This window comes from Camelus bactrianus, chromosome 13 (assembly GCF_048773025.1).
Source record: "Camelus bactrianus isolate YW-2024 breed Bactrian camel chromosome 13, ASM4877302v1, whole genome shotgun sequence".
NCBI classification, from domain to species: Eukaryota; Metazoa; Chordata; class Mammalia; order Artiodactyla; family Camelidae; genus Camelus; species Camelus bactrianus.
The window spans coordinates 62410523-62547500 of NC_133551.1; the positions used below are offsets into that span (position 1 = coordinate 62410523).

At 39.8% G+C, this 136978-nt stretch overlaps 2 protein-coding genes across 9 annotated transcripts in view; both read right to left on the reverse strand.

Moving 5' to 3' along the window:
* Nucleotides 1-8782: 8782 nt before the first annotated feature.
* On the reverse strand, nucleotides 8783-74229 carry CLIC4 (chloride intracellular channel 4). The gene is made up of 6 exons (XM_074377152.1): nucleotides 73807-74229; nucleotides 41000-41109; nucleotides 29827-29952; nucleotides 23309-23415; nucleotides 13061-13242; nucleotides 8783-12353 (listed from the first exon to the last, which is right to left on the reverse strand). Exons 1-6 carry the CDS (start codon nucleotides 73876-73878, stop codon nucleotides 12189-12191), a joined length of 762 nt encoding a protein of 253 aa, XP_074233253.1. The 5' UTR covers nucleotides 73879-74229; the 3' UTR covers nucleotides 8783-12188.
* Nucleotides 74230-112055: 37826 nt separating this feature from the next.
* Nucleotides 112056-136978, reverse strand: part of SRRM1 (serine and arginine repetitive matrix 1) — a 31981-nt gene continuing 7058 nt past the window's right edge. For 3 of the 8 annotated variants that reach the window (XM_045511459.2, XM_045511468.2, XM_074377153.1), the window contains 13 exons: nucleotides 136110-136313; nucleotides 135388-135582; nucleotides 134991-135110; nucleotides 132915-133189; nucleotides 127853-127933; nucleotides 127224-127310; nucleotides 125686-125830; nucleotides 125291-125332; nucleotides 121533-121643; nucleotides 118834-119301; nucleotides 118106-118301; nucleotides 116237-116446; nucleotides 112056-115838 (listed from right to left, as the gene is read on the reverse strand). In XM_045511459.2, coding sequence (XP_045367415.2) covers nucleotides 115734-115838; nucleotides 116237-116446; nucleotides 118106-118301; nucleotides 118834-119301; nucleotides 121533-121643; nucleotides 125291-125332; nucleotides 125686-125830; nucleotides 127224-127310; nucleotides 127853-127933; nucleotides 132915-133189; nucleotides 134991-135110; nucleotides 135388-135582; nucleotides 136110-136313 — 2239 coding nt within the window. In that variant the 3' untranslated portion in view covers nucleotides 112056-115733. The remainder of the gene's footprint in view (nucleotides 115839-116236; nucleotides 116447-118105; nucleotides 118302-118833; nucleotides 119302-121532; nucleotides 121644-125290; nucleotides 125333-125685; nucleotides 125831-127223; nucleotides 127311-127852; nucleotides 127934-132914; nucleotides 133190-134990; nucleotides 135111-135387; nucleotides 135583-136109; nucleotides 136314-136978) is intronic. The other 5 variants (XM_010948066.3, XM_045511462.2, XM_045511461.2 and 2 more) reach the window with 5 other exon arrangements.

Genomic DNA, 136978 nt, shown 5'->3' on the forward strand with positions numbered 1-136978 from the left:
AGGAGAGCCTGTACAATGATTTGCAGCCCTGTAAAATGCAGGCACACATGGAAGACAGGATGGGAAAAAATGAAATGTTTGTGTTGGGAGGCAGGGATTCTGGGTAACTTACAAATCTTTAAGTATTTCATTTAGGAATGTATTATACTGTCTTGTCAAAGAGAACAAATAAAGGGCTGAGAGGTATAATACATGTTCACAAAGTGTCTAACCAGAAACTAAAATACAGTCCTCTAAGGAGTCAGCTTTTAGTCACCAAAAATCTGGCCACCCAGAATAAGTCCTTCCCAGAGATTTTACAAATTGTTCAAGTGCGGTTTCTCCAGCAGAATTGGTTATTGAAACTGCCGTTTTCATTAAGGCAGAAAAGTGGAGGTTTGCTTTCAAGATTCGCGGTCTGGGCCAGGCTTGGAGGGAAGCCATGACCAGCAGGGAGGAGGTGTCGGCGACAAGTATCAATTTGCTGTGAAGTGAGGAAATTTGCGGGCCTGAAGGAGCCTTCCCAGCGTTGATAGTAACAGAATCAGAGCAGAAGTATCACCCTCTAACACCAAAACAGCTGCAGACTCAGAAGACAGGGGAGAGAATTCTCAAGTTTCACTGGACTAAAAACTTTGGATTTCTCATCATCGCTTTCCAGAATAGGTTCCACATTATTCCCAGTAGAAGTCACACATTCCAATATTCAGGTGTCATCCTGAAGACATGGGTTCTGCTGGGCAAGCTCTTCCTATATGCCATCTCCCAGCTCAAAAGCAGTCAGTGGGTCCCTCACCTGCAACCCCAAGCACAGCATTGAAAGGCATCCCCGATCTGGCCCCAAGTGACAAATCCAACCCACCCACCCAAACTGTGTCACCTCTGGCCTCCTGGCCAAGGCCTTACTGTATCCTTCACCTGGGAATTCCCTTCACCAACTGATCTTTACATCCTAAGCTTCGAAGTCGTGGAAGAAACCGCAAAGGAAATGCTTGACAGATCCACGCAACATAAAAACAAAAAAATTCGGTGTGATTAAAAAAATTCAAGCAAAATTAAAAGACAGATAACTGGGGGGAAATGTTTGCAGCAAATACCACAGGCAGATGGTTAGAACCCTTACTTTATAAAGAACCCACACAAATCAATAAACCCCCCACACTCACACACATACACACACACACACACGCACATACACACACAAGATGCCCATGGATACAAGGCGCAAAGGACATAATAAAAAGCAAATATAAGTGACCAGTGAATAACTGGGTTGGGGGGGAGAATGCCCCTTCTCTCTAAAGGCCAAAGAAGTGCAAATAGCAATAAGATGCATTAAGTTATCAAAGACACTGCTCCAGGCAGGCTGAAGCACAGCGGGCGGGCATTTGTGCACAGGTGCTGGGTATGTGTAAATTTGTGAGATATTTCTGGCAAGGCACTGGGTGATGTTTATCGAAAGCCTGAAAAATGTTCCTATTTTTGATCACATTTTTTTTTCACCATTTCTTTAGAAACTTTCCAGCACATAATTTGGTGTTATTTATCAATCTTCTTAAGCTGTTTGTACTTTTGACTCACATTTCTGATTATTTCCTCCAAAACCTAAAAGTTGAAATAGGGCCAAAGATGTACGTACAGAGATGTTTGCTGCAGTGTGAACGTGTAATAATGAAAAGCTGGAAAGAACCTAAATGCCCTACAGTCGGGAGCAAATGAGTCAAATACTGGGCATCCATGTGACTGAAAGCATTGGGTAAAGAGCCTTACAACAGTCAAGAGTTCCAGATGACGTGGGAAAATGTTTGTGATGTAATAGATTTGAGAATGGGAAGCAAGCTCTCAACTTCTTAAAGAAAAAAAAATTTCTAGCTAATAGGCTGGAAAACACACCGCACATGGATTGCCTCTGGGTGGTGAATTTGGGGGAAATTTGTATATGTGCTTCTTTACCCGTTTCTGTACTTTCCAAAGTTTCTGCAATGTGAAGAATTACTTTGATAATCACTTAAAGAGTTAAAAATCTGCAAGAAAAATTATTCCCCTTGATACACTGTCAATTGTCCTAGTGAAAAGTGATTGTTTCCTTTGTGAATCTGGCACAAGGTAGGCTCAATAAATATTCGTGAGTGAATGAATGAATAGTGCTTTTAAGTCTCCGGTGAATCATTTCTCACCTTCTGCTTTTATTGCCTGGTTATTTGTGTTTATGTCTTTCTCCCTTGTGATCCTGGAAGTTCCCAGAAGGCAGAAATCACATGTCTCCATTTATTCACATCCAGCCAGTGTCTTGCAACCAGGAGGAGCACCATAGTGTTATTTCTTAATGAACAGAGCATCTTGTACAGTTAAGTGTGTTTTAACATGAGATAAAGATTTTGGATGCCAAGAATTATTTGTTAAGCCCATGCCTTATGAAGTCAGGGAACTCCCTGAAAGCCAAGGACAAGGGAATTGAGATGGGGTTCTAGTGGCAACACTGTCCCTACCTGGAAGCCATCACGTGTTTATGCCAAATCCTGTCTAGTCCTGAGAGCACTGTCCTAGGAGTCTCCATCCTGCAAGTAACTACCTGTGGGGACTTGGGCAAGTCACTCACCCTTAGTTTATTCACGGATGAGCCAAAGGTGCTGGAGTATTTCTAGTTTGCTCTCACTATGATTTCTACAAAGCATCTGATCATGAGAGTTGGTTTAGAATACCAAGGTGAAAGGTAACTTGAGAACACTGAAGGATTTTTCTTTAAAAAAAGAAATCTCCATTGATAATCAAATCAATAATGTTGCCCAGTGAGTTGGGCCGACTTCACTTCATCTACATTTTTTGTCGTTACCTTCGATTTTAAAAATAATTAAATTAAATTAGGCAACCTTTTCTGACAAGGACCATGGGATTCTTGGAGGCTCTGAAGAGATTAGGAACAATTCCTTCACAGTAAACTATTTCAGAGAATGAGATGACATCGTCGAAATGACAGTGTTTCCAGTGAAGGAAGGAACTGGAGAGGGCCCTGGGCTTGTCTTCTGCTCCTTCCTTGGTTGGGAAACCTCCTGGTCATCCATCAGCAGGATGGTTTTGCTGGCTTACAGTGACCTCTGCAGACAGCAGGGAGTTGCACGTCTATCTCTAGTCAAGGAGGTGGAGAGGCCACTTCCGCTCTTCCTGGCTTCCCAGAGTCCCCTCTCACCAAACAAGACCCTCCCTTTTACACAGAAATGAAGCGTCGGTGCACTTGGTCCATAGCATTAGAGCCTTAAGCTCTGCTCACATTGTCCTTGCTGGCCTGTGTGCTTTGGAGGCTGGAGCTGGGCCCAGTGCAGCTAGGAACCCCCTGAACTTCCCCTAGAAAAGTCCACTTGGGGAGCTCCGGGCTGCTCCACTGCTGGGCCGAGAAATCAGCCTTCCTGAGTCCACAGCTTGAGCCCCTCCCAATACAGAGCGGTGACAGCCCAGAACCCAGTGCTCTGAGGGTGAAGCTCTGGAGCCAGACGGTCGGTTCCTGGCTATGTGAGCTTGGACAAAGTATTGAAACCTCTCTATGCTTAAAGTTCCTTATCTTTAAGATGGGGTTAACAATCATCCCTGCCGCAACAGATTGTTGACAAGATTAAAAGACTTGAAGCATGTATTTAAAATAGACGTATTTATATTTATTTGTTTTATATTTAAAACATTTATATATTTAAATTTATTTATACCTATATGTATATAAACTCAGTACAGTAACTGGAACATAGGATTCAGTGAAAATCATTTATTCTTATGTGCCTGAGGAAATTAGAGAAAGAGGGAACACTAGAAGAAACTGAAGTATATTGATTTCTTATAAAATAAGAAATGGCATCAGAAATGTGTCACTGGCTGTCTTTTTTTTCCCCCCAAAGGCAGCTTCCCTCGCTTGAGGCCACTCGTCCCTCCAGGGGCACAGGGACCCTCCTCTTAGAGACAATGTCACCATTCAGTTCGCTCACGGCGTCGGCTCTTGCTGGGCGGCGGCGCCGCGTGGTGGTGCACCTGCGGGAGCTGGGACAGCCGCGTCGCCGCACCTGGCGTGGTGGCAGCGGACGGCCGGCAGTCGCAGAGGCGAAGGGGGCAGGAGCCTGGGACCAACCGCAGCAGCTTCTCCCCGCCCCCCCCCCCCCGCCTCGTCCCAACTGCCACGAGACCTGTTAGTTTTGCTTCCGAGGCGCTTCTTCTAGCCGCCTCGCCGGCCGGCGAGAACTAACCGCGTGCAGAAGTGCAACAGGGCTGCGAGAACCAGGCGTGCGCGGCGCTGGGGCCGGTGGAAGCCAAAGCCCCCGGCGACTTGACCTCAAAGCTGGGTCCCACCCCCCAAAGAAGGCTGCGAGCGGGACCCGGCCCGGCCTCTGCGGGCGGGAGGCGCCGAGGTGTAGATGAGCGGCTGCGCGGGGAGCGTCCGTTCCACACAGGAAGGAGGCAAGAGGCCGGAGATGCCTTCACAGTGCAGCAGCCCTGACAGATCTGATAAAGAGGAAGGAAGCCCTCCACGCGGCTGAACCGAGCTGCCGGCTCCCCAAACGGACGAGGTCCTGCAGCTGGCACGGCCCTGTTTGCAGCCGCGGAGCCGAAAAGAGAGGAGCCTGCGCCCCCTGCCGGTCATTTTTAAACGGCGGCCATCGGGGTCAAGGAAAGCCAGCCGGGGCTTCAGGGACAAGAGCGCCGCCACTGCCTCCTCCGCAGAAGGTGGTAACACCCCTGGGGTGGTAAGTCCCCTGGGGTACGCGGGGATTGTCTGGGCCTGGATCCTTTACCTTTGGCTCCTTGCAACAGCCCTGACTCAGAAAAGAAACACAAAAATAGATTTGCTCCAGCTGAGCTCTGCTTAGCTGGCAACCCAGTTACCTTGGCTGTCCCAGGTCAAGGAGCCAAGTCCACCCTGATGAGAAAAGCAGCCGCATTTCTGCGTATTGCTACATTCCTTGGGCGCTAATCTGGGCTCTGTTACTTACTAGCTGTGTGACCTTGAGCAAGTTTCTTAACCTTCCTGTGCCTCAATTTCCTCATCCATAAATGAGAATCATGGTCTCGATCTCACAGGATTGTTAGGAAGAGTGAATTAATATCTGTAAAGTGCTTAGAATAGTTCCTGGTCTACTGAATGTATTTGTTAAATTAAAATGTTTACATTTAGCATAGGGTGTAGGCTTGTTGCACTTGCTGTAACTGGTTCCTTATTCTGGGATTTTCTTACTGTCTCTCAACCGTTGATTTCTAGTTCAATGCCACTGCAGTCAGAGAACATACTTTGTATGATTTAATTCCTTTGAAATTTGTTGAGGCTTGCCTCATGGGCCAGCATATGGACTATTTGCTAAAAGCTCCGTGTACACTTGAAAGCAATGTGCATTCTCCAGTTGTTGGATATAGTGTTCCAATGTCAATTAAGTCTGATTAGTTAATTATTTCTTACTCTGTGTGTGTGTGCGCATGTGCAGTCTTTTTCTTGTTCTGTCAGTTAGTGAGAAAGGTATGTTAAAAATCTCGTTACGATGGTGTATTTGTCTACTCCTTTTAGCTTCGTTAACTTTTTCAGCACTTTAAAGATTCTGGCTTCCAAAGTTTCTGCTGGAACGTCAGTCATTGTTCCTTCAAAGGTTATGTGATATCTCTCTCTGGCTGTCTTTAGGATTTTCTGTCTTTGGTTTTCAGCCATTTGACCATGATGTTCTTAGGTGTGATGTTTTTTCTCTTCATTTTGGTTTGGTTTGGGTTTTATTCCATAATAAGTTTGCTGAGTTTTATGAATCTGTGGGTTGATGTCCGTCAGCAGTTTTGGAAAATTCTCAGCCATTTATTTCATCAAATATTGCTTCCACCTCATTCCCTCTTACGTCTGGGACCTCAATTACATGTATTTTTAGACTGACTGTGTCCCACATGTTTCTTATGCTCTTTTCTTGTTTTGTTGGTGCATTCTTTTACTCTCTTTGCTTCCATTTGGATTTTTTTCTATTGACCTATCTTCTGTCTTCTGCTGTGTGGGCTCGGCTATTAAACCCACACAATGAACTCTTAATTTCAGATTTGTGCTTTTATCTTGTTTTTCAAACAGCTTTATTGAGTTATAATTTACAAACTGTAGAATTCACCCATTTTAGGTAAACAAAACTAAATGATTTTTGTTAAATTTATAAAGTCTAGCAGCCATAAGCACATTCTTTTTTTACCCTTTCCCCTTTACGAATATATTTTGGATGACATTTAAAGTGAACTTTAATTCAAACACAAAGGAAATAGACATCACTAATGTTGCCAATCAACCTATCAATACACTGATTATCCAAAACTTTTAGCCAGGCAGAATTGCTCCCTTGCAATTTTTAAAGATTGAGATATAATTCATATACCATAAAGTCTACCCTTTTAAAGTATACAATTCATGGTTTATAGTATATTCACAAAGTTGTATGATCATCACTAATAGCTAATTCCAGAACATTTTCATCACTCCAAAAAGTAGCCTGTACTCACTAGCAGTCACTCCTCATTCTCTACCCCCAGCTCTTGGCAAATACTAATCTACTGTCTATCTCTATAGATTTGTCTACACTAGCCATTTCATACAAATGGAATCTTTTAATATGTGGCCTTTTGTCTGGCTTCTTTCACTGAGTGTAATGTTTTCAAGGTTCGTGTTGTAGCTTGTATCAGTACTTTTTTTTTTATAGCCAAATAGTATTTTTACTCTTTGTTTATCCAGTCACTGGTTGATGGATATTTGAGTTGTTTCCATTGTTGGCTTCTGTGAAGGATGATGCCATGAGCATCTATGACGTAGTTTTCAATTCGCCTGGTTATAAGCCTAGGAATAGAATTGCTGGATCATGTGGTAGCACTATGCTTAACTTCCTGAGGAGCTGCCAAACTGTTTTCCAAAGTGGCTGCACTATTTTACATACCCACCAGCAGTGTATGAGAAATTTGCCTAATTTCTCCACATCATGGCAAACACAGAATTGTCCTGATTATAGCTATCACGGAAGGTATTTTTTGTGTTTTTTTAACACTTCCCTAATGACTAGTAGTGTTAAGCTTCTCTGTGTTTATTGGCCACATGTATATCTTCTTTGGAGAAGTGTCTATTTAAATTCTTGCTCATTTTTTACTTTATAATTTGAGTTGTATGAATTATAATGTTCTGGATACTAGACCCTTATCTACAATCCATCTTTAGAACGGAGCCCTCATGCCTGTTTGCGGTTAATTCCCACCCCCACCACCAGTGACAGGCAACCACTAAGCTGAAGCTGCTTTCTGTGTTTCAGGTAAGCCCTGCCTCTAATGAAATTTTGTCTCCTAAGTATTGTGTGATTGTGGGAGATTTCACTCTGCCTTTTGGAAGCTGTGGGTTTAGCTTCTAGCAGGGCATGTAGAGCTCTGGAACTCAGCAAATGTCTTGTGAGAAAACCAGTCACGTATTTAAGGAGCCTCAGGTTTCCAGTGTGCCCTGTCACCAAAAGCCTTGTGATTTGTTCTACCCAGTTGAAAAAGAAAAAAAAAAAAAAAAAAAAGTATGTTTTACTTGGCATGGACCAAACCCAATCCTCAGTTCCAGGCCCAGAATCAGCAAATGCCCCTAGAGGAGAAAATGGCCAGACCATCACTTCACCTCAGAAAGGCTTCCTCTTCTGAAATTCCAATTCGTTTACCCCTTATTACTCCCACAGTTTTCCGATGTTTAAGATTATTCTGGTGTTTTAAACTAGTTCTTCTCAGTACTCGCAGCAGGAGTGTTGTGTCGCTGTGACCTACTGTATCCTCCCCAGCAGTCCCTATAAGCTTAAGTCGTTACATCTTGTCAGGCAAGTTACCTTCTTTTCCCGCCCCACTCCAGATATAAGTTGGCTGTTTGGGAGGCATAATTCTTCCATATGAATGTTTTAAATCCATTTATCTGGTTCCCAAAAAAACCCTCTTGGGATTTTACTGGGAAAAATGTACTGTATTTATAAACTACTTAAGACAGAAGTGCAATTCTTATGCTTTTAAGCTCTCCATCCATGAGCACAGTACACCTGTCTATTGAGCAGATTTCTGTTAGGCCCATTGATAGTATTTTGTACTTTTCTCCATAAAGGAATTGCACATTCTTTATTAGATTTGATCCTAAATATTTTACAGTCTATCTTTTAAAGCACTTTTTATTTTTTAGAATAGGTAATATACTTATGGTGCAAATTTCTAAATGCTCAAAGTATACATTGACAACTTCCCATCCATTTTTCTCAGTCACCCAGTTTTCTTCCAGAAGAAACCAATGTTACTAATTTATTCATTTTTAATGTGATTAATATTAGTATACAGTAATTATACTGATTTTTGTTTCAGTCGTGTATCTGGTAAGCATCTGAATTTTATTTTCTAATAGTAGGGTATTTTAGATTTCTTTTATATAAACGCATCATCTGCAGAAGAGAAGTAATTTGGTCGATTCTTTCCGATTCCTTATTCCTCTTGCTGATTTCACTGCATTGACTTAAGATGCCTCTAATAAAGCAGCTGTGGAAAGTAGCTGAATAACAGCTGTGAATGAAGGCGACCCTGTCTTATTCCTGACTTCATCAAGAGGACTCATGTGAGATTTCCTGTAAGTTCTTGGCAGGTGTCTTTGATGGGTTAAAAAAAATTAATCTCTGGTCCTATTTTGCTAAGAATGGGTATCGTGGAAGTTTTTATCAAGTTATTTTATGTACCTATTGAGATGATCACAGGGTTTTCTCCTTTAATCTATTAAATGTGCTGAACTGCCCACTTATGAAAAGACAGTAGTCTCAAATAAAAACACTTTTAACACAAGTTGTTATTTATTTTCATGAGGGGAAGAAAGAACCTTTTATGATAGTGAAAATATACTTTATTTTTTTAATACAATAGCTGCCAGCAATATACTGGTTCCAGAAAGAGAAAAGAAAATACAAGCTTTCTATAATAAGCTTTCATTTGTCTTTTCAAGTAATTCTAAAGAAAATACTCCAATTGTGTTCAACATTATGATTTGGGGGGGGTTGAAGTGTTTTTCCATGACAAAAATATAATTTTGACAGCCCCAACCTTGGTAATTTGAAAAGGATGGAATAAAAAAGAACATACAGTAAATCAATAATGAATGAGTCCCTCTCTTTGAATCAAATGCTGATTATAACCAGTGTAAGAAATTGGTTAATCAATAAACTTGATGAAATGTGTATCAAAATGTTCCTGAAAAAATACATTTCTATTTCTTCTCATTTTTACCTTGTAGATACTTTCTAAGTGGGTATTTTTAATGCACAGCAATAAAAGCTATCTACATGCAACTCTGGAGAGAGTCAAAACTCAACAGAAGTAAATATTCCTAAATTCTAGAGTCAAACAACTTAGTGTAAGAATAAATGTCAGAAACCTCTTCATTGTATACAGATTGCTCAGGGATAAGCTGTATAAGCCAAAGATACCAAGAAATAAAGTCTTACATGAATTTTATCACAGAAGTCAACAATCCTGGTAAAAGAAAATAATAGAATTGTATAGAAAATCTGCATCTACATTTTAAAAAATGGAAGTTATATCAACCAAAATAGTAGAGCACTTTCCAACTGCTGAACACAAAAAATTATCAGAATCCCTTGGAAATTAGTAAGATCTTCCAGTCAGACTCTAATCTCCTTGTTTAAGGGGAACAAGAGGGGTTTAAATGAAGGGGGAAATAACTTAGTAGTTGCAGAAATAATATCAGATGACTTCTATTATGTTAACCCATACATTACATGAACTGCTATGAAAACGTTCATGTCCCAAATCTCCCAAGGTTTTAAGCTATCCTCTGTCCACAAATGCAAGATACGTTAGAAAGCACATTCTAGGATCATCTTTTTACTAGCTTTTGTCCATTTGCCAATCTCATCCCATTTGACTAAACCTCCCTGATAAAGTAATAAGATCTGCCTTTCTACAGAGAAAAATAATCCTGCCTTCATCAAAATTATAACAGAAAGACAGCCTTCCTCAGACATCCAGAGAGGCAGCCAAGTGTAATCACAAGATAAATTTTAAGAAAAATCAATATCCAGAGTAAAAAGACTTCAGAATTGAGTTTCAGAATGTATCTTTCTTCTCTCTGTTTTGAGGAATGCAGCTCTTTCCCCATTAGCCTTCTCCTCTGCACCACTTAAGTCTGCCATTCACTTGTAAGAACAGATACCCACCTCCCTTCTCTTGAATCTTTTTCATACTTTAAGCTATGAGGCAAGATTCAGTATCATCACCTGAATGCCAAGTCACCACTGATTTACAAGTCAGTGGGAAGTGAAGATGGCTGGCCGTGTACTGGCGCAGGTGTGACATTTTCACCCACAGAAGCTGCTGTCATAGAATTTTTCAATAGATAACCCAACAGTGCTTGTTCTTTGAACCAGATAAAATCATCCAATATTTAATTACAAAAAGGTGGGCACTCAAACTTTTGATCAGCAGGAAGGAGTTCTAAGAAAAGTAAGACAAAGAAATCTCCCTGAGCCAAATGGATACAATATGGAGCTTTCCCTATCTTTCTATACCAAGCTAATTAGTGATGGGCTTCAAAATGCAGAATGCTTTTAAAAATCAGACTGCTTCCATAAAGTCAGTGCTTAGTAAATGTTAGCATATCAAGAGGAAGAAAATATTGCCATTTTAAAGCAATATACTTAAAATTTCCAAAAACAGCCTATGAGAAATAGCATTTCGTAAACAAGTTAGGTATAAAAAATTACAAAAACATTATTATAGTCACAACCAGTCTTTGGAGTAGTACTTAAAAAGTTGCTGGGTGTTGTTTTTTTTTTTTTTAATGAATAAATACATAGCAAACTTTGTTTTATTTTTACCAAGTTCATCCTCCCTTGTTACAACACAAATAATTCCTGCTTTAGGACTTCAATTTAAGAAACAAAACAAACATGCAGAGTGCTATTCCTCAATGTAGCTGCAGAAAAATTTAATTGAAGGAAGTGCAGTGATTGAGATTAGGCAAAACTGCAGTAAATATGTAGTCACCTTAACAACTATAATTTAGTCCAAAAGAAGTGAACCATCCTCTACCCAAAGTCTTAACAGTCAGTGGAAGTGGAATGGTAATCTGTGTCTTTTTTCTCATTTTTAATGTAGGATGGATAATTCATTCTTTGGATTATCCACATTAAATACACTTTAGAAACATTCTACTTGATATTTTCACAAACCCACGCTACATTCCTTAGGTTAATTTTTACATTACTAATCACTGTACTGCTATAGCTAAATCAACTAATTATCAATTTATGTAGTGTTGCTCAAAAGATCTACAAACAGCAAGACCTATGCTTATCTAAAAAAGGAGTTTTTTAAAATAAAGGAAAAAAGCAATAATGTTCCAAATGAATGGCACTGGGCAAAATACATATAACCAACAATATATTTAGACAGAGAGTGTCAGGTGCCCATTGGTTTCTCTTATATGGCTAAAATGCTTGAGGAAGATCTTGAAAATATTCCTCTCTCTAAACTTTTAGCTTCTACATAGTGTCAGGTGTTCTAATTGGTATGAAATATAAATGTTTTTAGGCAAAAGTAAAAAATCCATGTACAAAGTAAAATAGCAAAATCTGTAGTGACTTTCTGTGGAAGGCTGTCTCCTCTGGTGGTAGCGTCCTTTAGTACACATCCAGGATAGACCGAATTGAAGCAGTATTTTGATACAGTAGCAACCCCTTCATATACTCTTACTAAATATTATAAACTTCCAAAAAATACATAAATATTCCTTGTACCATGCATTATGCACCAGTTTGGGCCTGACTGATGAGGTCATGGTTACTGTTTTAACAGTTAAACAACGCACCTCAAAAGTTCTGCCATCTACACACAGTGAATGGATACAGTGGTGAGGGCTCTAGAGAGACGGCAAACTACCTTTAAAGTGAAGAGCTTGTGATGGAGTGACTGCAAATAGAGGAGAGGAGGATACCAGGTCGGGGAGGTAGGCGGGGTAAAAGATTTTTAAAATAATACTGCTTAGGAGTATATATGTAAAGATAGCTACTATACCTGGTCTATCCTTTGTCCTAGTCTGGAATAACTGCATGTTCATGCAAAGTAAAATTTCTACTGTATAGGAAGAGGAGCAGTCTGTTAGGGAAAGCATGGTCTTAGTCAGGGGAAGATGTCAAGACATCTCTCTCGGAAGTACTGTTTTATTTGGTAAGTCTTTTGGCGACATCACTATATGCTATTTCAACCTCCTTATCACTGGGGCAGGTATTGGTGAACTCATCCCTACTATAAGCATTAGTTAAGTATCTCCAGATGCCCGTCATTCCTTTTGGAATATCAAAGTTGCGATATTTTTTGGCCACCACCTGAAATACAAAGAGATCAAAAGTTAACATTTATATCCCATGTCTTATAAACCAGACATATCTCTGATTTTAGGGCAAATTAATTCTGTGAATCTCTGAGAACTGCTTCTACTTGAAAATAAGTCTGTCACCTTCATACCAACTAGAGTTTTAAATAATAACTGCAAACGACACCAGAGATTCAGAAGCAGTGACTGCAAATGCCTGCCTTGGCCATCCAGAGAAACAGCCAAGTGTAATCACAAGATAAATACTTTAAAACATACACACTAGTTTAGATCCCTGTTTTCCTTGATCTTGATCTTTGTTGCACAACTATCCTATTCAGCAAAGTGTCTCACACAATAAATGCTCAATAAATACTGTCTGCCTTGAACAGAAAAAGCCAGGTAGGTGATCATAGAACAAAGCTTAATCATATATTGTCAGTGTAGCAACCAATTCAAAGTTACATCTTTAAATTTTTATGCAGTCACAGAAAACAAATTCCTATTTTTCATATGCCTCAATTTTAAGACATAATTTTCCATTTAATTAACCCTACGGTGTTTCACCTATTGTCCTGACAGCATTAAGTTACACTATTTGGGGGATTCTAAATAGTGTGTGTCATATGTCAAAAGATCAACAAAGTTCTGCACACAGAGGAAGGGCTGTCTTAGCAAAGAGGTACTAGGTATCAGAGCAACGTGACCCTGCAGGCCTACCTTGACAATGTGCAGTTTGGGCAGCAGGTTGCAATCAGCTAGTGTCATTTCATTGCCATCCAGAAATTTACGTGTGGAAAACTTAATGTCCTCCATACTATTCTCATCAATTTCATCAGGGAGGGGAGAATTCAGATACTCATCCAGTTTCTGCAGTGTCTTCAAGAGACCCCTCTCCAATGCTGAAAGAAAGAGGGAGGTACTTTAAGAAGGAAAACCACCCAAGCCCAAAGTAGAAACATTATTCTTTCAGTCAATAAGTGTTGTCAAATGCTTAATCGACACTAAGCACTGGAGAACAAAATAGACAAGGTTTCTGCTCTCCTGAAGTTTATTTACATGGGGGAGAGAGATAAGATAAAAGAAATTTATGGATAAAATTATAGATAAATATAAAAACAAGCATAAAAATTTCAGATAATGGTATCTGTAAAAATTTGCTAATAACTAAATGCCCCACATACAAACATATCATGGCACAACACAGCTGATGTTTAAATTGTAAAAATGGATGAGAAAAGGCAAACCTATTATTTCAAATCTAGAGAAGAAAATCTTGCCAAGATAGAGATTCTTGCCCTCAATTTTAAGTCCTGCTCCCATAAAAATATTTGGATTTATATCCATGAAATGTGTTGAGAAACTCCAATCCAAACAATCCAAGCAGGGAAGCCTGAAGTTTTTGCTCTGTCTTATAATACACAATAAGCCAAAAACAGCACTATTTTATAATAACATGAAAAGCAGAGGTCAGGTTAGAGGGTTCAACTTACAACACTGAATTGGAGGCCTCTTTAGCAAAATAGATTAAGATGCTGTGCCTGCTATGATTCAGAGAGAAGCAGGACAGAGACACCCCTGTATATCTGGAAAGTCAAGGTTAGTGACTTAGCGAAGGGCAGGTGGGAACATCATTAGAAAGGAATATGGAATAAAAGGCAGATCTTTCATCACGTCTAATCCTTTGTCTTCTCAATTCACCTTACCCTCCCACTCCCAGAACAGACGAGTTCACACTGATGATTACAGTACTTGGCCATAACAGAAAATTAAGTATCATCAGGTGGCACTCTTTGTTAGTTACGAGTTTGAATAAAGTTGGATCCGTTAACAGATTAAGGCAAAAGTACACATGCTGCAAATTAGGTATTTCACCAGCAACATAAATGCCCTAACCCAATGCCTCTTCTTCCAAACTGCTCCCACCCACTCATCCCTTGGTCCCTTCGAAGTAGTCCAGACGACAGATGGTAGTCTTAGCTAGGTAGGGGGCCACAGGCATAAAAAGAGTTTTAGATGTTCTTAGTAGATAAAAACTTACAGAGCTTGGAAACCAAACTGAATTATGGAAAAAGGAGGATAGAAGTACTCAACAAAATATAAATTGAGACCCTACTACATGCCAAGTTTTGTTCTAAGCATCGTTAAATTCACTCTCAGAGTTTATATTTTGGGGAATGGAGTAGTACAGAGAAGCTGGTGAACAAGATTCCCAGAGTGAATACTGGTACCACTGCTGAGACATGTGCCTTCCTAGAGGAGAAGCGGATTCAGAGGATGTGGAGATGAGCTCAGTACACGCCTGACTTAGAGATGTCTCTAAGACATCTGAGCAGAGATGTCCAGTAGACAGTTGGGTTCTAGTCTGGAACAGAATGGGCTAGGGCAATATATCTGTAAGTCCTGAGAACATAAATGAACACTGAAGCCATGGGAATGAAGGAGAAGCAGAAGGCCTAGGCTAGAACCCTAAGGAACATCGGTGGTAGTTTCGTACAAGGCTGATAATACATTTTCATTGTTATGTAGCATTTTGTTATATGGTTATATAATAAGTATGCATCCATTCTAACGTTAATGAAGTCTGTGCTATTTCTAGTTTGGGGCTTATGGCTAACGTTTTTGTGCAAATCTCTTGGTGCACATCTATTCATATTCCAATCAAAAATGGAGCTGTGGACAAGATATCATCTCAGACCTGTCAGAATGGTCATTATCAAAAAGATAAGAAATAACAAGTGTTGGCAAGGATGTGGAGAAAAGGAAACCCTTGGGTACTTTTGATGGGAATGTAAATTGGTGCAGCCACTATGGGAAACAGTACGGAGGTTCCTCCAAAAATCAAAAATAAAACTAACCAGCAATTTCACTTCTGGGTATTTATCCAACATGCAAACAACCTAAGTGTCCATGGACAAATGAATGGATAAAGAAAATGTGGTGTGTGTATATATATATATATCAATGACATACATATAACGGATTATTATTAAGCCACAAAAAAAGAATGAAGTCTTGCCATTTGCAACAACATGGACAGACCTTGAGGGCATGATGCTAAGTAAAATAAATCAAACAGAGAAAGACAAATACCATATGATCTCACTGATATGGAGACCCTTAAAAAAAAATCATAATTACAGAGAACAGATTTGTGGTTGCCAGAGGCAGTGGTGGGGAGGGGTAGCAAAAAAGTCAAAGGTACAAAATTGCTGTTATAAAATAATGAGGATGTAATGTACAGCATGGTGGCTACAGTTAATAACACTGTATTGCTTATTTGAAAATTTCCAAGAGTAAATCTTAAAAGTTCTTATCACAAGAAAAAGAATTTGTATTTATGTGTGGTGTTTGATGTTAACTAGATTTATCGTGGTGATCATTTCACGTAAGATACAAATATCAAATCATTATGTTGTACATCTACGTGTACAACATGCAATGTAATGTATGTCAATTATACCTCAAAAAATTTTTTCCGGTTTTTTTAAATGGAGTTGTGGGTTACAGGGTATGCATGTGTTCAGCATTAGTAGAAACTGATCAATTTTCCAAGCTCAACACAACAAACAGCAGTGTATGGGCATTTCAGGTACTTCACATCTTCAGCAATGCTTGGTTTGTTAGTCTCTATTTTTAACCATTCTGGAGATTGACAAATTAGGTTTAACATCTTTTCATACTCATTGACTTTGTCCAATATTGGTGTAGCTTTGCCAACTTTCTTTTGGTTAGTATTTACACTATTTTACTTTCAACTTTCCTGGGCCAGTCTGTCTGTCTATCTGTGTGTATTTCATATGTAGGTGCATGTGTATGTATTCCTTCTTGAACATAAGCAACATATTTCTAATCCAGTTTGCAAGTTTTGTTTTTTACTTGGAGTATTTGAATCATTTACATTTAATGTAATTACTACAAACTTTGGTTTAGATCTGCCATCATATGTTTGTTTTCTATTTTCACACCTGTTCTGTGTCCTTCTCTTCTTTCTTGCCTTCTTTTGGATTAAGTTCTGAAAATTTTATTATTCATTTCCCCCTCTGTTGGTATATAATACGTTCTTTTGTAGACTCTGCTAACTTGACTTATTAAAGTTTAACTTTTACCACTTCCAGGATAATGCAAGGACCTTAGAACACTCTAACTCCTGCCTTACATGCTACTATTGTTGTATATCAAGTTGACACATATTTTAAATTCCACAAAACATTACTGTTTTATACAGACAGTATTTATTTCATTTTACAATATATTTATACTACTCTTTGCTTTTCCTTCCTTCCTGCATCTCTGAGTGTTTATCTGAAATCATTTCCCTTCTGCCTGAAAAACTACTTTTAGTATTTTGTTTAGTGTGAGTCTGTTGAGATGAATGTTCAGTTTTTGTTTGAAAATGTCCATTTTGACTTCACTATTAAAATCCATAAATAAAAAACCAATATGTTCATCGTTACATTCTGACAGTATTTTTCAGTTTAAAAAACTTGGTGAATACATGTTAAGAGAACTGATTCTCAGAGCAGCCATGAGACATAGGAAGAGTAGATATTATCCTGTTTCATAGATACTGAAATGAAGGAGAAGTTGCCCTTATTCTCAACATCAAAGAAAGGAGATATGACATCTTGGGATGTGACCTGTTATAACTACTAGAAATTATAAGTTGACTGGTGAATTTTAGAGGCTCACAGAAGAGGCAGTAAGGAAAAGCTGACTGGTTACCAAGTACATGGATCACGGCTATAAATATAAATGGCACATCTTGAGGCAAAAGTGAAATATTTGGATGTGCTTGTTTTTGCTTTTGGAGAGTTTTCCACTGCTTACAGAATTCTAATTCACTTCCTTTTAACTCTTTGATGATCTCACAACAGTATCTTCTGAATTCCACTGTTTTTGTTAAGAATCAGTGCTCAGTCTTTTGCTTTTATCTTGAAGAGATTTCTCTCTGCCACTTTTAAGATTCTATCTCTGGTATTCAGCAATCTAACTATGATGTAAACAGGTATAGTTTTCTTTTATTCGTGCTATGTGGGTTTTGTAATCCTTGAATCAACGGCTTGTTATCTCTCATCAGTTTGGAAAATTCTTGGCAATTATCTCTAACTCCATTTTCTCCTCTCCTTCTAGGATTCCAGTTACACTTTTTTCATTGTGTTCTACATGTCTTACATTCTTTCCTGTGTGGGTTGGTTTTGTTTATTTGTTTGTTTTTTTGTCCTTTTGTCTCTCTGTGCTTCCATTAGATATTTCCTTCAGCCCTATCTTCAAGTTTACTAATTCTTTCTTATCAATGTCTAATCTGTTAAATTCATCTATTGAATTCATGATTTCAGATGTATTTTTAAGTTCTAGAACTTCCATTTGATTTTTGTTTGTTTGTTTAATGGAGGTACTGGGGATTGAACCCAGGACCTCGTGGACGCTAAGCATGCCAAGCATGCCCTCTACCACTTAGCTGTACCCCCCACCATTTGATTCTTGTTTATAATCCAGTTCTTTACTGTTCTTTGTGTTCAGATCTTAATACAGGCACTTCCTATTATTATCAGATTTTTTAAGCAGGTAGATTTTTAAACTCAGGGCTGGTTTACTAAATCATGAACTTCTTCCTTCAAATTCTTATTATTAAATTAATGCATTATTCTTGCTCCCCAACTGTACTATATGTTCTTTGAGAGTAAAGTCTGTATCCTGCACTCTTCTGCATAGCCCCTAAAATTCACTTTATCTAAGTACATATTGGATACTTGGCCAACATCTGGTCCAGACTGAGAAAAGTTTTGAGTTTCTTAAAAGTATAGAGGGAGTTTACAGGGAAATTAGGTGAAAGGGTAGAATAGACACTTTTTAAAGTCAGATAAGTGAAGATAACTTAACTGTTATATCTTTGTGGGAAACTGAGAATAAAGTAGGCACTCCATTTTGCTGTAGAACACATAGCCATTCAAAAAATGTAAAGAAAAATTGGTAGTAATTTTTTTACTTAGGTAAATATCGAACAAATTGGCATGTGTTACAACAAGCGAGAGACAACAAGATTAAGATCAAAGAACTACCTCTTTTATTAATAAAAAGTCACGCTAGCCATAGCCAGGAACAAGTGAGTTTATTTCTTAAAGACAATGGTTAAGAAGCAGGGCAATGGAACCCAGTAAAATGAAGCTGAGGAATTAGGGGAGCTCAGTTGCAACTGGGGGAGTAATAGGGAACTGAGCCATTTAAAAATAAAAGATCAAAAATACAAAGGCAATAAATATAACCTTTTATGAATTACATACAAGCTATTAATAATGCATACAGTAAGCTGAAATGTAAAGTTTATAAATTAAAAAGAAAATGCAATATAAGAAATAGCTAGGTTGGTAAGGAGTCCAGGGCATGATGGAAAACTTTTCATGGTTGCACTTAAAAAGGAAAAAGGAGACAGAATCTCAGGGCTGTAAAAGAACAAACTTTTAAAGATTCAATATGCTTCCTGTCAAAAGCAGTGGATACAGAATAAATACATACTAGATATAAGGTCCTGTTCTTTGATCAGATTACAATGAATAGGGTCATGGCCTCTAAGGAAGATAATACTGCCTGAATTCATACACTGAAATAATGTCTCAAATGGCACTTGAGTGGCATGGCAAGTCTGAGCAAGTTTATGATCTCTGACATGCTCTAAATGAATACTATTCCTGAACTAATTCTCAAATGTATCCAATAGATAAATAAAATATTCCCAATTTACAAGGTTTATAACATACAAAGCTTATGATCCTAGATGTAAGGCATAGACTAAAATTAAGAAGCTAGCAAAACATTACAATTACTGCTCTTTCTATAATTTGGGACTTAGCAAAGCACCTGCAATTAAGTTGAACATTCTATACTCGACTAGAATATTAGTGATTTTTCATTGTTAAGAATGTCAGAATAAAGAATGCTGAATTCGTTTGATAGAAATTTTAGTCTCAGCATAAGGAATGGACAACAAAATAAAGAAAAATCGAGGTAACAAGAGTGTCATTTAATAAACATAATAAAGTTTTGAAGACAAATCATAACAAAAGAATTTGAAATTGGTAAACATAAAGAAACTGTCAAGATTAACCACTAGAAGGCAGTAGCAGGCCATCAGAAAGTAGCTCCTTGTCTTTTTTTTTTTTTAGCTCTTTGTTTTTTTGTAATTAATAACTAGCACTGTAATTTTCTAATACCTCTGCTGTAGTAATGCTGTATCTCTAAGAAAGTACTTCAAAAGCTCTCCAAAAAAATTACTCAGTGCAATACAGGCCATACAATCAATTTTAAGTTAACTATGAAAGTCAAAAGATTAACACACTTTCACACACACACACACACACACCCCCCAGGGTCAGAAGCGTGCAGAAATGAATACTTCCACATCAGTGGGACTATAAACTATCATAGTCTTTTGGAGACTAAAACCTTTTGACCTATTTGAAATCTAGCACAAGGACATTCACTGGCAGCATAGTTTGTCATAATAAAAAAAAAAAAAACCAATCTAGATGTCTATCAATAGGGGAATAGCTAACTAAAAATCCATATTATGGAATATTAAGCAGAATTTCTAAAAAATGAGGTAGATCTACATTTTGATATGGAAGGATTTCTACCATACAATATGTGAAAAAGACAACCACAGAATGTGTGTATATATACATACAAATACACATTTAAGTAAAATTTGTGCATAGAGAAAAGAAGGATACATAGTAAGTGTTGGGAACAGGTTACATGCTGTGTTAACTAAGGAGGGACACTGAAAGTTTATTAAATTTATTTCTGCACTATTTTAACTTTTTCAGTAAGCATGCATTACTCTACTGTTTGTATAAATTGAAAGAGTAAATGCAAGGCAGAAAGCATTAAACATAACAAGTCCGTTTCGTTGTAGAAAAACTATAATTTAGAACAAAGAAAACAAAAATTATGAGCACTTACATGGGTAATATTGTATTTTAAGCTACTGCTAGTTTTAATAAAACAGTAATCTTACTTGAGCAATTTTTAAAGGCGCGGTAACACGTTAGCGGAAAACAGGGAGAGGTAATAAGTATTTAAAGGTGATTAAATATCCAGTGCAGTTTCTTTGCTTCAATGATGAACAACCATCCTCTGATTCCACATACTTTTCCAAAGAGGGATGGAGAGAGGGAAGCAGGTAGGGAGGGGAAATAAACCTTGAATAAAAAGAAACTAATCAGAACCTAAGATTCCTTGCCTCCATTTAAAAATGGGAATTTGGACATTATGAAATATGCCTCAGAGCATATAAATGGCAGACCTCATTACTCCTAAATTCACTGATCTCTTAAGAATATTATAAATATCAACAGACTAATAAATTATCTATCAGTTACATTTGGGAGCTTGACAAATTCTTTAAATTAATGAAATCACACAACTAAAAAAACTTACAAGATCTGGAAGAGGTCATATCTAATCCATCCCTACAAAAGGAATTACCCATTAATTTCTCTTTTAATGCTTCAAAAGAAAAAAAAACTTACTCCTAGTCACCTTGGACATATTACCAAAGAATTATATATTTTAGCTAGCTAGCTAAATCAATCAATCAATCTATCTATCTATCTATCTACCTACCTATCTATTTCCTTTTATTTATTGTATTCTTTAACTCTGCTTTCTTTACTTTGTACCCCAGTCTAAGCACTGGCCCTTCTGTTTCACTTTCAGTAGTCCAATGCTGTAGCATCTGTATCTAATCCCTTACTTAGAATTAGGTCTTAAAAGGTCTTAAAATTGTCCAAACATATTGGATTTTGTAAAATATTTAATAGCTTGGTAAAACTAATCAACAAGTTGCTTACTCTGCTTGACCACGTAAAAATGACAAATCCATCTCTGTGTTAAGTTGTTTATTGTTTGGGGGAATGAGGAGGTACATCACCAAGGCTTATTTAAGGCATTTAATTGCACTAAAGAAACAGATAAGAGACCTGCAACAAATACACATAGGGAGACCCATTAAGCTCCAAAGTGATTTGGAATTTTGTTTTCTAAAGTCTCATGGCAGTGACAAGCCACTGTGAGGGAAGGTTGCTTGGCAACTGGAGTTCTTATTTACCAAAAGGTAATTTAATATAAAGACTTCTGCATTACTTAAAGTAATGCACTGTATAATCCATTATGTTGTTTGTTCTTATTGGTTACAGCACTTTAAGAACAGTAAGTGTAGGTGGCTACTTAAGACAGTAACAAATTGATAGGAAAAAATAGAATACAAAGTTATACTTAAATGAGTCACTTTCTTCCCTATTCACTCCATCCCTCAAAGCAATTGCTTTTTTTAAAAAAAGCAAACACATTGTATTTCCCTCTCCTCCCCACCAAGGGTCAAAAGAAATTCAACCACCCTCCAGTTTCTAAAAGCCACACAGAGAAATAAAAACATTATGTCTTTAACTAAGAGAGTTCAAAGAACTATGCAGCAAGAGCATCTGGGGATAAAGAGAACAGTCAACTGCATGAAGGAAGTATAGCATAGAAAAGATACTGTCTGCGGATAGGAGGGGCTCCAATGTAACTGATCACTTCGTGTATAAAATGCTTAGACAGAAACATTAGTCAGAAAAAAAGCCAATTACTAAGGAAAATTACTCCCAAACCAAGGCAGCTGTTGAAACACATTTATGTAAGGCAGCCCTGGGCCCTAAGGTTCTTCTCTTTTTTCCCTTCACTATATAAAAGCTATTTCATGCAGTGAATATTATTCCAGAAACCACTTTAATTCAATACTAAATTGTAAAATGGTGCAATTTTAAAATTTAATAATAAAAAATAATAGCCTAAATAGCTTGGAAATCTACCCACTGAAATAATATAAGGAAATCAGCAATTGTTTCAATTTTTTAAAAGACGATTATTCTTGCTTAACCAACACTGGTATTTTTTCCTTTTGGTATTCTTGCTCATTTGGTGCCATAAGCTCTACCCAAAAGAACCCCACCCAAGCTACCAAATAGTCTAAAACTGTGAATGGATTAAAGTGTCTTTAGAAGTTGCCTCTTTGGTTATTATTGTTACTTTTAATTAAACACTAAGACTCTCTTTATATAGTTTCCCCCAGAAAGAAAAATGCTTAATACCTCAAAGAAAAGAAAAAGGAAAAAGACTGAATGGTGTAGTTAAGATAACGTTCATCAAATGAGGTCCTTTTCAAAGAGGCTTCCCTTCACTATTCGTAAGTTTGGTAAATGAAGTAGTAAGATAGTGTCTGTTAATAATTTAAAGAAGGAAGTTGCATCTGTACTACATAAACAATTCTCACAATGAAAATATAACTTGAAACTAAAATCCTACTTTTAGGATGCAGAGAAATTTGCAAGGCTAGTGAATCTAAATGCTCTCTTAGAGCAACTCCAAAAACTATTTTTTAAGGGTAATTAGCACAAAAATCTACCCAGGCTGATTTTAGGTTGCTGGCACAAAACAATAAACAAAAGATTGATTAATAGTTTAAATTAAGTTGTGTCAGTCTATTCCAAACCACCACAACCACCCAATCTATTGTTTGAGGTACTGTTAATTCTTTGCATAGCTCCCTTCATGGTAACTCCTCAGAAGAATATGAGAACAAATTCACTCAATAAACATTTTATCACACACCCCACTATATGCTAAGCACAGTCCCACTAGCTAGAAACAGGAAAAGGCAATTTAAGGACTTACCCTGGCTTATCAAATCTCTGATCAACTCTGAAAGCCAGTTTTTAATACTTACAGGAATGTATGGACTACAAAAGATTCATGTATAATCACTGTCATAATAGGATTTTTTTGGTCTTTTTGTTTTGTTTTGGGGGGGCAGTTTGGGCGGTAAGTGTGGTTCTACAGCATTAATTCAAGCACTTGGTGTTTTTTTGTTGGTGGTGGTGGTGGGTTTTTGTTTGTTTGTTTGTTTGTTTGTTTGTTTGTTTGTTTTACCTTCATTAGCCTCTGGCCTTGAATTCTTGATATATGCAGAGAATTTGGCAAAGATGTCCATTCCAGCAGTATTTGATTCTGGGTGTTTTGGTGAAAGCTTTAAGTACCTAAATGAAAAATATAATAATGGATTATAGATCCTCCAAAGATACATTAGCATAAACTCTCCTAATCAAACCATTGTGCTAGCAGTTACTAGGTATCTTTTAAGTTATTATCCTAAGAAATGCCATCATCTGTTTTCTATGATATTTTTAAGATGTGTTTTTTCCTTAGGAAATGAAGTTCCGCACCATTTTGCTCACATATTAATATTCTTGGCAACCAAAGGGCACTTGTACTCCACCTCCATTTCATAAATTAGAATGTTGGGGAAATAGTCTACTTGTTCAGAGACTTGTGCCAAGCCAAAGGGTCTCTTAGAAGCAGAATTCTAGGGCAGAGCTGTCCAAGAGAACTTTCTGTGATGATGGAAATATTCTGTATCTGAATTGTCCAACATGGTAGCTGTTGGTGACTTGTGGCTATCTAATTATGAATTTAAATTAATCACAATAAAGACAAAAATTCACTTCCTCAGTTGTACTAGCCACATTTCAACTGTAGAACTTTCTAAAATAGGAATAATATCAACCAGATAGATCTTTGGCGTGCCATGCACTGAGACAGTCCCATACAGCAGCTCTGCAGAACCTGGCAGTAGGGAAAGAGCCCAGGCTGGTCAAGCATCTTGATCACCCACGGCAGGTAAAGGACAGAAAAGCAGAAGGCTGATCACTCACTTCAATTCTATACTCAGGATTTTCCAAAACCTCCCATATACTAAATATTATTAAGGGTGACACTGAGCAACATAAAATAAGATGTCAGGAACTTTGCTAACAAATCCTCTACTGTGTTGTTACAAAGTCTTTTTACTTTTAGAAGAGACATTCATGACATAAAAGCTTTTTAAAAAAAAAAACACACACACAAATGTGTATTTTATATACTTAAATTTCAAACACATATACTTGATGTTTATCTCTCTCTCAAATTAGGAAAATACATGTGAAAAAGCCTACTTTTCCCTTTAGCAGAGCTTGCATCAGCTTCCGGTAGTCGGGACTAGACTCTTAGCACCATTTCACGGAAGATGCCTCAGCTTAAAGGCCCTGCAAAACTTCACCAGAAAATGGACTTAAGGGCAGTAAGACTATGGAAAAAAATCTTACATGGAACTAGTTATTTATATTTATTCATATATTTTAAGATGCTGTCTTACCATTTTTCTGTAAATTAAAAATAAAAGTGAAGTATTTTTAGAAAAAAATTTAGTTCAGTAGCAAGTTGTAGTTTCAAGTTAATTTTTTATATTCTATACTTTATGTTTACCATTTTAAATTCAAGAAAAGATATATCTTCTAAATTAGACAGTACTATATTGCTAAGGAGAATATATTTATTGAACACCTATATGCTCAAGTTATTTTTCTTTTTAATATCCCTCCATGTTTAAGCTTAAAGGGTTCTCTCTTAAATGAAATTAATCACATAATGAGCTTTTTAAAAGTGAATGAGTATAGTAAATAAATTTCATCTGTGTATGTATATTTATATATGTATATATAATATGTAATTTTTTGCTAATTATAGAAAACTTTACCTTCTCTCTCCCTCTCTCTGTCATTTTTTCCTGCCTGAGTTGAAACAGTTAATTCCAGCTTCAACATCCCTGGATTTTCCTTGACTATGAAAACAACCAGGCTCTAGTTTAAATGTTTCCACCCACTTGTAATACAGTAACTTCATTGATTCATTTCAAAGAAAAAACAGTGCAAGGTACAGAAGTGCCACTTCAATACATCTATAACCTCCTCTAGCCAAGTTTCCAAAATTACTCCTCTTTTCCTCAACCAATATTTATCAGTACCTACTTTTTCTAGTGAAGTAAACTTCATAATTCTCAAACTTACTTACAGGAAGGTAGGCTTGAATTACAGATTATTGATATATTTATTTTTCATGCATATATTCACTTATTCTAATTATTAACTATCAACTATGTGTCAGGAATTATGTTAAGTATGCTTCTGTGATGAACCCACAGAAGCATACTTACTAGACATCTGTATTAATGAACAAGTAAGAATAAAGGACTTGCAATGAGCATAACCTTTATTCATATGGAAATAGCTGCTATCACAATTCTTTAAAAAAACTCTCTAAAGCAGGTTAAACAGGCCCTACTCTTCTCCAAGACAAACCATTAAATTTGTACTTAGTTTAATGCATACAACATTATAGTTACAAAAGACCATTCATCTCAATGTCTCATTTTGCCTAAAAGGAAATTATATTGCAGGGAGGTTACACACTTGGACCCAAAAATCACTGGACTAGTTAAAAGTATCACCAAACTAAAACTCAGATCTCCTGTCCCCAGGTCAGTGTTATTTTGTTTTTGTTTTATTACAGATCAGGTTCTCTCTAAAAGATAAACCAAATGCTAAACTAGTAGGCCCAAAATCAGTTGTCAACTGTTTTCTACATTCCCCCCAAACACTGGATTTTAGTCATTCACTCATTATTATTAATTTTAGCAAACTGCTTGATAAAACAGTACTTTTCAATTATTATGAACATTCATTTTAACATTTAACAAAAGGAAGGCAAATAAGTAATAAAAGACTATGTGTCAACAACAGAATAGACATGAGCATCCAGGACTTTTCAGATCATCGGGGCTTTCAGATCATTCCTTTACTCTGTATTACATCGCAGACTATTAATGGTAGACTAGCTAAGAATATTTCCATCCTTTTAGGAAACACCTTAGACATTTTCTCCCTTCTCATGCTAATATAAAAATCAAGTGTGATTATACAGTCTATTACCTTATTCTTGTAAATTCAACTTTGTATTTCTCAGTTTAAAAAAAAGGCTTAATAACACTTTATAGAGCACGTCTCCAAAATTATCTAGCTTTTCTTTATCCTTCTATCCTTTATCAGTAAGGTAGCCCAGTATACAGGCTTGCTTCAGTTAAAAAAAAAAAAATCCAAGTTTCGGTTTTTTTGAAAGCTTTTATTTGGACAAAGTAGTTCCTTCATTCAAGCAAGGGGAACTGAAAAAATATATATATAAATACTTCTCCCCAGAGAAAAGATAATGTTTCTTCTTCAAAACCTACAGTTACCTAGGCCAGAAAAAAGTTCCTTGATCTTAGCTTTTCATTACTCCCTAAATTCTAAATAACTCTAGAATAGGTAGTTATCTATATTTATAGATGTCATGATTAAATCAGAGATGCTCACGTAAAAGGCCCTCTGTTCTCAGTATCATCAAACGCCAAAAAGATATTAGAAATGCTAGATTCTAGTCTACCAGCTGTACAACTCTTCTGCCTTTCTCCTTGTCCTATTTGGAAACAGGAAGGCTTACAGAGTGAGGAGGATCAGCAATAGCTAAGGACCTAAAGACCTCCTTATCCTACAGGGAAAAGGCAGATGGTCCCCAACTGCCCTAGAACAATAGAGGAAAGGAAAAGGAATACATGTGGTGGTCCCAGAAACATTTCTTTCTCCCCTTCATCCTACAGAAACAATTCTGCATGACAGAGTATGCTGTTTGGTCAGCATTTCACATTATGGGTTATGGAGCCCACTAAGGGCAAGGCACTCCTAGTCCAAACATGCTGTTCCAATGCATATAAATAAAAACACACCAGAAGTGAAACCACACCTACTTTTTAAAAAGGATTCACTAAATTAAGTTTAACAACCACCTTCAGTCCCACCTGATCATCACAGTAAAACAATCTACCTTTGCTTTCTCTCCTACCCTTCCTCTAAGCTTGAGCTAGCCTTCAAGTCTGTACTCAACTAAAGCACAACCCCAATTAAAGACTCACATTTTACCTCTTTTATAAAAGTCAAACTCAACTAAATGAGAAATAGAAAGAAGAAAATGGAGGAAATACAGGTTTCTGAAGTCATACAGACCTGTCTTTGAAAGTAACCTGTGCCATTTCTGCCACCATTAACTGTAAAACTTTGGACAAGTTATTTGGATTACTCGCCTTCAGTTTTTTTCATAAAGTCTTTGAGAGGATTAGTTGAGATAATCCCCAGTGCATGGCACATAATTAGCACTTGAATGTTAGTTAGTAACAGCAGAGGCATTAGTAACATCAAAACTACTCCCTCCCAAGTAAAATGTTAAAACTTTAGAAACTCTCTTCAGAATATAAACAGAACGATCTCCAAGTTTTAAATTAAATTATTTAAACTAAAGGAAAAGACCTCCTATGGTTATAGTATCTCTATAAATATGCCTAAATGAAACGAAAGTAAAATTTCTATTTATAAAAAGCAAAGTGAAAATGTTTATTTTCAAGGTCCAATTCAAAAAGCTAAGATGTCTTACAGAGTTCTAGATACCAAAAAGATGGAATATTTTGATATTAGCTCTACTATTTCTCTTAATGTTTATTCTGAGAAAAATCAAAAGAAAGAATAATGAAAATTATTTTTGTTGTTGTTGCTGCTGCTCTTGTTAAAGAAGACGACAAGAAGAGAATATGAGAAAATGCCCATTTTATTGAAATGGCATATAATGTTATCAGCATATTGATTTCAAAAACATAAATATCCTCAGAAGGATTTACACAATAAACACTTCAGAAAATGCTTTAAAACAACATACAGTTTCCTTCATAGAGAATGAATGTCATTCAAACTGTTTCTCTATAATTTAACGTTGATACAATGATCTACAGTTACGTAAGAGGAAGATCACTTTCATTAATCAGCATCTGAGGGTAAGTCGGCAAATATAGAACTTTCCTCAGAGCTGACAGCCTTTACAAATAAAAAGGGTAAGATATACATAATTTGTACATGAAAAGAATAAAAAGGGATGCAGTAGGTTCTATGACACAATAATCTCTCAAAAGTTATTTCTAACTAAGTTAAATGCATGTTCATAATAGTTCCTTTCTGATGTGTACAAAGCTCCAATTTCAAAGATTCCAGTTTTGATTTCTTGGTATTCTAACTCTATATATGGTCTGGAGGGAAAAATCAAGATACAGTTTTATTAATGTTGGTCTAGAGAAACTTTACTGGGGATAGAAGGAAGGATAGGACTCCTGGAAAGCAGAGATAAAAGAAGTCTGAGGCTCTTCGACAAGAAGGAAGGCAGAGGATAAGTTTTTAGGATACAGGATTACGAAAATGAAATTTTAAGCTTAGAGTAAGATTGCTAAACAGAGGGCAATTCTGTTTACAACAGAAGGTGGGCTAGTTGTAGACAGAGTGTCATTACTCATGTCTCCTAGCAGCCTTCCTGCCTGCCATCTCCAACCCTGCATGCCACGCTCCAGCCACACCTTCAGGTCCCCCAAAGAAACACTATCCAAAATAATTCTTCTGCCTGGAATGCCTGTCATTCCTTCACTCACCTGCTGGATGTCACTTTTTTTTTTTCAACTAAAGTTTAATTCAAGTGTGATCTCTTCTCCAAAGCCTTTCCTGATTCCACTCATTTTCCCACATCATCACTACCTCCTCATCCATATTTGACTGTGTTTCTTGAGAGCAGGAACTGTCTTGTTAGCTATTGTATCCGTAGGGCTTTGTTGCCCAGTAACTGTTTGCAGAATAAATGAATGAATGAATGCTGAGTAACTAATTATTTTAGAACTTTCTGACCCAATAATCCTATTCTTGGGAAATTTACCTGTATATGGTGGGAAAAAAAACAAGTTAACTAGCAAGAACAGGCATGAGCCAGAAGAAACATTCCAGTTTTCAGGATAGTGAAACTAGAAAAGTCTAAAAGAAACCAATGATGTTTTGAACCTTTGCCAACGTTACATTATGATACAAAACTTCATAGTTGCAATTTGGGTAACTGTCATTACAGTGCATCTACTCCTCAACTGTACCTCACATTACAGGAAAAAGTTCAGTACTTTGAACTCATTAACCATGTGGCCTAATATGCAGGACCTGGGGCTCTAGAACACCTTAAAAGAAATACATAAATAAAAATGAAATCCCAGCAACGCAGTCTAAAAAATTCATTCTCTTTGGTGGTAGCTTTAGAAAGTTACCTTTAAAATGGCCTGAAAGGAAATCTCCCAGCAACCTGTACCACACCCCTGCTTCGACATTCTAGCTGGGTTCAGTTTGAACCTGTCTTCCCCATCTCTTCTTCTCCCCAAACTTCTCTCTCATTTTGGGACCTCCATCCCTCAAATAACCTGGACTCACATGTCCCAAACCTATTTCCACCAAGTACTCTATAGCTTAATCAGATTCCTGTCTTTCTTAGTGTGACTTACTGGCCTAGCCAGCAGCCAGTTCTGACATTTCTGTAGCATCATAATGAATGAAGAGAAGTCCTAGTCATTCCAACCTAATGCTGTGACAATTTAACTCAAGTACAATCAAGAGAAATGTCCCTAAGGACCAGATAAGACAAAGCTTTAAAGAGATGGCAGTATTTCCATGCGTATTTTCTATGATACTCACTTGGGAGGGCATAAGACTTCTTCAAGAAATTCTTCAATCTTATTTACATCCGTTTTGACCTCATTGTTGAACGTTATAAATGGTGGGTGGGTCCCCGGAGCCAAGTTCTGCAGGTCTGCAGGCTTCCTGTTAGGCAAAATAGTGGTCAAAATCAGGTCATTTTTTTTACTCTATCTGAGGAGGCAGCAATATTTTAAATTCTCAGAGTGGTTCTAAATTTTAAAGTATATAAAAGTGAATCAGAAATCGTATTTTTTCCACTCAGTATAACAGCTGCAGTGGTACTCTAATAAGAAGCAAAAGCCTCCACAAAGCACAACATTTATGATAAGAAAATTAAGTTTTTGATTTTAACCAAAGACAAAGTCCTTCATTCTCATTCCAAATTTAACTGAGGTACTTATTAGAAATGGTGGTAGAATGAGGGGAAGAAGAGTTGGGAAAGTCAGTCTCTAGTCTCAAGTCTAACCAGCTCATTGGGTAAAGATGAGCAAAATAGCTTCCCTAAGCTTCTAAGCTTTTCCTTTTTTTTTTTTTTTTTTTTTGTAAAATATGGGAGAAGAACAGCTGATTCCTACAGTCCTTTTCATAACAGATTCCAAATTCAGATGCTATCTCATTTTGATTTTCCTGTAAGTTCAGACTTAATAATGAAAAAGCTGACCAGATTTGACTGTCTAATATCAAAATTACTTCAACGTATAAAAGATAGCATAAGCAAAAAGTAAGTGGCAACAGAAAATGGACAAAATATTACAGTAAATAAGAAAGACTTCAAATATGTATTAGGTAAGGATTTTTGTCCAAATTCATTTAAAATGTCATCAAAAAATCAAATAGGTATGGTTCAAAATAAATTGATAAGTCATAGATAAAATAAGTGAACACATGGAAAAATGCCCAAAAATTCCAGTCATTAAAGAAATTCAAAACTAAAAAATAAAGACATTTTCCTCCTACTAATTAGGAAAAACTGAAAATACACAGAACACTGGTAAAGATGGTGAAATTGGTATGCTACCCTATTAAAAAACACAATGGTTCACCTAAACCCACCAATGAATCCTAGAATCAATAACATAACCAGATACGGTGCATTATCTTAATGATAAAGTATGAAGTATACATCAAGAATATGTAGTATTCTTACCAAAAAAGTTGAACCTGAATCTAAAATCAAGCCTCCTAGGGCAGCTGTCTCTCAAAGTGTGACTGAGGAGACCCTTTCACCAGACGGCCCGTGAGGGTAAAACCATACGCATATTATTAAGACATCATTTTCCTTTTTCACTCTTATTCTCTCATGCCTGGATAGTGTTTTCCATAGCCTATTCAGTGTGTGATGTCACAGGGTAATGCATACAGAAGCAGATATGAGAATTTATCTTTTATTAAGGCAGACATTAGAGATGCACAAAAACGTAAAAGAATGCCAGTCATCACTAATTCTGTTTTGAAGAATACACTTATTTTTAATTAAAAGAATTTTTGTGATATCAAGTAATGAGTTCATGATGACTCTATTTAAATCAATTAGTAAATATTTTTAAATTTTTCAGCTTTGCTTTTTAATGTAGTAAAATCAATAGTAACTGAAAGCTCCTTGAGGTCCTCAATAATTTAAGAGTATAAAGGAGTCCTGGGACCAAAAAGTTCATTTACAGGAAACATGAGGAGTTACAGGACAAAGTTAAATGATACCTCAAGGAAGCAATCAGCCAAATCCAGAATTTGGGATCTACAGTTCAACTGATTGGATTTCTACCAGTCAATGGCATGAGGATAAAAAGCCACAAATGGAAGCTGGAAGGGATTGTTGTAGATTAAGAAAAAATTAAGAGACACAACAACCAAATATGAATAGAATTTGTTTGGATCCTGAGTTGAACAAACCAGCCAAAGATTTTAGAGATAACTGGAGAAACTGGATTACACACTGGGTACTAGAGGTTATAAAGACATTATGGTTAGGTAAGAAAATTTCCATATTGTTTGGAGATGTACAGTGAAGTAAGCAGGGGTAAAATGACAGATTCCCAGGATTTGCTTTAAAACATTTCAGGAAAGAAGAAGGAGAAGAAGACAACGACAACGACGATGATGACGGCAAAGACAAAGAAGAAAGGGGACAAAGCAAATGGGGGCAAAATCTTGATAAGGAAACTGAAGTTACCAAGTTTATTCTATTTTTGTATGTTTGAAAACCTTCATAATTAAAAAGATGAACTTAAAAAACTTTAAAAAGCAATAATAACTTATTGCTTCAAAGAACTTCTCCCCCTCCTACTACTGCCCTTCCTTCCGTCCCTCCTTACCACAAATGCACATAATTTGAATAAAATAAAGGATATCTTAAAGTGTATCATGAAGGTGAAATACTTTGTCATTAAAATGAATTTTTAAAATAGAGTGTACCCTAAAATCTAAATTCAGCCCAGCTTATCAATTTCCCCTGGTCTTACATCCATTCTCTCTCTCTCCCTTTCTTCCCTCCTCCTCCTCCCACTCGCTGCCTCACATACATCCCCTTCTCTCCCTTAATTTAGGTTCAGAGAGTGCCTCATCTTTCTATTACTACATTCCACTCAATACACAAAGACATTAATTATCCAAATAGTCCAAATTTTCTATCCAAGTTTTAGAGCCTACCTCTTTCCCCAAGCAAAGAAAAATAAGACTATCTATTAACTTCTACAATAACCTAAGCTCCAAAAGAGAACTTTTAAAAGTCAAAATCTGATTTGATTTTCAACTCTGATTCTTTTACTGAGCATTCTTTGGTCAGACAAGGTAAAGTTGAACACAAAATGATTGGAATACATGAAACCTGAGTAAGTCTTCCAGATTCACATTTATTTCAATAGTGAGGTATGCCTATAAGGTTCCAGTACATTTTATAAGTACTCAGTTTCAAATCAGAACTAATCCTGTTCTATTTTTAATTTCACTGGTTTCTTTTGGTTATTCCTTTTTACTCAGCATCCTCTCCACCTGTTCTTTGATCACTAAAGGGTCCTCCACGTCCAAGACCGTAGTCATCTTTCATCTTCAAGTCACCCACTCATATTCTCACTCAGACTCACATTTGTTCCCACTTATATTTTTTTCCTCTCAATTCAGGAAGACCTTGTACATAATCAAGAATCTAGAAACCCTAACAGTTTAGGGTTTATACATTTATTTTCAAATCCTTTTAATCAAAGTACCATCAGTTACAATGTGTCAATTTCTGGTGTACAGCACAATGTCCCCACTCATGCATATACATACATATATTCATTTTCATATTTTTTTATTAAAGGTTATTACAAGATATTGAACACAGTTCCCTGTGTGATACAGTAGAAACTTTTTAAAATCTGTTTTTATATAGTGGCTAATATTTGTAAATCTCAAACTCCCAAATTTATCCCTTCCCACCCCTTTTCCCCGATAAGATTGTTTACTATGTCTGCAAGTCTGTTTCTGTTTTGTAGATGAGTTCATAATGTCCTTTTTTTCTTTTTTTAGATTTCACACGTGAGTGATCTCATATGGTATTTTTCTTTCTATTTCTGGCTTACTTCACTTAGAATAACGATCTTAGATCCATCCATGTTGCTGCAAAGGGCATTGTTTTATTTTTTATGGCTGAGTAGTATTCCATTGTATAAATAAACCACATCTTCTTTATCCAGTCATCTGTCAATGGACATTTAGGTTGTTTCAATGACTTGGCTATTGTAAATAGTGCTGCTATGCACTTTGGGGTGCTGGTGTCTTTTTGAATTAGGGCTCCTTCTGGTTATCTGCCCAGGAGTGGGATTACTGGGTCATATGGTAAGTCTATTCCTAGTCTTTTGAGGAATCTCCATACTGTTTGCCACAATGGCTGCACCAAACTGCATTTCCACCAGCAGTGTAGGAGGGTTCCCTTTTCTCCACACCCTCTCCAGCATTTATCATTTGTTGACTTTCGAATAATGGCCATTCTGACTGGTGTGAGGTGATACTTCATGGTAGCTTTGATTTACATTTCTCTGATAATTAGCAATTTGGAGCCTTTTTTCATGTACCTATTGGCCATTTGTATGCCTTCACTGGAGAATTGCTTGTTTAGGTCTTCTGCCCATTTTTGGATTGGGTTGTTTGGCTTTTTGTTATTAAGTTGTATGAGCTGTTTATATATTCTGGAAATTAAGCCTTTCGCAGTCACATTATTTGCAAATATTTTCTCCCATTCCGTATGTTGTTATTTTATTTTGTTTATGGTTTATTTTGCTGTTAAAAGCTTATAAGTTTAATTAGGTCCCATTTGTTTATTTTTGCTCTGATTTCTATTGCCTGGGTAGACTGACATAGGAGAACACTGCTAAGATTGATGTCAGAGAATGTTTTGCCTATGTTTTCTTCTAGGAGATTTACTGTGTCTTGTCTTATAGTTAAGTCTTTAAGCCACTTTGAGTTTGTTTTTGTGTATAGAGTGAGAGTGTTCTAACTTCACTGATTTACATTCTGCTAGCCAGTTTTCCCAACACTACTTGCTAAAAAGACTGTCTTTTCTCCATTGTATATTCTTGCCTCCTTTGTCAAAGATTAATTGACCATAGGTCTGTGGGTTTATTTCTGGGCTCTCTATTCTGTTCCATTGATCCACATGTCTGTTTTTATGCTAATACCACAGTTCTGTTAAATCCTAACATTTTAAAGTTAAAAAGGTAACACAAAGGTAAGAAAGAACAACAGAATCTCACAGCAAGTAGGGCTAATAAAATTGTAGAAAATACACAAGAAAAAGAGAACACACTACATCTCCCATTAATACTAGTGATGAATAAGAATGTTCTTTAATCTTGTCATATACAAATTATGATCACCTGGAAAAGACTTCTCTTATTCCAAAGTTAAAAAACATATCCAGCAACATTTTTATGATTAACAAACAGTCCATTAATGCCTAAGTATAAGGCATTAATGAATAGGGTAGAGTTAGGTAAAGGAGAAGAAAGAGATCAATGCTTTAAAATAACCCACAGGGGGAGGGTGGCAAAATAAATAGCTATTAATTCTATAATAAATTATGACAGCTTTTAAGTTCTCCAAACAAAAATATTTATGAGAGCAGGAATAAAGTTAGCATGGCAAAGAAGAAAGAACCAAAGACTGAATGAAAAGAACCTGGTTAAAGTCCCAGATTGAATAGTTCTGCCATTCACCAGATATAAGACTAAGTAAATCACAACCTCTGTGGGTCTGGATTTCCTCATCCGTACTATGAATATAAAACTTGCTTTGCTGGTAAAGACTAAATCAAATAATGGGTGTGAAAGTGAACTAAAATTTATGCAAGCAATGAAATTGACAGTTTTAAACTCTATGATGGTTCAAAACTGGTTATCTAGCATTAACTGGTAATAAGAAATCTGTTAATATAGAGGCGTTTAAGTAAAGTGAAACCAGGCATATGCTTACCAATTTTCCCCTTAATATTAATGACTAGTGAATAGTCCATCTTGTTTCTGCTAAAGGCTTATTTATAGATTTAAAAATTTTTTAAAGGTGATGAAACTATTCTCCAGGATTAACTGTTGAGATGAAGGACAATCATGTTAGGTCCTTACTTCAAACAAAACTAGATTTGAGAAGAAACTTTAATGCTTCTAAACAGATTAGCAGACTACAAATAAACGGAGAAGTTGTAAGCACTGAAGTGACTCACTTAGAAGCTATTATCAAGTCAGCAACCAGATAGAATCAAAGATTCTTCAACTTCAAGTCCTCACCTGGCACTCTAAGGTCTCAGGTGTTTTGATGGCCCCACAAAGGCTCATTTTTACAGATGCTTCACAGAACCTTAATATTTCAGGAACTGCAGTATCAGAAAAATGAAACTGACAGACAAATGACTAAAAATTTCAGGACATCTTTGGCTTATTTCATAAAAGGCTTCAATAAACATTCAATAGTTCGTTTAAACTCATTCAAATATTTATCTTAAGTGATATCTAGAAAAAGCAAAGGGCATAGAATTCATGCTTTGAGCTGAGAGCATGACTGTTCTTCAATGTTTTGTTTTGTTTTGTTTTTACCATCACTTACCAGAGTAGACTTTTTTTTTCATATAGTAGTCTTTTATTTAGACAAAAAAAAATTATTCTGTTATCTCCCATTTTGTTTCTAGATGAAGAAAAGGAAATGAATAAAGAGAAACAAACTAAAACAAGAAACAGAAAGAGTGAAAGAAAGGAATGAAAAGGAGGCGCCTTACAGAGGAGCTAATACTTTAAGCAACTTAAGTAGCTTAACTTCAATTAAAATTTAATTCAGTACAAACAATTGGAGGCCCTCTGGCTGGTGGCTCAGTTCCAGCTGCTTAGTATGAAATGAGTACAGCACAGCCACTGGAGCTGGTTCTTAAAAATGACCTATCTGTAACTAGTTGACTTAGTCTCATTCAGTGGGAGAAAAAAAATACTAAGTATGTAGAACCTGTCCTTTAACTGAATTTCCTTTTAAAGGTGCTGATTTTCAAAGCATAAAATTAATCCACACAAACCAAGAGAATGCTGGAAACTATGTGGCAAATGAGCCAAAAAAAGGTTAACACCACAAATTTTTTGTTTCAGAACACTTTACTCCTATTAATTATTCTTCACTAGGTTTGCTATGTTCTAATACTAAAGTCACTAACTGAATGATTGACACATGGACAACAAAGACACTAAGATCCCAGTTACTAGGCATTTGTCTATGTGTCCCAGTTCAACCAGTTAAAGGATTTTATTTATTTTGATTAAATGCGGTATACTGCTAATCTACCTACTATAATGTAAATTTATGATGCAATCATTTTAAAACAAAATAGCACCTATGAAAATGTTTCAAATACAGCTTCTATAATTCTTAACAGATTTTATTAACAGTGTATAAGCAGTTTATAAATTTATATAGATAATAGGTTTAGGAAAACATTCACTAACAATCCATTTTTCTAATTCAGCTCTTAGTAGCCTCAACAGGATTTTTTACCTTTGAAAACATCTTGAAAAAGAACATAAAGACATGTGACAGCTAAGTTCTCCCTCTCTGCTTTTGTCTCTGTCTCTCTCTGTCACACACACACACACACAGTATGCATGTGATTCAGAATATATTCATGAGACACATATCTTGAATCGCAGGATTGTTCTAACAGGGACTTTATGTAGGTCAGGTCAACTTTACCAACGGGAAGAATGGAGTCCGTACTTTCCTGACTAACCAGTAGCAGGAAATGAATGATTTCTCTAAAAAGTCTATCTGTTCCACTCCATTTAGTCTCTCTGTATGTTTTATTCATGCTGCTGTTTACTGAAGATGTATACATGGAACTCAAAGTGATCTCTCAACTTGCTGAAGACTATTTTCAGAAGCGGGGAGCCACAGAGACATGATAACGAAAGAATCTATTTAGAAATCAGGTTTTGTTCTGAGTTTATGACTCTTTTTAAGCTATATGGAACTATCAGTTATATAGTTCCATTGAAACATTTTAAACTATTACAAAATTATTAAAGTTTAAACTAACATAATAATCTTTCAAAATTTTATGCCATTATTATGGCAATTTACGCATGGGTCTGACTCACACAGTATGTGACAAATGCTATGTTGACATCTGAAGCAGAAGGAAATCATTGGTGATGACACAAAGGATGAGACAGTTTCAATGTTTAAGGTGGGAATGGGAAAATGAAAACATGCCTTTCCCAGACTTTTAAAGTGGTCTTCTCCGATTTCTTTATTTTTCTCAGAGAATACCATAGAGGAGGAATTTCATTCATCACTGGTAATACAGAAGATATCACTGCTTTTACAATAAAAAGATAATTTCTTAAAGTTATCATTTCTACTCTCATTTCTCAAAACCAGAAAAGTTTATCCATAACAACTATGTGACAAAACATGACCACACTGAGCTATATCCAAGTCAGTGTCTGTGTGTCTGTCTGTTTCTCTTTCTCTCTCATATTACTAATTTCATGCTTTCATCTTTCTCTTCCCCCAACCTCTCTCTTCGGCTTATCTATGCTCTAATGATGCTGGTCTCTGATTTAGGAACTTCTGAGCATAATGAAGATTGTGGAAGTCTTCAAGTAAACACCTTGATCACCACCACAAACCTGTCAGCCAGAAAGGCCCTATAAAACAAGCGTAATAAAATAATGAATTCTATTCAAGAACAGGTCTGAAAATGGTTTGATAAAGAGTAGTAAAAAGTACCCCGAACCATGTTTAGCACATAGTGGACACTGAAGAATGTTAGTTTATTTTTCCTTTCTTTCTTCCTGAATTTAAAAGTAAGGTAACTGACCTCCAAGAAAATGAGGCAGCTTGCCTAAGGCCCTGGGGAAATCAAGGACAAGGCTCTCTCCGCACAGAACCGGGTCTCTACCCTTAACACCTTCTACTATGCCCTGGTTGCTCCCAACTTGATGACATGTGGTAACATCTTGAAATGTGCCCTGCATTTTAATATTTTCACTTATATCTACCTGAATCTTTTGTTCAAATGGCAGTTGATATAAACCTAAATTCCTTCTGAAGCCTGAGAACTTTTTTTTTAATCTAAAAGTTCTATAATATAATTGCAGCATAAACAGAAAATTAGGTTTAGAAATTAATCCCACAAAAGCATTAAGGCAGCACTGGCAGGCAAGCAATGGGAGGTTCTTCCAAACCTCACAGCGGCACGTGAATACCACCAGCACGGTCATTAGCACCTACTGAGATTCAGAGAGAACGTGTCACAGCGCCAGAACTAGAAACTGGTTTGTTCTCATGGATGAAATATCACGTAACAATCATTTTTCTCAGAGCACAGAGTGGGTTTCTAAATAGCTCTCCGTTGAATTCTATTGCTCTCCACCAGTTTGTTCTGGGATCAGTACTTTACACCAAGGAATTAGGCAATTATCAGGAAAAGCAGAACAATAAGCACTATAGGCATTTTCTCCCCTACAGCTTTCTAAAAACAGTCATATTTCAAAGTTTTAAAGTTAAGACTATATTATAAAAGGTACTTTTTACTACAGGATGTCTTATTCCTCTTTGAGAACTTTTTAATTTATATTGGTATTTCAGACAGTGTTCGGTCACTCTTTTGGGATACCTTCTCTTTGAAATCTTACTTAAGACTATATATAAGTGTGTAAACTCATAGAAAAGGTCTGGAAGGATGATAAAGACCAAACCAAAATTCAGTTATCCCTGTGAAGGGGAAGCTGATGACTAAGGGTTGGGGATGGAGGAGACTCATTATCACATACTACTTAATACACTTTGAATTGCCCTTAAGAAGAGTTTTTTTAGATGTACTTTAGCATCCTAAAGAAAGCTAAAGAATATAGACTCCTCCATTAAGTGCTCTCTGCTGACTTCACAAAGTCCTAGGAAATAAACATACACCTTTTTGAGTGATAATATTTTCTAATTAGGAGGCCCTGAATCTTTCATCTTACTTTCCTTATGTCATTTTTTACATGTGGGATACATTACTCTTAAACATATATAAATCCTAAAAAACAAACAAACAAAAAACCATATACAAATCCTCAAAGATCAATGAACTTCCAGGAATAATGCCTTTAAAAGTATGTAAATGAAAAGTGAAACAGATGACTTAGAAAGAGTCATAAATAGTTCATATCCTTTTCTGAACCAGATTTCCACCATTTATGGTGCTATTACTGGTATGTACCACAATCAAGCACTGTATTGAGCTGTTCAAAGAAGGCTTTTTCAAAGCATGGCAGTCAACTCACTTGCTCCAAGCCAAAAATGGGATAGGAGAAATCCGTATTTTAAGACACAGTAAGGGTGTGTGCCTGGCAGCAGGTTTATTTTTAGCAGTTATGTTGGGAAACTCCCTTTGTGAATTCAAGTAGGAAAAAAACAGTAACAGAAGGGCAACTACATGAATTATTTCATTCTTACAATAGCTTTGTCCAATATCCACTAGATATGTCTTTGAAAGAGCCTCTAGTTTTAATTCTTACAATCTCCAAAGGCTTTCCTCTACATTCATAGATATAACTAAAGGAGTTCCTGGAAGATTTCACGGCTTATTTTTATCAGTTTATTTAATCAATAAATAAATTTTAAGTATGCAAAATCTCAAATAAGTGCAGTAAGCAAAAAATAACTTTAAGAAACTGACAGGGGTCCCAGAGAATGCTAACTGAGAACTGGGAATAGGACTACAACTCTCCGATAATTCTCACTTTGTGATGCCCGAGAGATAACATACATGAAATGAATTCTGCCATCCATCAAGTGATAGCCTATCAATATTTTTCTTGGAAACTGTTCATGACTGATATGCTTAAAAAATTAGCAGCAAACCATGTTGTGGCATTTGTGTCAAGAGGAATACATTTCTGCTGTTGAATCCTAGATTTTCTGTTGGTATAAATGTTCTTAACCCTTGGTTTAAATTTTTTTTTTTTTTTTAAGTATGAATGTCCTTTGCCTCAGACTGATTTGCTATGGAAGAACAGAAGTTCCTGAGTGAAAAAGCTTACCACCTGTCAGGGCCCTCAGCCCTCTCCACCTCGGTCTATGGAGAGAAAAAAGTTAGAAACAACTGTTCAACTAGCAAGAACAATCACGGGGCTATAGATAATTGTTCTTATTCTATAATTATATTTAACCAAATATGGTTAAAATCATATTATAGAAAATTCCTATTATTCCCTGAAAGTAGATTAAATCAAAATAGACCATAGTAACATCCAGCTTCCTAAAATCCCATTGTTGACTTTAAAGATACAGATTATACAGGTCACAAGTTTATTAGCACATTTGAGAAGGCATTTGCTTAGAAAGTTCTTCACAGCTCCATTTTTATCCTGGAAAGTCAAAGATTTCACTGCATCCGCAATAAAACTTAGCTCCTGGTGCTGCTCTTGAAATATAAGGTGAACATACAATAAGTTCTTAAAAAGACTGAGTATGCAATGTTAGTATGCAACATACTAACATTGTAAATTATCCATAATACTTAATATGAGTTAAACGTGTACATAAATCAGCTGAACTTTAATACAGTATATTTTGTTTAGTGAACATATGCAAGCAAAGTGAGAGAATCAAACTGAAAACAGTAAAGTACACACTCAGTTTAAGTTGATCATCAACTGCCACCAAGTCTTACCTTTTCAGGTCAACAGTTGTGACACTAAACACAACTCCTTTAAGCCAAAGAATCATGAAGAGCCTCTGGGAAAAGGGACAGTTTCCTATGCTTTCACCATCACTGCCAGCCTGGGAAACAGAAATAAACATTTAAAAACAAGGTCAAAGTGATGATAATACTCAAAACTTATTTCTGAATGTTAATTAAGGATACTAGAAGACAGGAAAAGTTGCATTATGGAAGGAAGGGTGGAAATTCAGGTGTTTATATTTGACTTGGATTTGCCTCTCTCTTTTCTTAAAAATGCCCAGACTAGTATAGCACTGACCAAGAGAACTTTTTGCAATGATAGAAATTATATTACACTGTCCAACATGGTAGTCACTTGTGATATATGAGTACATTAAATATGGCTAGTTTGACAGAATTGAATTTTTAATTTTACTTACTTTTAATTAATTCAAATTTAAATAGCCACATATGGCTAATGGCTACCAAATTGGACAGCATAGGTCTAATCAATCCTTACGGGGTACATATATTCTTGCCTTGGGCAAAGACAAAGTCTATCATAGGTTTTATGAAATGTAAGTCATTTCTTTTTCTATAAGACAGTATTCTTTATAAGGCAACATAAAAAGGAAAACTTGTGCCTGTCTCTGAGGAATAAAGTAATCACCAACATCCCTTGCATTTAAAAATGATTCATTATAAAAATCCCATATCCTGTGTTTACACATTGTTCAGAGCAGCAAAATAACAAAAGATATCTTTATAATAAATCATTTGTAATCCTACTTAATGAATGGAGCCGTTGGCTTCCCTGAGTTCAATGATGAAGTAGAATTTTCCTAAAAAATCAGAGTGGGGCAAATCTTTAATTCCATCATATGTGTCCCAAGTTTAAAAAGCAGGGAAGGGGGAAGCAGGAAATGAGAAAAAGAGCCAGCACACTGGAAGAGAACATTCTGACACTTATTAGCAGCCAACACAGTCCTCTTCATCATGAAGTTTATGGACAGGGCCAGAAAGTAACTTTAAGCAAGTTATTCAAAGACGCTGGTAAAAGAACTATTTATTATAACTCTCAAAAACTTCAGAAGCCATTTCAGTAAAATATTACATTAGTAGAGTCATTAATTCCTAAAGTAAAGTCATTAACTCCTAAACTAATGAGAAAATGGAGGGGAGTTTCTAAAAAAGCAAAAGCAGTTACCTGACTAAACATAATGTAACCAACAAAATACATGGGCATATAAGATGTCAGGACCCTACTCTAATCAGACAGCATGGGATAGTTACAACTGAGCTTGGTTCAAAAAAAATTTTTTTTATTCTTTATCAGTAACAAAACATACACAGAACTGTAGCCAGAGTGAACTATATTAATTTCTAATACTGCAACTTGTATAAAATTTTACTTCCTAAAGAAGTTTCACTTCTTAAACTTTGGTGTGATTAAGATTAACCCCCCCAAAAACATTCAAAATTAAGACTTCTTTCTGGGCCTTACATCCAGTGATTCTGATTCAGAAGGATTCCTGGGGTGTAGCCCAGGAATCCTTACTTTGTTATAGGCACGCAAGGAGACCACTAAGTGAGGCATCTGATGAACACACTGAGAAATTCTGACGTGGAAAAGTTAGGACGATATTTCTTCTTCAGAACACTGGTCAGTTTATAGTACCAAGTCATCCTACTATGTAATATGTATAACAAATTGGTAACCCAAATTTGCTTTTTTGAAGATGCTGACCACCTAACCACGTATGGAACACTGATAACACACAAGTGAGTTTATACAGATAAGAAGTTAACATACGACCTTTCTATATAGCTTGATGATTCATATTTTCACACAAAGCTGCGGCTTTAGATAACTAAATTTGTTTTTTTTTTTTTTTGCACTTTTCCCCTCCCTGCTTTAACATGCTTCACAGCAGAAGTATAAATACAAGAAAAAGTACAACAAATTTGAGCCTTACTGAAAAAGCAGCAAAGTCTGGTAGACAAAGAACAAGTATGACTCAAGGTCTTCATCCTATTCCATTTATTTAATCTATAAAGTTAACTATAATTTCCCAAGCTCCCTGTCATGGCAGTGTTAAAATAAACAAATTGGCAAAGAAGATGGTAAATAGAGATGTTCTATGTAAGCACTTGGAAGCACATTCAACTAAAGGCAAGCTGGAGATAAACAGTGACTAGCTACAGATCAAAGCCCTGCACTGTCATTTCCTACAACGGTCTGCAGAGCTTATCGCAGAGTACAGACTGAAGAATCTTGGTATATGGAGTATGGCAGAAGAATCTTCCTCATGAAAACCTGGTTAGATTGCAAATGCCCCTTTGCTTTCACCTCCTTTGTCTATAATTTCCTACCAACTTTCCAATTTATTTCTTTGAGGTATAGCAGAAGCTTGTTACACATCTCACACTCATCAAACTACTTTTCCTTATGCACAAATAAAAGCATGTGTACTCTTTAAGATAAATCTGGAAAACTGCCTTTTTATTAACTGTTCTCCCAAAACTCATGACAATTCAAATAAGAAATACTGCCATGAATATCTTTTCCCAAAGTTATAACAGGACTAGATAACTCAGAACTACTAGCCAGATGATGTTTTCATAAAGTATAGTCAAGCTGTGGAAAAATTCAGATTTCCAGCAGTCATAAATCAAAAGCATCCTCCTTTAATCCAAATTGTACTAATAAAATTCCATTTCAACAAAGTTAAAGGATCAAAGTTACTCTCTTCAGTATGAACTACACTGAATAAAACCTATTTGTACAACTGACTGAGGAGGGTATTACGGTATAATGAAAAGCATACTGAGAATCAGGGTAACTTATTCTACACCCAGCTTTGTATTAATGGTAAAAAATTAACACATAGGTCTCTAACAATGGCATCCAAAAAAGATTTGCTTTTTAAAAATTGCTTCTAACAGTAATATATACACTATTTTTTAAATGAAAACTGACAACACTACAGAAAGAGTTCCCTTACCCTTGAATCATTCACTACTTATTCTTCCAGATTTTTATTTTCTATGTACACACTACTTTTTTTAAACCTGTGATCATGTTTTACAATGTATCTATTTTTTTCCCAAATTAATGTAATCAACTTTCTAGGGGCTGTAATGCTCCCACCAGGATGGTATCTGAGAGGGCCAAAGAGGGAGCCAGGGCTTTCAACCCTGCCAGCCAGTAATGAGAAACCTTCCTTCTCCTTGGGGGTGGGGAGGTGGGGAATGTCAGAGGAGGAGGTCTAGTACAGAGTAGTCTGGACTTTCACCATCAACCAGCAATAATGAGGTCCCCTCAACTGGGGTGTCAGTGGAGACCACATAAGGAGCTGGAATGCTCACCTCTGCCCACCAGTAATGAGGAGCCTTCCCACCTTGGGTATCAATGGAGGCCAAGTAGGGCACCTGGACTTCTATCTCCACCCAGCTGTTACAAGGTGGTATAGCCACCCTTCTCCCCTCCCACTCTCCTCCAGAGCAGTGTCAGAGAAGTCTTATTTGAGTGTCAGAGAAGTTTAAACATGTTTAAACAAGATCCAGAGTCTCATAACATAATAAGAAAATGTTCAGGTTTCAACTGAAAATCACTTGTCATACCAAGAAGGGTATCAAACTGAATGAAAAAAAAAGCAATCAATAGATGTCAACATCAAAATGACAGAAATTTTAGAATTATCTGACAAACATTTTAAAGCAGCCATGACAAAAATGCTTCAATGAGCAACTATGAACAGTTTGAAACAAAAGAAAAAATAGAAAGCCTCAACAAAGAAATACAAGACGTGAAGAAGGACCAGAAATTTTAAGGACTGAAAAATACAATAACTGAAATAAAAATCTCAGAGGTTGGGTTCAACAGGCATGGAGGGGACAGAGGAAAGAAATCAGTGAACTGAAAAATAGAACAATAAAAATTACCCAATCTGAACAACAGAATAAAGGTAGACTGAAAATTTAATACTTCTTACATATTTTCAGATTTAAATGTCATCCAATGGTCATTTTTGAAGGCTTCATTGTATGCAATTGACCCAACAATTTCACACCTAGAAATTCATTCTGTAGAAATACTTAATACAGATATCCAAAGATACAAGTAAGACAGAGGAACAATGAAGCACTGTTTATGACAGCAAAACACCAGAGACCACCCAATGCCCATCAGTAAAGGACTTGTTACATGATCACACACCATCAGAGGGTAGAAGTTGGGACTAACCCATTTGGCCTTTGCTGGCATGGGTGGGGCAGAGTCATAGATTTTTCCTGTGGTGCTTGGAATAGAGCAGCTATTGTGTGGAAGTTTGGTCTTACTTAGGCTGCCCCCTTCCTGGTTCTTCGGCTAGAGAGAGCAGACTTTTGTTGGAGTTTTTGTTTGTTTGTTTTTTCACTTTTTCTTTTTTCATTTCTGGGTCTGCAACTGTTGGTGTTTCCAGGTTGTTTGCTTCTATAGCTCCAAGTCTGAGGATATATGAGGCAAAAAACCAGGAAACTCACCACCACCATCCATCCACTCCATCTTCCCAAAAATGTAAGTTTCTCGGGAGTACTAAACTTAAAAAGCAATATTAAAAATATATAAAAGGTGGCATTATACATAACAATGGAATTTATTTGACAATAAAAACCAATGAAGTACTGATACATGCTGTATCTTGGATGAACTTTGAAAAATTATGCTAAATGAAAGAGGCCAGTCACAAAAGACCACATTATTATATAGTTCTATTTACATGAACTGTCCAAAATAGGCAAATCCACAGACACAGGAAGTAGATTAGCAGTTGCCTAGGGTTTGGGGGTGGGGGAGGTGGAGAAGGGGAGGAGGGTTGGAGAATGACTGCTAATGGGTACAAGGTTTCTTTCTGGGGTGATAAAAATGCTCTAAAATTAGACTGTGGTAATGGCTGCATAACTTTGTGAATATACCAAAAAAAAAAAAAAAACACTGAATTGTACGCTTTAAATGGGTGAATTATATAATATATGAATTATATCTCAATAAACCTGTTTTTAAAATATATAGACACAGATTACAAGTATAAATATACACATACTGGACAAAATTTTAATTTGAGATATATAAATAAATGAAATATAAAATTTCATATTACATGTCTGTAATGTTTTCTTAAAACTTAGAAACCCAAATAAATAATCAAAGCAAAAACTTGAACAGTACCACTGACCCAGAAATAACCACCAATTTCAGATAAATAATGAGTCTTAGCATTCATTTAGGTTTTGCTCTTATAAAAGGGGTAGTTTTATTTAACCTGCTATCTAGGGTTCTTCTCATAAGTTCTCTATTCCTCACCCTCCTCTGCCCAGCCCTCCACCCCACCCCCAACGCCGGACTTCTGTTGTAATTCTTGAATTGCCTAATACCAGTATTTGATCAGAAACTGCTGGATTAACTCCTATATTGCAGAAGTGGGGTCAGTGACAGATGCCATAAATATTTTAATGTTTTACTAACTCAAGGTTAAGGAACTGTTCACTTAGAAAACCCAGTTTAATCAGTTTTTAGAATAGTAAGATTTTAAAAACACCCTAGAAAGAGAGCTTAAACTTGGTTCCCCTCTCTGTTTCTTTGTGTTTATGGGTCTGGGGTGAGGGGTGATGATCACTAGGGGAAGAGAAAGAGATGCTGGGACCTGAGGGTAAGAATGAGCTCCTGATCACTGATTTAATTTCCTTGACACGTTTTCTGGGGAATATATGAGAACAATGTGTTGCCATAAGAATGAAGTCAAAAATTTTTAAGACCTCCCTTACCTTTAGTGTGGATTCTATCTAAATTAGTTGTCTGAATACACAAAATGGCCTCCTTTGATTAAGATTAATTTAAAAGTCACAAAACAATACAATAAATGGGCAAAGTTCACCTGGCTTCTATTATCTATTTCTTCAGAGTCTTTGCTAAACACATGTTGGAACCAAGGTTTAGAATCTAGAGGTTTAATAAGCTGTTATCCTTCTACAGTGTCTACAGAGTATGAAGGTTTAGAATTAACAAGGTTTAGAGAATCAGACATACGTGAATCTGAATCCTGACTACTTATTAGCTGTGTGATCTTCAGTAAATTACTTAACATCTGTGAAACTTGACTTCCTACACCTTAATATTATGAGGATCAAATCAGTTAGGATAAACACAGTTCCTGTCAAATGTTAAGAGTTTAGTAACTGTTACCTGACTTGAAAGACACTTCATGCACAGAACTCAAGGCCTAACAACAGCTTCTTCAGTTAATCTAGCACTTCGTCATCAGAATCCCTAGACTGTATCATTCTTTCAGAAAATAAGAGAGTGGACAGAATCTAAGTATCTTCCACACTAAGTTCTTCCAAATGACATATATTATGCCCTAATACTTTAAGAACTATGGTCTATATGAAGTTTAAATAGTCCACTAAATGTAGTAAAGCAAAGATATCTTTATATCTTTTATTTAAGAAGATGTCAAAAATCTCTGGCCATGCAAAGAATGTATCACCGTTTCCTGGTCATAACCATATCATAGGACTAACACTGAATAAAGTCAAAGGATATATAATGGAAGAATTACCACATCCCAAGCTCTGCCTATGTAAATAAAACACAGCCAGCCAATGACAGGACATTGAAAAGACCTCAGTTGCTACCATTTACTTGTTCAGTATTACCAATTCATGAAGTCCACTCTCCAGAGCCTGTGCAACTTAGAGAAGAGCTGATTAGCTTGAAATTACATGAGGATTAGATGAAACTCCAGGGGTAGGCTGTAGAGTTCACGTGAAATATTTACCTTATTGAAGATGAACTCTATACTCTCCCAAAACAAGCTCTACACATGTGTTAATCTAGTTAATCCTTTATCCTCTCACTCAGCAGAGGATGGTGGTTAAGAGCTAGATTCCCAGATGACTCCAGCACTTACTAGCTGTGTGACTTAACCTGTCTGCACCTGTTTTTGCCTTCTGTAAAATGGGGACAATAATGTGACCTGTTTCACTGGATTGTTGGGAAGAACTGAATGAATTAATACATTAAAGGACTTAGGACAGCACAATGCTCTAAAACTAGAGAACGGAAAGGGAATTGTTCACTGTATAACCTTTCATACTTTTGGTATTTCTCCTGTGCACATGAATCTTTCATTTAACAAAAAAAAGCAAGCAATTAAAAATCTTCCCACACCAAACATATGAGAATTAAGTAAAACACAAGTTATAGAATGAATGGGGAAAAGCTCCAAAAATGAAAGACATCTACATTGAAGCAAGACTCTCAAAATCTTAGGATACATAAAAATCCATAAGGAAGTGGGTTTAAAACACAGATTACCAGGTCTTACCTCCAGACACTGATTCAGTAAGTCTGTGGTGGTGTCCAGCAATCTGCAATTTTTAACAAGCACTTCATACAATTCTAATTCTGATGCATTTGGTGGGCGGACTATATTTTGGTAAACACTGACATGGAGGGAAAATATGCCAAAAAAAATTTTTAAAGACTAGAAAGAAGTTTACTTCATGGTTAAACTTTGAATTCCTCATGATGCCCTTTGGACTCTGCTCTTTGTAGGCCAGTAACCTAGTCACCATTTGTTAGGGTCAGATTTGATAAATAACAGCCTCCTCCTACACTTTAAAGGAATGCCATGCTATCTTGACTCAAACTTGGCAAAAGCCAAGTTACTCAAATCAAACTAGCCTAAAGCCCCTTAAAACCTAGACACTCAAAATCAAGAACATTCTTATCCACACAAACTAAGAAGCAGAAGTAAGTGCCTTTTCGTGCAAAACAGCACAATATTAATGTCGCTAACAGCTTATCTTAAGACTAAATATAATGTCAAAAACAATTATGGTGACCCAGAGTCCTTTATAGATCAAGTCCTTTTTGCTGTGGGATGGTTACATCTGGTTTAGAAGAACAGTTACATATTTTAATTAGTACATTATACTACTAAATGATTCGACCTGTCAGGAGAAAAAAAGAAAAGATTCTGCTGTGATTTAGGGATGAGGACCAATATCTGACTTGCAAAATTGGCTGGATTTTCAACTTAGAAGCTATATAACCATGAGTAAATCACTTAACCTTTTTGGGATATACCTTGTGTAACATTACTGTTATCAACTTCTGTAAATCAGTCTCCACCATAACCCCAGTCTCCCCTTTCCAGAATAGAGTTACAAAGAAAGGTTATCAGTACAGAAAAAAAGCTTAAGTCAAATCTGTCTGATTAATCATTTTTCTCAAAAAATTTAGTTAGGTCTCTAATCACCTTGGGATAGAGCTAACAAACCACAGAAGCCACTATAGCATAATCTGACAGTTGCCTGCTCAAGATCCATTCTCCCACTTTTTTGCTGATAGAACTTATAATTTTGATCAGGAATCCATTCCTCCCTCCCCCAAGTGACATGGGAGATGATAACCCAATCCCCATTCTAGGGGTAAATCCTGACTGATTCTAAGCCAATCATGGTAATTCCAATCTTCTGGTCAACGACTGACTTAGTGTAATCATGTGACCCAGTTCTAGTCAACAAGATAGTCCCTGAGAAAAGTTTCTCACTCTTAAGACAAAGACACCAGAAGAGGAAACCCTTAGATGTGAAACCTGTGGCCGCTGTGGCCAACTTTGCAGTAGCCCAAGGCTGCAACCAACACCAAAAAGGACAGAGCCAAGAGAATCACAAAGGGAGCCAGTTCTCCTACCAGACTTCTTTCATTAGATACATTGCCTGAGTGGTTAAAGACACTTTGGGGTGAAGTTTTCTGTTATTCACAGTCGTAAGTATCCAAATCAATATGGCCATTTGCCCCCAATTCAGACTAGCAGGAAGAATGAAAATATTTTGAGTGTGGCAAGGAATGAAAAAACAAAATTCTCAATGTAAGTTAAAGGAGACATAATAGCCATTCCAGGGCTCTGCCTTATTTACAATTAATCTATTTTCCATAGGCTGCCATTTAGACTTTGCTCAGGAATTTCTGTAGTCTGTGTAGCATTTGACACTGAAGTTCAAGCTGTGGGCTCTCTTTCCTCATTCACAGAACATCTCATACACTTCCTTGCCTATATTTATTTATTCAATATTCAATACATATTTACTGAGAAGCTACTATCTCCCAAGTGCTGAGACTTGGCACTGGAGAAACAATTGTGAATGAGAAAGATAAGACCTGACCTCATGAAACTTTAATTTTTGTGGAAGAAACAGACAATACATTTATCAAGTTAAAAAGTGTAAACCGCAATAAGTGCCTAAAGGGAAACAAAGCACTACGAGAGAGGACAAGGAGCATCTACTTTAGATAAGATGGTAATAAAAGATCTCTGAGACCTAAAGAATGAGAAGTCAGCCTTGCAGGGCCTGGATGACTAGATTGCTGTGAATACAAGAGAAAGTGGTATTGGCAAGGGCCAGATCATGAAAGACTTTCTAAACCAAATTAAGGAGTTTACACTTCCAAACGGAACAATTTATTCCTTTGTTTAACAAGTGTTTACCAAGTAGCTACTGTGTAGAAAGAAATCATTTAACACAATGGTTAACAGCAAGGACTCTGAAAGCAGAGTGCCTGGTTTGATATGTGAGTTCTACTTAACTACCTGCATGTTGTTGGGCACTTACTTAACCTCCTGGGACTCAGTTTCCTTGTACATAAAATGGGAATAATACCTACTTCATAGGGTTATAATGAGATTAAATGAGTTAATATATGAAAGTCTTAAAATATTGCCCAGTGTGTAGTAAGTGCTTGGTAACAAAGCATGTGCCAAATAGAGAACACATTCCTGACTTCATGGAGCCTGTGTGTGTGTGTGTGTGTGTGTGTGTGTGTGTGTGTGTTGGAATTGGGGAGGCAGGGGGAGAAGTCAGAGAAGGGGGTAATGGGATATCACTGAAGGGTTTTGGTGTATATGAGGGTATAATAGGGCAAAATCCAATCTCCAATTTAAGACAAAGAATAACACTTGCTACCACATGGAAAACAGGTTGGGGGCATGGAACTGATGAAGAATGGAAACTGAGAATTACTACAGTAGTCCCAGTGGAATGTGGCTTGGATTAGGTGGAGGCAATGAAGATGGAAAGAAATGCATGGATTAAGTTGAATTGGTGAGGCTACAATCCTAAAGACTTGTGGATGGTTTGCATGTGGGAAGTGAGGAAAGAAAAAAATGAAAAAATACCTCTTAGATTTATGGTTTGAGCAAATGAGTAGAGGAAAGCCTCAAGATGGACGTGAGGGTGTGCCTGCATATACTTCACTGAAGGACAGAAAGAGAAATCCCTTCAAGATATAACCACAGAGATATAATCCTGGCTTGAAAATGTTCCTCCAGTGTTGAAGTGTACAAACCAAAATTGACATTGTTTATATCTCAGGACAAATGTGCGAAAAGGTAGAAAGAGGGTTATTAACTATTACTCTGTACTGTTTTGTTTTTCTTCTTTTTTTTCAGGTTTAAGAAAATATTAAAAAGAAAATGTTCCAAATGTTTATACATGATAATCTTATTCCTGTCCCTAATCATTGCCAAAATATTAAGCTATTTAAATATAACAGAATTTCTCTTGAATTCTTCATATTGCTTGAAAAAAAAATGCTGAATGCGAAGTAGTCACTCAAACACTACTACCTGAAACAACGTAGGGAATTAATGACAGCTGAGAAAGATTCTACTGAGTACTATTTTTGTTCTGTTACATATTTGAAGCATATGCTGAAAATGAAAACACAGGCTCTAATCCATACTAAAGCCAAATCTGAAATGTCTCAGCCAGCACCATTTGTTACAACTAAGTGTCAGATATACAATAACCAGACTTTCCAGCTAAGCACAATGGAACAAGCTCTGCTAGAATGTTTACATTCATTCATCAAAAGCCTAAAATAGGAAGAACAAAACTATCATCTCTTCAGAATGAATTACAACCAATATAACTAAAAATACTGAATGACAAGAAAGAAAGAAAAAAAAGATAGCCAAAGGTATAACCCCTTTTCCTGTCTGGATCAATATTGAATCTACTCCCTATAAGGATCAACTACAATAAATGAAAATGTTGCCAAAATTGCATGCAAACAAGTTAACAGCTACTGTTTAATTTAGTAGCTGATTTCTCACTCAACGTGCACTATGTGAAAGTGCCACACATATATATATATGTATGTATGTATATATATATATATATAAAAATCCTCACAATAACTATATGAAGTTAGGTATTGTTTTCCTCATGAGGCAGGAGGGAAGTGGGCAGGGCACAGCCATTCAAGGAATGATGCAGCAATTCACACCAAAATGGTGGAAGATTCAACTCTCAGTAGGCCTTGAGGCGCAATATGGCGGGGGATTTGACTTCTAGCAGATTTTGAGCTTCATTATACGCTCACTGTAATATATTAGCATGGTAAATAACATTCCCCCAGGCGCCATGAGTTTCAAGGCTGATCATAAAAGGTCAAAGAGTGGGCAGTGACCCAATTCCTGGGAATCCCAGCCCCTTTCCCAGGATAGTTGGAATGGTCCTTCTAGTTGTTAGCATATGAAGCTACCAAGCCCATAAAAACTAGCAGCACCGGGCCTCGTGGCCTCCTCTCTTGCTCCCACATCTGCAGAGACAGCCCCCACTCTGTCTATGGAGTGTGCATCTACTTTTACTTTAACCAACCCCAACACCTCATGGCCTTTCTCTCACCTTCTGAAACAGCCTACACTCTGTAGTATGTATCTGTCTAAATAAATCTACCTTTACTCAACTGTGGCTCACTCTTGAATTCTTTCCTGTGCAAAGCCAAGGACCCACACTTGGTGGGGCATGTCCCAGGGACTTAGCCGAGACCTAGGACACGGCCCTCTTCTGGCCCCACATTCGTTTTCCCTGTATCACTCGTATTTCAGATAAGGAAACTGAGATTTAGAGAAACTAAAGTAATTTGCCATATATCTACAACTGAAGAATGGCAGAACTGAAGTTTGAACTCTATTAACTTATTAACCACTTTTATAGTTTCTTACACCAAGATAAGAAGGAAATGCTGGAATCTCACCTGCTTAGTCTCATGATTTGTATGGTACAACCACCATCTCACTCATATACACATTACTATCAAGTAAGATAAACTACCTGAACTACAACCATCACAATGCAATCCAGAAATGTTTAAAATTTAAAATTTTCCAGCAGCCATATTTTAAGGAAAAGAAGTGAAATTAATTTAAATATTTTATTCAGTAATCTAAAATATTATCATTTCAACATGTAATCAACATGAAAAGTTACTACATTCTTTTCTTTGTACTAAATCTTTGAAATCTGGTGTAGATTTTATACTTAAGAGTACATCTCAATTCAAATAAGCATTCAATAGCTACATATGGCTAGTACCTATCATGCTGAACACCACATGGCTAGAGAAAAAACCTCTGAACAACCAACAGTAATGTATATCAATAAGACCATGTACTAAAAGGTCATGTACCTGACTCATCAACTCAACACTCAAGCTCTCAGAAACTATTTATTCTTATTTCAAAAATATTTTAACAAGTTTGTTTATCTGGCTTACCAAACCACAAAAGATTACAATAGAAAATTAAAGGAAATGAGCTGCATTAATAGAGCTAAGTTGGCAAAGGAAGAAATAGAAAACACACACACAAACACATACACCCATTCACTGGAGTGCACGTGCACACACACACGATTCAAAAAGATAACAGCTGAGGCCATTTAGCAGAAAGGCAAAAATAGTCCTACATACCTCAATAGTTCCCAAGTCCATTGCTACATTACTAAATTTGTATTCAGAATGTGGACATTGACAGTTAAATTCAGCATTTTAAAAAGTCAAGATAGCATTAATATATTTTAGAAATATTTTCATTTAAAACCAATTAGGGAACTCTCTGTACTACTTTGCAATTTTTCTATAAATCTAAAACTATTCCAAAATTATAAAGTTAATTTTGAAAAGTCAATTTGAAGCTTTTAGCACGGCCAAGTAATTTACAAAAGAGCAAACCTTTGCACCCGTAACAATGATAACATCTAGACAAAAACAAGACTACACAGGAGAATTAACAAAAGCAAGGAGAGGAGTTGACACTTGGAAAGGAAATACACTGGACAAGTTCCCCCAATTTTTATCTTTTAACCTTGTGCCATGCTGGGCAGCTAAAGTTCCACTGGACAATTCACAGTCCTGCTGGCTTGAAGAACCAAAGGACAGAGTTCAAAGCAACAATTACCACCAGAAAATGTTACGGAATACCACAAAAACAGAGAGAACAAGACAGGGGGAGCCCTAAAATCTGCATAAAACTCTATCTAGATCCCTGATCCCTGGCGTAAACATGTGTAGGGCAGACTCCAAGGAGGCCAGCTAAAAGAACTGAATTGAAATTTGAGTTGTCACCCACCACAGGAGAGACAGTTTTTCAGTTTTAGTTCAGCTGAGTAAAAACAAAAGAAAGAAAAAAAAAAAAGAAAGAAACAAATAAACAAAATCAATACTCTTCAGAAGAACGTAACAAAATCCAAAGTTTCTACAACTTGTTATTTGCAGTATCCAGAATACAATTTAAAATCATTCTCCATAGGAAGAAACAGGAACACATTATCCAATCTCAAAAGAAAAATAATCAAGGAGACACAACCTAAACTGACCCAGATGCTGCAATTCACAGACAAGGATTTTTTAAAGCAGTTACTATAACCATGCTTAAGGACATAAAGAAAAATATCTTCTGATAAAGGAAGGTAGGAAATCTTAGTAATGTAAGAGAGAGACCACAATTCTAGAAATAAAAAAATACAACAGCTGAAAATTTTTAAAATCACAAGATGGGCTTTCTTTCTACTGAATAGAGAAAAGAGTCTATGAATGTAAAGACAGATGCAAGAAATTACTCAATCAGAAGAATTTTTTTTTTAAAATGGAAAAAAAATCAACAGAGCCTTAAAAGCCAATGAGAAAATATAAAATATCTACTTTTTAAAAAATTTTTAATTTGTTTTTAATTTTTTGTGGGGGAAGGTAATTAGGTTTACCTATTTATTCTTAGAGGAGGTGTTGGGGATTGAACCCAGGACTTTGTGTATGTTAAGTATGCACTCTACCACTTGAGTTATACCCTCCCCCTTAAAAGGTTTACATTTTTAACTAGAGTCTCAGAAGGAGAGGAGAGAATAAGGCAAAAAAATTTCAAATGACAACAGCTTTTCCCAAATTAAGACAAATTTATAAATTCAATTTTCATTTACATCAAGCAGTAGTAATATAAAGAAAGACACACCTAGGTATATCATAATTAAAATGCTAAAAAGAAAAGAAAAAAAGAAACTCTTAAAAGTAACTAGAAAAAAAAACACACAGTATACACAGGAACAATGATTTGAATGGCTGCTAAATTCTCATCAGAAATAATGGAGGCCAGAAAACATGGAACAACATTTCAAAGTACTAAAATAACAACAACAAAAATAGCAAAAATTATCCCCAAAATCTTACATCCAGCAAAAAAATCTTTAAAGAATGGAAGTGAAATAAAGACATTTTTAGATAAAACTATGTAGAATTTGAATGTTTGACACTTAAATGAATTAATTTCAGGAACACGGAAAACTAATTAGTATTTACTATTAAGGTATAACTGATTCTTAAAAAGAAACATATGTCCTTTACAATTAGTTTTTCCTCACTTTGGTCACACACAAAAAAATGTATCTCAAACTTTTTCATTGGTTAAGCCTCATTCTTTTAACATCTTCTAACCAAAGATAAATCCACTATCTACCACAGTGTTCCCCTGCTTATCAGTTGAAGACAAACATGTCAGAGGGGTGAGTGAAATTCTTGCGCAAGTCAAAATCAAGCAGTCCACTTCCCCTGAGGGCAATTTAAAAATACACATGCTGTAGTATAAACTAAATTCAGAAAGAGGCCTCAGAGAGAAAAAAAATAGTTCAGGAAATACTTCTCTCCAATTTGTGCTTGTGGCAACTATCTAAGTTTAGTAGGTAAGAGGTATTTCTTTTCATCAACAAGTTCCCAGACCAAGCAATTTTAACTAGAAATTCCATCAAGAGTTGAGTAGCAGAGTCAAAAATTTCTCCCTTTGTAAGGAATCTAAATTCTCCAGAAAGTTTTTTCTTAAGGGAAAATAAAGAATCCAGAGGATAAAAGAGATATGAGAAGGACTTTAAAAACAATTACATGACATGGTTGTGCATAGGGAACTGGCTATAAAGATACACATTACAGTTGTTTTTTCTTAAGTTTTTTTTTTTTGCAGATTTTTTAAAATTGAAGTATAGTTCAGTTACAATATTATGTGGGTTCAGGTATACAGCAAAGTGATTCAGTTAAATGTATTTTTCAGATTGTTTTCCATTATAGATTATTATAAATATTTAATATAGTTCCCTGTGCTATATAGTAAATCCTTGTTGCTTATCTATTTTATGTATAGTCGTTTGTATCTGTTAATCCCAATTTACCCCTCTCTCCCTTTCCCCTTTGGTAAATATAAACTTGTTTTCTATGTCTGTGAATCCGTTTCTGCTTTGTACGTAGATTCATTTGTAGTATTTTTTAGATTCTACATATAAGTGATATCATATATAACATTGGTCTCTGTACATATTATCATATAATATTCTCTGATTTATTCACTTAGCATGATATTTTCTAGGTCCATCCTTGTTGCTGCACATGGCAATATTTCATTCCTTTTTGTGACTGAGTAATACTGCATTGCATATACACACATCACATGTTCTTAAACCAGTCATCTGTTGAGGGGCACTTGGGCTGTTTCCATGTCTTGGCTATTATAAAAAGTGCTCCTAGGAATATAGGGGTGCATGTATCTTTTCAAATTAAGAGTTTTCAACATTTCCAGATATATGCCCAGGAGTAGGATTGCTGGATCATATAGTAGCTCAGTTTTTAGTTTTTTAAGGAACCTCCATACTGTTTTCCATAGTGGCTGCATCAATTTACATTCCCACCAACAGTATAATAGGGTTCCCTTTTCTCAGCTCCTCTCCAGCACTTATTTGTAGACTTTTGATGACAGCCATTCTGACTAATGTGAGGTGATACCTCATCGTGGTTTTAATTTGCATTTCTGTAATATTTAGCGATGCTGAACATCTTTTCATGTGTCCATTACAATATTGTTTAATAGCTACGTTATGAACCTCTAAATGGCTAAGAACAGAGGATGAATAATGATGACAATGAGCAATGTAAAACTGCAGACATAAAAGTACTACAGAATATTTTAAATAAAATATTAGCACTCAAACATATGAATGAATGAACCCTTCTCTGAAAGTTTATTTTGGATTATCTATGTTCAAATTTCTCATTAAAATATATTACAAAATGAGTTTCTTTTAAAATTATATACTTAACAACATATTGCAGCTTTGGAAAGCTAATGTTCAGAATTCCTATCTCCTTGGCTGGCCTACTATAAATTTCAAATATCTAAACAGCACAAGATAGCAAGTTTATTACTGAAATTATTTACTTACCATTTCAATGCACAGGTGCCTTAAATACGACAAAGGTACATTCTAACTTAGAATAATTCTATATCTATTTTATTTTAGACACAACAAAATATTCCCTTTATTTTTCAGGTATTTCAGTGGAAAATATAATATACTCTTTCTGGTCAAAGAATTTACTCTTGAAATATTTTTCATTTCTCTGGCAAACTGCCCCAATTATCACTGAGAATTTTTATTGGCTCCATTTATATTTGTTTTCTAATAAACTGCTTCTAATTATGAAAATTTGACTATCTGAATCTGACTTTGAAATCTCGGGTCTCAATTTTCTGTCCGGGCCTAAGCACCCAAGACTAAGGCTACTTTGGGTACATAAAATAAATCTTGACTAGATTAGACAGCACTTCTAAGAAACACACCCACTTTACAGATGAGAACAACAACTTGAACCTGATCTTCCAGTTATATAATTTGAAGATTTTAAACCTCTAAACCAATCTGTTATTAAGTTTAGATGCATGGCTATCTATCTAGTGAGTACCTTAGTCATAAAACTAAAATTACAAGTCTCAAGTTCAATAAATGAACACTATTTTTATTTGTGGTATTTTACTATGAGGTAATATAGAACAAAACACCAGAAACAGATTTAGTACTCTTACATGCTTCTATCCCCAGACTATGCATACCAATTTGCCCCCAAACATTAATAGACATCTACTGAATTAATGAGTTATCTCCTATATACCAAGATCTGTGTTAGGACTGAGATAGAAAAGATGAAAAATACAGCCCCTGAACCGTGATCTCCGGAAATTCACATTCTAGCCCAAAACAACAAAATGATGAAAAATGATTCAGATGAGTGGCAGGATATTCAAATGCACAAAGTGCTCTGGACACATAGTAGGAAGAATTAACTTTGCTGAGGGAACAACAAGGTCAGAGATGGATTTAGAGGACATTTGAATTGAACTTTGGAGGGCATTTGGTTTCATGGACCAAAACCCTTGAAATATGTTAAGATAAACCTTTTACAGAGTTAGTTGTAACCTAAAATATTTCTAATAAAGATATTCCATAAAGGTGTATCATTCATCTCTTCAGCAGCATAGTACATTGCTAAACACCTGAATGTTTTGGCCCTGTAAAGGGGCACAAGAGCTGAAAACAGTTATTGTGAGTAAGAATGTTTTTGGGGGGCTTTCAAAAGTTCTTATTTGAGAATGACCTGTGCTTAGGCCAGAAACAGGAGATTTATTCCTCCATTCTGTTCCACTACAATATCTACAATAATCAACCAACCAGAAGAATCCAATTACCACTTGGCAACACTGACATCTGACTTAATGGTTAAATGCCAAATAAACCAAAAAAATACTAATTAAAACAAATGTTTCTTTTTTTATTTTATTTTTTTAGGAGGGCAGATAATTAGGTTTGTTTATTTTTAATGAAGGTACTGGGGATTGAACCCAGGACATCATGCATGCTAGGCACGCACTCCATCACTGAGCCCTTCCCCCAAAACAAGACCACAAGAGTCTAGCCTCTCAGTAAAAATGTGTGAAAAAGACTTAAGGGTAAACCAACTTTAAAAAAAAAAATGACAGGAAAATTACAACAGGATCAAGAAACTGAAGAAATGAACATATTTATTACATCCCATCAAAAAGAGGCATAATCAACTATCCCTTATCCACAAAGCAGAATTTTCTTTTATTTGGGTGTTTGTTTAAAGAAAGATTCTTTATTAAAAAAAATCTTAAGGAATGGAACGCAGACCATAGGATTAATCTGTTTGGTAGCCTTTTAAGTGAGCCAAAGTTTAAAAAAAAAAAAAGACTAAACCAAAAAACCGAGATCTAAAAGCACTGGCTGATCTCATTAGCTCAGCTTAAGAAACTTTATAGATGTGACTTCACTCCTGGATTACACGTCTATATTTAGTTTATACCTAATATGGATAAAGTCCTGAACTAACAGCCATTTCCTCTCTCCACAAAAAGAAACTTCCTTGCTTTTTTTATATCAACAATGCAAAGATCAGTGTAGGCTCTCTGAAGGAAGAGGTTTAAAAGGGGGAAAAAAAAAAACAAAGAAAAACATTAACAATTTAGTATGTGATTTTTGTTAAACTTGAGATTGCTTTGACATTTCCAAATTAGAAACAATCCTAAAATCAAATATGTGATGTTCAAGTCAAGCTCCTCAACAAGTTTATACATAAACCCTTAAAGTACTTTTAAAAATACTAATTAACCAGGCCCCCAAAATGCAAAGAGGTGAGGTCATGGAAAATTTACAGTTTCCTTTCAAATTTAACCAAGAGAACTGGAAGCACCAAACTCATCTAGGTTCACTGGTTGTTAGTGTGTTTCAGAAATATCCCTAACATTCTCAGAATTCTTTCTTTTTATTTTTCAGTGTGACTGGAAACAAATAGTGAAAACAAAACTCTGTTAAGTAAAAATTCAAGTTTCAAATAGAGAAAAAGAATATAAACAAATAAAAGAGCTCTTACTGGTTAAGAGTCAGTCTCACCTAGTACAAATCCCAGTACTGCTACTTACCAGCCTGCGACCAAACACAAGAAATGATCTAAACTTCATGTGTGAAAGAGCATTGATGGTACCTATTCCAGAGTTTATATGAAGATTAAATTACCAAACATAAGTAAAAGGCTTGGTACACTATGCAGGAACCATAGTAAGCACTCAAGATAATTGTATCAATTCTCTTATGACTCTTATTCTGACTTTAACAGGAAAACAAAAACCTACTGCTCATTTTCATGTATCAGTGGACTCTATCTCATATAGGAATAAATTAAGTAGTTTCAAGGAGCTTATAACATTATAAAATGAAGGATTTTAAAGTCACTTTATGATCCTTACTTTATCTCTCAATTACAGCCTTATCAAAATTTACCATAAAAATCAAGGAATAGTGAAATGTAGTAGCACAGGGTGCTAAGCGAAATATATATATGCCAAGATGCACAACTCAGAAGTACTTCTAAAGAACCACTAGATCCTATGTTTTAGATTATCCCTCTTTACTTCTTTTGTCCTCTCACTAAAAGAATAAAAGAAAAAGAAGAGGAAGAAGAAATGCAAAACAAGAAAAACACCAAAAGCAAGAAAAACACACTTACTAATTAATAATGGACTCTCAGCTTAAGCTACAAGTCCAGAAAGAGCTGCTGAGGCAGATGTTCTAAAATGGCAGAGTCCAATCTGACTGTCCTTTAGTTACATAATAGTTAAGTGTCAACAGCATCACGGTTCACTGAAGTTAATTCAGAATAGCTCAGGTCTAATCTTGGACTTTTTTTGTACCAACCTGCTCTTCTGATAAAGAATGGAAAGTTCCCCACCTATTTGTAACAGCAGCCTGGCAGATGCTTTTCTTAGTAATGTTCTGAGCGTTGAAATCATATATTCTGAACATATAAACTAACCATGAGCCAATGCTGAGTCTTAACTCAGCATTCCCAAAGGCTCATGGAATAATAAGAAGCAAACAATGCTTACTGTGTCAGACACTAAGTGCTTTTCTTATATTAACTCTTTTAATCTTCACAAAAACCCAAGAGGTAGATACAGTTACCCCAATGGAGATATCAAGGCAGAAAGGTAGAACTAGGATTAATAGTCTACGTGGCTTCAGACCTCATGCTCTTAACCACTGCACCACCACAGCATAACACAAAGACCCAGTCCTCCAAATGACACCTCAGTTGACTACCTGAAATATTAATTCTAATTAATTCTAATTCTCTTCCCCACTCAACTCTGAAATAGTCTGTTCCAGCGACTCCATAGGGAGTACAAACGATACTTCAAGCCAACAATCATCCCCTGGCTCTGACTTTGGATCTCGAATCTCAAATATTATAAAGGATAGAAAAAACCTCTACAAGCATCACTGAGGCAACACTATCATCTAAGAGCACAGGGGTCCCTGCTGAGTCATCAGGACAATGACTGTGACTCTTCATCCCAGTGGCTGTCAAACCACATACTCAGGGCCAGAACGCAGTTGCGGACTCTCCCTTCGGTCTTTTTTATTTTGCAAGGAAAAAAAGTGATTTTGAGGCACTAAATTAAAACTACAAATATGAACTGAGTCCAGTGATTTACATCACACTCTAGCCTATTTCTCTGGCTTCTCTATATGAAGATCTCTGTGAATTTAATAGGCATCTCCTGTTTCCCAATCACGTGATCTTTTATTTCTTCTTTTCCCCCTCAGGCTCCTCTGGAATCAGTCCTGTTCAAGGCAAGGGGAAAAAAAGCTTCTGTATATTTCTTCAACAAATATTTTCTTAGAGAACGATCAAATGAGTTAATACATGTACTGCAGTGACTGGCACATACAAAGTACCCCATAAATATTTATATTAGTCCAATTAAGTATGAAATATTTTTCTATATTTCTATCTCATACATTTGGAAAATGCAACAGAAAAATAAGGCAGTGAGATCAAGCATCTATTCTAAACATACACAAAACAGACCTTTGCACTGAAAAAGGCCTTCCAGTCGGTAAATTATGACTCTCATGGGAAATAGTTCCCTCTAAGATGATGGTATCCATCAAGTGTTCTTTCCTACGTTATAGTCCTTACAACTAATACTTAAAAAAAAAAAAAAAAAAAGCCTTCCTTTGATATGTATCTCCTTCTAGCTACCAATCCATCTCTTCTACCCCGTCGTTTCTCGTTAGGGTTGGCTTTACATATTGACTCCACTCTCCTATTTCTAAATTCACTCTTTTTTTAAAAAATATATATTTTATATATATATATATATATGTGTATTTTTTTTTTTTTGGTTTGGTTTCTAGTTTGGGGGGGGAGGTAACTAGGCTTATTTATTCACTCAGTTATTTTAAGAAGGCTAAGCAGGCATTCTACTACTGAGCTCTACCCTCCCCTTCTATTCACTCTTCCATCCATTCTATTATGGCTTCCCCAGCACCACTCCACCAAATCGGTTACTACTAAGCTTACCAACGACTTCCAGGCTGAAAATCATCTTACTTGACACAACTGGTCACTTCCTCTTTAAAAACTTCTCCAGCTTCTTTGGTAACTTGCTCTCACAGTTTTCCTCTTCCCAATACTGCTCTACTGCAACTCCTCCTTGCTCTGCTTTTCCAGATTCTCTATTATGCAACCCCTTAGTGTTATGAGTTTCTCAAACTTGACTCTGAGCATTTTCTTTACTCCTCACTCATCCACAGAATGATCTCACACACTTTAAATACCACATAAACAAAGTATCTGTACAGACACACACACACAAAACAAGTCCCAAATATCCCTACCCTGCCTAGATTTCTTTCTGAGCATAAAGTCTATACATCCAACTTTCTAGTAGACGTCTCCACTTGACATCTCAGTTATCTCAAACTCAGCCAAGTTGAAAACTGAACATTGTCTGTTTCGCCTCCATCTCAGTAAAAGGCACCTGTATCCACCAGTCATTCTAATAAGATACCCAAGTCATTTCTCACGCTTCTCTGTCACAGAAATCCTTCAATATCTTCCCATGGACCCCACTTCCAAAATTTGTCTCAAATCCATTCTCTTCTCTCCATCACCATCTTAATCCAAGCCATCACCATCATCTTTCTCCATCACAACAGCGTACAGGTAGTGCTTCTTATTTCCACTCTTGCCTCTCTTCGATTGGTTTTCCACAGAATGGCCAGACTCATCGTAAAATGCAAATCAAATCATGACACTCCCTTTGAGAACTGCCTTTTTACTAAGGATAAAGCTCACATGACACACAAGGACCTCTATGATATGGCCTATCTATTCTTCACTCTACACATCACCCTTGTTCTCTCTGTTCCAGCCGCGCTCTCAATTTATGAATACTTCCAGCCTTTACATATGCCATTTCATCCAGCCTGGAATGTCCTTCATCTCATTCTTCTCCTAATTACTATTCATCCTACAAGTCATTTTCTCAGAGAAGCCCCTAATGAGATTCCATCTAAATTGGGTTTCCTGACATTCTTTCTCAAGTCCCCCTGGCTCTTGTTCTTGTCCTTAATGTAATTATATGTTGTCTATACTTGTGTATTTCTTTAACACAAGCCTCTCTCACTAGACAATAGATTTCACGAGGTCTTAAAATATTCAAATTTAAAATGTCAAAAACTGAACTCCTGCTCTTTTCATCAGAACTAAGCCCTTTTCACAGACTTCCCCACCTCAGTTAATGGCACCTTCATCATTCTAGTTGTTTAGAACAAAAATCTCAGAATCATCTTTGACTTCTCTTTCTCTCATAATCCACATTCAATTCATCAGGAAATCCTGTGATCCCTATCTTAGAAATATAACCAGAATTACACTACTTCTCACCTTAGTCCAAGCCACCATCATTTCTTGTCTGAATTACTAAAAAGCCTCCTATTTAGTCTCCCTACTTCTGTCCTTGCCTCCCTATATGTTATTTTCTGCAAGGCTACAGATTTAACAGAATGTCCTGTTAAATCAAAAATAGCACCCAATTATGTATAATCAAACTGTAACAATTGTACCTAATAAAACTGAAAAATGAAAAAAAAAGCACCCAATTATTCTCTATACTCCTTATCCTATTTCATTTTTCTTCATAGCACTTGTCACTAGTAGACATACGTTTATCGTTTGCCTCCCCCAACTGAATATGAACACCATACTGTTATCTGATGTATCCAAGTCCCTAGAACAGTGTCTCAATATTTGTTAAATGACTGGATGAAAAAACAAATGTTATTCTGGCAGGCAGAAATTGGAGGTTGGGGGAGAGGCTAGAGAAGCCAACGACATTCCAAATGAAAAAAACACAAGCAAATATCTTCCATGGAGGCAGAGAAGTACAGAGTATGTTGAAGACCAATCCAGTTAGAATATGAAGTATATTTGCAGCTGCAGTGGAGGCTAAGACTGAAAGCACAAGTTGGGACCATAAACTGAAAGACTATGAATGCTAGATCACGGAGTCTGTATCTAACTCAATAAGCAACTAGAGAAAGTAAGCTCCATTTAAGATTTATGGCAAGAAGTATCAGTTTTATTTTAGACAAAATTATAGAATATAACACACAACTAATTATTGAGGGAAAGGATAGAAGTTTCTTCATGATAATATACCATGCCTGGTAGATTCAGTAATATTAACTACCTTTCATTTGTTAGAATACAACATAAACACTTCACTCTTAAGTCAGTTATCGCATTTAGGCTGCCACATAAATCATTTCTTAAGGTCTTAATTCAACTGGATCTTAAAAAACACGTGAGACAAAAATTCACTGTATTATAGGAAAAAGTCATTATCAACCATGGCTCATTTACTGAGTCTCTGTCCATTAAGCTGTTCTGTGAGCTCCTCTAAGACAAGGGAACCTGTTCTTATTTCTTTATCTCTCTAGTATTTACTGCAAGGAAAGTATTCAATGTTTGCTTCTATTATACTGTGCTCGACTGTTCCTAGACAAAGATTACATCATATATCCTTCAACTATAAAATGGGTATACTTCATCTACTAAATATTGAAGGGGGAAATTAATATTAAAAAATAATTTTACTTTTCATAACAGGTTTCTCCTAAAGAGCACAAAAGGAGGGTCTACCTTTAAACCATTTAATCAATGTCTATACTATAAGCAATTCTGTATGTTGGCAGATTTCACAACATAAAAGCTTGCCTTCTTCCACCAAAGATCAGACTGGGTTAATGTCCTTTTAGTGCCATTGGGAAGATAAATCCAGATATAATATGAGTTTCTCTGATAAAACCTAAATAAATTTTCTTTAAATCAATTCATTTAATTCAATACATGTTACATATTAGATTGGGCTTCATTTTTCATTCTTCCAAGTATTTTGCAAACATGAAGAATATTAAAACATTATACATAAACTCTCATCAATAATTCATGAAGTTTATGAATAAGACTAGGAATAGGACATATAAAAAATAGCAACAGCAGCCATTTCAAGGAGGGGATATAAGTAATTTTTATTTTATTGTGCTTTTCTGTGTTTTCTAAGTTGTCTATAGTAAACAAGTGTTGCTTTTATAATTGGGAAAAAAATATTTTTAAAGCATAATACATACAAATGAATATACTGAGAAGCAGAAAGGAAATGACATTACTTTTCAAATTTAGGACCAATATTTAAACTAAAATAGACTAAGGTTAGATACTACTTACGCTAAGTCACTTTTTAAAGTATATTTGCAATCAAAGGTCCTGCCGACAATTACAAAGTGTAAGTAAAGTCTATGTTATTGATGGCTAGCAAAAGTTTTTACTTGATTTAATGAAGAATCAACAAGCCCTCAATATATTTAAGCCAAAATTTTAGATTCCTGTATTAGCTAAAATATTCTGTAACCTAGAAGATCAAATAATATAAAACTTCACACTCTTCATAAGTTTATGTCTTTGCAAATTTTTCAGTTAAGTCTTCAGCATAGGAATATTCGAGGCCAAAATTTCACTTAAGTCTAACCACCTTCTTTTTCTCTCAATTAGTCTCTATAGTCCCATCTCACAGCTACCACTTCTTCATTCTATGAAGCACAACAGCCTCATCTGGTTGTCTTTAGCTTTTAATGAACTTTTCACTCTAGGAATCTACCACCTGATCCCCACCTCCTTACTAAAGCAGCTGGTTGGTTGTACATTTGGATAGCTCAGCTGGTAGAGCAGGAAACTACAGAGGTAATAAAGCAACTGGTTGTTAGCTGTGGAAAACATGCATAGAACTTACACATTTTTAAGTTCTTAATTACCTCTTCTTTCATCTAATTATTTGTTTTCGTATTCTCCAATGTTTGTTCAGATTCTCTTTTTTTTTCTCTCACACATACAGATAAATAGCTATGCTGCATGGTGGTAAAATTCAATACTTAAATTATTACAGATGACTGACATTTTTACAATTCTATCATAATGAAAACTTAGTCCTTTTCATAAAAATGAATTATTTCACATGTAAAGTTGGAAGTAATAATTTTATTACCAAAAGAAGAAAAAAGGTTGTTATACTTCTTGCTTAGACTCATACTGTATTTCAGCTTTAAGTAAAACAAACAAAAAAATCTATAGAACAAAATATATGCTCTGAGGTCAATACCTGGCCTTGGTTTTAATATTGTTGCTTCTTCAAAATGTTTAAAATATAAAATACTCCCAGTTCATCTTTGGCACACATTAAGTTGTTACTTTCACAAATTGAGACTAATACAGTCTCCTGGTTTTATATTTTAAATAAAGGAAAACAACAGAAACCAAATAAGGCTAATTGATATTCCTTATACCATTTCTTGGTACTGAGCACTGAGAGATAGTCAAGTCTCCAAAACGACAAAAAGATTAAAACTTCCAAGAGAATTCACTAACTGATGCCCTGAATTAAATTTAGATTTCTGTTAAATCATACTTGGACAGTTTATAATCATGACCTTAATGTTATTTTCCCTCAGAAAATCCCTTTCCATTTTCTGCAAGAACCTCTACAATGGTCATATGCATCCTAACTGACTCTCCTCCTTGAGCAAAATCTTAACTCATGCCTTAATCACACTTCCTATTTTGGCTAACAAATTTCCCTTTTATGGACTCCATTCAGGAGACATTAGAACACTGAGACTCCACAGCACCAATGAAACAGGAAGTGGGAAAGTCTTGCTCACCATCCCTTTACTGGCTTCTAGGCATCTCTGTAAGCATCCTTCCAAACCAACTGTGACTTTTAGTGACAGCCAAGTCCTCCACATTGCCTCTTTCCTATTATTCATACTGTTAGGCTTTTCATGTGTTCAATCCCCTTGTCTTAGACTCCTCCTGTCTCTTTCTCATTTTGTGTCCCTTCTTCTCAGAATTTTACATTCAAAATTATCACCTTGGTCTTTGCCAGGAGCAGCACTGTTAAGTTTTCAGGAACAGCTCAAACAAAACATAACAAGAATAGATTGCTCATTAACTTCACATTTTTACATTCATTTGCATCTCCTGAATTTTCCCCTTTGGAAACCTCAGATGAATGTCAAAGCAATTACATCCAAGGTAGCAATGTCTTGATCTGGAGTTAGTTTTTGTTCAATTAGTAGAACAAAGTTCTCAGCATCATTTCCTGTAGAAAATGTATTTCATTTGTCTGTGTTTAAAAGAAAAGAAAGAAGAAAGTTGAAGCCTGCCAGCCGTTCAAACAAAACACGAAGAACTTCCACTTTATACTGGCAAAACAGCTGAGAGTTTGCCCATCTGTACAATCCATTTGCACCTTCCCAAATTCCTCTGGGAAGCTATTGAATAGACAGCAATCCAAAAAACAAGGAAGTGTTGGGAGACCAAACAAGACTAAAAGTTAGGTTTTAAAAGTCTCATTCTCATCTTTTAAATAACTTGTCTCACTGTCACTACGGGTTGGAATTATTGCTGGGCTCCTTCTTCCAAAAGTATCAATCTATCTACTGTTTCCTGCATAATGAGTTTACAAATGATGTCAAAACTTACATTCCCATTCTTGGCTATTCCCAATCTACTTATTCCACCCACTTTTTCAAGATCAAGCTAAAGCTTACTTCCATCTTTCCCCATATCTCCTGGCCAAACTTAATGTGAACCACACTTGACTCCTTAAATACCTACCATCTTGTATTGTTTTCTTTCCAGTAAAGTTTCTAAACCTAAAGATAGAAAATTTTTAATAATTTCTTATATCTCCCATAGTACCTAACTTTATCAGGCACTTAGTTCATGCCAATAAATGCTTTAAGTCACAAGAAATCAGATGGAAGTGACTTTAATGATCATCTAGCCCAAACCTTTCTTCTATACCTTACTTATAAGAATTATTCTTGACAATCAGAATGCCACCATTTATTTTTTTAGAACAATGGTTCCTAACCCTTGGGTTAGGAATCCCCGGGGGGGGGGGGGAAACTCATATAGATTTTTAACATAATTCTTCATGAAGGATTTACAGGATCCCCTGAATCCTATTAATGAAGTCCACATTTAAGAATATACTATCATCAACAATAAAAATAGGTGCCTGTGTGCCAAGCACTATTCCTAATGCTTCACTTAGGGTGGTATATGGCTAGATCACATTTGCCAGCACTCCTTGCAATTAAATGAAACAAGATGATTAAGTTCCCCCCAGCAGAATATGAAAGGAAGTGACAGGCAGAACTTCTGGGCAGTGGCCCTTAAGAGAGATAATCCTCCTCCATACTCTTCATCTCCCATTGCTGCAACCAGGACTTCTTAGCCACCAGCGTTGCCAACTCAGAGGAGGACAATACTCTGGGGCATGACGGAAAAACAAGGTAGAAAGAGCCTTGGTCCGTAAATGACTCTAAGGAGTAAAGTCACCAACCTCGAGAACACCCTCCCTGGATTGCTAGTTGAGAAAGGAAATAAACTTCCATCTTGTTTGAACCATTGTTTGGGGCAGATTATTTACTACAGAAGCTTAGACTTCCCTAATTAATACACACAGATCACCAGTTAATCCCCTCAGCAATGCTATAAAATTGTTACAATTATTATCCTGATATTTGAGCTCAAGAAACTGAGGTACTTTGCAGCAACATGGATGCTCCTGGAGAATGTCATTCTAAGTGAAGTAAGCCAGAAAGAGAAAGAAAAATACCATATGAGATCGCTCATATGTGGAATCTAAAAAACAAAAACAAAAACAAACAAACAAACAAAAACAAAGCGTAAATAAAGGACAGAAATAGACTCACAGAGAATACAGACTTGTGGTTACCAGGGGGGTGGAGGGTGGGAAGGGATAGACTGGGATTTCAAAATTTTAGAATAGACTACACTGTATAGCACAGGGAAATATACACAAAATGTTATGATAACTCACAGAGAAAAAAATGTGACAATGAGTGTGTATATGTCCATGAATAACTGAAAAATTGTGCTGAACACTGGAATTTGACACAACATTGTAAAATGATTATAAATCAATAAAAAAATGTTAAAAAAAAAAAAAAAAAGAAACTGAGGTACTGAGAACTTAAGAAACGTGCCTGACACACAACTAGAAGCCAGATTCAAGCCAAGAAGCCTGGCTCCAGGGTCCATGCACATTAGAAACTCTGCCAAATATCTCAAAAGAAACAGTTATTCTTATGTGTTAAATCACTCTGTATCAGATTAACTTTTTATACCATTCCAACTCCAGCAGTTTAATGACAACTGCCAAGAGTGAGCGTCCCAATTCAAAAATGGCACAACAACTTTAAATTCCAGCCAATAAAACTAAACTCAGCAAAGGAACTCCTCCTAAACCAAGATCAGAAATACCATCACATCATACCAAAGATTCTAGTGGAGGGTGGGGAGGCAGTATCATCAGTAAGAGTTAGGCTTATACAAGCAAAAGAAAAGTCCAAAAATTCAGTCTCTTCTCAACTTCTCTCATTTTGTCACTCAACACTTAATATTTACTTTTACCCAATACAGAAATCTTGATTTCCAAAGAAGAAATATTTGTGGAAAATATGATAGATATATATGAAAAGACTAGAAGTACCAAATAATGGAGAGGAAAAAAAGACTGATAAAACCACATGGAGTTTTGGAGGCAGGAGGCTAGGCAAAGTTGAACAAATGAAGGACCAAGGTTTGAGACTCAAGACCATCAGGATCTAAATAAGTAGCTCCCAGTTCCAAAGCATGGCAGACACATATAATGACACTAAAATGCTCAGAAAGAAGGAACTAATCTCATTTCAACTATTTGGTACCCTCTTATGTTCCAGACACTCAGAACAATATACAGATCTTACCCTCAAGGAACTTCCTGCCTATCTAGTAGGGGAGATGCACATACAAATACGTACATATAAAATGACACACAACTAGCATTTACTTACTGTGTAGTAGACACTGTTCTAAGCTTATTACACACCACATGTATTAACTAACTTAATCCCATGAGGTTGGCCTAGTAAAATCCCATCTATGCAGATGAGGCACAGAAAGGTTTAAGTAATATGTCTTGGGACACACAATCAGTAAGTGGACAAATTGGATTAGAAACCCAGGCAGCAGATAAGAGACCTTATAACCTTGTTAAAAGGTTTGAACTTTACCCTATTTAATGGTGGTCCCCAAGTTGGGCAGGTGTATCAAAATATATACCACCTACCAGGCCCCTCAGGGTGGGGGAATAGGGCACCCTCACTCTTGACGGTGACTGCCTTTGTAAGCCTCTTTTACTATTGGGAGGGTGCCCTATTCAGTAGATGTTGAGGTAAACAAAAATGGAGAACTGCTACTATACAGGTGATGAGGAGTCTCTGGGCTCATGGGCAGATGACTCTAAAAACAATACTCGCAAGGAAGGAAAAGCAGCTATGAGCTATGAGTCCAGTCACACTCGTTGGGAAGGTCCTAGTCTATTTCTCTTATATTTCATGCTACCTAAACAGGTAGCACATTTACATTCATGTCCTTTAAGTGTAGGTAATAGTTTTCTGCTACAAATTCAGTTACCTCTTGGCAGAATAATTAACAGTATTTAATACACCACACTGGACAACCACAGCCTCTGCCCCTTCACTGCTTTCAAAATAATTATATTTACAAGGGTATTTTTCCCCATTTGCATTTCCCACACATAGTTTTTGGAAATCAAGAATACTCTTTACTTGGGGGGAGGGTATAGCTCAAGTGGTAGAGCACATGCTTAGCATGCACGAGGTCATGGGTTCAATCTCCAGTACCTCGTCCAAATAAACCTAACAACCTCCCCCTCATAAAACAAACAAAAAGGAATACTCTTTACCACAATTTACTTGGCCCCCTTATTCCCCTTTGAAACAGCCATCCTGATTTATAACACTATAAAGTTTTGCCTATGCTGAACCACAGGGCAGCAGAAAAGATTTCATCTCTTACTTCACAAAGAAGGAAAACAAGTCTGAGAGAAAGAAAAGAACTTGCCCAGGGTAAACGAGCCAGTGAGTACAGAACTGTGACTTGAACCAGGTTCTCTGTCACCAAGCCTAGTGACAAAGGCTTACAACTAGTGGCAAACAGGATGCCTTTAGGTGGTTCACAAACATTTTTTAATAGTTATGCACGTAAGAAATATAGTCACCATACCTCATCCACAGTTTCACAGCTATTATTGCTTAGGGTGATGTGTTTATTATTTTTTTTAAATGGGTTGAATTTAGTAAATAATAATAATACCAATCCAAGGGGGGGAAGGTATAGCTTAGTGGTAGAGTGCGTGCCTAGCATGTGTGAGGTCCTGGGCTCAATCCCCAGTACCACCACTAAAAAAATAAATAAGTAAACCTAATCACCTCCCCCCACTCCTGAGAAACAAACAAAAAAAATTAAACAATAAATAAAACTAGTAAAGTGAAATTAAAATTTAAAAAATATATTAAGATACCAATCCAACACATGTATAGAAAACAGAGAAGAGGTATGCAAGTGACTCAAGTTTGGGAAACAATGAACCACACCCCTCTCCTTCTAACTGAAGAGTTAAATTAATAGCAGGGCATTAAGCATTGATCTGTTCCTCTCTAATTCATGCACTTCATTTCTTTTTCTTATCTTATTGTATTGGCTAGACCTCCAGTACAATGCTGAAGAGAAACCATTCCTCTGGTATCCGTATCTGACTCAATTTAATGATACTTCTAAAGTTTCACCATTAAGTAACATTTCTTAAGTTTTTAGTAGATACACTATTTTTGAATTTATGAAAATTCCTTCCTGTTCCTGGCTCCAGTGAAATTATTTGAACAACTGATCTCTGACCCACCCTTCTCCCTTCTTCATGCTACCTTCCATGCCTCTTCCTTTCTCTTATTTCAGGTTCCTTCCTACATTCTCTGCATCTCAAAGTCCTCTATCTGTCACTCGAAGTAATTGAGATTGAAGATATTCTGGAGGTTCTATACCTGTCTGCTGTTTCAGTTCCCTGAACCAAAATGTTTCTAAAACTGATAACTGAAAGAAAAGCCTAAAACATTGTTTCCAACACTTGCAGATCATTTATTTCTTATTTTCATGTCTCAGACACACCCTTCAATGTCTTCTGTTCTTTGAAAACTCAGGAAAAAAAGAACAAAATTGTTCTGGAATTCTGTTCTTTCCAATTCAGAGCCTAGTTCTGAATAAGCCTGCTTAAGTAAATGACTAAGAAAGGAAATCTCAAGGATTTTAAGGAAGTTTTGAGGAAGCCAGCTGGATCCAGGTGTTCATAACTTCTACTCTCTCCTTTGCTCACATGAAAATTTTTAAATAAAAAAGATAAGGGTTAGGGATAGTACTTGTCAGCAAACATGGCAGTTCCAAGATATAAAAACTGAAGAGACCAGAAAGGAAAATCAACCCTTTTAAAGCCACGCAAGTTAGGAATTCTTTTCCCTCGTCAGTTTTTCTTTCAAAACAAAGGGCACACACACTCTTCCCACAGGCAGCAACACGAAGGGAGCAGCCAAAATGTTGCATCATACAAAACACTCCGCGCTTGAGAAACAAGAAAACCAGATGGTGGTAAGGTATCTAAGACAGGAAAATCCAAGGTGGGAATCTCGGTCTTTTCTGGAGGCCCTGGAAGTTCTGCTCTTTTTATAAATACTTATCTGATGGAACCGAACATTAAAGTTACAGTTTCCTAACAGCCGGGAGTGAAATGCTCTTTCCGAGACCGTTCAAAGAAGTTGTTCATCAACTGAAGACTGGCTCGAGGCTTCGCCTCCCGGGCCGGGGGTGGGCTCGGAGAGCGGAGGAGTGGGGTACGGTGGGGTCGGGGTTCGGGCGCCCGGGCGGTGGTGGTGGGAGGCGGGTGACAGGACTCACCCCCGCCCTGGTCCTGGCGGCTCGTGGCCTCCGGGGCCTGGGCGGGGTGGGCAGCCGGTCCCACCCAGACGCGGGACGACCGTATGGCGTCCGCGGAGCCCGCGCGGCTGGAGGCGGTGCCCTCGCCCCGCATTGCTGGCTTTCTGGGGTCCTGGTCCCACCCCGACCCCCTCGACCGGCCTCGGTGGCGGGAAGGCGCGGGTGGGCCCAGGACAATGGGCCGGGGGCGCGGGAGCTGCGCTTCCCTCCCTCCCGGGTGCGGGGCGCCGCGCGGGGGCGCTGCGGGGGCGCCGGGGCTGACGAGCGCCCAGGGACGCCGCCCCCTGCGGCCCGACGGGCGCCCGGGGCTCCGCAGGGCCCGACGGCGGCGAGCGCTCACCTTGACGAAAAGCTCGATGATGGGCTCTTTGTCCTCCTCCTTCAACCCGTTCAGCGGCATTGACAGCGCCATGGCCAGCTCGGCGGGGCTCCGCGGACGGCGGCAGCGGCAGCAGCTGCTCCTGCTCTGGGGTTGTTCTGGCTGCGGACTCCCGCCTCGCTGCGCCTCCCAGGACGGTCCCGGAGACTAACTCGCCTCAGCCTGACACCTCAGAATCTGCTTCTCAGCACCGCCCCACGCCCCGCGCGCGACTCTGAGGCGGCAGCAGCCCTAACCGCTTCAAGTCGCGGGGCGGGGCTCTAGGGGCGGGGCTTCGTATTGGGGCGGGACCAAGGCCCGGCGTCTCCGGACTCTCCAGAGGAAAGGGCGTGGCCTCGGGCGGGTGAGGTGGAAGGACCGCTCCGGCGCCCGGAGGCAGCTAAGGTGGCTTGACCTAGGCTCGGGGCGTGGCCTTTGTTGGGACCCGACGAAGCCCAGGCTCCAGCAGGCGATGGGCGGGACCCCCCAGCCACGCCTCCCGTGGGGGCAGGAGGAAGGGAAACTCCCCCGGGGGCCAGCGCCTGACACCGCCTCCCGCCGAAGCGCGGGCGCGTCCTCCCAGCTGCCGCTGGCGCCAGGCCAGGTGACCTCAGCCTTAGGCCGGCCGGGGGAGGCAAGAAGGCGCCTCCTGCCCTCTCCCCAGCTGCAGCCCCGAGGACTCATCGCCCTTTCCCGCAGCGGTCGCCTCCCCATCTCCCTCTTGTTAGACGGAGCTCTCTTTTCCCTTTTCGGAAAGTTTTCATCCCCTTAGAAACACCTTTTTTTCCCTCTCGTCTGACTTCGTTTTTCCCTTTGACTCTTCCCGGCAGTTCTGTCTTGGGAGCCAGCGTATTAACAAATATTTGTGAAAGCCTAGTGTGCTCCAGGCAGCCAGTGATAAACAGCACGGACGGGATCCCTCTCCTCCAAGAGCCTGCAGTCTTGAACTGCAGCCCCAGTGCCTGAGGGCTAAGAAGGATTCCCAAGCCGTTGTGCATGCGGTTCCCCTTTCCTGGAGTGATTTCTTTCCCCGTTCATCTGGTAAACTTGAGTGTGCCTCAGAACCACCTGCTACACCCAGACATGCTTTACCCAATTCTCTGATTCTCCTCCTGTCAGGTAGGGAGAAATTCACATTTTAACAAGCACCAGGACATTTTTGCTGTACGTGGTCCTCAAACTGAAAATCTGTGCTGGGTTTTAAGCCCCTGAGGACAGAGGCTGGGATACTTTGCGCGAAGCAGTAGGTAAGCACGTGGTCTGGATTTGCCCCTGTTGGATGCCTGGGGCAAATATCACCCCCTGGCAACAGTTACTTGTTCCCTCTTCTGACTTTTGGTAGTACATGACTCAGCTACTCCTCCTCACTTCCCAGGTTAAGGTGAATGCTGAGTCCGGAGAGGGCCAGACATGGATTCGTCTCTCCACATCCTCAGTACATAGCACATTACAGAATGTTCGGACAAATTGAATGTATGCATGAAAATACAGTGAAACCAGCAGCTTCTTCCTCTCCCAGCCATAGCAAGTTGCTCAAATATTCTTGGAAGGACTCTGTTTTTAAAAAAAAAAAAAAAAAAAAAAGCATGCCCCAGAGGCTAGGAGCACATGCTCTGGAGTCAGAGTAAGTCCTGAAACTCCAAGATCCTGAAACCCTTAAGCCTCAGTTTCATTTTCGAGTTGGAGGTGGGGCTGTTACTGGTCCTAGCCTTACCACTCATCCTGCTCAGTGATGGCTTTTATCATTGCATTGGGCCTTGTGCTGTGCCTTCCACCCCTGGAGACTAGGATGGCATCATATTCAGCTCTTCCCAAGACCAGCTTGTTTGGTGAAGAGAAGTAAACTCCAAGAGGCTGTCCCCCAGGTAGGGACTTGAACCAAAACCAAACTGAAGTGTCTGGCTGGACTCTGAACTAAACCTAGTGTTAGTTTTTCACAGAATTGGGAAATGGAACCAAAGTTCCCTTCCAGCCTTTCACTGCCTGAAAAGGAAACAAAATAGTGATCCAACTTAAAACAGATCCAAGTCTAAAATGATCAAATGGAACCTCAAAGATGGCCCCAAACTGGCCCTGAGGCAAAAGACTATTTCAAGGCAGTCTTGTTTTCAGAGGTTTACAAATTCAGTTTAAATCAGTGAATATTACCTGTGGTGAGTGACTGTTGACAGTTCTATCCTGGCCTCACAGCACAAGAATTTAGACATGACCAATGCCTGGAAGGATGAGCAGACCAGGGTGTTTTAGGTCTTATTGACTCAAATCTTAACTGAGAGGAAACCAGAGACATTCTCGTCCACAGAGCCTTGAGGTGGTGGTGATCGCCAAGGCTCAGATCCAGAGTCTGTGCTTAGAAACCTGATCACAGTTACTCATATCTATGTTTCCCAGTTTCCACCCCCCATGCGGCTCCCATGGTTGGGCAGAGCCAGTCTAGGGAGGGAGAGAGAGAGAGAAAAGCAGGATGTTTATGTGAGGAAGGGTCCATAGCTTATGGCATCCAAGTCTCATGTTCCAGCTTTGAAATGCTTGCATATTTTGCATTCTATATTCGTGTTTGTTTTCATAACACACACACACAAATCTTGAAGACTGATGGAGATATGTTCTTCCTCCTCCACCCCCACCCTCTTCTGACCTCATCTCTTACTTCTCTCCCCTTTGCTCTCCACCCTAGCCACACCTGCCTCCTTGCTATTCCTTGAATGTGCCAAATGCACGCTTGCCTCAGGGTCTTTGCACTTGCTCGTCTCTGTCTGTGGAATATTCTTCCCCTAGAATTCCTGCAGTTCCCATTCCCTTGCCTCCTTCAGGTTTTCACTCAAATCCCACCTTCTCCGAGAATTCTCCCCCAATACCTTCCTTACTCAACATTGCAAGCAGTTGGAGCCCATTCTATCCACTTTTTTTTTTCACTCTGTTACACTTACCACCCTCTGACATCTATTTTATTTCTTTATTTGCATATTGTCTGTCTCCCCAAACTGGAACGCAAACTCCATGAGGACAGAGATTTTTGCTTGATTTTGTTTATGGCTAATGCTCCCAGCTCATAGAACAGCTCATGGTACACAGTAAAAACTCACAGAATGGGTGAATGCGCTGTGTTTAAGCTATGGTTTCCTGTACCCATGACATCCCCTTTGGAGGGTCTTGCTCGCCCTGTCTGAGAAGTCAGGTGTTTTGTGTTTGTTTATGATTGCCACTTCACAAGAAATCAAGTTTTGCAAAGGACAAAATGGCACCTCCAGAAAGCCTCCCCTGATGATGCACTTCTGTCCTCTCACTCGTAATTCTGTGCTGCTGCTGGCTGACTGCCTCAGCCCTGCTTTCTGCAACTTAGGCAGGAGAATGAAGTTCTCTGTACGTGGACGCTGGGCCAGACTCCCTGAGTTCCAGTTCTGCCGCTGTCATTTACTAGCTCAGAATAACTTATTTAACCTCACTATGTTACCCTTTCTCCTCTGTAAAATGGCCCTAAAAATAGTACCTAAAAATAGTTATGATCGTTAATAAGTAATAGGATCATTGATAAGTAAATCCACGTTAAATGCTTGGAATTGTGCCTGGCACGTGGTGGGTGCTCTACAAAGACTAGCTGTTGGCATGAACCCATTTGTCCATAATCTCAACCATTGAGCTCCCACGCTACATGCCAGACACCTAGCTGGGTGTTTCTATATCCAATCACATTTACTTCTTGTGGTGTTTCAGATGAATAGTTTTCAATGTCCCTTTTAACAAGGAAACTGGGAATGGAGGAGATAAACACAAGTCATTTAACTGGGAAGGTGGCGGAGCTGAGCTTCAAATCCACAACTGTCTCTCCACTACACTGTACACTAAGTGGGTGTGGGAAAAGGTAAGCTCCTACCCATCCTTCCAGACCCAACTCAAATATCCCCCTACTCAAAGGAGCTTCCTTGTGTCAATGCTTCGTTGGCCTGGAGTCTGCCTCACCCATCAGAGAGGTCAGGTGGTTTTGCGGTTACCAATCTGAGCTTCCTAGCCAACTGCCTGATTTCGAATCCCAGTTGGGCAAGTTTGTTAACTCAAGCAAGTTTCCTCATTACTACAGTCAACTATAATAGAACCTAACTCATGAAGTCACTATAAGGATTAGATGAGATCATCCACGTAAAGCATTTAAGAAGTATTTAATAAATGTTAGCTGTTATTGCTATTTATAACAATGTCTTCTTCCTTGGTATACCGTGAGATTCTTGGAGCCTGAGGAACCTTGTCATATCCTTCTTTATTTGAGCAAATTGTTTAATTTCCCAGCTGTGATCCTCTCTAGACCTCAATTTCCTCTTATAAAATGATGATAATTACAATACCTACCTCATGGGGTTGTTATGGGGATTAGGCAGGTAAATAAATGTAAAGCATTTAGCGCACTGCCTGGCATATATTAAGTGCTCAATAAACATTACAGGCATACCTTGGAGATATTGTGGGTTCACTTCCATACCACCGAAATAAAGCAAATACCTCAATAAAGCAAGTCACACAAATTTTTTGTTTTCCCAGTGCATATGAAGGTTATGTTTCCACTATACTGTAGTCTATTAAGTGTGCAATAACATTATGCCTGAAAAAACAATGTACATACCTTAATTTTAAAATAATGCTATTGGTGCACAAGACCTGGGTTTCAAATACTGGTTCTTTATTAGCTAAGTGACAATAAGCAATACAGCAAGTTAGTCTCTAAGCCTCAGTTTCTTCATCTATAAGACAGAGATGATGATAATAATGCTAATTTCACAGGGTAATTGTAATGATTAGATGAGATAATACATGTAAAGTACTTAGCAGAGTACTTGGCACATTATGGATATAAGGTATATTTTTTTTAAATAAAAATAATGCTGTTGGGGAAATGGTGCCAACAGACTTGCTCAACACAGGGTTGCCAAAAACCTTCAATCAGTAAAAAATTCAATATCTGCAAAGCACAATAAAGTGAAGTACAATAAATCAGATATGAATGTAGTTACTATTTGTGCTCTTCTATGCCTAACTCGGTGCCTGGAACATAAGATAATAATAATCTTGATAAGATTGAGTGAAAGAATAAATAAAACAAATTCCAAACATTGCCTTTTAGCTTCTCATCTCCTAAGTTTCGTATCATTGTTTCTTTCAGTGTGCCTATAATGGGTGCTTAATTCATTTTTATTGATGTCAGTCCACCCAGTTATGAAAAATCCCAATGCAGCTTTGAGCATCTAATCTAGCCCCATGATAAGAATTAGGTCCTAGAAAATCCTGCTAAGTGTGACTTAGCCATAATTTTGGCTAAAGTGTAACCTGCGAGCTGTGTCCACAGAAGCACCAGCTTTCCAGCCTCGCTGTAGCTATGGGCTCCCCTGGAGGAAGCAAAGTCACTTAACAAACACAGGAGCTGGAGACACATTTCAGCTTTTCTGGGCTCTAGGAAGAGTTCCCATGAGTGGGTCTGAGGACTGAGGTGTTCAGAGAAATCAAGCGGTTTGCCTAGGGTCACACAGCTGGTAAGTGGCAGAGCCAATAATCAAACCCTGATCTCTTTGTCCTTGTTGTCCAGGCTCTGGCCAGCCATCTGTTCATAATGCCGGCCTCAAAGAGTTCTTATGAGCATTAAAAAAAGATGGTATGTAAATTTTGGGCACCGTATAGGCATCCAAAAATTGTCAGCTTCTGCACAAACCCCTCTCCAACTCCTTTTCTCTTTGTTTCACCGTCATTGTAAGATTAAAAGCTTTTGCATAACAGGCCTTGGTTTAGTTCACATTCCAACTCTGCCACTCACTAGCTTAGACAAATCATTTCACCTTACCAAACCTCAGTTTCTTCTGTCAAATATGGGAATAATGTCTATAACAGAGGCTTATGTTGAGTCAGAGAGAAAAGGGGAAGTTTACACAGATGTGAGAGGTCATCATTCACATCAAAAAAAGTTTATTAACTCAGCATGCATGAGTACAGGATCTCCTGGGCTGATTGTTTTCAGCATTAGTTCCCAAGAAAAATAACCAGAAAACAGTTACCAACAATAAGCGATCTAATGAAAGTGATGATAAAAAGTTAATTTTTTTTTTTTAGAAAGCAGTGCCTTTGTATATTCAAAGCCCCACCAGCTGAAACTGTAATCGAAGAAAATGTCTCATTTATTAAAAGCATCCCGAAATATAAAAATATCTGGGAAATAGGAAAATATTTCAATAATATGTGAAATCCCATTTGAAAAAAGTATCAATGCTTTTGAGAAACATGTATGTGAGACAATATACATATTCACAAAAAAACTTTGAAAATGCTTGGATAAATGGAGAAACATATCTTGAATAGAGAGATTTAAAATCATCGTGATATTAGGTATTCCTATATTAACTTAAAATGTAGTGTGATCCTTGACTATCATCTTTGTATGCCTGTATGTCACATGCACATATCTGTAATCATCTTTTCATAACTATATGTCACAGATGCATTTTTCTCTGGAAGGATACACAAAAAATTGGACACAAGTGTTTACCTCCAGAGAGGAAAACTGGGTCACTGAGGACAGAGGTATACATTTGTTTACTAGATACTGTCTTTTTCATAAGTAAAAAATTTTTTTCCTTTGTGTATGTATTACCCATCCAAAACTTGGCTTAAAAAGAGGGAAAAAAACAGTTGAAAGAGCATTCTGAGTGCAATTAAGCCTAAACTTGTGGACAGTCACCTGTCCAGTTCTGCAGTAGGGAGCTATGTGACCGGGGGCAGGGCTCACCCTCCCCACCTTCTTGGTTTTCTGCCCCATCATACAGCTGGGTGGGAGCAGAACTAAGAACCCATGTCTCCTCGCTTTGCATCTGCCTCCTTCCCACCGCATCCAGCTGCTTGAGGACGGTGACCGGCCTCTGTGCCTGGTGCATGTGCACGACCACACACACACACTCACACACAGAGTAGTGAAACCATTTGGGTGAAAAGCAGATCTGCTCCCCTGGGAGCAGAAACCCTACCCTCAGCCCCCTTCTGCCCTGCTCGCTTGGAGACTGTCTCATCTTGGGAAAGTTACAGGTTTCATTTTGTCACTTGGAAGCTGCTGCAGCCAGGAAGGGAACCCGAGTTGACTTGGAGCCAGAGCCTTAATTGGATTGGATGGATCCCTGTGGTGGCAATTAGCTTCTTGCCGCAGCTTGGCCGAGGGGAAAGAATGCCTCCCCCACCCCAGTCCCCACTCACGTACACCTAGCCCAGATCCTCAATGGCCTACCACCCAAGTAAGGTACCCAGTTATGTTTCCAATTATTCCTATTCTTCCTTCCATGAACAGCTTTTCACTGTGTCCAGACACTAGCATATAATGTGAGTATTGTGAGTAGTCTCATTCGGTCTCTTTATTTACTCATGCCATAAATGTTTATTGAGGGCCTCCTGTGTGCCAGGCACTCTTCCAGGCCCAGGACAGACTTCTTGGCTTTCACCAAGATTACATTCTATCTCGGAAGACAGATAATTAACCAATATCCAGGCCAATATGCCTATGTCAGGAGGTAAGAAGAGTTATGAAGAAGAATAAAGCAGAAGGAAGGGATGGAGAGAGATGTTGTGGGTAGGCAGTAGGAATGACCTCTTTGATAAGATGACATTTAAGTAAATATCTGAAGGCAGTGAGGGCTGTATCTGGACAAACAGTCCTCTAGGCTGGGAGAACAGCCAGTGCAAAGGCACTGAGGCAAGAATTTCCCAGGTGTGCTGAGGAACACTAAATAGATAAGAAACAAAAGGTCTGGCAGTTTGGTGACTTGTTTGCTGAGACCTCCTGCCAATTCAGTGGCTCTTGTTCACTTCTTTGCCTAATGCACACTGAAGAGTAGCAGAGGGCTTAGAAAAACTTTTTTAAGCTGAATAACAAAAATCATCCCATGATGATAAATAACCTATCCCCAAAAGAAAAAGATGATATCCATGCTATACTACCTATAAAGGCAAGAGAATTTTATATATTAATAATAATAATATTATATTAATATACAGAAAATATATTTTATAATATATGCTTATATATGTATATAAAACCACTAATCATTAAAAGAAAGAACTAATGTTCATTGGCCAAATACTGTGCTTGTAACATTGTACATTGAGCTTCCATATTGAAGGGAACTAAGGCTCAGGGAAGATACGTGACTTAAGGTCACACAGCCAGGGTTTAAACTTAGGTCCAGTTGTATGCTTGCCACCCTCTCTAGATCATAAGCATTGTGAGGGCAGGTCCATGTCTATCTTCTTTACCTTTATATGACCAGCACAGAGCACAGGGCCTGGCCCAAAGTTGATGCTCAAAAAATGTTGACTAAACAATCGAAGGTCTCTATCTTCAAAGCCAGTTCTAATTCTAATACAGCACTTTGCTTCCCTATAAAATATGATCCACCCAATCACTGGAATATTCTGCATCTGTTAAAAATTATTCAAATAAAACATAGTTCATCTGTATAATGGAATAATACACAGTCACTTAAAATGATGTTGAAGGTTGCTGAGAATGGAGCTGCTGATAGGGGTAGGAACTAGTGGAGTTAGCCACCAGGATGATGGCATTCTGTGCATGGTGGCCCCAGTTCAGTGCCACTCACCACTCCCTTGGCCCACATCCCCACTCCTAGCTCCACTCCAGCTCCAACTTCCTAGCCAAGCCTGATTTAACAGCCTAGAGGCTCAGAAATAATAATAATAATGACCACCATCATCACTATTATTAGAAGTGCATTGAGCACTTATTATGTGCCTGACTGAACACACTGCATGCAGTCTTAGTCAATACCTACATCCAAGTCAAGTATTATTGCATGCCATTTTGCAGAGAAGGAAACTGAGGCTTAGAGAAATTCAATCACTTGCCCAACTCAAATAGCCGATAAGTAAGAGGCAGAGCTGGGATTTGAACCCAAGTCTATTCTGATTCCAGACAGTGCACTGTATGTCACTGCCCTCTCCCGTCACCCTGTGGGCCGTGCCCTGTGTTCAGCAGTCTTCCCCTAGATGCCTGCTCTGCCCTTTGCCCCTTGACCTAAGACGATGGATATGACTTCAACCTAGAGAATGAGCTCTCACCATCAGAGCTGGTGGCCCTGACTCAGAGGAAATGCCTGTTTCCTACTCCCTAAAGGTGCAGGGACAGCCAGCTGTTGCCCCAGGAGAATGCCAGGGGTGGGCCATCCACCTCCCGGCTGCTTCCCTCAGACATCAGACCAAAAGCTGACAATCCTTTCCAGCCATAAAGTTTGATTTGAATAGAACATTTCTTCTCCATCCTTGGGCATTCACAGTTCATTTATTTGGTACTCTGAAGCCCGAACAATCAGTTCTTTAGATCACAGCTAGGTAGAAGAGGGGGCGTTAAACTATTTGAAATTCAAGCAGGCAACTGTATTTTTTCAAAGCTGAGAAGTGTCCTTCATGCTTCAAAAGAATAAACAAGTCCCCAGCTCTGAGCTGTGCCGAGTTTCAGCTGCCAGAGGAGATCCACAGGCAGGAAAAGGGAAGAGCACAGCTCCGTGTTTCACCAGCCACATCCCATGCCCCACCGTCCACCTCCCTCCCTCGCTCGTTGGTGGCTTGGTGATACTTGGAGGCATAGGCGTGGTGAGTTGGTTGGTTGGTTTCCCATATAAAACAGTTGCTAATGTCAAATAGAGCTATCCTTCCTATTGCGATGTCTGTATTTTGACCAGGACTGCCAATCTTTGTGTGGACACTGTGGACACACAGGAGACAGTCCCTAACAGAAGGACAACAGCCTTTCCTGAGCTGACCCCAGACATGGCCAAGGTCCTGAAGGTTGAGCTCAACACTTATTTTCTTTTCTCATCTGGTTTGCCTCATTACCTGGTTTTCAGGTAAGTCTCTAAAAGGAGTCCTTTCTTCCCTTGTACCTGCCCAAACCCTTCCACTGTTGGAGCCACTCTGCCAAGGCAGGGACTAGAGTCCCTGGATTCAGCCAGCGGGGCTTCCAAGTCAGGTAAGCATGTCCAAGCCCCACATGGTCCTGATATAGTGTGGTAAGAGAGGCCGCAGCCCAGTTCCACGGGGGAGGATGGCAGAGATAAAGAAGGTGAAAGGGGACTGGGCACCTCTTCCTGCTGATCAGAAATAAACACTACAAGATCAGCAGGAACAGGATATTTACATGACCCTTAATGTGCCCCAACAGATTGCTTTTTCCTGGCCAGTGGGAAAATTGTGACTTACATAGTGGAGAAACCAGACCACCTCTTAACAGGGTGATCAAAATGAACATCCAGGCAGATAGACGTCAGGGGCTTCTGGCAGTGATACCCTGAGAAGCACACAGTGTCACTCATAATATTCCAGCTGAGAATGCATAACTCCAATTCAGTCAGGAGGAGCCATCAGACACACCTAGATCGAGCACCAGAATATAAAATAAGTGCTCTGTATTCTTCAAAATTTCATTGCCACGAAGGCAAAGAAAGGCAGGGTGCTGTTTCAGATTAGAGGAGAGTAAAAAGATAGGACAGCCAAATACGGCACAGGACCTCGGCCTGGAGCTTGTACTAGAGGAAAAAGAAGACTATGAAGACCGTTACCATGTCAATTGACAGACTTGCAATATGATCAGTAATTAAAGTATCATATCAGAATGAATATATGTATGTATATGCATGGCTGGGATATTGTGCTGTACGCCAGAAATTGACACACTGTAATTGACTGTACTTCAATAAAAAAAATAAAAAATAATAAAAATAAATAAAGTATCATATCGATGTTAAATTTCCTGAAATTTCATTTCATAACTGTGGTTATGTAAGGGAATATCCTTGGTTCTTTGGAAATACTGAAGTGTTAAGGGGTACACTTAAGGAGTGTGATATCTTCAATCCATTCTCAAATGGTTCAGAAATCATAATATGTATCCTAGAATTATATGTGTATATCCATATCTCTATCTATCTATCTATCCATCTATCTATCTATGGAGAGAGAAAATAAACTTGGCAAAATACAAAAAAAAAATTGTGATTCTAGGTGAAAAATATTTAATAGCTTTTGTATTATCCTTGCAGCTTCTCTGTTAATTTGAAATTATTTTTTAAAACATCATGGGGTTCCAGAGGGAGGAAAAGCTGAATCTCTGACATCCAGGGACTTTTCTTCTCCTTCCTCTTAGAGTGACTGAAGTGGCAAAACTCATTCTATGACTTCTCTCTTTTGAAGGACTTTTTTGTGGGTTGGTTCATTTCCCTTTTGGCAATGGCCAGGAAGACACTTGAGCCCTCTTATTTTTATTTATTTATTAATTTATTTTTGAGTAGACTGCTAGGGATTGAACCCAGGACTTCGTGCATGCTAGGCATACACTCTACCATTGAGCTACACCCTCATTATCACTGGGGCCACCCCCAAGCCCGGCTGTAAGGGCTGGGCCAGCCAGGAAACAGGGCGGCACTGGCTTACCCCCTGGCCTTTCCAGGGATTCTGAGCCTCTGGGACCCTCATTGGAGAGTGAGGAGGAAGACAGGCTGTTATGCCCTTTCCGAAAAGCCTCGCATGATTCCTCCCTCTTCAGTCTGGTCCAGCACCCCACCCCCCATTGTCTGGAATGGGCCAGGAATCAGCAGAACCGGAACCAGGAACCACCTTTTTAATTTCCTGCCTGTCAGAGGCACTCAGAAGACATTGTCAAGTGCTCCCCACTGAATTTGTGACATAAATGACTGCTGTCTTTTCTGAAGAGGCAATGTGTGTAGTGGTTAAGGATCCCAACGCTCAATTCAGACTGCCTAGACCTGACACTGCTGGCAAGTGACTTGCTGGTCACTTCACCTGCAGCAAGCCTTTTTGCCTCCATGAGCCTTAGTTTTCCTCCTCTGTCAAATGGGGACAACATGCGACCTCATAGGCTCCTTGAAACTACTGAATGGGATAGGTACCTCATGTAAAGAGTCGGCCAGTGCTAAACACTCAATAAATGTTCATTGTTAGTATTATTATAAACCACAGGTCCTGCCCTCCCAGAGTTTGACAGTTGGCCAAGAAAAGCATGAATTTGAGAAGCAATATCAGAGAAGCCTGATAACTACTGGGTTAGGGGAAGCAGACATAATTTCTATCTGCTATGAAAGCACAGAGTAGGGGCATCTCTCAGGATAGGGTGGAGGACAGTCAAGGAAGTTTTTTCCAGAGGCAACAGCATTTAACACCAATATAAACTGAGCAGCTGCTCTGTGCCAGACACTGTTCCAGTCCCTGTGAACACCACAAAATAGAGTCTCTGTTCTCATAGAACTTCCATTCCAGTGGGGAGGCAGACTCTCTCACAAACTGACAAATAAATGCATAATATGTCAGGTGGTGATGTGCTACGATGAAAAAAATGAAATAGGTTAAGGGGACAGAAAGTTTACCCATCTATGAAGTGGGTACACTACAGAAACCTAACTCAAACTCTAGTGACAAGGATTAAGTGAATATTGCATAGAAAGTTTTTAGTAGCCCAATGTCTGATAAGAAGTGTTAGATACTGTACAGCTTTGCAGATACTCAAGAATTGTTTATTGATCTGCATGGATTATTTCATTTATCTAACAAGAATTTTTTGAGAATGTTTTAATATGTCCCAGGCCCTGAGTGAACATCAGGACATCACCCAGCCACAGTGTTCAAGCAGCATCTTACAGTCTAGTGGGGGAGACAGATAAGCAGGCTATCCCAAATATCATGTGATAAGAACCAAGAGTTAGCCAGTGTTCACAATGTACCAGGCACTATTTTCAGCATTTTATCTGCATTAAGTCATATAATCTTTACAACTCTGAGCTCAGCACTGTTTCACAAATGAAGAAACTGAGGGTCAGAGAGATTAAGTACTTAGCTCAGAACTACCCAGTCAGTGTAAAAGTGGCATAGCTAGAATTCTGCACTAGGGAATCCCAGTGTGTTATGGAAGCCCAGAGAGGGCCCCTGACAGGATGGATCAAGGAGGGCTTCCTGGAGGAGGTCCCACCTAAGATGAGTTTGCACGTTCAGTAGATATTAGCTGGACAGATGGACCGCTCAGGTGAAGGGAAGAGCTTGTGCCTGGGCCTGAGGTGAGAGAAGATAGGCCCTTTTGGCACCTAGCCATCAGCCCGATATCGGAGAGCAGAGAGGATGAAGCTGAACAGAAGGACAGGGCCTGTTGAGGGGGGCCTTGTACCACCCTAAGAAATGTGGCCTTTCTCTCAGGTGTGGAGGTGCAGTGAGGAGCCCTCCAGGTTGAGAAGGGGAAGAAACCTCATTAATGCAAACACTTTGTAGAGAAGGAATACAAAGTGGGGCAGGCAGTGGGGCATCTTCCCAGTTCTGCTTCCTGAGCTGCCTGGCACCCACTTCTGTGGAATCAGCCATTTGGCTGGGAGACAAGGCAAGTCTGCCTTCCAGTCGGACCCAAGGTCTCTCCAAAAGGGATGTCTCTTGAAAAGCCATAACAGTGAAGGGGAGGGGGGGTCCCAGAGATGGATCCCAAGAATGGCAACCATGGGACCCAGTGGGAATTTGGGACTTGGATCTGGTTCTTCTTGACTTGAAAAAAAAAAAAAAAACCACAAAACTTTGTTGAGAGGTTATGCAAGCATATGGTAAGATAAATAAATCATAATTCAAGCAGTCCCAGGGAGCCTGCAGCATGAAGGCAAGCCCTCCTTCCTCAGTCTCTCCTCTCCCCTCCCCCAGGCTTCATACAGCATTTTCCTGGGTTGCCTTCCAAAGACAGTCTATGCACATGTGCATAGACTTATGTAGATACACTCCATTGAGGAATTTTAATAATGAATTTTAATGTTCTCTGGGGGCAGTGGGTGGGGGGAGTCCATTAAAAAGTAAAATATGTTCGTTGTGTTGAAGATTGGGAGGGGGGGAAAAGCATAAAAAAACAGAACAAAGCACTAAGCTGCAAAGGCAATCACTGCTAACATTTCCAACCCAGGATATAAGAAAAACAAATAACCTCTGAATGACATAGTAAAAAGCTGCTTTGTATTCTTTGCCAGGTTCCATCTGCCTCCTCCTAATGGCATGATATTTGAAATAACGAAAATTATTCCTATTTCAAAAGAGAGAATGGAAACGTGCAGAACTCAGGTCCTAGGAAGGAATATCTCCCACCTCCAGGTTCCCTTTCATATCCGTTCCCCCACCTTCTCTCAGGTCTCAGGAGAGGGCCAACTCCTTGCCCACCAGAGATTAAACTCAGCTTCCCGAGCCTTTGTCTGCCAGATGCAGGTCCCCCTGCTGCGGCCGCCACCAGATGCAGTGACTAATGGAATGACATACTGGCCTGATGGAACCTCCCCCACCCCCTACCCAGCTGCTGCTCTCCCCCTGCTGGGATGGGGACCCTGTGAGGGAGCTACAGGGCAGGTTGAAAGCACAGGCTCTGGGGTCAGACTGCCTGGATTTGTAGCCCAGGTCAGCCCTTGCCAGCTGTGTGACCTTAGGCAAATTACTTAATGGCTCAGTGTCTCACTTTCCCCATCTGTAGAATAGGGTAGCAACAATACTTCCCCATAGAGCTGTCATGAGGATTAAATGCCCAGGAAGTATGGAGACACAGTAAGCTCTCAGCAATGTTAGCTGTTATTCTAGTCCTCTCTGCCTGGAGGTGAGGTGGGGAGGAGCGAGTTCTGTGCTCTGAGGGCCCTGTCTCACATTCCCCCATCCTGCCCGCAGGCTACTCTGCCCACAAGCCCCAGCTTCCCCAAGGCCCACAGATCTTCCCTCACTGCTGTCCCCTCTGACCCTCTTCCTAGGCTTTCCCAACTGAGGAAATTTTTCCCATATTTCAGGATTCAGAGGCAAAGCCTCCAGGGATCCTCCCAGAAACGCACCTCCGCCCTCAGTCCAAATAAACCTCTCCCTCTGCTGGGTCTGGCACCACCGGACACTGGATGAACATGCTGTATTGAAATTATTTGTGTAACCCAGGGGTCTCTCAGGTCCTCCAGCTAACAAGAGTCACTGGTCCTTCAAAGTTGCATCCACAAGCCCCTTATGCCTTCCCAACAGAGTTCTCTCCTAGCCAGTCCCCCTATTCTGGGAAACCTTGCCCCAATTTCAGTTTCAAGAGGTGGAGCCAGAGGCCAATCCAATCAGCTCCTGGCATTGTCTTGGTACTGTTATTGGTCCAGGGATGACCACATGACACAGCGTGCCCAATCAGACTGAAAGGAAAGCTTTAACTGTCTGGTTTTGGGACACTGCCTCTTTGCTGGGGAGGAGTGAGGATGCGTGATGCCCCAGGTGTTGCTGGCAGCCACCTTGACACCAAGAGTGTAGCTACCCTTGGATTGAAGCCAGTGTGCAGAGCAGGAGACAGAAAGCTTCTAGCTCCTTATGTCATCACTGAACCACTGAATCAATCAGTCCTGAGGCCATGAAAGCCCAGGGAGTTTCTGTTGGTGAAATAATAAATTCCCTTAATGTTTAAGCCAATTGAGTCAGGTGTTCGCATTTTCACTGATCATAACACAAGAGCTCACATTTAATTTACTGAGCACTTACTTTGTGCCAGGCTCTGTTCTGAGAGCTTCACGTGCATAAATCCATTAAACACTCACAACTACCTTAATAGGTAGATGTGATCTGTGTCATAGTTAATAGTGCATTTTCTGGAGTGAGACCTGGGTTTTCAAATCTCTGCTACTTATTGTATAAACTTAATCATCTGCTTAACCTTCTTTTGCCTCATTTTTCTCATCTGAAAATGTAACCTATTTCATAGGGTTGCAGTAAGGATTTAAGTAGGATAGTCCACATAAGATATACATATATCAGTGCCTAGCACATAGTAGGTGCTGAAAAAAATTAGTCTTTATGTTATTATTCTCACTTTATAGACAAAATCAAGGCTCAGAGAGTCTGGGACAGGCCCTAAGGCTGCACATGCAGGTAAGTGTGTCAAACCTGCATAATCTAGCCCCGAAGTCTGCAGTCTTAACCACATGGCTCGAAGCCCCGGTACTGGCCTGGTGAGAAGCCCAGATGTGCAGGTTACTTGCAGCCTGTCTCACCAGCCTTATGGGGCCCTGTCTACTGACTGCTCAGTCTCCAGACACCTTTAGTGTCCCGTGTGTGCTTTCCACACCCCCAGTCCCACTCCTGGAACACCACCCCATCCTTCCCACCCTCACAATTTACCACTGCCGCAAGTTTGGGATGTGGCAGGTGGTCAGGGAAGTTTGGTGGTGACAGTGAATGGAGCCACCACAAAGCAAATGAAGTTTGAATATTAAATAATATCCTTCTTCTTAAAAGTTCAGCAAACGTTTCCACCCAGGAACTTCCAGACTCTAGACTTCTTTTGCTTCTTTCTTCCAGCTGCACTTCCCTGCTCTCATCCCCTCTTTCTCTTTTCAAGTCTCAAGTCTCCCCTTATCTCCCGACCCAAGGCCTCCCTCCACTCTCCAGGCCTACAGGCTGTGGCCAGTGACAGGGCGGTGCCTTTCATGCCCAAGGTGGCCATTACCGTTTTTGGCCGTGCAAAGACTCTCATCTACCTGGAGAAGTGCCGTAGGCAGGTTTTAATCGAACACATGTTTCCTCCCCCAGTAGTCTGGGGGCATCTCGAGGCTCTGGGTTGAAGGGATGCAGGCCTTCGACTCCAGGGCCCAGCCTCATTCCAGTGAGGGTCCGAGAAAGCAAGGATGAATTTAATGCCCTCCTCGCCCTTCCCTGTTGGCTGCTCGCCCCACCTCCCAGTGAGTCAGCACTGAAGCCAGGCCTCTCAGCCTTTCCTGTTCTCTCCTTGAGCTCGGAAGAACAGCCAGATGCGGGCTGCACAGGGCCGTTTCTGGACTTGGCAGAGTGGCAGGTGTTGGCAAGCTGTCCCCCAGAGCCTGAGACCATTGCTCAGTTCCCCACACCCCACGGCCAGCCCCCGCCTCTCACCCTAAGGATGGGGGAAGCCTATCCCAGGGGACGCCTAATGGACACCATGCACTTCAGCTCCTGAACAGAGGGGACAGGGGACAGAGGGGTCAGAGAAGGTCAGAAGCCAAACCTGGGCCAGAGGGCCTGGGTATGAATCCCAGGCACATCACTCCAACTCTCGCGTCAAACACCTCATCTGTAGAAAACACTGCCTCCAAGACTGCAAAGAGTGAACACATGTATCTGAAAAGAAAGACCCCGGAAGCGCGCCTGGCACGCAAAAAGCACTAAGTCAGTGTTTGTTTCCTGAAAAACATAAATTCAGTAAACATTTAGTGAGGGCCTGCTGAGTGACAGGTCCAGGCAGGTGCCGGGGACACAGCAGTGAGCAGAGCAAGAACAAGAAGCACACAGCTGCTCCCTGGAAGAAAGGACATCTGGCCTCACCCCCAAAGGGACTGATTCAGTAGGGTGGGTCGGTGCCCAGGAACCTATCGGTAAATTGCTCGGATAGTCAAGTCTCAACTTCACCGAATAGATGGGGAAACTGAGGCTTGGGGAGGGGCAGGTCGTTGCCCAAGGTCTTACAGCTGGAGAATAACACCAACAAGCGCTGAAACTTGTGGCACATCTTTAATGTGCCAGACACGCCAGACACATAGTTGTTTTATTATGGTTTTGCCATTGTCCCCAATTCACAAGTGAGGATCTGAGCACAGAGAGGTTGAGTAACTTGCTCAAGGTTATACTGCTAGGAAATGGGAGAGCCAAGACTGTGTCCCAGACAGCCTGGCCAAGCAAACAGCAGAATGAGACCAATAATCAACAGTCTTTTACTGAGTACCCACAACACATCCTGTAAAACACATCATCTTCTTTCATCCTCACACCACCAGATCAAGTAGGTAACATTACTGTTCCCTTTTCACAGATGAAGAAACTGAGGCCCGAGGAGATTATGTGATATGCCTAAGTGCTCACATCTAGGGAGTGGCAGAGCTGGGGTTTCTAGAAACTAGGCCATCTGGCCACCCCAGTCCTCTGAATTCCCAGCAGCTTTCTCTGGCCTGGCTGGAGCCCGTGCTGTCCCCCTCCATCCCTTCTGGGCCTGGAGGAATGCGTGCGGAGAATGCAGAAGCCATTGAACCACAGTCTGGACAAATGAGCATTATGAGCAGAGTCCTTCTGCCAAGCAGAGAGAGCCCTAAAATACAGCCAGAGCCAAGTGGATGCTGTCCTAGACCAGCCACAGCCACACTCCCCTCCCTCCAGCCTGACCCTGAGGTCCAGGATTCTCTGGGAAGACTGGACTCTACCAGGCTCAGAACATACCGTGGTCACAGCAGTGCTCAGCTCTGCTGGATCCTCCACACATATTATGTGAAGGTTGAACTTCACAACATTCTTAGGAAGAAGGTTCTAGTATTGTCCCGATTTTCCGAGGGGCAGGACAGCCCCTCTGGAGACAGGCTGTGTGAGTCCCAACCCCAGCTCTGCCGCTTCCTAGTCATGGTGGTTTAGGCAACACTGACCCACCCTGGGCCTCTGTTTCCCATCACTAATAATAGTACCGACACCTCACAGGGTGGACAAAAGAACCAGAGGTGCTAGGACATGTGAAGCACTTAGAACAATGCCCAGCACGTAATAAGCACTGTGTGTTTGCCATTTTAAGGGAACTGAGGCTCAAAGAAGTTCTGTGACTTGCCCTGTCTTACATGAGTGCCAAGGGGAAGAGCCAGGACTTGAACTCAAGTCTGTTCAGCTTCAAAGCAGCCCTCTCATCGCACATGGCAGCATTAGCACAGAGGTGGGACTGGGCCAATGGCTGCCTAATAGTAGTGGCAGAGTTAGGGCCCCATCCCCACTGTGCCAATACCCAGCCAGGGCCTGCCTGTCTGATGGCAACTCAGATCATTCTGCAAGCATTTTCTGAGCACCTACTATGTGCCAGGCCAGGTACTGGGCCCTGAGAAAAGAAAGAGAAATCACAGTTCTTGCCCTCAAGAAGCTCAACAATCTAATAGAGGAGATGCAAGTACAGACAAATCACCAAGATCCAGCCGAGTAACTGGCATTTGAACTGGACCTTCAAGAGCTGAGCAAGTACAAAAGGGGAAGAGTGAGTTCACCTCAGACAGAAAGCCCAGCAGGAGTCACAGGGTACGAGGGAGGGCCCCTGGATTGGTTAGATCTCTGGGTTGTAAGACACAGAACGCACAATCCCAAGAGGCTTAAATGAAAAGGAAATTTGACACCCTGACAAAAAATTCATTTTATCTGCTTCAGGTAGAGCTGGATCTAGGGGGTTCAAATTATACCACAAAGACTTAGTCTCCATCTTTCTGCTTCTCCTTCTTTTGACTTCACTCTGAAGCAGTCCTTTTCCAAATGGAGGCAGCTTGAGACTGACATCCTCCCAATTCCAAGCCCAGTGGAAGGAAAGATTAATTTCCCCAAATGTTTAAACACAGCTTCTGGGACTGAATCTCCCTGGACTGGTTTGGGTCAAATGACTGTGCCTGAACCAATCACTGTATGGGGTGGGGTGAATTACTCTGAATGGTCAGGTTGAGGTTACATGTCTTTCCCTAGGCATGAGCCCCACCCAAACCACATGGACTGACTGTGAGGGAGGGATGGCTTCCCAAGAATAAGAGATTTAGAGATAATAAGGAAAAGGAATGGATGCTGAGTGGACAAAGATGACAGTCTGGACCTTAAGGTCATGGTCCTTTGGGCAATGGGGAGACAGTGAGGGCTTTAACTTGGGAACTGAGCAGCTCAGATTAGATTTGGATGCCAGGAGTAGAGAATAGGGAACTAATAGGGACACAGATATTTGTAGGAAGATGCAGTCCCTTTGAGAGATCCTGGAGGCCTGGGGCAGAAGGAGGGGGAGATGCAAAAGATGCCTGGCTGGGATGCCAGTTGTTACTGGAAGGGCTGTTTCAAGGACCAAGACCACGTCACCCTTTTGCTATGGGCCTGCAGATGCCAGCCAGAGCGTGGGCTGAGGGCCCAGCCTCCCTTTCCCCCGAACCCCATGACTAACTCTTTCCCTCCATCTGCTCCCACACTTACCGGTACCCCCACCCCCGGGCCCTAGGGAACCTGATCTCTGTGGCCCTGGTTGCAGAGTGCTCACCTCAACATCAGGCGGTGGTGGTGGCAGAGGCTGAGCTCTTTCCCCTCTCCCAGCCTTAGCCACCCCTTCTTTAGTCTCTGACCTCCTACTCCATGCCTCGGGGGCCTGGGACATCACCCCTCGGGCTCCAGGCAGGCCAGCTCCTCTCCCTGGTGAAAGGGGCCATTGTGAGATCGGCCTGGGAGCTGGCAGGCGCTGGGCTGGCACACGTGGCTCTCCCTGAGGCCCTGGGTCCAGCCATTCCTGTCTCTGGCTGCTTGGGCCTGCCCAGAGAGGAGGGAGGAGGTGTGAGGCAGCTCCAGGCGTGAGACGTGGGCTGCTAGGTGGTCTGCTGGGCCTGCTACAGCTGGGTCCTGAGGATATGCTGCCGTCTGATTTCCACCTGCCTCAGGGCTGAGGGAGGAGGCTGGCGGGCAGAGCACACTGCTGAAACCTTCAGAAACTTGGAGCAGGATGGACTTGCCAGTTGGACCCTGGCAGATCTGGGACCTTCACCAAACTGTAAGGCATGGTGCACTAGAAAATTCCAGAACCCAGTTCCCCAGAAGCTCAGGCAAACCTGTGGGGCACCGAGGCCATCGAGGAAAGGTTATGAGGTTTGAGGGTGGGTGGTGAGGAAGGGAGGAGCCTAGGACTTGCCGTTTCCCCACAGACTTCCAGAGAACTTCCAGGCAGAGCCTGTGATCACGATGTCACAATACTTAGTTACTATTTATTGAGCGCTTACTAAGTGTTGGGCATAGTGCCAAAGACTTAACATACATTGTCTCATTTAGTCCTGATAACAACCATATAAGGTCAGTATTATCTCCCTGTGGGATGTTGTGTACAGTTGCCCAGGTTATTCACTGCACAGGAGGACCCAGCCAAAGGAGGTGTGTGAAGGCTAAAATCCACCCAGTGTTTTACTCACCTGCAGGTCTGTATTTTGAAAAGATTCTTTTCTCCATATATTGCAGCAAGGGAAGGTAGGTTCTGAGGAGATTAAATGATTTGTTCAAGACTTCATAACTAGTAAGTGACAGATCCAGGATTTATGCTTAGGCTGGTCTGACTCCCAAACCTCTCCAGTGACCATGGTGCTGTCTGTGTTTGGTCCCAGTCACTTGCACGCCTCTCTACCTTCCCCATTCCTCAGGACCCAGCTGCTCAGAGGCAGCAGTATGGTGGGAGGCAGGACACCTGGGCTGGGAGGCAGGAGACCTGGGTTGCAGTCCTGGCTCTACCTCTTGTTCACATTTCCTCTCCATACCTCACGCTTCTCATCTGTAATGTGGGTATGTCAATTAGAGCTCTGTAGAAGCAAGCAACAGAAAGTAACTGTGGCTTACTTAAACAATAACAAAAGGAATGCCCTGGAAGGATCTGGGACTGCCCATAGAATGGGGGAGGAGCTTGGAAAGGCCTTAGAAAGGCCAGAAACCAAGGCCACTCCAGGGATCCAGCAGCAGGGACCAATGAACAGTACCTTTGAGCTTGTTTCCTAAATAATAAACCAGGCCCTGTTATGGGAAGAAGGGGGCCTGGTCATGGCAGCCCAGAGCAACTCACGAGCACGTCAGAGAGGAGGATGGCCTGCTTGTAGGCATGTCCTGAATCAGGTGAGTTCTGGTGGGGAAGCTCTTTGCAGGCTGTAAATTAGTAGGAGACACACAGGAGCATCGCGGTTCCCTCCCTCCCATCGGGATGAGGGAGTAGTGTCAGCTTCTGGTCCTGGCTTTGCTGCTGACTGGGTGTGTGCCCCTGGGCAAGTCACTTTTCCTCCTGGATCAGAGTTTCTTTATCTATAGAAAGAAGGTGATCATCTTGCAGGGCAGCTTTTAGCTCACTAAGGTGTTAGTAACCCACCCCAGAGGGATTTTAGATATTAAAAGAAATTCCTGGGGGCAATAGCTCAACTTGAAGGAATGAATCATGAATGGTGGAATTTCAGGCATCCGTGAAGATGATATTGGGTGGGGTTTGGTGGGGTCCCACCAAGTGGAAAAACACACACTTCCCCCAAGGGACCAGGCAGGGAGAGGGGCAGCGTGAGCACAGAGCCCTGACTTCATGCCTCCAGAGCTTCTGCCTCAAGAGGACAGAGATTAGTCACAGTTGAAACTTCATTTACTGGAGGGCTTCTAGGCAGAGGAAGCACAGCTACCTGACAGGAGACAGGGGGCCTCCAGACCAGACATCAAGTGCCTTTGTTGAAGGGACACACAGATTTGTGGCAGCAGACTGAGGCACCATGTGAAAAGGACATCATTTCTCTCTGGGCCTCAGTTTCCACCTCTGCCAAATGGGGATAAGGCCTGCCAACCTCATGGGCATGGGGGCTTTCTGAGGATTAAAAAGGACAACACACACGGAAGAAAACCTGAGGAAGCGTCGGGCCCAGGTGCTGGATAAGGACTCGAATGGGAGACTCCTGGGGCCAGGCCTGCATCTGCCTTGTTTGCTGCTGCATGCTCAGTGCAGCATGGGCCCCAGCACATACTAGGTGCTCAAAAATGACCTGTTCTATATTAACGGCTAACATGTCATATGTACTTATGTCCAACCACTGTTCTGAGGTTTTCCAGGTACACATTCTTTTAATCTTTATAATAAGATGGGTACTGTTATTATCATTCCCATTTAGAGATAAGGAAGCTGATGTCCAGAGAGATTAAGTCCCCTGCCCACGCCCATACAGGTAGTGAGGGGTCATGTTGGGCTTTGAACCCAGATAGTCAGGCTCTAGGGTCTGTTTCCTTAAGCATACCTGTCTGAATGGGTTACTAAATGAGTGAATGAAGGAATAAACGAATGTGGATATTTATGAGTGAGGTTTGGGGTTCAGATTCCTCCAATATTTGCTTTGGGAACATGAGCGGAAGCTTCTAGCAAAAATTCCTCTTTTTTTTTTATCAGCCTATCAGCATGTTCTGGTATGTACAGAAAACAGTTGGCAAAGGCAACTGTATGTCCAAAACTGGTCTCGTCACCTTCCTCCAAACCTGCTCATCCTCTCCCTCTCCTCTTAGTTTCGGCTCCTGCTGCCACGGAGGACAGGAAAGCTGCCCGAGATGGAAACTTCTGAGGCATCATCGACACCTTTCCTTCTCTCACCTGGCCAGTCACTGAGCCAGCTCCTCAAGGTCACAGCAGAAACTGTATCTCACACCCAGTTTATCCAGATGTCACCCTTGTCATTCTCCAAGTATAACAGCTTGCTGAGGGCCCCCTGTGCTTCAAGACTTCACAAGAGATTTGCTCTCTTATCCCATCCCACTGTGATGGGATTCATGGCTTGTCTCCTGTTCCACGTAAACTTTGCTACAAAATTAATCAACCAAGAAACTTAGTAGCTTAAAGCAGTAGCATTTTACTGCTATTTCCCAGGGATCTATGGGTTGACTGGGCTCATCTCAGCTGAGTTCTCTCTCAGGGTTTTTCATGTGATTGCGATCAGATGGTGAATGGAGTTGGAATGATCTAGAGGCTTCTTCACTCACATGTCTGGCAGTTGACGCTGGTTGTCAGCTGGGATGTTAGCTGGGACTGTTGGCCAGGACACTTACATGTGGCCTCTCAGTGTGCCCTGAGCACAGCATGGCAGCTGGATTCCAAGAATAAGCACGTGTTCCTCAAAATAGGAAATGGAACCTACCAGTCTCTTAAGATTTGGGTCACTTCCACTGCATTCTATTGGTCAAGCAGTCACAAAATCCAGATTCAAGGGGAGGGCACATAAAACCCCACATTTCAATGGGAGGAGTATAAAGCACTTGGGGGCTGTGTGTTAGAACCACCACACCTCCCAATCCTTCGGGGGACTCTCAGAAAGGGGGTCTATTTCTCCTAGTCAGCTTCTCCAACTCCTCCTTCTGCTGAATTCTTGATCTCCTCCAGCTCTCAACTCCCTTGGAGGCCCTTTCCACTCCACTGGCAGCCCAAAGGCTGAACATAGCACCCCCCCATTCGCCCTTTTAAAAACTTTCCCCAAGGTCATGTGTCAAGATGCAGTAGACACCTACATCACGGGTGATGGGTGAGAGGAGCTGCACTGCAATGCATCTGTGTACAGATGACTTTAAACATCAGAGCTCTCTGTACTCAAGTGTCCTTCAGCCATCATGGCCCCTGGTCCTCCCTCCTGCCTTGGCTCCATCATCCCACCAGATTGCCAGACCCTCTCTCACCTTCAACCCACTCTCATCTCCTCTTTCATCTCCCCCTCCCAAGTCCCCTTCCTTTATTACCCTGAACAAGGAGGTTCTCTGCCCCTTTCCTTCCCAGGGCATCCCAGCTGCATTGAGGGGCCCCTCTTCCCACAATGACAATGTCTTTTCAGCCAAGAGAACTGCTGGAAACAGGTGGTTCCCTCCCCTAAGAGGAATTCAGTTGCCAGAACATTTCCCCTTCTCCACTCTTGGGGTTGGAGGGACCCTGAGATATCCTCTAGCTCAAAGTCTTCCAGACCATGTTCCTGGGAGCAGTTTTACTTCTTATGCAGGTCATAGATGTCCTGTAGAGAGAGTGCGATCAAATGTTTTTGGGAAATATACTGCGTTAAAGCGAAGCAGACCTCCCCTGACAGCAGCCCCATCAGACACCATCCTGCCGTCAAGGGAAGACTCTGATCGCGCCTGTGCAACACTGTGCCACCAACCACACGTGTCTACTGAGCACTGGAAACGGGGCTGGTGAGAAAGTGAATTTTAAATCCTCGCTGATTTAAATTAATTTAATTCAGATAATGACATGTGGTTGATTATTTGATTTAAGTAATCGATCTAGTCACACAGTCACCGTACTGGAGAACACGCCCCCAGAGCCTTTCATATCGAACAAGTTTATTTTCCCAACATGTCTGGCCAGAGATTCAATCTCTTTTTGTGTATGGTGTGCTGTTGACCCTGCTTTGTAGTTTGGGAAATTCTCTTCCAGTCCAATCCCTCAGATGGGGAAATTGATCCCAGAGAGGGGAAAGGACTTTCCCAGGGTCACATAGCAAGTCAGATGCCCCGCTGAGGCTTGAACTCAGGCCTCTTCTCTCTCCTGGTCCAGTTCTGCCTCTCAGGTCTTTTGACCGCTTTAACTAAGGGCTGACACCAAGAGGAAGGACTGACACTGAGTTTGTTTGGGGTCCAGTTCTGTGGCAGGAGCTCACCCACACATGACTCCTTTCATCCTCTCAGTAACCCGGTGAGATGGGCATTCATAGCTCCAGGACACACACAGGAAAACTGAAGCTCAAAGAGGGGAAGAGACTTGCACAGAGCAATACATATAGCCATTGCTTGAAATGAGCAGAGCTGTGTCCAAAACATGCAAAAGGCAGGAAAAAGGTGGGGAAAACTCCAGGAAGGAGAAGAATAAGCCTCTGTAAACAATGAACAAAGAACTAGGGTGAGGGTTGGAGCATAGGGAACTGGTCTGGGCCCACAGGAAAGTCGGGATAAGAGGAGAAAACACTTGCAAAAGCCAAAGCTAAACAATGACCCCAGCCATCACTGTCCAGGGATGGGCGGGCCTCTGATCCTCGGACAGCCACCCTATTGGTTGGCTAGCAACCAGCAGTGGGCCTGGCATGAATGCTATGGCCAACAGGGCTCTCCAACTTGCCCTGACAAGTTGGTGAGTGAGAGAACCAATCAGATCCCTCATATATGGGGTTTGGCTTTACAAGGTGTAAAAATTGTTTATAGCAGCCAAAGAAGCAGAATGACGGAACAGGTGGTTGCCTTAATGTAAACTTGTGTAAATGCTGCAGCCACAGACGTGAGCAGGTGAGCAATGGCTAGTTCAAAAGAAGGGATGACTTAAGATCCCTTAGTCAATAATGAGTAATAAGAGACAATGGATGACTTTGTGCTGTATGGGTAGTGAGAGCACCGTCATGGGAGATATTCAAGACTTCTTGTCTGAGGGATGGGGGCGGCGAAGGGATTAGATCAGCTGACTGGACTGGGGAGGCATCACTTCATCCCCTCCACATTGCTCTTTGAGAAGGCACCATGCCCCCATCCTCAGGGTCTGCTCCCATGACCCTAGGCCATGGCAGGGGGCCCCTGGACCAGGGCGGCTCCCCACGCAGCTGGCCAATCAGGTTCACACTCTTAGAATATGAAATTGGAACCTAGACACTGGCCTTTGTTGGGTATTTGAACTAAGGACCTGTAAAGCTGGGGCTGAGGCAGCCAGGAGTCCTGAGAAAGCTAGAGATCAGAGAAGGGGAGAGAAAAGCGGGCGTACAGGCGAGATGATTAGAGGCGGTGGGGGTAATGTCATTTTTTATTTTCTGGATTTGTTCCTGGTCCCTTGGAGCCGCAGCTGCTTCTCCTGCCTTTGCTCTTACACAAGGATCCTGCCAGTAAACCTCCCAGCCTCCCACTCCCCATTTATGCTTAAGTAGGTTGAAGGGGTTCTGTCCTTGTAACTAAAGTGAGGGATGTGTGTGTGTCTGGGTGTTGGGGACAACGTAGTAACTATTGTGTCTGTGAGAGCCTGTGTGCCTTGTGAGGGTGTATTTTTGATTGTGGACAAGCCACTTTTCCCTGACTCTGGGTGGTCGGTGGACTTCCCACGTGTGACATCAGCGTTTCTCTTCTGACAGCCAGCTTCTTGTTGCAGTGCTAAGTGCCTTGAAGAAACCGCATTCATTCAAGGAATCAGTCATTCATTCTACAGATGTTCGTTGAAGGCCTACTATGTGCCAAGCATTGTTCTAGGCACTAGGGAATAAGGCAGTGAATAAAACAGATAAAAACAAACTAATCTTTTATGCAAGATTGGCCTCAGATTTCCCATCTGGAAAGTGGAGCTTTGGACCAAAAGCCCCTTGAGGTTCCCCTGGACTGCAAGCATCCGTGGTTTGCTGTACTATCTTGGGAGCATTTGCTACCCATAAAACCTGAATCTGTACCTCAGGCTCCTGCAGGGGCCTGGGGGAGAGACCTGGAACCTGAGAGGCAGGCGAGGTGGGTTGGAGGTGGCTCCTGGGCTTGTGTTGCAGGCTGGGCTGGGCTTGGCCTGCCAGCTGGCCTGGCTCCAGCCCCGTTTCTGGCCACTGGGCTTCCCCAGCAGCTGGCCTTCACCTGTCACTGCTTAACAATCCCTATTTGGCCTGGGGGCTGCCCCACCCACCCTCTGACTCACCCAGCTGGCCTCCCCCATGCCTCACCTTTGACATTTGTGTGTAGTGGGATCCTGGAATTTCAGGCAGGATTCAAATACCAGGGCCACCACTTTCTGCCTATGTGATCTCAGGCAAGCTTCTTATTCTCTCTGTGCCTCTGTGCCCGCCTCTGTAAAGTGGGTAAAATAATTACACCTGACTTCGTAGGGTGGGGTAATAGATGGCTGGCACATAAAGCGTTCGTGGAGCAGTGGGACCTGCTGAAGGAAGGTCCTGGTTTCCACAACAGGCGCCTCAATTTTCTCCTCTGTAGAATGAGGATAATAAAGATGCTGGAAGGAAAACAAGCAAAGGGAATCACCTCTGTGTTTTAGGGCTCAGCTCCGCCGCTGACCCGCCAGATGACCTTGAGCAAGAATCTTCTCCTCTGAGGCAGATCCCTTCTTCCTCATGAACCAGACCCTTCTCTCAGCACCCGGCCTCCAGGAGGGCCTCTCCTGGGAGGTGGCTCCTGAGGGGTCTGAGCCACACAGGCTGCAGGGTGAGGGCTCTGTTCCCGAACCCAGTGATTGGTTTAGGCAATTCTGGCCAATGAGAAGTGGGGGGGGGGGGTCCTGCTGGGAGCCTCAGGGAGGGTCTCCTCCCTCTTCAAAGGGGTGTCAAGGGAAGAGAGGTCTCCCTCTTTGCCTTCAGATGCCATTGTTGGCTTCTGGCCCCTGAAGCCATTGCCGCCATCTTGGGGGCTGTGAGGGAGGGATGAGCCAAGATGTGGAGGATGGAGCTCACGATGAGGGAAAGAGTCTGGGTCCTGGAGGCCTGTGGGGACCCTGGATAACAAGCTGGGACTTGCCAAACCTAGAACATTGGGGGTTTTGTCAAGTAAATATATTTATGGTTGAAGCCACTTTCAACTGGCTTCTCTGTTATTGAAGCTGACAGGAATCTAACTGATAGATTCTCCTCAGCTTCAGTTTTCTCATCTATAAAATGGAAATGCTCATTCCTGTTGCAGGAAAATGAGACATGAGAAGATGATCACATCCCGGGTCTCAGGCGAGTCCCTGGGACGCGCTCTCCATGTGAGGGGTCTTGGCTTTGCACAGGAAAGAATTCAAGAGCGAGCCATGGTAAAGTGAAAACAGATTTACTCAGCTGCACACTCCTTAGACAGAGCGCAGGCCATCTCAGAAGACAAGCAAGGTGGACCCGGGAGATGCGATTCTCTCGGAAAGTGAGAGCAGCCCTAGGAGGCACACATCTCAGAAGCAGAAGGTGGTCTGTGTCAGAAGGGAGCGTGGCCCCTGGGCGTGGGGTCATCTGGGAAAGTGAGAGAAGCCCCAGGGGGCCAAGGCGTTTCATCTTTATGGGCTCGGTAATTTCATATGCTCAGGGGTGGGAGGATGATTCCAATTATTTTGGGGAAGGGGCAGGGATTTCCAGGAATTGGGTCCCCCTGCCCACATTTTGGCCTTTTATGGTCAGCCTGGGAACTGTCATGACGCCTGTGGTTGTGTCATTTCGAATGCTTACATTACAGTGAGACTGCAGTGAGGCTCATGGTGTACTGGAAGTCAAGTCTTCTGCCATCTTGGGCCTAGTTTGTTCTAACTAGCTTATGTCATGTCCTCAACAGTTATATCATTCTGTAATGGTTGTGCCCTGCTCCTGTCCCTACTGTCTCCCTCCTACCTCGCAGATTTACCGTGAACGTTATAGGTGAGAATATGTGTGGAAAGTCCAGTGGCCTCTATGTGACAAAGGGCTCCCTCTGGTCTTTCTCTGCCTGGCCCGGGACAAAGGGCCCCTCAGGAACGTGGCTGACTCACTTCCTGCTGCTGCTCTGGCCCCAGCTCCCTGCCGTGCCTCCCAGGCTTCACTAGGTGTCCCAGTGGGCCCAGCACACAGACAGCCAGTGCCAGTATCAACCCCAGCCACACAGTGAGTTGAAGTGAGCCAAGGAACCAGGGCTGATTCTCCTTACAGGCGAGTAGTGGCCACGGGCTTGGGCTCAGAGTCACAGCTCTGCCACAGCCTGGGTGTGTGTCATCATGCAGCTCTGTTCATGCCTCTGTGCCTCACTGCAAACTGGGAATAACAATGGCACCTGCTTCCCAGACGTGAGTAAATGAGCAAATGTGGTCAGGTGCTTGGCACCAGCAGGAACTCAAAAATGGCAGCTCCCTTAGTCCTTGACTCCCCAGTTTGGTCCATGACAGCCCTCCGGTCCTTCAAAACCTGTGACCTTGGGGATCATCTTGTCTAGCTTTTTTTTTTTTTTTAATAGTGCAACTTCTTCAGATTAAATCTTATGTGAAAGAATGTATATCATGGGAATGTTCATTTGTAATAGATGCAAACAACCCAAATGCCCATCAACAAGTCAATGGATAATGGGAGGAGGGTATAGCTCAGTAGTAGAGTGTGTGCTTAGCATGCACGAGGTCCTGGGTTCAATCCCCAGTGCCTCCATTAAAAATAAATAAATAAATAAATATAATTACCCCCCTCCAAAAAACCTTTTTTTAATTAAAAAAAAGTTGATGGATAAACGAATTGTGGTGCGTCTGTACAACAGAATACCCCTCAGCATTAAAAGGGGACAAATTACTGAAACTTGTGCCAACATAGGTGAATCTCAAAATAATTATTCTGAGTGAAAGAAGCCAGACCAAAAAAAAAAAAAAAAAAAAAAGGAGTACATACTGTGTGGTTTCATTTATATAAAGTTGTAGATAATGCCAACCAGTTTGTGGTGACAAAAAGCAGATTAGTTGTTCCTGGATAATGAGGGGACCTGAAAGGGAGCACGAGGAAACTTCTGATGGTGAGGGGTGCGCTCGCTCACTTGACTGCAGATGGGTTCACAAGCGCATATATATATATATAAGTCAAAACTTAGCAAACTGTACACTTTAAATATGCCAGTTTATTGTGCTCCAGTTTTGCCTCAGTAAAGCCTTAAAAACAAAACAGAACAATCTCACATGGGAGCCCAACGTGTAAAAGTTAACAGTGAAGGACAGAGCAGCTCTGGGAGGTGGGGGTAAGGGTCGGGGTCCCAGCTCGCGCCCTTGGCCTCTCCCCGCCACCAGGGACCCACCACTGCTCTCCACCTGGAGCTGCAAATCCACTTGGTCTCCGCTGAGCACGTTTTGGAGAACCGCAGATGCTTCTGGGGGAGGGGAAGGGCCCTGTGTAAAGTCATAGAGGTGGGGTGGAGTGGAGCTAGGGGCAGAAGGCGGCATTCCTCCCCGTGTGGCCAGAACCCTTTCCAACAGGCACTGGGGGTTCATCAAGGGCCCCAAGGACAGCCCAGCAGTAAACGGGTTTGAGGTTCACTGTGCTCAGCCCTCCACTGGGCTCCGAGGGGAGCACAGAAGTAAGGGGGCCCCAGGCTCTCATCCTTTAGGACCTCTCAGTCTAGCCGGGAGCAAGAAAGACCTGGAATTCAGCAAGAATCAGAGAGACAAAAATTATAAAGATGGCTTGAGCGTGGAACCACTGGGCTGTTACCCACAAGCCACGAGGGCCGGGTGTGTGGAGGAAGCCGCTTCCCCAGCAGCCCAGGGGGAGGAGTGAGCAGCACGTTGAGACAGTGCAGCGCTTAACCTCAGGAGGAGACAAGCCCCAGAACTGCAGTGCGCTGGTACCTTTAGCTGGTGTTCCTATTTTGCAGAGGAGACACTGAGGCCCGGAAAAGGGAGAAGACTAAACCAGAACCAGAACCTGGGAGTCCTGCCTCCAAATCCCAGGTGCCTCCAAAGCTGCCCCTCAGGAGGCCTGGGTGGTTGGTCATCACTGCTGGAGTCTGCTGTTCCTCTTCGTAGGACAGGCTCTGGGTAGACTGGGCCTTGGGCCACGTCCTGGACAGTGAGACTAGGGCAGGGCAAGGCTGGAGGCTGGGAGGAGAGTATTCCAGCCAACCCATGCGGGGCTCTCTCTGGCTGCCGCTGGGTCAGGCGATGACAGGCTTCCTCCCCACTGAGCCCTCTGGAATGCTTGGAACTCACTGGTGACAGTCCAGAGTTTCTCTTCCCCAGGACAGTCCTGGGGTGGAGGGAAGTTCTAGATAAGAACTCAGGGCTTTGGTCTTTCCTCTTGCCCTGCCCCTTCCTTTCCAGGGACCTCTTGTACGCCAAGAATGGAAGCAACCACTCTGGGACACTTGGCCCACCCGGTCTGCCTGCCGACTTCCTGCCCCAGCTCCTGCTCTGGGGTTAAGAAAAACAACACTGTTCCATTTAGACAGCTCTTTGCAGCACATAAGGGACACTCGCTTACCTGCCCCCACTACAGATGTTTTTCCCTAGGCCTCACAATTCAGGTGAGAATCATTATCCCCATTTTAAGGATAAGGAAATGGAGACTCAGATGAGACATTCGCCCTGGCCACAGAACTAGTAAGTGTTCAGAGTTTGTTCCGGAACCCAAGCCTCTGGATGCCTAGTTTGGCCCCACCCCATTCCCGCCCTGTGTTCCTGTTAATACCAAGAGGGAGTGTTGTGTGATGGAAAACACAGGCAGCTCTGAGACATTCCAGCTGGGTTTGCATCCCAGCTCCATTGCTTAATTTTGCTTCCTTTTCCTTGGACAGTTACTTCACTCCTCTGCGTTTCACTGTCCTTATCTGTATAAGGGGGTAACAATAGTAACTGTTCATCAGGGTCGACGTGAGAATGAAGCAAAACGATCACACATGAAGCACTTGGCTCCCAGCGAGTGGAAAGGGCTCAGTCAACAGCAGTGGTCATTTTATCACAGGCCCTGGGGCGAGACCTTGTCTGTCCTGCAGGTGTGCCTGGTCCTGTTCCTCACTGGCTTCTGGAAGGATCAAATGAGATGGCAGATGGCGAAGGGCATGGACCTATGCATTGATCTCTGCTAAGATACCAGTGACCACACACGGCCCAGATTGTCTGAGTGAGGCAACTACTTTCATGTCTCCTCTGGACAGAAGTGAACTAAAAAAATCCTGAAGCATGCTCAGACATGTTAGTCCAATCTTCTACTTCCATAAGGGAGGGCACTGAGGCCCAGAGAGGAGCAGGGACCTGCTCAAGGTCACACAGCAGGGAGGGTGGAGGTGGCCATCTGACTGATTCCTCTGACCCTCTCCTCAAAGGAGGGACTTGGAAATTGTTGCCAATGTTTAAGGGCAGGTTCAGGATGGAAAAGTCATGTCTTCGCAGGAGCAGCTGGTGGAAGAATGAATGTAGTGGGTTATGAACTGACAGAGTGGTGTCACGGCCAACGATTTTCCACGGCCATCTTCACCGGTGGTCATGGAACCGTGGTATATACTTTGTGGTAGGATAAGGACTCTCTCCCGAGCCTGGGTCCGGCTCCCACCACTGCACTTAAGAGGGACACAGACAAGGCAGCTCTGGAGAATGAGAAGAGGAAGACGAAGGCGCTTCCCATGAGGCACTGGGGGTACTAACTGGGGCTCTTTGGTTTGCATGGATCAGAGAACTCAGCTCAAACTGGCTTCAACAAGAGGAGTGAAGCAGCTCACCACGTATCTAAACTTTCAGAGATGGGGCCTCAGGTGTGAGCTTGATCCAGCAGCTCAAGTGATAGCACTACAGTGGTGGGTTAAAACTAGCTGGCAAATTCTTTGACACTCCCTTCAGAGAAGCCCAATTACCACACCCCACCCCCCTCCAGGGTGTGGGCTGGGCTTAATGACTCACTTCCCCTGAAGATAGAAAACATTGGCGATGACAGCATGCAACTTCAGAGATTAGGTTCTAGCAGCAAAGTTTGCCCCTCCTCCCCCCAGGGGAAGCTGTCTGCCATGCAGAGGCCCAATGGGTGAAGAACTGAGGCCTCCTCCCAACCATTGTGCAAGTGAGCCATCTAAGAAGCGGATCCTCCAGCTCCAGTCAAGTCTTCAGATGAGTGCAGCCCTAGCCAACACCTCCCTATAAACTCCTGAGAGACCTGAGCCAGAACCACCCATCAAGGCCTCTCCAATCCTCAACTGTGTGAAATGATAAATGTTTACTGTTTTTAAGCTGTTAAGTTTAGGGTGATTTATTACACAATAGTAGCTAATAAAATGACAGACTGGGTTCTATTTCTCCATGAAGTCTCTGGGCTCTGCCTTCCTCTGCATATTTGCTTCCTCCTCAGAAGAAATCCTCTTTTGCCATAAGAGCTGCTGCACTTCTAGCTCTCACGTCCCCTCAACACACTCTCCAGGAAACAGTATCCTTCACAGTACTTCTGCAGAAGGAAAAATTGGCTTCTCCTGCTGAAAGCCTGCTGACTTCTGACAAATCACTGGCTCTGGCTGAGGCAGTGTCTGTTTTTGTGACTGAGGATTTGGAAATGATGCATTGCTCGGTTCTAATCCATCGGAGCCCACCCTGGAGCTGGAGGTGCCACCCCCGACCCCGGTCAATTACATGGGATTTCAGTAGAGCCAAATACAGCTCTGATGGTGTGAGAGATGGGGAACAGATGCTGGGAAGCCACATAATAGCCATGACGGTTGTGGTGGTGGGATGTTCAGAAACAGGAAATTCAGGGATGACAGGGCTTAGAGGTTAAGGTGTGAGCTCTGCAATCAGATAGGATCCAAATCTGGGTTCTATACTCACCAGCTTATGTGACCTTTCTGTGCCTTGGTTCCTTCACCTCTAAAATGGGGTTAGATGCCCAGGACTGAAGGTGGAAAAATGAAATGAGGTGCAGTAAAGGCTCAATAAATGTCTTAATATTCATTTAAAACAGTCACTGGGCACCTACTGTTGCTTGATTGTCTCTTTCTCAGGCTAGACAGAGAGGTACCCAGAGGAGGCAACTATGGTCATGCCTTTGTTGTGGGCACCCCAGTGCTGGGCACACAGTAGGCACAAAAGGCTGCTGAGCCGAATCATTTGAAAAAGGGAGTAAATGTTCTTTGTGGCTCCAAGGGACAGGGCTAAGACCAAAGCCTGTGTGTGGAAGTTTTAGGAATCAGGATTCAATTTGCTCTAAAAGAAAACTTTCAGATAATAGTAGAGCGATTCACAGGTCCAAAAGAAAATGAAAGAAATATTCATAGAAGACTTAACTATATTCCAGGCACAGGGACTAAGGCTGTTTCAGATCCTGTTTAACCCTCACAAACTTAGGAGATATATACTATAATCTACCCATTTCACAGGTGAGCAAACTGATGCAGAGGACAACTGAGTTTGTCCATTTACTTAACTCATTTTGCCAGATGAGTCTTTCCTGTGTTAGGCCCCGTGGGTTTGCCCATAAACAGACACAGGTTTAAGTCAGCTGAATAAGGAGCAAAGCCGGGACATTAGAACCCAGCTGGGTTTATCTTCAGAGCCTGAGTGCATGACTATTACATAGATTCCTTCCAGAACAGGATCTTCATAAAATAGTGAGTTTCCTATCACCAAAGGCATGCAAGTGAGAACTGGAGATAGCTAGGGGCTGGCTCTGAAGGAATTCCAACTTGGGATGGATGGGGTGGGGCCAGTGAGCTGCAAGGGCCTTGTGGCTGTTCCTCAGGCTCTGGAAACCTCCCAGAGCCTCTGACCACTCGGTCGGGCCTCTCCTTGCCAGGAAAAAAGATAGGGATGGAGGGAAAGGGAAAGAGAAAGAAAAAGGGTTAGCGGGAGGGGCAGACTGACTTCCAGGGCGTCAGCTTCCTCTGCAGGCAGCCAGGGCCAGGGCGCCACCTAGTGGAATTAAGTGAGAAGCGGCTGAAACAGGAGGGAGTGAGACAAAATGGAGCTGAGAGCGTCGTGTCTTCCTTCTTCAACGTTCCAGACCCTTCTGTGCATAACATTGCACATAACGTAAGATATATATACATTATAATATGGAGTGTTAAGACTTTCTTCCCCCACATTTTGACCTCTCTTGAATCATTGTGTACAATGAACGGGGTGATAGTTTAACAGACGGTGGGTTGTGTAACCTCCAATTGCCAGCATCCAAGATTTGATGAAATGTGGTCCTAACTCCTATTGATGAAGCGCTCACAATGCGCCAGGCACAGCTAAGCCCTTTACATGCATCATCTTATTGAATCCATGCCCATTTTACGGAAGAGGAAACTGGCTGGAGGTGGGCCATGATGGAGGAGGAGGAGGATGTGGAGCTCACCTCTTCCCACACAAACTCATCAAAAATACGTCTATATGTGCAAAAATTTTCACAGAAACACAATTGGAAACAGGCTGAGGGAGCTGAAGTCACTTGCCTAGCCTCACAGTGTGTCTGTGACAGCTGAGATGCTGCTGCAGAACATTGTTCCTGACCACTGCTACCCTGCACAGCTCCCCTCCTTTTATGCCCCCAGTCATACGGTTTTAATCACTCTTTGATTGCCCCTCTGCTCCCACCCCCTCCCCTGCCATATACCATGAGCTCCACTGGAGCAGGGACTGACTTTTGTTCATCTCATTTAATCCTCCTCAAAACCCTATGAGGTGGGTGCCATTATTACCATTTTACCTCTAGAGCCGAGAGTTTAATAGAAGCATCTGACTTTTTTTTTAATGACTAGATAATATACAAAAAGAAGAACTGTGTTTTGATGTTGGCATGGGGTAATTCACTCTTTTATCTAGTTTCCAAATTTCCTGGTTGTAGAAAACATTAAAAATGTATTCTGCAATTTTAGTTCATGATATGCCCAATGGAAAAAAAGAGTATTAAACATTATATACATGGTTTGATCCTGATTGTAGCTACATAAGTATTTATACATATATGGCGGGGGGACCTGGTTTGTTCCATTAGAGGAGGGGAGCTCAGTGTGTGTTGGGTGGAGTTAGGTAGAGTACTTGACAGGAAGGTAGGTGTCTTTGGTTGTATCTGTATGATGCAATTGCCAATTTTTTTTCCAAATTCTCTAAAAGTGAGTGTGTATTTTCTTTTATAATTTGAAACCATTGTCTTAAACACATTTATGAGTCCAAAAAGGACTTGGACATTAGGAGACAAGAAAGGATATCCCAGGTAGAGAACAGCAAGAGAAAAGCACAGGAACGGAAGTGGGAAATCGCAGGGTACCAGCCCTGGGGGCTGTTCAGCACATCTTGGCTGGCTGGGTGGGTCCTGCTGGTCGGGGCGGGCTTCTCCCTCGGGGCAGGGCCCAAGACTCATCAGGCTTACCACGCTTCTCTACTCTTGTTGGCTATGTAAACCGAAACCTCCATGCTTAAAATGCTAGAAGGGTCCCTACCCAGTCATGTGCTAGGGAGGTTCTTGAAAGAACATGTGTGGGACTCTGGGGTTCACAAAGGCCATTCTTGCACATCCTTTCCTATTTAGGGCTTTTCCCTCCACATCTCCAGTTCACGGAAAGCTACTACCCCTGCTTCAGATGCACCTGGCTACTCTCTGTTCCCTTTCACTACAACAGAACTGAAGCTGGGTGCCTTCAACAGCCCCCATGCCCCCTCGCCAAGGTAGTGATGAGGCAGGAAGGCACCTGGGGAGCCGTGGCTTCACCTCGGGGCAGTCAGCTCCCCTCTTTAGACTTTACATGTCGACGACAAAGCCTAGGCTGGATGGGAGGTTTTCACATGGGTTTTGGTTGCGGATCCTTTTATCAAACAGGATCCAACAGGGAAGCCCAGAGCTTTAAAAAAAAAAAAGGCAGAACAAAGTCCTTGCGAAACATCCGTATCATCTCTCAGTCCCTCAACAAAGATACATACTCTAGTAGGTCCCGTCCTACAGAAAGTCTGAATCATAACTATTCCCACTTAGGGCTCTGCAGGGCAGTTTAAAAACTGGTGGACCAGATGGTCTATAAGGTAGTAGCTTTTCATTGTGTTGACTATCAATCACATAGAGTACATTTTACATTGCAGCCCAGTACACAAACACACATGCCCACACAAGCACACACACACACACTCACACACTTCATGAAATAATACTTAACCTACTCTATGCGATTTGCATGGAAATTTACTCATTCATTTTTTTCTCTTAATGCTGGTTGTGACCCATTCAATTTTATAATTCACTACTGAGTCTCAATCAGCAGTCTGCAAAACACTTCCTAAGGTAGTTTACAACTGCCCTGTCTAGTGAGAGGTACCCGTGGCCCACTCCTGAGAATCAGCACATCAGCTCCTCCTCCCGTGCTACACCTGAACTAAGAGGGCATGTTGGCAAAAACTCCTTATGATGTGAAAGCCAACCAACTTACTACACACTGACAGATGTGGAAGGTTTTTTGCAAAGAGCTTTGGAAAAAAACCTGTATTTCAGATCTTATCATCCTTTCCTTTGAAAACAGATTTGCATGGAAGACCAATTAGGAGTACAACAATAACTGAGTTCCTAAGAGCCAAAAGGCAATGTTTGAGCTAAAGTGGGCCTTTCAAATGAAAAATACCACAAATAAGCTTTCAAAAGGTAAGTCTTCAGAAGGGATATGAGCAGAGTTAGGTCCTCAAAATTAATATTAATGCCTTGCAATTTTCAGCTTCTCGACTTGGATTTTTCAGGGTGGTAAGCTGCATCCTTAATTCCAATGCTCTTCTAAGAACCACACATATTTGGCCATTGTTTCTACATTCATCATCTTATGTGATTGTTGTAATACCAGAGAGGTATATTGAGAAAAATAGGGTTATTTATCAGATGGTAGGAGGGACAATATTAACGAGACCTGCATCTACCTTAAGTAAGTCACACTCTCCCTGATACTCCTTACAAAATGGGAACAATTTTTTTTGGCCACAGTGCCCCAGCCCCAACCTCCACAATGGGTATCAAAGTTCTACAGAGCACTTTACAGCACATGAAAGGATGTTCAACATCATTAGCCATCAGGGAAATAAATATCAAACCACAATGAGATGTAAGTTCACACCCATTAGGATGGTTATTATCAAAATGACAGATGACAAGTACTGGCAAGGAGGTGGAGAAATTATAATCCTCCTATACTTCTAGTAAGAATGTTAAAATGGTATAGGTGCTTTGGAAAATAGTCCAGCAGTTTCTTAAAAAGTTGAGGTACTGTATGACCCAGCAATCCCACTCCTACGTACATATACCCAAAAGAATATATGTCCACACAAAAACTTCTATGCAAATGTTTATAGCAGCTTTATTCATAATAGCTGGAAAGTAAAAACAGCTCAAATGTCCAACTGATGAATGGATAAACAAAATGTGGTATATCGATATAAGGGAACACTACTAAGCGATTAAAAAAAAAGTACCATGGATTAACCTTAAACACATTACGTTAAATGACAGAAGCCAGACGCAAAAGGCCACGTATTATATGATTCCAATGAAACGTCCAGAATAGACAAATCTATAGAAATAAAGTAGCTGCCAGGAGCTGGGGCCGAGGGGACTGTCAGGAGACTGGGAAATGACTGAAGTTTTTTAGGGTGATGAAAAATGTTCTGGAATAGGTAGCGGTGATGTATATACCACTGAACTGCACACTTTAAAATGGTGAATTTTAAAAGATTAAAGAAAATAATTTTTAAAAAGGAAAGAAATAAAATGGTGAATTTTATTTTTTTTAAAAAAGGAAAAATTACATTGAATAGGGCTATGATCGATGAAGGTCTTACTGACATCCAAACGAACATTTGCCATGATTAGTAGAATGAATGCATACTACGTTAGCTAAGAAAGCAGAACTTCTCTTTGTACTATCATTGCTTTGTATGTATTAACACATTTAAATCTTCAAACACAACTCTGAGGTGGATTCTGCCACTTTTTAACTCAGAAGAGGAAATGGCAGCACTCAGAGGTCAAGTAACTTGATAAAGGTCGCACCCTAGAAAGTTCCAGTAGAAATCCTGGTCTACCAGACTCCATGTCTGTCCACTCCAAACTGTTGTCTGCATGTTTCTATCCCCAGTAGGCAAATACTAGAGGGCAGCAATCACCATGTCTTAATTTTCTCTACCTCAAGCTCTAGCAGTGCCGGTCAGTCAAGCTTATTTATTCATCTGTTCATCAAGCATTTCTGCTTCTACAATGTACCAGGCGCTGAGGACATAGTCATGAACAAGACCAAGTTCCTAGGGATCCAAAAAATACATCATTTCAGGTAGTAATAATTGCTATAGATGAAAGGGAGGAGAGGAAGTTAGGGAAGCCTGTCTGAAGAAAACCGAGTAACAGGCCAGACTGGGAGGCGGTGCCTTCTAGGATGAGGGAACAGTGGAAATCAAGACCCTGAGAGAGATCAACTTTGACTGGTTCAAGGAAGAGCAGGGAGGCAGGTGTGGTTTGAGCAGACTGAGGAGTGGAGACGAAGGTACAGATGCTAGTGGGTCTTGTAGGCCACAGGAAATGTGGGTTTTACCAAGGAAGGGCAGTCTGAGGGTTTTGAGCAGTACTATGATCTGACTCAGGCTGCCAGGAACAGAATGGCCTTGTGTGCATGAGTGTTAAGAGGGTGGACAATACTGCCACTGACAGTATCAACTCAATTTTGAGTAAATGAGGGACAGGTACTGAAATGAGACAGGGATAAGATCAAACGACATGTTCAGTTTGGTATGCCTTCTAGGCATCCAAATGAAGTTAACTAGGTAGCTGGATAGGAGTCAATGTCAGGAGAAAGGTTAGACTGCAAAGAACTTGACATTCAACAAAAAGATGATAGTCAAAGTTAAAGAACTAGGGATTAAATGTAGGGAAAGCCACCAAGGACAAAGACAAATTCCATCACTTCCCACTTGAAAGGATCCACCAGAGATAAAAGAAACAGCAAGTGAAGTAGGAGGAACTAGTGTTGCACCTAGAAGGGAAATCAGTGTTGCCTCCCTGAACCTAAGAGAACGAAGTGTTTTAACAAAGGAGTGACCGATTGAGTCAAATCCTGCCAAGAGGGCTAGTAAAGGATAGAGAACTGATTATTCATTTTTGGTGAAGTGTAGGGTACTGCTACCCTTGACAAGCAGTTCAGTCAAGTGGAGGAATGAAAGCATACTGAATAAACAGTACGTGAACAATGGATTGAATGAATGAATGCATAAATGGCTAGACAGACAGAAGTACCCCCGTGAGATTCATTGGTCTGTTCGCACTGGAAAGCTTAAGTCAGCAGCAACCATCTTCCGCCTAAGTTTTCCTGAAATTGAGATATGTAGGCATTGTCTTTCTCTTTTTGCTTCAACTACCAGAAATTATAATCAAATTAGCTGCTCATGTGTCAACCTGCTAAGTAAGCTTAGATTCACTTGTCAAAAATTCCTTTCCTTCTTTTATTCGAATGCTGTTTTACGATACAATGTTATCAGTTCCCAAGATTCCTCAAATTATATTTTCCTGCTAAATCTTAAATACAACAAAGGCCTGTGGAGAGCCAAACATCACTCACACACACACACCCGATCAAGGGAGGATGCTCTAGTCATTCGTAGCCTAACATCACTCACACACACACACACACACACACACCCACACCCACTCATGATCAAGGGAGGATGCTCTAGTCATTTCATAGCCTTCATTCACTTTCTGGAATGTGCCAGGCTCCTTCTGCCTAGGGGTATACACAGATACTGTTTGCTCTGCCTGAAACTCAACTCTTCCCCTGTGCCTGGCTGACTTGTCCTGTCCATTATATAGTTCCAATCTCACTTCACTTTCCCTTCATAGCACTTATCACATTATTAACATAAAGATGGCAAGACAATCTCATCACCTTGTATTTCCCTTGCCCAACCCTCATGCTGCCAAAGGTGCCAAGGGGTTAAACATATAGGCACTGTAAGATTTCTAAGGTAAGTTTCCTGCATTATTGAGATGGGTAAGTAAAAGTGAGTGGCCAATATTTTTAAATTTAGAAATTTATTCTGTTTAATCCACAAGCTTTATATAGCTTTAGTTTAAAAAAAAAAAAAACAAAAAACAAAAACAAAACAGTGAAAACAAGACACTATTTCAAAGTCTGGGCCCTTCCAGCCTTCCAAATACAAGAGCTCTGAAAGCTGTATATACCAATTGGAAGAACAAGACAAAATTATGAATGGAGCCATGACATTTCATTAAACAAAATTTTATATAACTGAAGGATCCTTCCTGGGACTAGTTAATTGCCTTAAACAAAAAAAACACAACAGAATAGAATGAAATTCCAGTGTTCCAAATCAACTTGTTACACATCAATATAAACCCACAGTGTCCTGGCAAACAACATGCTTTCATTTTCTGTCTCATCCTAGAGCTCGAATCCTGATTCATTTCAGCAGAGACTCCACAGGCAACAGGAAAGATTGTGGCATTAAAATATTCATTTATACTTTTGTGGTAGTTCAACAGTGGTCTTATTTCTGGGCAAGCTTGCAAACCATACAAGGATGGAAGCATCATAAGTTAAACGGGTGCTAAGACTCAAATGAGGAAAAAAAAAAACAAAAGACAGAAATAAAGAAAAGGTAAAAAGAAGAAAGAAAAACCTCTGGGAATAGCCAGGGGCATTTAAAGGAACCATATGAATGCCAACAGTATTTAAACCCCCTTTTTTAAAAAGGAGATTTTTTTTTTTGGCTTAAAATAGTTCACGCTAAATGAATTTATGTCAGCTGTCAATGAAAGAATGTCACTAATACACTGTGGACACCTTTTGCAATGTAAATCCATGCCCTTTTTTTACATGGTGAACTTCAACCTAGCAATTATTACAACAAATGTTATAGTCTAAAGCTCAAACACATTTTAGCAATTTTGAAATTGAATTGCGTACAAACCAAATAAAATTTACATCATAACAAACATTTCCACCTAGGACTGTGGGGACACTTGAGCCTTCCGCATTGATCTCAGGGCCTTCTCACGCAGATGCTTTTCTAAGTCATCAAGGTTATCTTCAGCCTCACTTTCAGTCTCCTGAAAAAACCAGAAAGGTCATGTCATTAAGTCTTAAAAGACACTGGTGGAAGATGCCGAGCACACAGGAGAATCAAACTGTCATGATGGCCGCATAATTCTAATGAATACACTAAAACCATAAAATCATATACTTCAAATGTGTGAATTATATGGTATGTTGAATTACATCTCAAAGTTCTCTTAAAAAAAAATACATTAAGCTTTTTAAATGACGTTCATATTCTTATCTTTAGCCTTAGCAAACCCCTGCTCTTGGTAGGTGGTCATGGAGAAGCAGATCAGAAGGGAGTTATCAGCTGAGAATCCAATTATTAAAAGAAAAAACTATTTAGCTACTTCTCAAAAGCAAACAGCTTAGCTATCTGCACATGCTGTAAGCCAGCGTCCATAAATACCTTCTTGGGCTCTGGCTCTGCCTCCGGCTCCTCCTGTGCCGACACAGTGGTGGGAGCAGTGGCGGCCGCGGGCGCCATGGCGGCTGCAGCCACCGCAGCCACAGCTTTCTCCTTCTTGTGTTTTTTGTGCTTCTTGTGCTTCTTATCCTTTTTGTGTTTCTTGTCCTTCTTTTTCTTCTTTTTCTTTCCACCTCCTTCTGGGTCTGAATTCTAGAAATTCAGGAAAACAAAAGCAATAAAATCAACCTGACTAAAATCCTATCCAGCTAAACATTTTATTTCCTCAAGGGAATAACCAAATGGACCAATCTTAGGATTTCCCACAGATTTGGGGAGGAAAAGAGCCCAATCACCACCAAGACAACTATTCCTAAACACAGGAACCATCACTGATAGCAAAGATTTCAAGAGCTAAATGGACTTTGAAGGTCAATGATTATTTGGAATTTCCTCAACTGGGGAGAAGGTATAGCTCAGTGGTAGAGTGCATGCCTAGCATGCATGAGGCCCTGGGTTCAATCCTCAGTACCTCCATTAAAAAAATAAATAAATCTAATTACCTCCCCTCCCCCCACCAAAATAAATTAAAACAAAACAAGAAAAAAAAAACTAACTTCACATTAAACCAAGGTTTCTCAACCAGAAGTCAGGTATCCAAGACTGGCGTGAGTCAGGGTCTACCTCCAGACACAAGCACAAGCAGCATGCACAGCAGAAAGAAAAGTCTCTGAGCTCACCTATGCCTGAGCTGAATTCTAGTCTCCAAACCTATTCAACTATCTGACCTCAGACAAATTGCTTGACTTGCTCTGAGGCCTTTTAATCAACCCAAAATGGGTATAATAATCCCCAAAGCTGTTATGAAAATTAAATGGGAATATCTGTAAATCACCCACAATACCAGCCTAACATGCAGGCTTTTTAATAGTCAATATTCTAAATACAAGCTTGTGTGAATGTCGTGTCTGTAGAATGCAGGTGGTTTGTTCTTCACTGTATAAATTCAATTCATGGAAAGTGTAGGCATCACTATAACCCAATCTTGTCTTTGATTTTTAAATTTCACATTTCTAAGCAATTGGTTAAAACTTCTCAATCCATAGTTAGTCTGCACAATTCAATCCTATTAAGATGGATATCTAATCACTAATTTCAAACATTATAGGAACCTACCATGATTAATGTCTCACAGAAGGGGGGAAAACAGTTTAAACTTGACAATGTAAAAACAAGAGTTTTATTCTTATTTATGTAGCTAGCCAAAGACAGGACTATATGGGCCAATAAAGCACTTTCCATTCCATCTAATATTTCACAAGTTGCAAGGTTCACTTTTTATTTTAGAAATTATGTATATCCACTATAGGAAAAAGAGCATTAAAATGTAAAGAAGAAAAATTAAGATCACTCATCATTCTCCTTCTGACATATAACCACTGTCAACATTTTGATCTCTTCCTTGTGATGTATCCTTTATAAAAATGGAATCATATTAATAGACATGATCTAAGATTGAAACTTTAATTGATTGTGCGATCACAACTATCCCAAAACCTGTCAAACACTAGAGAAAACAGGAAAAATGCTTTAAGCTATTTTTCCCCTTAGGTAATAGGATCAAGGGTAATTTTTAATTTTTGTAGATTTTCTATACAGTCCAATCTTCACTACCAAGATGATAGAATTTAATAGTGTTAGACATATCACAAATTAGTAGATATCTAGAATATTAAACACAGACTATGATGAAACCACCATCACTTAACTTGTACCTCCTTTTGAAGTCCATCTGAACCACAGAAAATAATGCTCCACTTCCAAGTGACCCACACCCAATTATAAAGGATGTCCAAACCAGGGCAGACGTACCCTTGCCGGCGATGGGCTTGGTGTTGGGCTTTTAGCCTTTTTGACCGGTACCGCTGGTGACCAGTTGGTAGAGGGTGACTGAGACTGGACAGGGGATGGAGGTGCTGGGGCTTTTTTAGCTGCTGGCTCAGGAGATCCTGAGACAGATCGGGAAGATGAGACCCTCCTTACTGATTGAGGGCTTGGTGAGGCAGCTCTAGAAACAGAAGAAAAAAATAAAACATTTAATATCCGAAAATCTCATATTTCTTATGAGAAAACAACCAAATACCACTATACAACCAGATCACACACTTTAAACAGTCTCCTGGAGAGTAGTTCAAGCCCCAGAATCCTCTATCCGTTCTGCTAATGATTCTTCTTGTATGAAATTAATAATGCTTGCTCCTTATATTTAAGACTGCCTTTATCAGTCTTACATAGACATGCAAGAAATAGTCTATGTATATATACTTCAGAACTAGGTTTGGGAGCACATCCCTTGGTTCTTACAGGTATTAATAAACCTGATACTCATAAGAGCCAAGTAAACTTCTATGATACTTAGCTTATGCTATGAACTACCCTGGAAACAGAAAAATATCTATGACTAGTAACTAGAATTGCCTTAAAAATTTGTATTTTACAGCTATTTTCTGTGATTTTGGCGGCGGAGGAGGGGGAAGCTTCCAAACATAAAGAGCTATGCGAGTTAGTGTTCCTAACCGAAAAGCATAAAGTATTTTTACTTTTTTGTCTTTTTGGGTTCCGGAGTCCTGGAGACTCTCCTAATGGGCCTAGAACTTGGAGATGGGGACTGCCTTCTTTGGGGTGATGACGATGCTCCTCTTCGGACAGGTGGAGGACTTGAGGAGGTCTGAGGCGCTCGAGGCCGTGGTGAGGGCGAATGGCGTTTGTTTGGTTGTGGCGACCGGGCCTCCCGGGTAGACCGGCTCGGGGAAGACCCCTTCCTATGCTTTGAAGACAATGAAGGTGAACGTCTCTTGGTGACTGGGGAGCTCCTTTGTTTGGGAGGTGGTGAGTGGGAGACCCGACGCTTTGGTGGTGGAGATGGTGATGCCCTTCGTTTAGGAGGAGGAGGAGGGGGTGAAGCCGTTCTTCTCTTTGGAGGCGGAGAAGGAGAGTATCTCCTCTGTATTGGAGGAGAGTATCTTCTTGGGGAAGGTGAGCGCCGACGAGGGGGAGGTGAAGGAGTCCTAGGAAAAATACATCAGTAAGCTGAAAAGTCTAAGAGACTAAAAACAATAGAATGCAAAGAAACCTACACACTTATGGCACCAGACAAAGAGAATATCTCTAAATGGAAATGCTATGCCTTTATCCTCATTGAAAGTAAAAAATCACTTAGTAAATTCCTGTTTCTCCTAGAATGAATACAAATAGAACATTCTGGTTAATGGAGAAACTTACACTTTCCAGACTAAATTCAAGTCTGCCAAGACACTTAGTACATACAATCCACAAAGAGTCAATTTAATGCTTTTTGAGAAGAGAATCTTGCACTGCTCTAAAGAAACTATGACTCTCCATTACCACCATGTAGTAACTAGATAACTGCATTAGCAAGACTCTACTGACCGTATTCAAACTTGAACTCAGGAAGTCTGTGCTTTAAAGAGCTCTATGTGGTACCCTCTCTAAACTGCTGTTTGGACTCACAGGTACTAGCTTTAAAAGGTATCTCTAACCTTCTGCCACCAAGAGACTTGCATTTTGTCAAAAGACGTTTTCAGTGGAAGTCTACTGGCAGGCATAATGCACCCCTGTGAAAGTCCAACCTGGCCTTCCTCTTAATGCTTAATTCCTATGTAACTTGCCTCTCAGGAATTAAACCTGAGTATCACATTCAGTTCCAAATGCTTAAATTTTCTCCTGAAATATTCAGACTTTGAGTTCAAAATATTTTCATGCCTAAAATTAGCTTTGCAATAGGCCATACACTCGGCAACACTGTAGAGTGCAGTTCCATTTTGCTCTTGGGCAATTATTTAATAACTCTGAACAGCCATTTCCTCCCCTGAAAAATGTGAATACCATCTACCAAGCAAGATCATCCTGAGGATGAGATGAAGCATATAAAGCTCTTAACCCTTTACCTGGCAGATAAGAGGCATTCAGCAGCGCTAATAGCCACTTGGTAATGTGTTTGAGCAATGCTCTTCAAAATTTTTTCCCCTTTCATTTTGAAATCATTGAGATTTACAGAAGAGCTATAAAAATAGTGGAGACTTGCCACTTAGTATCTCATTAACAGAAAATTCATTAAAACTATCAAATTAACCTTAGTGCTACCTTGGTGTTAACTATAATACTAATAACCACCCCGGTTTTCCACTAATGTCCTTTTTCTGTTTCAGGTTCCAAAACCCAGCATCCTGTGTTGCATTTAGTTGTGCATCCTTAGTTTCTGCCAGTGTATAACTGTTCCTCAGTCTCTCTCATGATTAACATTTTACGAAGAGTACTGGCAAGTTACTTTGTAGAATGACTTAATTATCCACAGGTTACCAACTGTGGATCAAAAATATCTGAAGAGGAAAAAAATTCAGAAAGTTCCAAAAAGTAAAACTTGAATTTGCCACACACTAATAACTATAAAGCATATACACTGTATTTAAACCTATTTTACAAAGTATTCACATTGTATGAGGTATCATATAAAGAACCTAGAAACTGGGGAGAGGGGGGGTCTGTAACCAAAATCCCTTGGATAGAAGGGTGACTGTATTTCCTAATAATTAGACTGAGGTTCTATATAACTGGGGAGGATACTATAGAGATATCCAGGAATTACATGATGCCAATATGTATTACTGGGAATGTTGACTTTGATTCCTTGTTAAGAATACCCCATTGTAAAGTTAGTAATTTCCCCTCTGTAATCACTCATGATTTTGCCTTTTAACTTATTTAACATTTTTTTGATATGTGGTTCACATACCATAAAATTCATCCATTTGCAGTGTACATTTCAAACATTTTAGTTTACAGTTGACCTTTGAACACAGGTTTGAACTGCGTGGGTCCACTTCTACGTGGATTTTTTTTTATACATAGTGTAATAGTACACAATCCACTGTTGGTTGAATCCACAGATATGGAGGGTCAACTGTAAAGTTATACTTGGGTTTACACTGCTCAGAGGGTCCATACCCCTACCCGCCCCTACATTGTTCAAGGGTCAACTGTATTCACAACTGCGCAACCATCATCATTCCCCATTCCCATTCCACCCTGGCACATCTAATCTAACTTTCTACCTCTATAGATGTGGGTGCTCTGGACTCTTCGTATAAGTGGAATTGTACAGTATGTGGATGGCATTTTGTGAACAGTGGAGCAATGTCACTGGAATAAGATATTTCAATCACAAAGACTCAAAGCTGCTCTCACCAGCTCCCAATAATTAGCACACATGAGAAGGTACCTTCGTCGCGGTGGTGGTGTGGGCGACCTGCGGCGTCGAGGAGGAGGAGCAGGAGAAGGAGAACGCCGCCTTCTGGCGGGTGGCGGGGAGGGGCTTCTCCTCCGTCTACCACTAAACCAAAGAAGAATTACAGTTGATTCCAATTCAGCAGCGTTTATAATTAAGTGGCTGAAATGATTTAGTTTCAATCATTGTTAACTCAAAGCGCAGCAACTGTTACCCTATATCTCAATGCAACGTTTTTCAAACTACAGTGTATTTAAGACCCTGATGAGGACCAAGATTTGGGGGGGGGGGAGAAGAGAAAAAGAAAAGAAAAAGAATGTTTCCTTGTGGTGGTAAGGGTAAATTTTGTGATATTTTTGTTTCTAAATATGCTGTCTAGGTCATGACATAAAACATTCTTAACATGATGCAGGGTGAAAAAAAGTTTGAAAACACTGCCTTAGAGTGTTGCTTAACTGGAATGCACATCAGACACAGCTGGGGAGCTCATGTGACCTTTGTTTACCAGGTCTGGGCTACAGTTTAGCCAGTATATATTAAAAAGGTTCTCCAGGTAATTTTGATTGCTTGTTAGGAACAACTGCTTTAAAGCCAGAAAAATTCAAAGTTCTAATGTAGAAATTTAAAATTTTAATAGTCACCAGTGATTTAAGACCCCAAATCTGGGTGTCACTGCTCAAAGTTCTTGACTTTTTTGGGGGGGGGGAGGAGGGGAATATATCCTTATAGTTTAAGAGTTGCATAGTACTAACTAAAAACACTATCCAAGGACAAAGGACCAAACCTGTGTGAGCACTAAAGCCATCACTGGGAGCAATGTGGTTAAAATATAGATAAGAATCACAGAACTTAATTCTGAGCTCTGTTACACACTTAACCAACATGAAAAGCACACCTGGAAAAATACAATTCTATCAACTGGACTAACATAGTAGTCTCCTAGTGGATAAAGTAAATTCAAGCCAGTTTGCCACCTACTGGCTAAGTCTGTGTATACAAGTAGTCAAATAATGTACAACTGACTCTTAAAACAATGTGGGGGCTTAGGGGCATTGAACTTGTGCAGCTGAAAATCTGTATATAACTTTACATTTGACCCTCTGTATCTGGACTCCACATTTCCAGATTCAACTAAACAAGGATCGTGTAGTATGTATTTAATGAAAGAAAAATAAGAAATCTGTGTGTAAGTGGACATGCACAGTTCAAATACATATTGTTCAAGGGTCAACTGTAATTAGTTCTGAATTTCTTGCCCAGTACAGGATTGATGCTTCCTGTGAATCTGGAAATATATTCTAAAGTTTACTAGTCTTGGTTCCTCATTAAAATCAAGGAGAATTTTATTAACAGAACAATGAAAATTGTGAAACTCAGTATGAAATTTAATTTTCAATTTAAATATGCTTATTATGCCTTGTGGGGACCAGGACTTCACTTTGAACAGATTTAAAATATAAACCACAAGAGGCAATATATCAAGACAGATAATTTGACACACATTGTAAAATGACTATAACTCAATAAAAAAAAGTTAAAAAAAAAAAGACAGATAAGCTTCAGACAAAATGTAGACATCAAGCTATTAATTAAAAAAAATAAAAGGAAAGGCCACCTTACTAGCAGGGTTAATCTGACAATTATGGGACCTAGAGAAACAGTATGGACTACAGCATTGTTTCAACAGGCAATGAAGATTTCAAATGAGTAAAGACATTTGGGTTTTGACTCAAAAAGAAGAAAAACAAAGGTTTACACTTACAAACTTTGAGGATGTGATACAAAGAACACCCAATGTATTTTCAGTAAGTATAACAGCATAAGAGGCTATTATTATTATGTGGCTTCTCTAAAAATACTCTCATTAAAAAAATGGACTCAAATCTATTATGATATACACTAATGACATTTATTCTGTGTCTCAGTTTCATTTGTAAATGACTTATCATAAGTAACTAAAAGGCCCCTTTCAGTGATGACCTTCAATGTCCTGTGCTTCCATATGAGAAAATAACCAAACAGAATAAATAAAACCATAACCTGACTAGCATAACTTACAGAACTACAAGAAAATTTTGATAATCACTTAAAACTGGAATCTCTATTATCTGAAGGCTACAGTTTCTTGAGCTGATAAGGCACACATTTCAGAGGTTAAAAAAAAAAAAAGGAAAAGAGAGAAAACAGAAAGGAAAAGAAAAGAAAAAAAAAAAGAAGCAAGCTAGACATTTTATAGTTACTCTGAATACAAATGCCAACCCAAGCCTTTAACTGTGTGTAGAAACTGCTGAGTAGAGAAGTCTCCCCCACCCAAGTTGTGAGAACCAGTTTCAGTAAGCCTCAGAAAATGAAGGAGCCCTCAGTCCTCAAGTATGTAGGAACAGACAAGTCTTAGCAGAATGAGAAGCTTGCTATCTCTGCAGTGACCTCTTCAGAGCAACCTCACTTCATTAGCCATGCTGGTAACAAAGACAAGAAGTTACAGATACAACTACCTTTTTATACTAAGTATGACAAACAACCTTTTATCTATTAAGGAAGAAGTGTTCCATACCCAAAGACAAGTATTTAGAAGCACAGTAGATGTTGTGTTTTTCAATCTTTAAACATTATATATGAAATATTCAAAGCCAGGCTGTATTGCTTCTTAAAAATACAGTAAATAATGAAATGTGATTCCAAGCAATTCTTTCTCCAACTCTTAATTCCTAGATACCTGATGGCAACCTCTAAAGTCACTAACCACAATGGGGGGGAGCTTTATCACTAAGATTTTGTAAAGCGATTTTTTAGTTGCTGTACTAATAGTTTTACAGAAGCCAGGGATAATTATAGTCGGGAACAGAATACCTTTGCATTTAAATTTTTAAAAGGTTTTTTATTTCTTTTTGTCAAGTTAGTTACTTCCACAGCACAAACACACTGTTTTTCTCCATCACATAAAGGTCGCTGACCGGTTCCAAAGAACCTTTCCAAGAAAACACTCTCATTAGTGAGACTACCTAAAACAACACAGATTTAAAAACTGAGCTATAAGGAGGACAATGTGAAAGTTTCAGGAAGGATAAATGCTTAGAAACTTGGTGGCAGCTAAGACCCCAAAAAGCAGAGGACTAGCAAAAAACAGTATAATGTTATGGTGAAATGGTTGGTATAATGTCAATGGCACAGATCTAAGATCTGGCTTTGTCACTTTGTAACCCTAAGAAACTCACTTCACTACCTCTGGGCCTTCTCCTCATTTATGATATGCCTGAAATTAGAGATTTCTATGTACCATCTCACTCTAAAATGTTATGGCTTTATGGTTACAAGGATACTGCTGATCAAAAAGGATTCATAAGATATGCAAAATACCTTTCTACTATAGGAAACACTGAACAGAGTCAAAGCCCTAGAGTCATTTGAAATCTTTAAAAAGTCTCTCCCAAGTTCTTCTTGCTTTCCCTAAAGCCACCACAAAGTCCCTCCCCACTAAATCTAAGGAACCATTATTAAACTATCTCTTGGAAAATATCCAGATACCATAACTACACAAAATCTAAATTCAAAGGATGCTCTAAAATGAACACTGTGTACACTTTCATCATTAATTCAATGTGTAAAGAAATACAATCAAACCAAAACAACTGAGGAACTTCACAGCCATACCCACTGTATACCCAGAAATGGGATAAGGTTACCTAGACAGTAAATTAAGTCACTAAAACTTTTGACATGTAACCCTAATTTAAAAATAGTGGCTAACCAACCTTTTATTCATTGGCGATTGCCATCGCTTTCCCATCTGCATCCTGAGAGCAGTGGAGAAAAACAAATGTCAAGAATTCCATTCATCAAATTAATTACTTTAATGGAGTTAAGTATCACTAATGGAGATTTTTTTTTTTAGATGTTCAAAGATGGTCAGGAGTGAATGCTATGATTTAACTGGTCTATTCTAGTCATGCACCCATATGACAAGCTGGTACAAAAAAAAGTTCACATTAAATAGTGAAGAAAGAAAACCAAATACCCCAAAATCTGACCATCTCCTACAGTGAGTCCCTGAAATGAAGGAGTTAACCAAATTCTAAAGTAAGCTCACAGCCCATTCCTTACGTTATGAAGTTCTATCACAACCACAGAACACCAATAAAGACATTACCGAGGGGAAGTCTCTTTCTGGCGTTTTCGAGGTGATGGAGAGGCACTCCGGGAAGGGGAATGTCTCCGCCGCCTGCCTACCTCACCATTCTTCACATGGGACCTTTTGGGTCGCTCATCTTCTGAGGAAGAGGAGGAGCCAGAATCTATAATTACACAGTAAACAAAAACTTACATTAGGTCTGTGCTTAAAAGAGTCTGTGCTCTGAATCTTGGAAGATGGAGTGTCCATATTAGCAAATCAAGTCCACTAATGTAAGCAAGCACATATACAAGTCATCAGCTCTGAACAAAGGCAATATCAATATATGTCCAATGACTTGAAAGCCAAGTATACATAAATATACATTATATAATTAAGCTATACAAATCATCTGCACTGCACAATCCATCAAGTCATAAGTGTCCCTTAAGAATCTAGTGACTTTCAAAACAAAGAAAAATAATCTTGTGACTTTCCAAATAACTAGGTAAAGCTTAAAAAGCATCTCAAGCAATTACTTAATTCTTGTTACTCTACGCACCTTTTAAGGCTACTGAAAGTCTTATTAGGGTCTGAATAATTTACTTCCATATTTGTATCATTTATCAAACAAAATGTACATGACATTTCCTATAGTCCTGGAAGCAACCCAAGACTGCAAAGAGAAAAACTTCAATTGTTTGCACACAGTCTCCTTAACTTAAAATATTAAGTCCCAAGTATAAAAAAAAATCTAAAACTTTTATGCATTTTCAAACATTTCCACAATTAATGTCACCTTAAAAAAAAAAAGAGTTGAAAAAGCTGCATAGCTTTTAATAGACTTAATGCCACTGTGGGATGCTTTGGTTTCCATTTTATAAATGAAAAGCAAAGGCAGTGCCTAGATTCAGTCACAAGTACCAACTGAGCTAATAAAATCGGAACACTTGGTTTAAAAATCAGTTTCTGTGCACATAATTTTTAATTCAGAAATTAAATTTAATTCCACTTCTATTAGTTTACAGATATACTTGCATAAGTACACATACACACAAAGTAGAAACAACCTAAAATATCCAAATAGGCGAGTGGCTCAACAGATTATAGTACAGTGTTACAATAAAAAGTGCTGCAGTAGTAAACAAATGAGGCAGATCCTGAAGAACTAGCAGGTTGTATTAGTTAGAAAGACAGGCAATATAATCTGCAGCTTGAGCCTCTATGGATTTTGTTTTGTTTTTTAAACCACAGATACTTATATACACACAGAAAATTTCTGAATAAAACCTCTGGGGAGTAAGATGTGGGGCAGTGGAGAAACATACTTTTCCAATTTTTACTCCTGTTTTGTCTTACTGTTGTACTTTAAAGATCGATTACTTCTATAGCAATTTAAAAGGAAAATTAAGTTTTAAGAAAGTACTTAAAAGCAAAACCCCAAAACTAACACTTCCCTTCCTCTAACATATTTCTACGAAGGAACAAAAATAATTCTAAGTACACTCACTGATATTTATACCTTAAGTATTTTTATTAGGATATGCAGATAGGAAAAATGTAACCAGTGTCCATACCAGAGGAAGACTGCTGGTTCTGTCGTCTGTACTGGCGTCTCTGCTGCACAGAATCTGCCGCAGCCATTTTGCCACCTTTATCTTCTTCTGAAAGATGGATGCATTTAGAAAGTGCTTCTTTAGTTACGCGTACAGAAAATGTAACATACTTGAATTGGGAGATGGCCTCCTAAACCTGTCTGGTTAGGTAAAGCAATACAGCTACTATGGTTTTTTTGGTTTCTGTTTTTGTTTTAAATAAAGGAGCTTAAAATGCCAATTTAAATGCTAATTCAGACTATCTTCACCAAATGTAATAAAAATAAACTTATTTAGCCATCTGCGACAGTTCAGGCTGGTGCCAAGCACTTTGTAAGCACAATTTCATTTAATCACCAAAGACCTAAAGGATGGTACTGTTATCTGCATTTCAGGGATGAAAAAAGAAAAAAATAAGGCTCAGAAAAATTAATTAAAACAAAGACCAGTTAAGGATTGGAGCTGCAGATTCTAACAGGTTGGTCTGACTTCAAAGTCCTAGCCATATTCTATAATTAATCTTTAACCAGAAGGGAATGACCAAATGTGCAGCAAATCTAATTCAGCTTAAAAAAACAAAACAACAAATAAAAAACACACAAAAAACTTACCTGATTCAGATAACTCTACTTTTCTAGGCTTGGGTGCTGGTGAAGGGGACTCTCTTTTCTCAGTACCTTTATGTTTTGTCACTAAAACGAGTAAGAGGGAAAAAAAAAAAAAACATTTACGTATATAAAAGAAAGCTACACAACATATATTCTTTTTTTATTTTCCCAGCACCAAAGAACTCATTTTTATTCAATGTGTTACTAAAGACCTTTAGTCAAAAAGACCAAAGCCCATGTCATCATCAGACCCCCCTTGGATTCTTCTTTCTTTGCTTCCACTTTCTTCTCCTCAGCTGGGGCAGCAGTGGCAGAGGGGACAGGTCCACCAGCCCCTGCGATGCAGATGAGGCTCCTGATGTTGACACTGGCCAGAGCCTTTGCAAACAAGCCTGGCCAGCAAAGTTCAACAAGATATATTCTTAATAGTACAAAAAGAAGTGACACTATTCTCATAAATAACTTATCGACAATTAAAAAGTTCCTTGTTATATAAGACCTTGTTGTCATTTCCTCTTCGAAGTGGAAGCAAGGATTTGTAAATGTTTGGTGAACAGCCTCAGGAAGTTCTATAACGATTTTTTAATTTTCAAATCTTGAGATTCTCCTGAGAAACAACAGTTAAGAGAAATCGGGAGCTGCTGTTCCTGTGTAGAACAATCTTTATGCTATGTGTAACACCCAGCTCATTAAAGTAAACCTCTGCATGCTCCCCTACAACCTAAAACACACACAACTCAATTACAGAGACTTCATCAACATAAAAGCTTTTAAGCACCCACTAGAGGTAGGTTTAGAAAATATAGATGATAAATGATTAAGACATAAAATCTGATGAAACTTTCACAACTTTTCTAATATCTGGTTGAGAAAAGGAACAAATTAGTCACCCAAGAGATTAAAGCCTCTTTATGTAGAGCATAACCTTCCCAATACATAAGGGACTTAAAACTACCTGTGAAAAAGTAGACGTTCACAATGGCAAAAATATCAAATATTTAGGCTGGAGGATTCTCTCCAAAGCTTTATTAAAAAAAAAAAGAAAAGAAACCCCAACCAAAGTCACATAGATAATTTAAGTGAACTAGGATTTGAATCCAAGACTCTATTTCTATGGCATAGGATTTAATTTCTAACAATTACTGTCTATTTACACTATTCATCCATTTCTTCAATTAAAATCAAAAGTATATACAGATATAATCATTAATCTTACCCTAGATTAACCTGAAACATCATTTGATAACATCCCTCTAATAACTAAACTTGAAGACAAGTTATGTTCTTACGATATGATCCCCTCAGGATCCTTACACTTGTTTTAATTAAAGCAATGACCATGGAATGTTTAGCCTAGAATTTAGATACATTTCCTTTGACACACACTTGTGTCCAGAATTCTGTAAAGGCTTATTTTAAATGGCAGTAATTTAGCAATCTAATCATCTCTGCTGAAGTAATCCAACAGATAAATTTACCAGTATACTTTAAAAATTAACAGCATTTTATTAATAATTCTACATAATAAGCCTTTAGGACAAATTACTGGATTGAGTAAAGAATCCAGTGGTCTTAATTAGTTATCATGAAATATAGCAGCAAGATTGAGTTTAAAACTTGTATTTTAACAAATTCAAAGAAATGAAATAGAAATTCCTTTGAATTTTTAAAGATTTGAAGCTGTTTTTTGGGTCGATATTCTCATTTTTAAGTGTCTAATGTTCAATTCTTGAAGATACTATAGACATCCAGTTATCTATAAACCCACACGTCCAAGAACCACCTTAGAGAACTGGGAGTGTGTTTGGAAGAATGTATTTCCAAACACTCGAGAATGTGTTTGGAAGCTGGTTGTTTGGATGTTAGAATGCATTTTCCCTTAAACATTAAAAATATGGTTATATTTGCTATATAGTTGGCAAATGCCTACTTAGTAAATAATACAACTGAACTATAACATTACATCCCCACTCTTCCACAGAAACACCTATTTGGAGTTTTCTCCAGATTTAATCTCTCAACAATGCCTTTGCTAAAATAGTCTTTAATTGTTGTTTATATAACCATATGATTAGGTAAGTATCATTATAAACCAACTCTGGTTTAATAGATTGAATCACAGCACCAGTAACATAAATGTTTCCTCAATGTTTGCATGTCTACATACGATTTTAAACAGTTTTTTTAAAAAAGATTTTTATGTCAATGTTTTATTTTTAGTATTCAAAGGGCAGAATCATTCCAGCATGAAGAAATCTCCCAAGTCAACTGGAAAACCAGAATTTTAAAATTTACCTCAATAGTCCTATTAATCATTAATCTTGCAGACTTGCTTAAAAGATCACTTGTAAAGATAAGTCACTTTATGACTAGAATTAGTAAAATAATCATTGTCTATAGAGCACAATTTATACAACTACATTGATCTAAACTCAAAATTATTACCATCACCATAGGTATAGATCCTCTGTAAACACACTTCATTAAATATTCCACTGATCTCAAAGCATTCTTTACGTACTAAGATAATGCCAATTCAACTATGACATGCCATCGATTATAAAACGCTTCCTGAAGATCCTTTCAAGATGAGAACATTTACTGTACTCCTAATAATTTACCTCTAAATTCTCTGAAATACTTTTCCTGTCTCCCTCCCACTCCATATGCCCACTATCAACAGCAGTATCTTAAAGCCCTAACTGGTGACAACATGAAATACAAAAGTAAAATTTATCACATTTCAATGGTATCACTGCTCTTATTAGCAATAGAGACTACAAAAAAGGAATTTCTGAAATCATACTACCAGATACAGAAGCTAAAGGATTTTACCCTGCTTTCTATCACCCTCCTCTAGCAATCAAGACAGGCATTTGGGGGCAGGAAAGCTGGGCTAAGTCTACATTTTTCAACTGGGAATGAGAACCCAAATTCTAGTCTTGGCTGGTTGACCTTGACCAAATCACTTAACCTGAGAACCTGTTTCTTGATGACAATCTGAAGTCTTTCCAAGCTCTGAAATTTCATCACAGAGGCTAGGATCATTTTACTATAAAAAGCTATTTCCAAGTAGTTAGAATCAATACTCAGCTTCAGTGAATAAAAGGTAGCCTCTCAGTACACTGCCCACAGTCTATCTCTTCGGTTGGGTTTTGTTTGAACACGGAAGATCTGTCCCATAATTCACAGGAATGTAACTAATCTTTTGTCTTTCACTGTGACTTCTCTCCTATGTACATATCCACTATGACTTGTTTCCAAAAAGGCAGCAGCCCAGTCCCCTTGAAAATATATCAAAAACAAAAGGCTGGCACCTGTGGAGACTCTTACAAAGGTAACAAGTAATACTTAATAATCAACCTATTAAACAAGGATTCAGTTTTGTGCAGTACTTTTATTACCCTTTGGCAATATGATGTAAATAGAAAAACCATAATTTGATATGTTTTTGCAATGTAACAGGTGAGAACATTCATAATATTTTTTTTTTACTAGAGAACTTTCTGACTCCAGACAAAGAAAAGAAATACTTAGAAGTGCATAAACTTCACAGTAAAGAAAAAATTGGTCAGGACAAGAGGCATCAGATTTGGACAAAGTGACTATTAACTATTTTGAACAAAAATATGAGACACGGTATTACGAAAATAAGCAATCCTAAGTCACCCCCTCCCATACTTAAGCCTGAATCTGAAGATCTAAAAAGGTTTCTCTGTATTTATCCAGCTGCCTAAGTCTGCAGGGCCAATGCAACAAAAATGGCCACATAAAATTTAATGTTATCAGCAAATTAATCCGTTAAAATTCAGAAAACCTATACATTACTCTTTACAAATTACCATTATCCCCACTCTTCCTTTCACTCTGATAGCTTGTCTATACCTCACAGTAATAGAGTTCATTCAAAAAAGCAAAATTTGCCTTTCTGATATTACCACATTGCAGGATTCTGGGGAAAGAGGTGGGGGTGGGGTGAACATAAAGAAAGAAGCAGGGTGCTGATTAGAAATACTGCTCTGTCGGGGGAGGGTATAGTTTAGTGGTAGTGTGTCTGTTTAGTATGCACAAGGTCCTGGGTTCAATTCCCAGTACCTCCTATAAACAAACAAACAAACAAATCTAATTACTCCCCTTTAAAGAAAAAAAATACTGCTCTCAACTTCATAAAAACATATAGTCAAGATTTTGCCCATCCCCATTTTCTTCATTTATAACCTGAAAATTTTAATACGATCAGAGCAACCCCAGAATATAACCCACATATTGCTCCTTAAATCCCAATTACTGTTAATAGTCCTTTTAAGATCTCCCCCTCCCCTACTACTTACCCATCATCAGGCTGTGTTTATCATTCCAACCCTAAGCACTGGAGGCCCAATTCAAATGCATACCATAGTTTTTCTCCATGGGTATTTAATGCTAAAGAAATAAACCCCATGGATCGCAACCTTCACTCAAACTAACTAAACATTCTACTTGCCTGGCAAGATCACAGATCATAAATTCCTCAGAAATCAATCTGCAGAATAAAACAAGGACAACACTCAGAAGAACTCTGCCTAGAGCCTAAATTGAAAAAACAAATCACCCTTTAGGAGGACACTATGTCCCTCCCTAGGGAGTACAATGTGGCCAAGAAAGAATTAAAACAGAATATGAAGTCCTTAAATAAGATATCAAACAAAAAAAATCTTCAGGGTTAAAAAAAAAAAAGTTAACTGGTCTCATAGTAACAAAATGATCCCTTACCATGACAACAGACCTTGTTAAATTACCCCAACTCAAACAGCCCACGGTGTACATTTCTCCACCCACTCAATGCCAGAGGGCACTGCTAAAAACAAAACACTTTTACATGTAAACTCCATTTCAACAAACCGTGAAGGTAAAGCAGGAAAGAAAAGGTGAACCTCTAAGCGTATTTACCAAAAACCCCATGGCATACAAGTATTATCCAGTTACTTCACACTTTGAAGAACAGGGAATTGCAACAACTGACAAGGTATTTTGTAGCCAAATGAAGAAAGAAGGAATATACAGTTTTTATGAATTTGATTTTTACCTTTACCTGAAGTTCTCCCTGGAGAAACAGAAACACGACTTTTCCTTGTACGGTTAGACTGCTGGGGTGTTGGGGAATGACGAGTTTTTGGCGGTGGAGTTGCTGGAGGTGATGGCCTATGCCTTCGCCTCGGAGGACTTGCTGAAGGAGATAACCTACGAGTTTTTCGAGGGGGGCTGGATGTCCTCTTTGGAGGCTTCTTTGGCGGTGACCGGGAACGAGATGAAGATGAAGACGAGCTACTCCCAGACAAGGATGCTGATGAACGTCGCCTTCTGTGAAATAAAGTATTCATACTCATTAACTGCATACTTACAGATAATGACCTTACAGGCATGTACAGTTTATACAAAAATACAGCTATTTTTATCCAACTTTTGAGTTTATGTAGCTAAGCATATAAGTGATCTTTTTTTAAATAAAAAATGGGAAACAAAACCAAAACCTAGAACAGGAAACAGCTAGCTCTGAGACCAACTATAAATAACTTATTCTGATAACTGCTTCTGTTTGTCTTTCCAGTTATAAAATAAGTTGAGTGCTGTAATACAATACTAAACCAGTCTCTTCCTTCCTCAGGAATGAGTGTTTTGGAGTTTGCATACAAAATTTGACCAGCGAAGTATTCTCCATTTAGTAAAACAACGTCAAGCAACCTCTGGGCTGCATTTAAAAAAAAGATGTGCAAGATTAGGAATTCATTTAGCTACATAAACTTAGAAGCAGGGGCCTCTCGAATTCTGCGGCAAAATTTTTGTGGTAAGTTCTGTTGCAATTATGTGTACCTGCAGAATTCACCTTTGGCGGAAGAATTCCTGAGAACCTGAAAAAAAGAAACCCTACCTTAAGTGTGAGATAAAAACTGGCTGAAAGGGAATCTTACACAATCTGCAAATTATTTTGACTGCTAAATGGCTCAGCAAGCAATTAAAACATGCTGTTTGCAAAACTCCAATATAAGAAATAGCTGTTTCCATTAATATCGTACTAGAAAGCACCAGTATTACTTCTTTCCTAAGGAGAAAAGATCAGTTTTGGAAAAAGTGTGATGCCTAAACAGACATTTACATCTTTAGTCACTTATCGGTAGTACCATTATTTCTACAATTTTTAGTACTTCTTATAAAAAAATGATTCAATATATCCTGACAACCCCTCCCCAAAGAAAAGTATTACTTTCAAAAAAAAAAAAAAAGGGACTCTGAAAAACCTCAGAATGCAGTAACAACAACAAAAATTATGGAACTTATTTTTCCCCTTTTATTTCTAAGTTGACTCAGTGCCCTGAAAAAAACCTTACAGACTCAAATACAAAATATTCTGTCCTTAATGTAATCTGAAGAGCAATCATCAGTTCCTTCCAAACACAGGTGAAATGCATCATCAAGAAGGTACAAAACTCTACTACCAATGAACCATGCTTCTACTTTGGGGAGATGTAGCAACAATCTTTTTAAGTGATTGGATGATCCAAACATTTTACCTTATACTAATTTAAAAGTAATTTTAAAAAAGAACACCTTTATGCCTAGTCTCTTCAAATATAGACACCAAACTGCTAATAATGGTTATATCTATGGAGTGGGATTGTGGGTAATTTTCAATTCACATTGTTTGAATTGTTTATAGTAAGTACTCATTAGTTCTTTAATATGAAAAAATATTCTAAAAGGTATGATGCAAATAGATTACTTCATTACTGGTAAAGCAGTTTACTGACTCTCAGTCATCTATATTCAAAAGCTAGGTGGTAACTGAAAGCCAAGGAGGGAAGGTGGCCAATTCCTCTACTTGACAGGATTTCTTGGTATGGTCCAAAAGGGTAAAGTTAACAAGAATCACCAATAAGATGGTGATTTCTTATTTTTTATTTTCTAACACTGGAATAGCATTTATTATTGCACAAATAACAGTGTTACACCTCAAATGAGGTGGCTCTTTACATTATCTACCATTACTTGTGAGTTTTTATCCAGGAGGACACTAATTCAAAGATTAGCCTGAAGCAAACACATGGTGCACTTTCATACACCTGACACTTCCAAATTAAAAAAAAAAAAAAAGAAAACCTCTCACCGTCTCACTGGAGATCTACTCCTTCTATGCCTTGGTGGAGGAGGCATTCGTCTTGGCGGAGTTCTTCTTCGAGGAGATGGCCGCCTTCTTGGGCTTGGCCTCCTTCTAGGTGAATACGATCTGAGAACAGAATTAGAAGCTGAATACATCATGAGGAAGGAATGAATTCCTTGACACAGTTTTTTCAACGGCCACATTAAGAAATGGATTTCAAGGGATACAACTTTCTGTTTGTGTAGAGATTTTTATGGTAGAGAGAAAGTGTCCTCAAATTCTCTCTGGAAGTCCAAAGTACATTTGTACTGTTTTCTACTGCTTTTAAGTAATTTACCTAATCCTACCAAGGAAAGTAGCACATAAAATTAGGATCTACGCAGATATTAAAGAAACTACTCACCTTGATCGGGATCTATGACGCCGTCTAGGTCGAGTATGAGAAGGAGAACGAGAACGTGTCCGGGATCTTGACTTGGAACGTGACCGAGATCTTGGCCTGGTCTTCTCCTTTTCCTTTTCCTTTTTGGAATTTTTCTCCGGAGAAGGTTCTTTAGGCTCTGGTACAGGTTCAGGCTTGGGAACTTTCAGGATGTCACTGTGGGAAAAATAAAAAGCTTATTTTGTCTCCTCTTCTACTGAGATTCCTAAGTCATAGTACAATGAAATAATAAAAGTTATTTCTCTCTTTCAAGTTTTCAAAATCCATGAAGACTTCTAAAAAGTACATGTAAACTCCATTTCAACAAACGCCAAGAATATAAAGCAGGAAAAATGTGAGCCTCTAAGTATATTTTGTGTATCAATGAAAAACCAGTGAACAACTAACAATAACAAAATACAATTTTGAAGTGCAAAGCTGTCCACAGTATTGCGGAAAAGAGCAAGTTACAGTATACAAAAAACCTGAAACACGACAACCAGCAGATAGCAGTGGTCACCTTTGGGGCATATACTTACAATTTCCTATACAATTTGATTTTTTTCCCAACAATCTAATTTTATAATTTAAAAAATATCTAAAAGGAAAACAATCAAGTAAGTTAGTTTTTAACTCAGATGTATCGTATTTACGTTTAACAGCCTAAAACCGTGATATTTATAAGTGAATTTTCGTGTACTTGCCTAGTAGAAGTGGCCTCTTGTACTGATGGTTCTTTTACTTTCACTGATGGTTCTGGGAGCTCTGGAGTTTTTTCCTTTTTCTCTGGAGCAGGGGATGGACTCCGGCTCTTGGTTCTGTGACGGGGAGATCGAGAATGACTGCGCTTTCTCTCTCTCCTGACAGGGGAAGATCGTCTTCTAGGGGAAGGAGATCTGGATTTGCGTCTAGGATGAAAGCAATTTTTTTCAGGCTTTTTTGAATAATGTGGATTGGGGAAGAGGGTCAAAAGGATAAGTGAGATTAATCTTTTTAATTACACCATTGCTGTTTATATCTGAGTTCTCTACAGAAATAAGATATCCTATCAGATCTACTTAAGAAAAGGGCCAAGAGAAAAACAGAAAAACAAGCAAATGAAGGATAGTAACATTCTCCAGTATACCAGTTATAACAGAGGATTGCTTGACCGAAGACTCTAGACTTGGGTTCTTAAATCATTCCCAGAGATGAGGAGACCAAAGAGTAACTTTTCAGAGGAAAAAGATGCTTAAAAGGGAGGAAAACACCAGAATAATAAATCAAATCCAACAAAACAGAGTTTGGATTAGACAGATTCCACCAGAGTTCATCAGGTAGTGTCTACGTATTCCAGAAAAATAACTAGTAAAGAAATATCCTCTTCAGAAGAGAAAAAAAATGTATCAAACTTGCATAAGATAGCTTTTTTGGAACAGAAGCCTGTTTTCCATCTCAATAGTAGTTTCCCTAACTCAAAGTAAAACAGTAGACCTGGTGAATCAATAGTTGAGTAGTAACCACGATGATTCGTGCCTAACTCCAGAAATACTGCTTCCCTGCCAAGCAGCTTTTAATGTCAAATATATAAATG

Coding starts and splice junctions, on each gene's coding strand:
- CLIC4 (XM_074377152.1), bottom strand. CDS start 73,878: ATGGCGCTGTCAATGCCGCTGAACGGGTTGAAGGAGGAGGACAAAGAG. Junction 41,110..73,806: donor TCATCGAGCTTTTCGTCAAG/GTGAGCGCTCGC, acceptor TCTGTTTCCCAG/GCTGGCAGTGATGGTGAAAG. Junction 12,354..13,060: donor CCAAACTGCACATTGTCAAG/GTAGGCCTGCAG, acceptor TTTGTATTTCAG/GTGGTGGCCAAAAAATATCG.